Genomic DNA, 144,179 nt, shown 5'->3' with positions numbered 1-144,179 from the left:
AGAAGTAAAGAATAAAGTAGTTGGATAGCTCTACTTCCTCAAACTAGCTGGTCAGTATCCCAAACACGTAGATTTACTGCTATTCTTGAAGCTTGAGAAGCATTACAACACCTTGATCAACGATTTGCTCCACCAACTTTCCTTCCAACTGATTTAAAAATAAACATAAACGGCATTTTTACTGCAGATGCGTCTATTCTTTCACTTTGAGTCGGTACGCAGAATGACGCGTAACAGACAGATCAAGCCAGGAACCGGTACGTTTGGGAATATCTCATGAGAATAAAACGTTTTTAAAGTTTAAGAACGCCCACCACCAAGGACACTTAACCTGCGTTATATGAGCTAACTCTGAGTACTTACCAGATCCCATGGTGCACTGTGAAGATCTCACTGCCTCTCAGACCACGTCCATAGAACAACACCTGTCATAAGTCGCACTTAATCAAGTTATATGTTCATACGACTCCAGTCAACAAATTCGTGCGTATGCTTCTATAACGAAAATTTAAATTGAATGCTGGTGTGGCCAAATCTAGAACATTACTTCGTCGTTTTGGGGTTTTTGTTAAGTAGGAGTGACTTCAGGCACTGCGTTTGGAGACATACTGGTGGGGTCGGCAAAATCATATGAAGGTTTAGAATAAATTTTCACATTACATGGGAGCCATTGGAAGAAAGCAAAGTTGCTCAAATGGTTCAAATGGCTCTGAGCACCATGGAACTTAACATCTGAGATCATCAGTCCCCTAGAACTTAGAACTACTTAGGCCTAAGCCTAACTAACCTAAGTACATCACACACATCCGTGCCCGAGGCAGGATTCGAACCTGCGACAGTGGCGGTCGCGCGGTTCCAGACTGTAGCGCCTAGAACCGCTCGGCCACACAGGCCTGCTCAAAGTAGCTCTGATGATACCCACTTGTTCGTACGATATCTAACAGTCGAAGAACGTGTAAGGAAAGTAAGCTGCCTCGTGGCATAATTAGCACACGAATGATGAGAACATGGTAAGAGAAAATATGATATGTACAAACGCATGAATAGAATGGTTTCTCAACAGTTTCGTATGGTAATGAAATAGGAAAGCGAATCGTTAATATTTGTATGAAGTAAGCTTTTCGACGCACTGTAGAGTGTCTTGTAGAATGTAAATGTTTTGTGTGCGTGTGTGTGTGTGTGTGTGTGTGTGTGTGTGTGTGTGTGTGTGTGTGTGTGTATGTGCGTCCCCACTGCCTGTTATATTCTCATCAGCTTTTGTACTGTTGTAATACTTCCTGGAATACATTCTTTGTGTTACAGAGGTATTATCTACGCAATTTTTGACTTCTGCGACACAACTGCGGTGCAGCATTTTGATAGATTATCGATTATGAGAGACGATGAGTGACATGGTGCGTTCTCATGGTGTACAATATAAGATTGGATTTGGTGGAACTCACCCCTCCTTCCCTACTGACTTTCTCGTAAATCCTTTGTTGGTCTCTTGTACAGTTTAGTGTTTACCCAATTTCCACAAGAGGTAAAATCGTGATACACTATGGCTTACTAAAGGAAGGACACAATTATCAGCACCATCGTGCTTCAACGACAGTTTGTTTGGAGGGGCAACAGGTTTCCCAATCGACTGCGACGATTGGGCCTACGCTTTCTTGGCAGACGTACACGTTCGCCCTAACATTTGTCGTACTGTGTTTCAGCAATTTTTAATCGTCAGTCACATTTTAAAGCATCTATCGTGGTGACATCCAATTAGTCTCTCAGCAACTGAGGATCAAAACTTGCAGCGACGTATCCTCCTAACGTCTTGACAGTTTGGTGGACAATCACACACCCCTCCGCCTACCTCTCAGTTGAGTAATCTTAGATCTATGAGAATCATTTCTGAAACGTTTCATTTAGTCAGCATTTGTTTATGCGAAAGGTTATCGCTTGACAGATGTTACGTTCTTCGTAAACTGCTTGAGTCTTTTGTAGGTCATTCATTCATCTCTTGTTAACCCACTGAATGGCTTCCGTCATCTATATCCCTAAGTTTACATAAGAATTTCACACAGTCATAGTTGTGGAATCTCGGGCCTTTTGTGTTCGGTGAACAACCTGCAATCAAAACGTGTTGCTGAGAGTGGACTTTATGAACTTAAAACTTCCATGAAGCGGCTGTGACAGTATTTTAACAGTCCCATGCTGACATCGCCTTTTGGAACCAACTGCCGAGCTTACTCACCGCTTGATGCTCATGTCTTTGACACAAGCATTGCTGTCAGATCTATGCATACAGACGATATTTGGACAATTTGGAAATCTCCGTATCTATCCGTAGTCGTACTAATATTTGGACATCTGGCAATTTTATGAAGCAAGGAGAAACAGTGTCATATAAAACATCTGCCATGAGCACACAATTATACATAATATTTATTAATCCTGTATGGCACATTATATGTAAGTCCTGATGCGATACTGGAGGTGATAGGAATGGTCTTATCGTAAGAATGTAAAACCTTCCCAATATCGACCGGAGGTTTTGTCAGTTAATCAGTGTAGAATTACATATTTTGCCACGTGGGATTAGCCCAGCGGTCTCAGGCGCTGCAGTCATGGACTGTGCGGCTTGTCCTGGCAGAGGTTTGAGTCCTCCCTCGGGCATGGGTGTATGTGTTTGTCCTTAGGATAATTTAGGTTAAGTAGTGTGTAAACTTAGGGACTGTTGACCTTAGCAGTTAAGTCATATAAGTTTTCACACACATTTCAATATTTTCTTGTATGTATTTTGCTTATGTTATTTCAATACTACATTGTAAGGTGTCAGGCAAATCCAACACCTTCCATGAAAAACCTGACATGATAGCAAATCCGGCAATATGTCACATAGCTCCGAATAAATCCTGACATTAAATTAACCAATAATACGATCAATGAGTGAGCAAATGGACTACCACAGACTAACACAAGAACGTCTAAATGCATGTCATACCTTTCCACCATGAAACAGACGCAGTTCCGAGGGGAGAAACGAGAACAGAATCCGAGAGCATAGCCGTATAGGCTAAAAGGCCCTACGGTAAGAGCAGGACTGTGGGACACCCGCAATGTCGGCCAACCGCCAAGAGGTCCATCCCCCAACCCATGTTAAAAGATACCGCCCTTCAGAAGAACAGTATAGATCTTACGATAACACTAAAAGGGCCACAGCAGCTGCAGGTTTTAGCGTGAGACTATACGTGTGTCTTTTACGTAGCAAACATTAAGAACATTGCCCCACCACGAAAAGTATAACGTTTCACATTGGATAGACAGGATTTTGGTAGGCGGAGCTTAAGGTTTACATTGAGACGCTGACTGGTCAGTTAAAAACACAGCCAGATACCTTTTTCTTAAACCAACTTCGGTAAAGAGTAGTAAGGATAAGATCGAGAGAGTTGCCACCGAGACGGCGAGGTGTGTGGAGCTGCGCCGCCAGCCGTCCCCGACGCTTCCTAACCACCGACAAGGTGATGAGCGCATGCGATGCTGCATTAGAGCGCATAAGGCTTCACTCAGAACTGCAGAAGTCTCATCTGTTACATCCTCTTTCTACGTAATACTAGTGTCGATCGTCAATTAAACTTCGTGGTATTCACATTTGCTACTTGAAGTTCAAATCTGAAACGTAATGATTTTTCTGTTATATAATTATTGAGAAGCCACATCAGCCCCTGTAATTTACGACAAGTTAAAAAAGTAATTAAAGATAATTGAGGGTCACTGTAGACAATTTTTGATAGTTTTCTCTTTTATGAATCTTAATTTAAACCTAGAATATAGATGTGATATGGCATCGGTCATCCTTCGATCCATTATAGAACTTGGAAACCCATTCAGGGAATATTCGTTCACATTTTTCTTGAACGCAGTTGGTTTTTATCATCCTGTATTAAAATATCTCCTTTTATCAGTGGTACAATTTATAAACAATGTTTTGTGAGTAGAATAAAAATTCCAATTGTAAACTTAACTGCTTTTTCGACGTTATTTTACCAGCTAACTAAAAACCCCTTCCGCTAAATTTAGTTAGTATTAAGATTCTCTTACAGAGAGTGCAGTGGAGCTGACGCTGAAATCATTAAGTATTAGATTATATCATCGCTAATCTAACTGAACTCTTCTGAACTCTGCATGTCATGTGTGGTCTGGCGTCTCCTTACCAGCAACAGGTCCCAGGTTCAAACTAGTCAATTCCCTAAAAAACACGCTCAGAGCGTCATTGCGTGAAAGTGGTAGAGAGACACTACTTAGAACAAACAGACACCACGCAGAATGTTAGAACGTGACCGCGAATAAGAAACAATTAGTACTATTCGTCGATACAGATCTAAGTTACCATTTTAGAGCTGTGTCCCACTTTACAGGAATGGAAGCAGCTTTGATAATTTAGTGATCAGACTTTTCACCACTGTTATGTGATCTTAGCATATTCTAATAAAGGCTATCTTATAAAGTAAAAAATGCAATGATACTTTGACGTAGTCCCTTTAAATGCGCATAGTACAAAGTTTTCCAGTGAACTGATACCATCCTTCAACTTTGATTTTAAAAGAGCTGAAAAATATATAGGTGATCAACAAATGTTTTTTTCTGTGGAACAAATGGTTCAAATGGCTCGGAGCACTATGGGACTTAACACCTGAGGTCATCAGTCCCCTAGGACTTAGAGCCATTTAAACCTCACTAACCTAAGGACATCACACATATCCATGCCTAAGGTAGGATACGAACCTGCGACCGTAGCGGTTCCAGACTGAAGCGCGTAGAACCGCTCGGCCAGAGCGGCCGGCTTTCTGTGGAACACGTCCACGTCATGTGATACTAAGCACAGCGAACTGGTTAGATCTTCTAAGCCTTTTCACTTAATATCTCTCAGTTTCCTCATTGACATTCACGATTCACGGATACTGCAGACAATTAACTAATGTGATGCAAGTGCTCAGCCAGAGTCACCCGATGCTAATGTCGACGTTGTAAGAAATGGGTCGCGTCAGTACTTGCAAAATAAAGTTAAATGGCAGGTTAAAGGACTTTTAGCCAGTACTCTGTCATATCAACATCATTACCGGAACATATTCGCAGAAAATTTTCGTTTTGAAGTCTTTGTGCGGAATCTTTCCTTTCCGCCTGGCGTTGAAGAACGCTCCTCTTTTTTTTTTTTAAATGATTTTGGATCTTCTTCATGTTCACATCTAATAATTTTCTCTCTCCTGGAGTCAGTCCTTCATAACCATAGCTTAATGCCGTTTTCGCTTGCTTATTTCTGCTCTATTGTTGTTTCTTGTCCGCGCATCACTTTTATTTCGGATGTAGATCTGAATACATAACCGTAATTCTCTGTAAATAGGCGCAAGCAGAGTAGAATGCAACAGCTTTGAGCTGTACGAAATGTCGTCGGGAAGCTACGCTGCACGTAACCTCGCATTGTTCATCGAGACGTTCAGATGAATTGTTCACCTTCCACCTTGCAGACGTGTGGGGAAATCTGCAAGTCCCTCAGCAGTAAAATGCGTAACAGCAGTAATGCCGGGCACTTGGTGTGTGGGGGGTGCGTAACGGAGGAGGTTGGCGGGAAGGACTGGGGATAGGGCGAGTCTAGCGGCAGCCGCAGGTGTAAGGGAGGGAGGGAGAGAGAGGGAGAAGAGCCGGCGCTGCTCGTTTATTATTACTCGCCAGGGAGGTCGTAAATGAATATTGCAGGGGATGCTGGCCTAATGGATGCCGGGCCCGTATACCGGAATTAAGCTAACGCCACGGCTCCAGCCCAGGCCGCTGCGGCCCAGGTACCGGTTTGCAGCTTGTGAAATATGGTCGCCCGAGATGTACGGAGGCCTGCGCTAATGGAGAAAAATCAGGGCGCCACCGCAATGGTGCGTAACGGGCGGCGGCGGCGGCGGGGGGGGGGGGGGGGGGGGGGGGCGTGCCGTCCGTCCACAAGAAGAGGGAACGGAACCCAGGCGAGTTACGGACAGGCCGCCCCGAAGTACCCCAGTCAAGGAGAAAAACTCTCTCTCTGCCTGTCACAGAGGCGTAGCTACTTCAGGTTTGTTGGTACACTGACTTTGAAATTGCAGCACCATTTATCATACCAAATATCCATATTTTACATACTGTGCGTGACCAGCATAACAGGGAGAATGAATCGTGAACTTTGTAAGTGATTTGGGGGATTAGAGGGCACGACGTTTAGCGGATGGGGCCACAACTTTTGAAAGCAACAATGGATCTAACCTGGCTGGGTATCGAAACTGAGATGGGACGACAGACATACACTACTGGCCGTTAAAATTGCTGCACCAAGAAGAAATGTATTTGATAAACGGATATTCATTGGACAAATATATTGTGCTAGTACTGTCATGTGATTACATTTTCACACAATTTGGGTGCATAGGTCCTGAGAAATCAGTACCCAGAACAACCACCTCTGGTCGTAATAACGGCCTTGATACGCCTGGGCATTGAGTCAAACAGAGCTTGGGTGGCGTGAACAGGTACAGCTGCCCATGCAGCTTCAACACGATACCACAGTTCATCAAGACTAGTGACTTGCGTATTGTGACGAGCCAGTTGCTCGGCCACCATTGACCAGACGTTTCCAATTGGTGAGAGATCTGGAGAATGTGCTGGCCAGGGCAGCAGCCGAACATTTTCTGTATCCAGAAAGGCCCGTACAGGACCTGCAACATGTGGTCGTGCATTATCCTGATGAAATGTAGGGTTTCGCAGGGATCGAATGAAGGGTAGAGCCACGGGTCGTAACACATCTGAAATGTAACGTCCACTGTTCAAAGTGCCGTCAATGCGAACAAAAGGTGACCGAGACGTGTAACCAATGGAACCCCATACTATCGTGCCGGGTGATACACCAATATGGCAATGACGAATACAAACTCCAATGTGCGTTCACCGCGATGTCGCCAAACACGGATGCGACCGTAATTATGCTGTAAACGGAACCTGGATTCCTCTGAAAATATTATGTTTTGGCGTTCGTGCACCCAGGTTCGTCGTTGAGTACACCATCGCAGGCCCTCCTGTGGTGCAGCGTCAAGGGTAACCGCAGCCATGGTCTCCGAACTGAAAGTCCGTGCTGCAGCAAACGTCGTCGAACTGCTCGTGCTGATGGTTGTTGTCTTGCAAACGCCCCCATCTGTTGACTCAGGGATCGAGACGTGGCTGCACGAGCCGTTACAGCCATGCGCATAAGATGCCTGTCATCTCGACTCCTAGTGATACGAGACCGCTGGGATCCAGCACGGCGTTCCGTATTACCGTCCTGAACCCACCGATTCCATATTCTGCTAACTTCATTGGATATCGACCAACGCGAGCAGCAATGTCGCGATACGATAAACCGCAATCGCGATAGGCTACAATCCGACCTTTATCAAAGTCGGAAACGTGATGGTACGCATTTCTCCTCCTTACACGAGGCAACACAACAACGTTTCACCAGGTAACGCCGATCAACTGTTGTTTGTGTATGAGACATCGGTTGGAAACTCTCCTCATGTCAGCACGTTGTAGGTGTCGCCACCGGTACCATCCTCGTGTGTGAGCGCCCTGAAAAGCTAATCTTTGCATATCACAGCATCTTCTTCCTGTCGGATAAATTTCGCGTCTGTAGCAAGTCATCTTCGTGACGTAGCAATTTTAGTGGCCAGTAGTGTATTTATCACAGTTCATGTCAAATCCATGGAGAAGAAATTAAAACTTTGAGGTTCGCCGATGACATTGTAATTCTGTCAGAGACAGCAAAGGACTTGGAAGAGCAGTTGAACGGAATGGTTGGTGTCTTGAAGGGAGGATATAAGATGAACATCAACAAAAGCAAAACGAGAATAATGGAATGTAGTCGAGTTAAGTCGGCTGATGCTGAGGGTATTAGATTAGGAAAGAGACACTTAAAGTAGTAAAGGAGTTTTGCTATTTGGGGAGCAAAATAACTGATGATGGACGAAGTAGAGAGGATATAAAATTTAGACTGGCAATGGCAAGGAAAGCGTTTCTGAAGAAGAGAAATTTGTTAACATCGAGTATAGATTTAAGTGTCGGGAAGTTATTTCTGAAAGTATTTGTATGGAGTGTAGCCATGTATGGAAGTGAAACATGGACGGTAAATAGTTTGGACAAGAAGAGAATAGAAGCTTTTGAAATGTGGTGCTACAGAAGAATGCTGAAGATTAGATGGGTAGATCACATAACTAATGAGGAAGTATTGAATAGGATTGGGGAGAAGAGAAGTTTGTGGCACAACTTGACCAGAAGAAGGGATCGGTTGGTACGACATGTTTTGAGGCATCAAGGGATCACCAATTTAGTATTGGAGGGCAGCGTGGAGGGTAAAAATCATAGGGGGAGACCAAGAGATGAATACACTAAGCAGATTCACAAGGATGTAGGTTGCAGTAGGTACTTGGAGATGAAAAAGCTTGCACAGGATAGGGTAGCATGGAGAGCTGCATCAAACCAGTCTCAGGACTGAAGACCACAACAACAACAACAACATGTCACTTCAGTATCATGGCAGATTTTTTCTGTCGTTATGGCTGTGAGTGGTGGTACGCCAGTCGCTGTGCAACTTTGGTCCAGCCAGAGTTCAGGGGATCATGCTGGACAGAAAGATGATTGAGCACGGGATGGAAACTCGCAGTACTGGACTTGCTTATCGAAAGATACCGTCGCCAGAATGTGTCATATGTGGCATAGCCACTGCCCTTGACACGTAAGAGGTTCAACGAACGACATACAGATTTGATCCGATGTTCATCGTGTTTTATACTCATATACTTAGTGGCGCCCCATATCATCACCCTAGGTGCTGGGCCTGTGCAACAACGGCGAATGCAGTATGGCAACCTTAATCTTCCTAGGGACCTTCACACGTGGTTACGTTCGTCGTGATCCCGTACGCTGAACTATGACTCCTCAAAAGAGACATTACCTGCCTCTCAAGTTCTCATGTCCTCATTATGCGGAACGCACTATTTGCAAATCTCTGCATGCCACTGTTTCAGAGAAAGCCCTGGCTATGCCCTGCCTTGTTAATAGTACAGAGCTATAATATATTATTCACTCATTTTCAAATACGAGGGTTAGAACTTAAATAGTGGCAACTATTTATTCACAACCGATACAAAAGAGTTACTTGTTTTTACCTGTTACTGTCCTTCAAAGTAGTCACCAGCGTTGTTTAGAACCCGTTGCCAGCGATGTGGAAGGCGTAGTATACCGTTAGCAGAGCCTGTTTCTGTTGATGGTGCGAATGGAGCGGTCTAAAGTTATGGCGACTCTCGTGTACGACTGTGATGGTGTTATTACGTTCCTCCACGGCATGCCGTCAATGCAGAGTGCGACTGTTCGTTTTTGGAGCATCACATGTGACCAGCTTTGCGAAAGAAGCGGCGACACCTTCTGCGCAACCCACCCATCATTTTGCACGACAATTGCATGGGGGCTTAATTATTTATTTTGAAAATAATTTTTAGTAGCTGTATGTCCGATTACGCTGTGTCTCGTAAACGGTTGGCCCTGACTAGTTTTTGTACGCAATCTGACTGCATAGAATAACAACAAACAATGAAAGAAAATTTTCGTTAACACAGTTAATTAATTAAGTCCCCAGCAACTATAAAACCTACTAAACCAAAGCACAAGTGTAATTGTTCTGTGTGTGGGAGTGTGACTCAACGTACACATCTGGCACGGTTCTTCTCCAACAAGACAAGAATTTTTAAATACCAATTATACTGACGTGATAAAAGAAAATTAGAAATACTATAATTGCTCAAGGAAAGCAGCATTACACTCTAATACAAGAACACACGCCAGATGCTTTGTTGACTGAACCTGTAATGATGCATTATTTAGGACACTGAAATAATGAAAAAAAAGAAATGGAGTTTGTTACCTCATTTATATTGATGAAAATCACTCTAATCCTTACAATATATTTCCACACCGACTCTCTACTACCACATCTCAACAAGACTCTTCAGTATCACATCTCAGCAAGCACAGCCTACTAGCACATCTCAACAAACACTCCTCACTACAACATCTCAGCACAGACTACCCCGAGTCCTCGACAGGCACTGACTACTACGAGCTCTCGACAAGCACTGTGGAGGCGGCTTAATAATACTCTTTGGCGCAATCTCTGGCGCAGTGGCTCAGTGTAGCCACCTTTCATATGCCCCTCCTTCACAGGCCAGAATTTGATGGTATTTTTGCCAGCATTGGTGGTGAAAATACCACCAAATTCGTCCACAAAAATACAGACAAAAATAAAAGATAATATTAATACCCAAATATCACATAATTAGTTAAAATTTTGGCTTTGTACTGACCTTTCAATAACCTAATATATAAAATACAGTAGGCAATACAAATTCTTTCATACATGTGGCTTTACATAATAGTTTACACAATAGACAAAAAATCAGTTTATACAAATGTTCACATAAAATGCTTTCAATGATTAGTTTATACAAAAAAAGACACCAACAGGTGACATCTTTTCAGTAGAAGCAGTCCATCAGTGGCACTCAGTAAAGTTGAGCAGGTACACCCAGCAACATGTCACAGTATTTCAGTAAAAAGCAATCCATCAGCGGCACCCAGGAATGTTGAGTAGGTGCAGACAGCAAGAAGTAACATCATTTCAGTAGAAACAGTTCCAACAGTGGCACCCAGCAATGTTGAGTAGGTGCAGACACCGGCAAATGACATCATTTCCATAGAAGTAGCTTCATCTGTGCACCCAGTAATGTTGAGCAGGTGCAGACACCGACAAGTGACTCCATTTCAGTAGAAGCAGTTCCATTAGTGGCACCCAGCAATGCTGAGTAGGTGCAGACAGCAACAAGTGACATTATTTCAGTAGAAGCAGTTCCATCTGTGGCACCCCGCAATGTTGAAGAGGTACACACAGCAACAAGTCACATTAGTTCAGTAGAAGCAATCCATCAGTGGCACCCAGCAATGTTGAGTGGGTGCAGACAGCAAGAAGTAACATCATTTCAGTAGAAACAGTTCTAACAGTGGCACCCAGCAATGTTGAGTAGGTGCAGACACCGGCAAGTGACATCATTTCCATAGAAGTAGCTTCATCTGTGCACCCAGTAATGTTGAGCAGTTGCAGACACCAACAAGTGACTTCATTTCAGTAGAAGCAGTTCCATTAGTGGCACCCAGCAATGTTGAGCAGGTGCAGACACCAACAAGTGACTTCATTTCAGTAGAAGCAGTTCCATTAGTGGCACCCAGCAATGTTGAGCAGGTGCAGACAGCAACAAGTGACATTATTTCAGTAGAATCAGTTCCATTAGTGGCACTCAGCAATGTTGAATAGGTCCAGAGAGCAGTCCATAATATTCACTATCACTGATCACACTGTTCATCAAACTTTATAAGCAGAAATTAAACATGTGGCACCAATCATGTAGAAAAAGTACAAGTAACAGTCCATAATATTCACTATCACTGATCACACAGTTCATCAGCAGAAATTAAACATTTCTAAGTGGCACCCATTATGTTGAAGAGGTGCAGGTAACAGTTCATAATATTCACCATCACTAATCAGACAGTTCAGGCATTAACAATAGTTTGAATACACATACAAATGCTTTTACACACTAGACATATAAATTCTAATAAACACACAAATGATATCAGATAATTGTCATATTAACTATTACAAATACTCAAATATCAATAAACCTATAATATTTATGGGAGTCAGTGCAAGCCACTACAGACAAATAAAATAATATTTAGGAGATTGGTGGGTAGGATTAGGAAAGGAAAACACACAAAACACACTCACTCATCTTTCATCCACATTAAGTACTACTGTGTAATTGAATAGTGTTAACTGTGTAAATGCAATTCTGTCAAAATTTGATGTTCATCATGTGTATCAAGTAGTAGTGGCAGCAATGTATAACAGTCAATAATAGTTAAGTCAACGTCATAGTCGTCATGTCAAGACCAATGTTTGCCAAGCCAGATCAAAATGTACTGTTGCTGAACAACTGTCTGTGAGCCAAGATATGCAAATACTTCCTCTCTTCAAAAAAAAAAAAAAAAAAAAAAAAAAAAAAAAAAAAAAAAAAAATATATATATATATATATATATATATATGTACGGCTTATTGATTTAACAAAGTGTGTGTGGACAATCTTCCTTCCACTTTAGTGTTCTAGTCTGCTATCATCATCATCCTCCTTGTTCCATACAGGCCAACAAAAAAATATGTGCCTCACTTACTTTACCTCTTATACACCAAAACTCCAATAATCATCAGCATCACATAATCTCAATACTTCAATAATACCTCTTACGTCGATACATATAAACCTTATCATTAATAGCATTTACCTTACCTCTTGTCCACAAAAACTCCAATAATCATCAACTTCATATAATCTCAATACCTCAATAATACCTCTTCAATACGTCGATACATATAAACCTTATTGCCAATATCATTTCACTTCCATAACAACTCTTTCCTCTAGTCAGTCTCCTCGAACAAGTACAGATAAAATCCTAATGCAAACCTCATCATTCCATACAATCCGAAGACACATTGTCAACACACAACCTCTGTGTAATCCATCTGACCCAGTCTTCTACTCATTATGAATTATAAACAAAAGAAATGCATACATGACCTCTAACAGACTTAGTTCGAATAACTCTCAGTAATTAAGTACGATTACGGAGTGTGAATGATCATAATATTTCACAGTGTGTACACCACTTCAAGAATTATGACAAACAGAAGCAAACATGTGGAGTATTTCTTGTGTCAAGTGTCACTTCCTATTTCAATTGCTCACGAAGAATGCAGTGTAATAATTGTTAATGGTCTAAACCTAGTAATGGTATGTCATGTCGTTAGCTTCCTTCCTATTAGCATAAATTTATACAGCTTTCATAAAACGTCCAGCTCATGTGACTTCTACGAAGTTTCTTGTACTAATGTCGTTTGTCGAATTATAGCAGTTCATTTTCCTATCTTAAAAATATAAGGCACTGAGCGTAAGCAAAACAAGCAATAGCAAGTAAATATACCAGTAGAGAACAGAATGTCAACAAGTGGATGCAGCACAATCCTTACAACGAGGCTCTGCCAAGCGAACAATCTATAATTAATCCAATAGTGTGACCTAAACTCTCCGTTTGTACACAGTATATCAGCATTTCTATACACCAAATTAAAGAGTAGGTATGACAACAACAGATATGTATAAATATGCAATCCATACGCATAACAGCAAACAGGTCATTAGCATCATATCAGCATAAGCAAATAAGTGTTCATATGTAATCTTAATAAGTAAACATGAAGGCGCAAGCAGATAAATCACAAAGTATAACTTACATACCTAACCACATCAGCACAATGAATCAGGCGACAATTATAATTTAAACAAATAAGCACTGCAGGCACATAATAAAAAAAAATATGACATCAGTGAAAAAGCAGTGCAGCCAAGCGATGCATAATATACACAAGTTACAACCCAGTTTATTAATAATCATTGTCAAAATCAGTTAACGTACGCAAGCACGTCGCTTCACAAGTAAATTCATAGAACATGAAATTAGCACAAAGTATGAATCACGTAATCGCGAGCAGCAAATTACGTCTAAAGTACGTACCTAAGCGGAAATATGTTACCTGAAAAATGAACTCAATTAACAGTTACCTTTTTTTTTAGTTTATCAGTTTCTTCTTTGAAATTACATTCTTCCTGAAAATTTCTCGATAGCAAGTCGTCTTAACGTCGGACACGCACAGAATTTACCTGAAGTTCTTAAATATTTTATAGAACCGTGTCCTGAAAAATACTGAATGTTAATAACATAATTCATCAAATCACTATAGCTTTATACTGAATTTAATCGGAGAAATTAGACTGTGTATTTGTTTACGGCTGTCAGTGCATTCGCACTGAGCGCTCGATCAGCTGTAGGCGCGTGACGTAGGAAGTAATTGTTTGCGGTCAACGACTGCCTTGTGCGGCGCGCAGACTTGACTGTTGCTTTGAGTATGTGCCGCCGCCAAAACACAGCGCGTTATCCTTGTACTCTCTGCGTGTTTACATGTAGCTGTTAGTTTCTCACACACATATACGAAAAACTGGTTCACTAATGACATTCAATGGGCTCCCAGAATCTAAAACTGCAGTGAACTTATTCTTACCCACACATACTTCAATAAAAGGATGTAAAAACGCGTCTACATTATTTTCCTTTTCGTCTAGCAAAATGTCTCTCATGTCTTCCAGGCGTACGTAGTGTAAAGTCGTAGTGTCATTACTTTCTGAACCGTCTATATTGCTGCCAGAAGCCGAAGCTGCAAGTCATTGTCGATTGTTTGCGTCACGTCTTTGAGTATTCGCGTCATTTCGCGGATCAATTTCTACGATTTGCACTTGTCTTTCTGAAGTTCTGTCACGTGGAGGATGCCAATTAGGTCCTTCCTGTCTGTTAGATGCAAATTCTTGGTTGTGTCTGTTATTAAAATTTCTGTTTTCCTATCTGTCTGCATAACTACTTCTTGTGTAATTTCGACTGTCACTTCTGAAATTATTGTTGTATCTACTACCCTGGTTATTTCTGTAGTAAGAATTTCTATTACTGTATGAATAATTTCTGTCCTGATGATACCGATTACTGTTTCCGTATGATTGATCATTCCGGTACGAATTACCGCTATTATAATTGTCTGTGTAATTTCTGTTAGAACGTCTGTTATTGTCATAGGGCTGGTATCTATTGTCCTGTCTGTTACGTCTGTCATTCTCAACATTACCCATATAACGCCCGTTCCGATCACTATCCCTTTTCTCTGAAAATCTATTGTAATTACTGTTACTGAAAAATTACAGGAGGTCCCATCGTCGTTGTCATACTCGAATTCTTGTAGCAAAGTCTTAAAAGTCTCAATGTCGTCTTTACATCTTCCGGCTAAAGCAATTTGTCTTATGGACTGTGGCAGCTTAGTTAAACAAATGCGAATTAATTCAGTCGGGCTATAAGGGTTGGACAGGAACTGATTCTTTCGAATCATGTCTTCAAAGTACTCTGCCGGCGTGCGGAACTCAGACTGTTTAAAATTACGCTGCATAATCAGACTATGTTTGACTCTGTCTTGTGTGTTTTCGGACGAATATGCCGATAGAAATGCATGATAAAAATCATTTGGATTATTACAATCTCTAATGAGTGCGTGCATCCGCGTCGCCGGTTCGTTTTCTAAATATCCACACATAAATTCCAGTTTGTGACTTAGTGGCCAGTTTGGTGGAAGTGCGTACATAAATTGATCTAACCATGCACATGGATGTATGTCATTCTTAGAATTGCGGAAGATCTTAAATTTCCAAACAGTCAAAAAGTGTTTATAGTCAAAGTTTTCGCCTCGTGGCGACAAAGACCTACCGCGTCTGTCCCAGTCCCAATGACGATTATTGTCAAGTTCGCGCGCCTGGCGCTCTCTTGTCGCATCCCGTAAATGAAACAAATTATTTTCTTCAAACCCCTCTGCTATCTGTGATTCCAAATTTCTTTTGCCGTCTTTTCCTACGATTTCGCCTTCAATTTGTTTGACTTGCTTTTTTAATACCTCAAATTCCCTTTTCACGCGTTCATTAAATTTTCCCTGATTTTCAACATGCTTATTTATGTTCTGATACTCTTCGGTTTCTGCAAATGGTAATGGAGCTGTATCATCCGAATCTCTGTCCCCATGTAAACTAAGATTTGTCAATTTATCTGAAATCTCCTCAACTCTTTCCGATAAGTCACCTATTTGTTCTTTCTGTTTATTTACGTCTTCCGTAAGTGTCGTGACTTGGGTTTCAGTATTGACACACTTGGTAGTTAACTGTTCATATTGTTGTGTTAGATTATTTAATCTGTCATTTGGTACAGATTCCTCAATTCTCTCAAATATTTCTTCCTTATCTTTTGCACGTTGTAAATTTAACTCTGAAAATTTCTGTACTATCACGCGATCTCTTTCTTCCTGTTCTCGGTCCTCTTCCTCTTGTCTAATTTCTGCTGCAATTAATCTATTATTGTGAGCATTCAAAATCGGTTGTACTTCTACTCTGATTTCCTTCTTTAATTCATCTTTCATTTTTTTGAAACATGTCCCTATTCGTGAGCCTAACCGTGTTTCCATTGTTCCCGTCTCAGTTTTAATTATCCCTATTTCTGTTTTAATTGTTCCTATCTCAGTTTTAATTGTTCCTATTTGTGATCCGTGTGAGTCTAACCGTGTTTTTAATTCAGATCCCAAATTTAATATTACACCCATCAACTGCTCCATATTAACTTGTTCGAAATTCTTTTCGCCCCTAACGTTTCCCGCGAAACCAACTTCTTTCGTCATAGCTGTAAAGCTATCTGTGTTCGATACTATTTCAGAATCTTCTATCGTTAATCTCGTATTCTGTGAATTTTCTAATTGAGAAAAATTTTGAAATGGTTCCGGAGTATTTTCCCGACTTATTACATTGTTTTCCACTTCATTATCCATCATACTGTTTTCCCCTGTTGGCGAGTTCGCCATATTAACAATTTCGTCATTCTCACTATTCATCATTTTTGCCTTTTTCATCGATCGCGTAATCATTTACAAAATATACAAAACTCGTCACTGTGCGAAAATTACACACAATGCCTCCATATCTCCAACAATACCATTTACATGAAATGTCTCCCTCAAACACGATCAATCGAACAATTGAAATAATTGCACTAAATTGTCAAACACGTATACAAGACAACAAATCAAATTCTGAGAAAAAATACCATTAGAAGAATGACAATTACCAAATCTACACATGCAAAATAGACTACAGATTACTACAACAATACTACTGTCTATTATTTTTACAATCTGAAGAATTCCAAGGGACGATCCTGGCAGGGTCGCCACGTGCATGGGGGCTTAATTATTTATTTTGAAAATAATTTTTAGTAGCTGTATGTCCGATTACGCTGTGTCTCGTAAACGGTTGGTCCTGACTAGTTTTTGTACGCAGTCTGACTGCATAGAATAACAACAAACAATGAAAGAAAATTTTCGTTAACACAGTTAATTAATTAAGTCCCCAGCAACTATAAAACCTACTAAACCAAAGCACAAGTGTAATTGTTCTGTGTGTGGGAGTGTGACTCAACGTACACATCTGGCACGGTTCTTCTCCAACAAGACAAGAATTTTTAAATACCAATTATACTGACGTGATAAAAGAAAATTAGAAATACTATAATTGCTCAAGGAAAGCAGCATTACACTCTAATACAAGAACACACGCCAGATGCTTTGTTGACTGAACCTGTAATGATGCATTATTTAGGACACTGAAATAATGAAAAAAAAGAAATGGAGTTTGTTACCTCATTTATATTGATGAAAATCACTCTAATCCTTACAATATATTTCCACACCGACTCTCTACTACCACATCTCAACAAGACTCTTCAGTATCACATCTCAGCAAGCACAGCCTACTAGCACATCTCAACAAACACTCCTCACTACAACATCTCAGCACAGACTACCCCGAGCCCTCGACAGGCACTGACTACTACGAGCTCTCGACAAGCACTGTGGAGGCGGCTTAATAATACTCTTTGGCGCAATCTCTGGCGCAGTGGCTCAGTGTAGCCACCTTTCACAATGCACGAGCGCATACAGCGCAAGCTGTGGCTCCTCTGTTCGGTCGATGTGACTGGGAAGTACTGTGCCATCAACCATACTCCGCAGATTTAAATCCTTATGACTTTGATAAGATTCCGAAGAGGAGGGAACCATTTCGTAGTATTCGCTTCACAACTGTTCCAGAGATTCGAGAGGCAGTAGACCGCTCCATTCGCACCAGCAACAGAACAGGCTCTGCTAACGGTATAGTACGCCTTCCACATAGCTGGCAACTGGTTCAGCACAACACTGGTGCCTACTTTGCGGGAGAGTAACAGGTGCAAACATGTAACTCATTTGTACCGGTTGTGAATAAATAGTTGCCACTATTTAAGTTCCAACCCTCGTATCTACACACATCAAAAAACGTTTTGCAACACATCGGTTCCTAGAGATGCAGAACCTGTTCAGAAAATTGGAAAAGAGATCAACATAAAAGTCCTTTCCGCCCTTTTCATTGCTCATGAAAACCACACATTGCATGTTGTACCACCATACAGCGAGACCTTCGGAGGTTGTGGTCCAGATTGTTGTATACACAGCTACCTCTAGTGCCGAGCAGTACGTCCTCTTGCGTTGATCCATTCCTGTATTCGTCGTGGTATACTATTCATAAGCTCCTCAACGCACTGCTGGTCCAGATTGTCCCACTCCTCAACGGCGATTCGGCGTAGATCCATCAGAGGAGTTGGTGAGGAAGGTCGTCCATAAACGGCTATTTCCAGACTATCCCAGGCGAGATCGTTAGGGTTCATGTCTGGAGGACATCTGGCCACTCTAGTCGAGCGATGCCGTTATCCTGATGGAAGTCTTTCACAAGATGTACACGATGGGGGTGCGAATTGTCGCCCATGAAGACGAATGCCTCGCCAGTATGCTGCCGATATTGTAGCACTATCGGTCGGAAGAGGGCATTCACGTACCGTGCAACCGTAACGGCGCCACACAATGTCACCCCAAAAAAGTAGGGAACCTCCACCTTGTTGTACTCGGTGTACAGTGTATCTAAGCTGTTCAGCCTGACCGGATTTCCTCCAAATACGTCCCCAACGATTATCTGATTGAAGGCATACGCGACACTCATCGGTGAAGAGAACGTGATGCCAATCCTGAGCGGTCCACTCGGCATGTTGTTGGGCCCATCTGTACCGCGCTGCGTGGTGTCGTGGTTGCAAAGATGGACCTCGCCGTGGACGTCGGGAGTGAATTTGCGCAACATGCACCTATTGTGCACCGTTTGAGTCGAAACACGACTTGTGGCTGCAAAAAAAAAAAAAAAAAAAAAAAAAAAAAAAAAAAAAAAAAAAAAAAAAAGAGCTTTATTGAACATGGTGGAGTTACTGTCAGGTTCCTCCGAGCCATAATTCGTAGGTAGCGGTCATCCACTGCAGTAGTGGCCTGAGAGAGGCGTGTCATCGACAGTTTCTGTCTCTCTGTATCCCCTCCATGTCCGAACAACATCGATTTGGTTCAGTCCGAGACGCCTAGACGCTTCCCTTGTTGAGAGCCCTTCTTGGCATAAAGTAACAATGCGGACGCGATCGAACCGCGGTATTGACCATCAAGGCATGGTTCAACTACTGGTAACAATATCCGTGTACCTTCTCCCTGGCAGAACGACTGGAACTGATCGGCTGTCGGGCTGCCTCCGTCCAATAGGCGCTGCTCATGCATGGTTGTTTACATCTTTGGGTGGGTTTGGTGCCATCTCTGTACAGTCAAAGGGACGGTGTCTGTGATACAATGTCTACAGTCAAAGTCCATCTTCAAGAGTTCTGGGAACTGGGGTGTTGCAAAACTGTTTTCGATGTGTGTGTATTTTCCAAAGGATTAGACGTACAAATAATACTTGTAGAACCGTAAACTCATAAAGTTTGCGTTTTCAACTATACAAATATTCTTTGAGTCCCCCTCTGGTCACACAACATACGTCCAAGCTGTAATCCGTTCCGTACACATCCACATACATACTCCTCAAGCTACTGCACTGTGCATACAGGACAGCCCCACCTACCACTAGTAGTCGTTTCCTGTTCCACTCGAAAGCATGGCGAAAGAAGAAAAAGGACTGTCTAGAAGCATATGTACGAGCCTTAATTTCCTGCATATTATCCTCGTACTTGTGAGGTAACGGGCAAGTCCTGGGATCCTGAAAGTGTTCTGAGTTCGGAGTTGGTGCGGCCACGCTGGGGTATCCCGGCGGGCCGCGTCTCGGCAGCAGCCACGTGGTGCCGAGCGTTAGTTGGGGTCCAGGGAGTGCGTGGCTGGGAATTCCACGTTGACGCTGTGACGAGGACTGTGCTTTGTGTCGATGAAGGAGATTTGTATGCCAGTAGTGCCAAAGATGGCGGACTTTGTGAGACCATAATGGCAGACATTTTTCAGTTCATATAGATATTAATAATAGCCAGATGAATCATGATACCTCAAAAAGAAACCTAGATTACCATTATTTGCACGACGATTCTGATGGTTTAATCATATTTTCAATATCTTCATTAATTTAAACTTAAGTATTTGACTGTTTATTATGCAAGTAAAACCCAGCAACGAATTTGCAAAATCTAAACGGCTCATCGGATTTCGTCAATCGACGTGTCTTTAGAAATCTATTAGCGTAAACCTAAATTGGTATAAATTATAGGCATGTAACATAAACAGTATATGAGCTATTGGATGTCAAAGTGGCCGATTATTATCGGTCGCGCCAAGCCATAAGCACCTCACAGTGACATGAAAAAACGGTAGCAGCATGCTTGTAAATATATTTATTCATCTATGTCTTTGTTTATATCCGACATATGCTAATCATGAAGAAATTGGTCAATTATTTACTGTGTTTTAGGAAGCACAGAGACATTAGGCTACTTTTGCTTGCTATTCCTTTGATATAAGTCTATATAACCTGTTTATTTATTTAAAATTTGTCTTAGAGCGTGTTAATGTGTCAGCCGTAGGAATATTCATTTAATTTCAAGTTATTTAAATGTAAATCCAGTATTTCGAATGTGTTTCAAAATGTTAGTGAGTGTGCGTTGGCTTGGAGACAGAGTGCAAGCCCTATCGACAATCACAGCGCTCGTTACTAGGGGAGGCGACTACCGAAGTGAATGGAGAGGGAGTTCGGAAAAGTGCGGAGCGAGACTGTACAGGAGAGAACACGGAAGGGACAGCTGGGCGTGGAAATGTGACGGGTTGTTGGAGAGACTTGGAGAGTGTGGAGTGGCTTGCACGTGGTCGAGGGAGATAGAAATATTACGGAGTGCCGACTTGTGCTCTTGTGTGAATTCTGTGGCTTCTGCAGTGAAGATGCGGTATGCGTTTAGAAATGAATATCTCGTGAGCTATGTTGTTCAAATGGTTCAAATGGCTCTGAGCACTATGGGACTTAACTTCTGAGATCATCAGTCCCCTAGAACTTAGAACTACTTAAACCTAACTTAAGGAGATCACATACATCCATGCCCGAGGTAGGATTCGAACCTGAGACCGCAGCGGTCGCGCGATTCAGGACTATATCGCCTAGAACCGCTCGGCCACCCTGGCCGGCAGCTATGCTGTTGTTCATAACTAATTACGTGAAGTAGGTACCTACTGTTTCCCTGTTATTCAACTTATATTTTATTTAATTGCTGGACCATCCACACCAGTAAGTGTTTTGCAGAAATGTACATTCTCAAAAGTACCTCTACTATCGTACTGATCATTTAAAGTCGTTAAATATAGTACCTACAGATTTCATTTAATTGCAACCTTGTATTTATAAATTTCTACGTTACATTCGCAATTGGCGAGTGATAGGAACCTCCGACCATTCGATTCATGTGTATATTCATATACTGTAGACTGAGCAGTATTTGGCTTGTAATGCGGCAACTACGTATCCCAGCCCCTAGACAACGAAGCCAGCCAAAACTTTCAATATTTGAACACTGAGTCAGAGGGTACATAGTTGAGGGCCACCACCTCATGACATCACTTTCCAATTCATTTATTTGAAAGCCTGCATGCTCCTTATACGACACGTGCGATGGCGGCAGTGGAATCGTTGTACAGTCGACCTCACATTCCGGTTCCCTAAATTTCCGCAATAGTGCCTCGCAACAAGAGCGTCGTCTTCTCTCCGGGGATTCCCATTTGATTTCACGAAGCATGTCCGTAATACTTGCGTCTTTTTGGTGCATCCTTCCGGTAACAAATGTAGCAGTACGCCTCGGACTTCCTTCGGTGTCTTTCTTTAATCCGAAATGGCGCGGATGCCAAGCACCCTAACAGTAAATAATGGGTCGTGTTAACGTTCAATGTGCGGTGTCCATTATGGATGACCTTCACTTCCCCAGAGTTCTCTCAATAAACTAAGTCGAGGATTCGCCTTGCCCACTATCAACCTGACGTACTCACTCTACTTCATATCGCTTTACAAGGTTACCCATATATATATTTAATCGATGTGACTGCCTCAGACAGCACGCTACGTAATCTAACGTTGCAGGATTGTTTCTGCAACACATCCGCATTAACTTATATTTTTATTGACATTTAGAGCAAGCTTCAGTTCAGCACAACAACTTTATGTCTATGTCATCTTGTATCCTCATACCGTGCTTCAGCTCCGACACATTCCCGTACACCGCAGCATCTTCAGCAAACTCCTTCAGATCATTTGTGCGTATAGAGAAGAACAGCGGTCCTGTCACACTCCTTTCGGAAATCCTGACGATATCCTTGACTCTTATGAACACTCGGCGTCAGGGACAACTTACTGGATCCTAATGCTTAATAAGTGTTCGAGCGACTGACATAAATATATAGGAACATAAACACATGCTCAGACGTTCATCACCAGCCTACTATGGGGCGCTGTGTCAAATGCTTTCCAGAAATCTAGGAATATGCAGTTTTCCTGATCCACGCCATTCGAAGTTAGTAGGATAACTTGTGAGAAAAGGCGAGCCGAGATGCTTTTCAAATCCGTGCTCTTCTGTAACAAGAAAGCTTATTATGTTGGAACTCAAAAGTGTGTTCAAGAATTCTGTAGCAAATCGATGTTAACTATATTTGTGTGTAGTCATGTGGGTACTTTCCTTCACTATCCATGCCTTCTGCATCAAAGACCTGTCGATGGTCACCAGAGCGGCACTGATGTTTTCTTTGGACTGTTCCAGCGTTCTTGACAGTGAGAGTACGTTTTTCTACCTGCAAAGATAAAAGTCAGAAGGCATTATGTCACTCGACACGGGGGGTGGGGCATTAGAGCAGAGTCACATCATGTACAACGATGCTGAATTTTGCCGTTTAGGTAGCAATGCACATCGCTTCTCCAATGATGGTGGTGCCTCGACTTGTTGGAAGATGGAATTCTTTGAACCAGCCGTCCATTGTGGAAACAACCAGAACTGAAGCATGTCAAGGAAAGTGGTACTCATCATAGCCTACTCATAGAATATAAAGGAACAGTACGGTTTCGTCTTTTGTGATACCGCACAGAAAACATTAACCTCTCGCAAGTGTCGTTCATCCGCCACAATTTCATCAGGATTTTCAGTACCCCACACTTTCACGTTGTGGTGATGGAAAGTTGTTTCGTCGCCAACGGAAAACTGAGCACACCGTCCACATGTTTCCAGTTTTAATTGTTGCACAGGCTGCAGAAGGTTCGGTTTGTAATGTAAGCGCCGTCGCACAGTTTTCCACACAATTGCTGCGGTATTCCTAGTTCGAGGCTTCTGTGGACAGTTCATTATTTTTGCACTGCGCAAGAAACTTTCCCTCGCACTTTCCAGGGTTATATCGGACAAACTTGATCTGCTGCTACTTTCATGTTCGCAGAGATAACCAGTATTCCTAAATTATCGATAGCAACGCACAATGATCTGTTTACAAGGGTATTCTTTCAATAATTCCTTCTGAAAGCATGTTACGTTATTGAATTGGATAAAATTCTCGCACATTCCAATACACAAAAATTCTTTTCTTTGTTTGTTCCAATACTGTAAAGGCACTGCACTCGTAACGTCAACTGGTGGCCACAATCCAGACTGGGTGACTTCACGGTTCTATTCATGCATCAATCATATTTGTACATGTAATACATCATAAGACCAAATAAAGAAAAACACGTGGGATCGGCAACTGCTAAGGTTACAAGACATGCTATTCTGTAAATTTGGAAATTATTGTATACAGTAAAAGTGAAGATATCTGTTGGAAGTAATCATCACAGTACCAGTTACACATCACAGAAAACGTTTGTGCTGCCAGGATATCGGCCTACAAAGTTCGAGTAATTTGCAATGAAGATGGTCACACGGTGACCGAAATCGATGTGTAAAATAAAGGATTTCAATATTTACCACCGACGCTAACATTTATCCAAAATTTGTTAAATACCTACGCACTACGAGGGAGTTATGTAAAGTGATCACCAATTGATATTGAAATAGGTGTCGGCGGAGAAATGGAAACAGTAGCCTTTGGAGGCTGATGGGTGAAAATGTGACGCTGCAGTGGAATTTCATCCCTTAGCTGGCAAGGATGGTAAGCAGGGGATATGGCGATACTGGGACACAAAGCCATTGGGAACTTCATTCCGTGTACTCAGTTGGACAGTAACCATACCTCGCAGACAGGCAAGTGGACAATGTACAGAAATGTCAGAATTTCAGGCAGGGCATGTAATTAAGCGCCAAGACACCGGCTGGGGTAATTGACGAATCGCTCTACACTTGAATAGGAGCGCTGCAACTATTCGACGATGTTCGCAGGACTGGGTGAACCGTAGCCAAACTCAGCGTCAAGAAGGACGTGGTCGACCTGGGGAGACGACGGAACGTGAGATCGAGCAGTAATCGTTGAGGCCGCCACAGCCCCGGATTCACCCTCATCATCGGTCCAACGTGCAGTTGGTGTTTCAGTGAGCACAAGAACCATTAGTAGGCGACTTACAATAAAGGGGTTCAGCTCACTAAAGTTGACCTCTGTAGACCAACAAGCCCGTTTGCAGTGGTGTCGGGCAAATTCGGCCTGGATTCTCACTGACTGGAGTAGAATTCCCTTCAGTGATGAGCCCCGCTTCGAACTGAGCACCGATCACCGGGGAAGGCGCGTCTGGCGACCAACCAGACTGTCGCCCGCCAAACAGCCCAACAGCGGGCACCCTTACAGAATGACGCTACGTCGACGATATTCTAGGACCCGTTTCCGTGGCCATCTTGACGAGCTATCCTGGGTTTATATTTCAGCTCGACAATGCTCGCCAGCACACGGTGAGAGTTCCTACTGCTTGTCTTGGTGCTTGCCAAACCCTACACTGGCCAGCAAGTCCGTTGGTCCGTCCCAAGTTGAGAACGTTTCAAGCGTTACGGACGGGGCCGTCCAACAGTCTCGGGGTTTTGACGCTCTAACGCGATATCCCCCAGGAGGGCACCCAAGAACGCTGTCAAGCAATGGTACGCCGACTAACCGCCTGCATAAGGGTCACAGTTGGACCGACGCCTTATTAACCTGCTCAGTTTGTGACGCCCTTTCTCTTGAACAAATCATTCAGTCTTTCTTAAATATTAATCATTTGTCTCTACATACGCATCACGTCTACCAATTTCCGTTCCATTCGGAAAGCTGCTTCGTGGTGTGTGTTTTCTTCTCTTCTTCTTTGTTTCCTAGAATGAACGTTGGAAAATACGGACTTTGAAAACGAATGAATCACATATTACAGATCTGTAAATGGTGCCCAAGACCTATTATCACTGTCCGTGTGAATAATTGTGTTGCTACAAACAAACTCATTTCGTGAATTAGGTTATGTGACGATGCTACAGTAAATACGCGTTTCTCTCAGGATACTAGTTTGGTGAGGCCGTTTACACCCCGAATGCAACCGAGTGTGGTGCTCCTGAATGCGTTTCTCTTGTTCATGTGGCAGTCGTAGAATCATCGAGCGGCACCATCGCGGAACAATAGACCGCAAACTCTACAGGTCACGATCCCGCCGCTGTGGAACTCTGACGCGTGTTGCTGGACGCTTACATATCTTACACGAGGCGTAACATGATCACCTTGAAAACTGTTATATCCTAGCCAGTAATGCCACCCGAGCCCGCTGCCAAAAAGGTTGGCAGCATCAAAGTCCGGACGCCGTCCGCATAAGCAGCGCCAGCGAGACAGGAAACCGCCGCAAGTCTGCGCGCGCCACCGCTGGCTTCTGGCTTCTTAAGCGCTGGAGTCGCGAGCGCTAGGACAGTTCTCCATTCGCCGCTCTGTTGTATACTCGCCACCGAATTGTGTACTTGCTAGTCAGTCGTGTGTTCATCGCAGCAGAGTTGTTGTTTGTCGTCAGCCGACGCTGACCTAGCCGCTCCGACTCGAACTAGACAGATTTCTGTAGACACGGAGTTCACTACTGTGTTGCTGTATCTTCGTTAATAAAGATAAGTACCGACTTTTATTTAATCAGAGTGTTTGGGTTTTCATCTTTCTGTTCACTGTTCCAGCGGACCGGTCGGCCCGCTATTAAAAGTGTGGCGGTGACTTCGTAAGCCGTTTCTACAGCGAATTGCTTGTCGCTACGAACACCGCCACAAAAAAAACGACCAAGATTCAAATGTGATTTCTGTAAAAGACACCTACGGCGTAATATTGCCCTATACGCTGAGAAAGGATTACGTGACTGCTATCTCAACTGTGCAGCAGCTTATAGAAACATATTGCACACTTTACACAATTTCATTCTTCTTTCATCCTGCCTACATGATCAGTGACCACCAGTGAAGATGTTAAGCCATAAAGTAAGTGCGAATTTGATCAGGAGAGTAATTTTCCGTGTATGCCTTTTAAAACACTGTGTTTGCTTCAATCAAATGATAAAATGTATCATATTCCCTTAAAATTATCTGTTGATTGTGGATTGTGGATATCTCTAACATGGTTGATGGTTGTGTGTGTGTGGAGTGTGTGTGTGTGTGTGTGTGTGAGTGTGTGTGTGTGAGTGTGTGTGTGTGTGCGTGTGTGGGTGTGTGTGCATGTGTGTGTGTGTGCGTGTGTGTGCGTGTGTGTGCGTGTGTGTGTGTGTGTGTGGGTGTATGTGTGTGGGTGTGTCTGCGTCTGTGTCTGTGCGTGTGTGCGTGTGTATTCTGAAAGCCATGTAGTAGTCCCAAGAATATTGATAATCAAGCCCTGATACTTTCACCTTATGCAAAATGTATAGCTCCATTGTCCACGAGAAACAATTCAGAAACGCTATCTGACTAGGAAATTCATTAGAAAATAGGAACACAACACACAGACTTTTATAAATATAGTACTTCGAGAAGAAACGATTCTGTGCATCCAATAATTGTATATTGCCCAATAACGCTATCGAGCTCCTCATTTGAGTGAATACAGAGTTGGTATACAGAGAAAAGTTTAACTTCAGAGTGAACCTTTAAACCTGTGAGTAACGAAATCTATGTTAAACGAAGATATTGCAATTCGCTGATGTGAATTACTACATTGTTTTGTAAATAACAGGAGAGCGATTTGCCTCCTATCTTTTGTTAGCACTTCTCCTTCGTTAGCCTTCTTGCTCTCAGCAGCTTAGTATGTAAACGTCTTTGTATTAATATTAAAGGAAGTGAATAATAATTTATGTAATCTATATCTTGGCTTGCCTTTCGCTTTCAAAACATTGTGTTAACCCTTGTCAGTAATGATACCAAAATTTATGTTTTTCAGTGCACCTGAAGTTTGCGTGCTTTGCTACAGAATCAATAAAACAGAGTGGCACTCTGTTTCGTTTACTTTGTAGCAGAGGACGCCACCGTCCAGTTCCTTTTATGGCGGTGGCCTGCTAATGATTTGAGCCTATTTCACTTGTGAAGATGACAGTTAAAACTGCCGAAAAATGGTAAAGGGAGTCTGATAAAGGTTTTCTTCTGAAGTTGACGACTGACTTTTTATCATTATTGTAACTGACAGTTACTTAGAATTTTGTGTGGCATGGCAATTTTTAATGGGAAGTGGCGAAGTAACCACCCTTCACACCCATCACAGACACACCTACACACTCTGGTCTGGTGAAAACATAGAAAGTTTAGTGAACTTAAGACTGTTGAGTCTACCATTATTAATACACTATAACAAGCATAACTGAGAGATTTATTGTTCATTTATGTTCATGTATTTGTAAGTAAACCTGAAGTTATTAAAATGAACCGACATAACATGGAAGTCCGCCTACCCTCATTCTCACTGGAGCACGGATAACGAATACGTAAAACAAGTGAAAAAGTCACTGAATTAATATTTAATACTTAGTGTAATTATTAGTTACGCGATGAATCTGAATTGGTTAGTGCTAAATGTGAATCAAATGTTGATATTTGAGACTAGCAAACCAGGAAATCCTTCGCAATTGCTAAACGGGTATGGGAGCTGGAACACTGTCTTCGTCTACGTCTCTCGTCTCTGTCTGTCCATCGCCACCTTCACACTACTCTCTCTGTCCATCTCCACTTCCTCTCCCTTTTCTGTAAGCATCACCTCCTCCTCACTCTCTCTGTCGTTCTCCTCCTCCCCTTCTCCTCCTCCATTCCCCACTTTATGTTTATTTCTTCTCCCTTAACTGTCCACATCTTTTTCCCCCTCTCTCTGACTTTTAGCCTTGTTCATTGATGTTGCCAAGAGAACCTTGACTGAGAACTGAAGTCGTTAATCAATTGGGATCATTGGCATATGGAGTGTGAAAGACACCTCACCCATATTCTATCGTAAGAATGGCAGCATCAATGACAATATTTTGCTTGGTTTTACTCTGCGAATGGGTGTTATTACAAATTTTCAGATGATTCAGATTTCGTAGAAGTATTCTAATCATAAGTCAGTAACGCATCAACACGTTTCCTTCTTTCTGTGGAGACTGCCTGCCACTGATAAAACGAAACAACACGTAGTTGTGTAAATAAATTTTGTTTGAAAATATACATATGAAGAAATAATATACACAGTAGAGACAATTTGTCTAACTGTTTTAAGTGCCTTGATCTAGTACTTAAAACTGGCTGTGCGAATCAAAACGACAGATTCTCACAGCACAAATCAGCACTGTTTACTCGCTATCAGTTTTAACAGAAAACCTGTACAGCGTTGTTTAATATACATATATATATATATATATATATATATACATTAAAATGATCATTAACGATCGATCATTCGAAATGCTACAATCTTTAAGATTATATATATATATATATATATATATATATATATATATATATATATATATATCTGAATGTATATTACGATAATGTGCAAAAATATGAAGTAAATCGATAAACTACTGTTTGAGATTTCTTCTAGCACCATTTACCTTTGCAACTTCCACATATATTTGCATTATATATATTTAAAAAGTATAGCAGTATCATGTGAAAATTTGAGGTAAATCGGTAAAGAACTTATCGAAATCTCTGCTAACAACATTTCTTCCTTATATATTAAAAGTGTATCTACATATAATATACATTTAAAAACATATAACTAATCTCTGTCCAAACATTTAGTAGAAAAATTGCGGCAAAATTCTGAAGATTATCTGTCAAGTACTTCACGAGACTTTTGCTAATGATGTTTCCATTTTAAACAGTGCACATATTTAAAGTATGTATAACATACATTTCTTATATATTATATGTTTTAAAAAATGGTAACGTATATCCATTTAGATGTTTATTAGAGTTGTTGTTGTTGTTGTTGTTGTTGTTGTGGTCTTCAGTCCAGAGACTGGTTTGATGCAGCTCTCCATGCTACTCTATCCTGTGAGAGGCTTCTTCATCTCCCAGTACCTACTGCAGCCTACATCCTTCTGAATCTGTTTAGTGTATTCACCTCTTGGGCTCCCTTTACGATTTTTACCATCCACGCTCGCCTCCAGTACTAAATTGGTGATCCCTTGATCCCTTAGAACATGTTCTACCAAGCAATTCCTTCTTCTAGTCAAGCTGTGCCACAAATTTCTCTTCTCCCCAATTCTATCAATACCTCCTCATTAGTTATGTGATCTACCCATCTAATATTCAGCATTCTTCTGTAGCACCACATTTCGAAAGCTTCTATTCTCTTCTTCTCCAGTCTATTAATCGTCCATGTTTCACTTCCATACATGGCTACATTCCATACATATACTTTCAGAAAAAACTTCCTGACACTTAAATCTATACACGATGTTAACAAGTTTCTCTTCTTCAGAAACACTTTCCTTGCCACTGCCAGTCTACATTTTACATCCTCTCTACTTCGACCTTCGTCAGTTATTTTGCTCCCCAAATAGAAAAACTCACTTACTACTTTAAGCGTCTCATTTCGTAATCTAATTCCCCCAGCATCACCCGATTTAATTCGACTACATTCCATCATCCTCGTTTGGCTTTAGTTGATGTTCATCTTATATCCTCCTTTCAAGACACTGTCCATTCCATTCACCTGCTCTTCTAGGTCCTTTGCTGTCTCTGACAGAATTACAATGTCATTGGCGAGCCTCAAAGGTTTTATTTATCGTCCGTGGATTTTAATTTCCTTCTCCGAATTTTTCTTTTGTTTGTTTTATTGCGTGCTCAATATACAGACTGAATAACATTGGGGATAGGATACAACCCTGTCTCACTCCCTTCCCAACCACTGCTTCTCTTTGATGCCCCTCAACTCTTATAACTGCCATCTGGTTTCTGTACAAGCTGTGAATATCCTTTCACTGCCTGTATTTTATCCCTGCCACCTTAAGCAGTTGAAAGAGAGTATTTCAGTCAACATCGTCAAAAGCTTTCTCTAAGTCTACAAGTGCTAGAAAGTTTGGGGTCAGTATAGCCTCACGTGTTCCAACATTTCTACGGAATCCTAACTGATTCGTTAATTTTCACATCTGTCAACATTTTCTGTCCTTGAGATAGGAATTGTTATACTCTTCTTGAAGTCTGAGGGTATTTCACCTGTTTCACGTATCTTAGTCACCAGATGGTAGAGTTTTGTCAGGGCTGGCTCTCCCAAGGCTGTCAGTAGCTCTAATGGAAAGTTGTCTACTCCCAGGGCCTTTTTTCGACTTACGTCTTACCCCTAGTGATATAATACTCTACATCCTTACATTTGTCCTCTAGCCATCCCTGCTTAGCTATTTTGCACTTCCTGTGGATCTCATTTTTGAGATGTTTGTATTCCTTTCTGCATGCTTTATTTACTGCATTTTTATGTTTTCTCCTTTCATCAATTCAGTTCAATATATTTTCTGTTACCCAAGGATTTCTACCAGCCCTAAAAATTTAAAGTCAATCGGTTAAGATATTTTCAAGATTTTTGGTAACAACATTTCCCCAGCTCTGTGTAAAAATCTGAAGTGAATCAACTAATAAAATTTTGAGATTTTTGGTAATAACCATGTCCTTATTCATAGTATATACGAGTACATAGTTATGCATTACACATAATGAAAAAACAATACGTGATCCATGTCCACCCAAACGCTTCGTTGGGTATCATGTAAAAATTTGAAGGAAAGCAGTCAATAACGTTTCGAGAATTTTGGTGACAATGTGCAACTACGACCTGTGTCTCTGTAGTTGTATAGATTTATCAACCATATATACTAAAAAGTTATGTCGTGTATGTGCGTCTGAACATTTATTGCAGTATTTTGTAAAAATCTGAAGAACGTTGAGAATCTCTCGAAATTTTTGACAATAATGTTTCTTTTTTATGTAGTGTGCATATTTGTATGTACCACGTATATTAGTAAATATTTGGCATTTCTCTTTGCAAACGTATGTCATAGTATTGTGTAGGAATCTGAAGCAAAGAGGTCAAGAATTTTGGAAGATTTTTGCCAAAACATTTCGGCTTTATATAGTAAATATAAAAATATCTACCATACATAAAAAAATATGTAGCCAATGTCAACCCCGACATTTATTAGTGTAACATCTAAACTAAATCGGTCAAATATTTTTCGAGATTTTTGGTAACAATGTTAAACGATGACTTGTCTTTGCATAGTAGTATAGATAAGACTATTGTCGATTAAGAGAGACTTAAAATGTTCATATTAGATACAGTTAAACATACCTGAAGGAAGCTTACGATAGTGAATGAGAAATACGTATTACTCTTACTCACTGATTATATGGGTTGAGTGCAATATGCTGCTAGGCATGACTCTGCTTGCGGTATGAAAGTTATCAGCAGACTATATATTTATGTAAACAATAGTTGTAATGTGATCCAAATACAAACATTCTAGTGTTCAAAATTTTAATTGGTCATCACACAGTAAGACTGAGAAGAAGGATTTCACTATGTAGATCAAGAAACAACATGAAGAGATATATATTTTTTTAGGCAATTTGATGTAATACATAAGAAAAATGGAAATCGGCCTTCTGTAAGATTTTTGTACTGTATATTCACAGGAAAGTAATGGAGCTGTGACACTGGTCTATTCGTTCCAGAAACTCATACGATGTGGGAACTTTATTAGATGATCTAATGCTTAAGGCAGGTTTATTATCACTGGAAGCGTCTTTCCAGCACTTCTGGAGTCACTAAATCACAATTATGGATAATGAGAAGGTTCTGCAGACACAAACCTGTGTGTATTCACATATTTATGATACCGCAAGCAGCTGTAAAAGTGACTTACATATAGTACTCGTCAAACCTAGATTTAAGTGAATAAAGCAAGTTTGTATTACTACGATTTCACTGCTTCTCACGATGTTTGAATTTGCTCAGCCTTCAGCCTTGATTTTCTTACTGTTAATTTCCCTATCCGTGTTCCCATGTATTTACTAAATCTAATACTTTATGAGATGGTTAGACTCGTCATCTGCCCATAAATGGTTGTAATGTGAAGCAAGGATACATGTTCGTTGGGTCTCATTCGTAACTAACGTGAGAAGATGATCCTTAACTCATGCGTTTGAAAATACATTAATAAAGAATATTTAAATAAAGACAGTAGGGTTATGTGGGGAAAAATGGTTGTTGTTGTTATGGCCTTCAGTCCTGAGACTGATTTGATGCAGCTCTCCATGCTACTCTATCCTGTGCAGGCTTCTTCATCTCCCGGTACCTACTGCAGCCTACATCCTTTTGATTCGGATTAGTATATTCATCTATGGGTCTCCCACTACGATTTTTACCTTCCACGCTGACCTCCAATATTAAATTGGTGATCCCTTGATGCCTCAGAACATATCCTACCAACAGACGCCTTCTGCTAATCAAGTTTTACCACGAATTTCTGTTCTCCCCAATTCTATTCAATACCTCCTCATTAGGTATGTGATCTACCTATCCAATCTTCAGCATTCTTCTGTAGCACCACATTTCGCAAGCATCTATTCTCTTCTTCTCCAAACTATTTATCGTCCATGTTTCATTTCCATACATGGCTTCACTCCATACAAATACTTTCGGAAACGACTTCCTGACACTTAAGTCTCTGCTCGATGGTAACAAATTTCTCTTCTTCAGAAACACTCTCCTTGCCTCTGCCAGTCTACGTTTTACATCCTCTCTACTTCGACCTTCGTCAGTTATTTTGCTCCCCAAACAGCAAAACTCACTTACTACTTTAAGCGTCTCATTTCCTAATCTAATTCCCTCAGCATCACCCGATTTAATTCGACTACATTACATTATCCTCGTTTTGCTTTCGTTGATGTTCATCTTACATCCTCCTTTCAAGACACTTTACATTCCGTTCAATTGCTCTTCGAAGTCCTATGCTGTCTCTGACAGAATAATAATGTCATCGGTGAAGCTCAAAGTTTTTATTTCTCCTCCAATGATTTTAATACCTTACATGGGGGGTAGGCTACAACCCTGTCTTACTCCCATCGCAACCACTGCTTCCCTTTGATGCCCCTCGACTCTTATAACTGCCATCTGGTTTCTGCACAAATTGTAAATAGCCTTTCGCTCTCTGTGTTTTACCCTTGCAACCTTAAGAATTTGAAAGAGAGTATTCCAGTCAACATTGTCAAAAGCTTTCTCTAAGTCTACAAATGCCAGAAACGTACGTTTGCCTTTCCTTAATCTAAGATAAGTCGTAGGGTCAGTATTGCCTCGCGTGTTCCAATATTTATACGGAATCCAAACTTATCTTCCCTGAGGTCGGCTTCTACCAGTTTTTCCATTCGTCTGTAAAGAATTCGCGTTAGTATTTTGCTGCCGTGACTTATTAAACTTATTAATTTCCAGATCTGTCAACACCTGCTTTCTTTGGGTTTGGAATTATTATATTCTTCTTGAAGTCTGAGTGTATTTCACTTGCCTCATACGTCTTGCTCACCAGATGGTAGAGTTTTGTCAGGACTGGCTCTCCCAAGGCCGTCAGTAATTCCAATGGAAGTTGTCTACTTCCGGGGCCTTGTTTCGACTCAGGTCTTTCAGTGCTCTGTCAAACTCTTCACGCAGTATCGTATGTCCCATTTCATCTTCATCTACATCTTCTTCCATTTCAATAATATTGTCGTCATGTACATCGCCCTTGTATAGACCCTCTATATACTCATTCCACCTTTCTGCTTTCCCTTATTTGCTTAGAACTGGGTTTCCATCTGAGCTCTTGATATTTATACAAGTGGTTCTCTTTTCTGCAAAGGTCTCTTTAATTTTCCTGTAGGCAGTATCTATCTTACCCCTAGTGATATATGCCTCTACATCCTTACATTTGTCCTCTAGCCGTCCTTGGTTAGCCATTTTGCACTTCCTGTCGATCTCATTTCTGAGATGGTTGTATTCCTTTTTGCCTACTTCATCAAACCTACTTCAGCATAACCCCTATTTGATTTTGTATTTATAACCCTGTATTCACCTGACCAGAAGTCTTGTTCCTCCTGCCACCGAACTTCACTAATTTCTACTATATCTAACTTAAGATTATCCATTACCCTTTTTAAATTTTCTAACCTACCTGCCCGATTAAGGGGCTCCGGAACGCCCTATACTTGCAATGTTAAAATAACGCTTATAAATTACATCTTTCCTCACAAAGTATTTGAGGTAGGAAGTTGAACTTTTTACAGATTATTTATTGGAATATTGGCTACAACTTAACACAAAGATTTTACAAAATTTCAGTTCAGTTATTAAAGATGATTTTTTTTCAATTGTAACGAAAATTCACAACATTTTTTTGCAATTTTTTATTTATATATTCAAAAATATACAGTTTTTTGGAAAAAGGCTGTGTTAAATTATGCAGAAGGTACTGTGTAACATTTACTGAAAGTTTGAAACAAATATGTTTGGAAGATCCTTAGAAAACATGTAATTAGTATGAGAAAATAAAAGTTTTGGGGATCGAGCGACAAAGATTGGATTAACTTTTTAGTGCATTCCAGGTCCATAGGATGGATTATCTTCATCCTCTGCAAACTCCTCCTCCAGCTTCCTCTTGTTCCTCCTCCTGTTTACTCTTGCTTGTATTTCTAGACTCTTTACAGCCCTGTCTGCAGCCCGAAGGCGTTCCTTGTCTAAAGCAAGCATCGCTCGTACCATGTTAGAACCTATCTTCATTCCCATATTTCTAAATACCTTGCACCTTACAATGTTGCCATCATTGAAAGTCGCAACAGCATCATACACACCAAAGTGAAGTGTTTCTATTCCAACAAATACAGTCTTGGGGATTATCGACCATATAACACTATTTACACTTTCATTGGGGTTTTGAGTTTTTCCGTGAATACACTTTTTCAACAGTTCAGGTGCTGCTAAGTCTCTGAAAATAGGTTTTATCACCTCCATTATTGCATGAGGCAGACTATGCTTATGAGTATACACTTCACCAGTTAGCAATCCTTTGTTATATTTACACCAACTGTCTTCTTCTTTGGGACACAAGCTATGTTGGGGATTTTCATCGGTTGAAGAAGTATGAAAAAAAAGAGCCCAAACAGCCTTCTTCATTTCGTCGACACTTTGTGTATTTTGCCTAATAGCCATTCCATAATAGTTCTGTAGTTTGTCAATTACACTGTCAGTTAACCTTCCCTTCCCATCCAACCCTTTACCATCACTGAGTTTTTGTTTTTTGTACGAAGCTTTCAGTCGCCGAAGTCTTGTTCCCATTCACTTCTGTACGTTTCCAATACACTCAAATTTCTGCACTACAACATCATCACCATAGGACTTCAGTCCTTGAACATGTTTGAAACTTTTAGAATCACCGTCACCAAGGTAATTAACATATCGCACTTTATCACACGCCTCAGAACGCTGGAATTTACTGGCAACACCAGCCACTTCCATTCCTCCACTACTGCCACTATAGTTAGCTTTGCAATTATTTTCATGTGTACCTTTATATTTTTGTGGACATCTACAATACTTTGATATTACTGCTACATCTAAAACTCTCCCTGTATACATACTGGTGGCAGATACTACACCATGAAGAGATGTGTGTCCCCGTTTATGCCAGGTACCATCGAACGCTGCAGTCAAATCTCTGTTACCATTATTTTCCATTACTGCCTCTTCCACAGCGTTCTTCATAGATTCTATACAGACATCTTCTAATTTAGACCCTATTAATTTATTATAGGTCGTAAACTTGGTTGGGGGATTTGGAAGATTCATGATGCCACAGAAAATTGCACCTGCAGTAGCACCCTTACCAACTGAACGCAAGGAATAAACAAACCTAATGTTGTGTTCGTAGATTTTGCTACCATTTTCTTCAGTTGCAGTTACTGCAGCACTGTTCCAAAAGGTGGTCATGTATGAACACTTATCACATTTCAGTTGTATTTCACTAGCAAGTCCTACGTGCTTTATTATGGAGAGTTCCAGACCAACTTCACTACAATGAATACATCTTACACAATTTGAAAAAATTCCTTTGAGAACCGACATATCAAATATTTCATTCACATCCGATTCGCCCATAAAACATTCATAGTTTTCACTCATTGAACCAAGCTTCTTCTGTGAAGTATTTTCTTACCCACTTTGACTGCTATGGGCAGGTGTACTTGAGAGGTTAGGTTCACTCACTTGGTTATCGTCTTTATTGTTTACAGTAATAACACATACCTTTGGCTTTCCAACATTTCTCCTTATCTTAAAAGCCTTCAGAGGATGTCTAATAACTTTGCTTTTACTCATTATTATACTTCAACAAAACAGAGACTCAAGAAACAGAATTAATTACGAATATTTTCGAGATAACGACAGAGTAAATAAACATGAAACAATTGACAATCACACCAGCGATATATATTGAACCATCACAGGTTAGCCACAACACATACTTTATCTCACATCATTAAAATGTACCTGATGAACACGGACGTTAATAATAACACCATTTGACAGCAGTTTAACAGCGCCACAGTGGGTCACGCCCATGTAGAACACATTTCAAAAAAAATTTAAAAATTGTTGTAGTGTTCGGAATTGAATAAATTATATATCTATTAAAAGGTAATAGTCTGCAGATTCAGAAAACGCAAAAAAGTAAAAATTGAACTTTTCATGATTCTGAGCCTTTCCGGAGCCCCTTAAGGGATCTGACATTCCATGCTCCGATACGTAGAACGCCACTTTTCTTTCTCCCGATAATGACGTCCTCCTGAGTAGTCCCCGCTCGGATATCCGAATGGGGGACTATTTCACCTCTGAAATATTTTACTCAAGAGGACGCCATCATCATTTAACCATACATTAAAGCTGCATGCCCTCGGGAAAAATTACGGCTGTAGTGTCCCCTTGCTTTCAGCCGTGAAAATGGTATAAACTATAAAATGTGAAATCATTGGACTATCATGATGTGAGTTCAGTTTCTGGGCTTTTGAAGAAATGACGTGATGTGAAAGTGGTGAACGCTACAAAAGTAATGACGGCATAGTCTGAGTTGTGTTGCAGTGTGTTGCTAGGAACTGCAAAACAAAGTAAAAAAAAAGTTCCAGCACTTGTTTGCAGGCAGTCGCCAGAGGTGTATTCAGCAGTGGGTCGCCTGCTGCTGCTGTAGTACAAGCTTTGTGACGATGTTATACGACGTGAAACGCGACATATACTTGCCCGATGTGAAAGCAGTGACACTGAAGATTGCACCGTTACGACGCGCAAGAATTGGCAATCGGGGCCCAACTGCTGCTGTGCTTAGCTATCCGCCGGATTGTTGCTGTGAACACTTGGCATGCTGGCGTTGTTGAACGAGAAAGCACGTTTTGAAAGCTGGTGGTACGTGCCGATAAGACACTAAAGAAATATGTGATAAAGACTTTAAATAAAGTAATGACTTTACTTCAACAACTAGTTCGCCACGAACTTCAGTAACTGAACTCTGTGGAAAGAAAAGTGATGCATTACAAAATTTGACGTACGAAACAATTTTCTTCGCCCCCCAAGGAGAACACCAATCCATCCCACGTGCGACCGTGTGCCATACTTAAAAAAGCACTTATTTGTAGTCTAATTAAACTTTCTTTCATTGTACTATAGATGACCTATCATGCCTACTGTTCGATTGCGAACTTTCCTGCCCAAAAGTCTAATCACCCACATGGTCCAATTACATCCGACAACACCACCTTAACCAAATCCTCAGTCTGTCATATCTGATCGTTCAGCAGTAACCCTCAACCAGTAACCACAACCTAACCAAGATGAACTGTTCCACCTCAAATTCTGCAAAGCAAGAATGAAATTGGTAGTTACGTAATGTTTGTGACCACCATCTTAATGATAAGATACCCAGGAGGACTGTTAAAATTAATGAACTGTATCCAAATCATGACTTGTTTGAAAAAACTATAATTCTCCAACCACTCCTTCTCGTAAATATCAGCAGCACGCCGAATTATAGTCGTTAAAGCAATCGCTAAATACTTGATGTGTTACTGATGTAAACACTCAACAGTACATAGTAATAACTGTCTTGAAAGCAATTATTCAACAAGAAAATTATGGTGCTATCTGTGACAGTTGCTTTAACGCACGAAAAGTAAAAGATGTAACCTTTTACTGAATGATATGTCACAATGCGACAACCGTTACTTCCTGTATGTACCATGTTAAATGAAATTAAACGTCCAAGAGATTAGCGTTGAATGGGTTCTTCAATATTCTGGGTAATAATGTCACCACCATTCAAAGGGCCATTATAAGTAACTATTTCAGACTCAGATATTCCTGTTATATTTCCACAGCAATCACTGTTGTGAATTGTGACGGTCTTTTGTAAATAAGAGAGTCATGATTCGCCTACCGTATTCTGTCGCCACTTCCTCTTCGTTAGCTTTCGTCCTCCCAGCACCTTAGCATGTAACATCCCTGTACTAACCTTTAAGGAGTTGAATAATAATAACTGTAGTTTATACCTTTGCATATGTTTCACTTCCGAAACACTTTAATATTCCTTTCTCAATAATGATAGGAGATCAGTTTGGTGTCGTGTCGTGTTGCTTGCAAACCACAGGCAATTATTTGTAGGTATGCAGACCTCAGAAAACTTGAACTTTGTCGTCCAAATTTACTTTGCAAAGTCCGATCTATATTATTCAACATGATGTCAACGCATTTGTCACATCACGCTTAATAGGAACACGGTCCCCAGTCACCAAACTTATCTACTACCCAACTATAGTTCGGCACCTAATTGGCAGCGCATCCGATGAACAAATCAAACTGAACAGACAATTCACAGTAAAAATTTTAATATCGTGGCACTGCTCGGTTTAGCTCGGGACTTAATTCCTGCGATGGTCACTATGACACATCCGGCCTTCCGAATAATCAAGATTTAATTAAGTGAGTTACAAATCCAATTCTCCTTTCTACTTAATATCGCAAGACTGATAAAGATTTATAGCACAATGCCTTACAAACAGAAATCTGCCCAGCAGAAAACGTCGATCTGCCTGTACCAGCACTCGAAATTTATCAACATGCAGAGAAGCATTATTACTAACATTTTTAGCAGCAGTTCAACAGATTATTGCAGTGCGTTTTAGCCAGATAGTTAGCACTCTTACATAACACGATGACGCCCAAGCGACGTGGCACACTGAAGTCGCTGTATAGAAAGAATGATAGTGTTCGAGGTAAAATGAAACCGAGAGAAGAGTGTTAACAAGCTATGTAATGGCACACGAAAATGGCTGTACAGCCTTATAGGGATATTTCGGCATATAATTGCAAGACAGGCCTACAAGCGGAAGCAACATCGTCTTCATAACTATCCTAAGTAAAAAAAAAAGGGGGGGAGGATGGGGAACAGTATCACAAAGTGAAAGAAAGTAATGTATGAGCCTTAAACAGCTTCCAGTCAGTTGTGTAGGTAGCCTAAGCTTCGTTATTCCACTGCATACATGCACCCGACCCAGTAACTTTTCACCCACCTCTGTATATTTCCTTCTGTAACGGCGCATTGATCCTCACGAGCAGTTCTAAAACTTTCAGACAGTTTTTCCTTCACACTGTAGGAGGTCCATGACTAGATAATTTATTGCTAGCGCACTCGAGCAGATGTAATTTCGATGGATTGCTCACGCGCTGCCTGCGATATGTATGCTATAAGAGAATCTCAGAGCAGAGAGCAGTGTTGGCTGCAGTAAGAGCAGTGTCGGTAGGAGTAAGTAGTAGCTAGCAGTCTGGTGTATCGAGTTGGCTGGGCCGGTCGTGGGGAGCGATGGCGGTGCCTGAGCGTTGTAATATAAGGTAAAAGCAGCCTCGCTCCTATGTACTATTGTTACATCAAGTCCCATGCAAATGTTTTAAAAAATCTCTTAATAACAATCTTGCTTACAAAAATTAACTTTAGATAACCATTCATCTCAATTTAAAAAATTTACTAATTTCTCCAATCCATGGTCATCCCGATTATTGTAAGGAAAAATCAGTTGTCAGTTTTTATGCATGAGAAATCTATCGGCCAGCATTGCACTGGGCTATGCCAGAAAAATTTCTTATAGGAGCAGATATATACGCGTTATCCGGCGACCTTACTGAGGTAAGAACTTTCAGTTCATTCAGAATGATCTTTCAGGGCCATGACGCAGCACTGCTGACGTCCAAATTTACCAGTTTAGATTCACAGTCAGTTCATTATTGAAAGTTTATAAGTGAGCCTCAGTTTTATTGAGAGATTAGTCACATTGGTGGGTTACGGAATTTATCTGTTGGTAGGTTACGCTAAATGGCAATGCTATACATATTTTTTACGGTTGGGAGGTTAAACTAAATCTGAATGATATATAATATTTTTTACTGTTGGGATGTTACACTAAATGTGAAAGATAATTATATATTTTTACTGTTGGGAGGTTACACTAAACGCAAATGTTATATATTGTAATTTATTTTTTTCTGTTGAGAGGTTAGAACACTTTTCTGACTTTTGTTTGGTGAATATTTCGGGTTTTGTGTAAATCTTTCTTTCATATAGGCAATTCCTATAGAGATTTTACGAACTGAAACCGGCTTTGCACAATGATTAAGTGTTTTCTTCCTTCTTCACATAAGCAAAAAAATTTACAGACTTTTCTATTTCATTGACAATTGTTACTGCTTGGAATGTACTCTGTTTCTCTTCTGGACTTAAACTAGTACAAAAATCATCGTTCGAACCACAATACACGGAATCACTTGATTTATTTCACGTTTCAAATGAGTGGCCAAGAAATTAGCTAATAAATAACATGTATGTAGGTCTTCAGGAGAAGCAGGTGATTTCGATTGCATAACAGCTTCTTCGTAGTTCATCTTTGCAAGACTGAAAATACTGATTGGATACCACGTTACTGTGAAACTCTGGAACCTGCACAACGTCAGGCGCTATTAGCAACATATACCACGAAATCATAGAGGCGATTAATTGGGTTTTATTTCTACTATTAACGCTTCTTCGTACCGCAGACGCAGCTGCTTATTATTATTAACGTTAAATGAGTCGTAAATCGAGCGAACAGTAACTGCAGTCCACCGTGTCTGAAAAACTACGCACAGAAACCGAAATTCACTACACAAGTTACGAGCACTCGCTACTGTGTTGTCTGTTTACCAATGTGCCAACAACCAAGGACATGTGCCCGCCGTGTGGCGTTTGCGCTGTATGCTACAGCTATGGCTGAGCTACGCATTTCCAGAATTTCAGCATTAAAGAAAATGCTTTAAGTGTGCCTTAACAGGTAAAATTTTTTTGCAGTGTGCTCATTCCGATGTATTCTTCCTGTGTAAAAATGCTTCAGGAAAGGTTTCAATGTGTTGGATTGGACTTTATTTATTTATTTACATTGACTGCGTTACATCTCGTGGACAAAATCTTGGTCAAATTTTAATTTTGCACGTACTACCTAGCTATCCTCTTCCCCTACCTTCTCCTTCCCTACCTCCCTCCCCATCATTCACGACGCACAGTTCATTATGTTACCTAGTGGTTTTGTAAAATTCTACCGAACGTTCGCACGAGTGTAATATAGTGCTGCTCCTTTTGTTTTACATCTTATGAATGTATTATTTTTAAAGGAAAATGACATTTCACAACTTCTGATTAATGAGGTACAGTTTCAAGAATTTTAATTTTAAATATTTTACATCAACATTATCTAACTGTTCAGTTACAATTTAAAGAATTTTAAGTATTGCCACCTATGTTATGTCCTTAAATAATTGGTCTTATTTTTTTTAGATCTGAAGATGATCATTAAGTAATGGAACTGTGTTAAATTTATGAGTAATTGCGAGTGAAATTTTCACAATAAGTATTTAAAAAAGTACCTATTATTAATTGAAAGAAAGGACAAAATGATTAGAAAGAGTGTGCAATGGAGACCCTATGACGAACTAACAACAAATGTAGCTGTGGAAACCAGAAATGTGGAAGAAAAGATGTAGTAGTACATAATTTTTTGGCTTACTTGCAGGTGACTTTTCAAGCAAATGACTCTTAGAGAAGTGTACCGAAGGAAATGATATATGACATCAGATTAATAGGTAATATAGTAATGAGTTGATGTGCTATAACGTAACTATGCTAAAAATCAGTTTTTATTGTAGCCATAGTGGTTTCCGAGACAGAGAAATAAACGGAAAACATGTCATTGAAATCCGTCTGCTGGCTTTTCCGTAGTGGTTTTACTGCCAATGTACACTTCTAAATCACAGTTTAAGACTCTGTTTCTCTGTAAACACCTTCACAGCCAAGTCAGAACGCCAGAAAAGTGAATCTGTGGGAGTTAGTGCATTCTGAATTAAAATTTCCTAAATTGTTGAGGAAGTATGTAAGAATATATGCATAATTGGTTAAAACTTATAGCATACAAGTTAATTCTGTTGATTTCGTTTGTACACGATATCACAATCCATGTTAGCATAGGTTAGATAGTGTTTGGTTGTGACAACTAAGTCGCAGATGTATTGTACACTACTGGCCATTAAAATTGCTGCACCAAGAAGAAATGCAGTACCAAGAAGAAATGCAGAGGATAAATGGGTATTCATTGGACAAATATATTATACTAGAACTGACATGTGATTATATTTTCACGTAATATGGGTGCATAGATCCTGAGAAATCAGTACCCAGAACAACCACCTCTGGCCGTAATATAACGGCCTTGATACACCTGGGCATGATACCGCATGATACCGCAGTTCGTCAAGAGTAGTGACTGGTGTATTGTGACGAGCCAGTTGCTCAGACACCATTGACCAGACGTTTTCAATTGGTGAGAGATCTGGAGAGTGTGTTGGCCAGGGCAGCAGTTGAAAATTTTCTGTATCCAGAACGGCGCGTACACGACCTGCAACATGCGGTTCTGCATTATCCTGCTGAAATGTAGGTTTACGCGGGGATCGAATGAAGGGTAGAGCCACGGGTCGTAACACATCTGAAATGTAACGTATACTGTTCATGGTGCCGTCAATGCGAACAAGACGTGACCGAGACGTGTGCGTTCACCGCGATGTCGCCAAACACGGATGCGACCATCATGATGCTGTAAACAGAAACTGGATTCGTCCGAAAAAATTACGTACACAATCGCAGGCGCTGCTGTTTGTGATGCATCGTCAAGTGAAACCGCAGCCATGGTCTCCGAGCTGATAGTCCATGCTGCTGCAAACGTCGTCGAACTGTTCGTGCAGATGGTTGTTGTCTTCCAACGTCCGCATCTGTTGACACAGGGATCGAGACGTGGCTGCACGATCCGTTACAGCCATGCGGATAAAATGCCTGTCATCTCGACTGGTAGTGATACGAGGCCGTTGGGATCCAGCACGGCGTTCCGTATTACCCTCCTGAACCCCCCGATTCCATATTCTGCTAACAATCATTATAGACACGTAACGTGTATCCACAGGACATGTGGCCTGTAATTGAAGAAGTGTCATGATGATCTCTCCATTGGCAAACGATTCCGGAATAGTCCACCATTCGGATCTCCGGGAGGGGACTGCCAAGGGGGAGGTTACCATGAGAAAAAGATTGAATAATCAACGAAAGGATAACGTTCTACGAGTCGGGGCGTGGAATGTCAGAAGCTTGAACGTGGTAGGGAAAGTAGAAAATCTGAAAAGGGAAATGCAAAGGCTCAATCTAGATATAGTAAGTGTGGTGTCACCGCCACACACCACACTTGCTAGGTGGTAGCCTTTAAATCGGCCGCGGTCCGTTAGTATACGTCGGACCCGCGTGTCGCCACTATCAGTGATTCAAGGCCGAGCGCCGCCACACGGCAGGTCTAGAGAGACTTCCTAGCACTCGCCCCAGTTGTACAGCCGACTTTGCTAGCCATGGTTCACTGACAAAATACGCTCTCATTTGCCGAGACGATAGTTAGCATAGCCTTCAGCTACGTCATTTGCTACGACCTAGCAAGGCGCCATTACCAGTTACTATTGATGCAGTTAAACATGTACCGTCACGAGCGATGTTCACCATTTATGGATTAAAATTAAGTATTCCACAGCTACGTCCTTTTTTTGCTAGTCTCATTTCCTTGACCTGTTCCAGACCTCACGCCAGCCTGCGTGAGCTAAAACGCGTGCCTTTCGGCTTCCTTTCATAGCGGGTTGGCTCTCTTGCCAATCCACAACAGTAGGTGTCAGTGAAGAGAAGTGGACGGAAGACAAGGATTTCTGCTCAGGTGAGTATCGGGTAATATCAACAGCAGCAGAAAATGGTACAACAGGTGTAGGATTCGTTATGAATAGGAAGGTAGGGCAGAGGGTGTGTTACTGTGAACAGTTCAGTGACCGGATTGTTCTAATCAGAATCGACAGCAGACCAACACCGACAACGATAGTTCAGGTATACATGCCGACGTCGCAAGCTGAAGATGGACAGATAGAAAAAGTGAGTGAGGATATTGAAAGGGTAATGCAGTATATAAAGGGGGACGAAAATCTAATAGTCATGGGCGACTGGCATGCAGTTGTAGGGGAAGGAGTAGGAGAAAAGGTTACAGGAGTATATGGGTTTGGGACAAGGAATGAAAGAGGAGAAAGAATAATTGAGTTCTGTAACAAGTTTCAGCTACTAATAGTGAATACCATGTTCAAGAATCACAAGAGGAGGAGGTATACTTGAAAAAGGTCATGAGATACGGGAAGATTTCAATTAGATTACATCATGGTCAGACAGAGATTCCGAAATCAGATACTGGATTGTAAGGCATACCCAGGAGCAGATATAAACTCAGATCACAATATAGTAGTGATGAAGAGTAGGCTGAAGTTCAAGACATTAGGAAGAATCAATACGCAAAGAAGTGGGATACGGAAGTAAAAAGGAATGACGAGATACGTTTGAAGTTCTCTAACGCTGTAGATACAGCAATAAGGAATAGCGCAGTAGGCAGTACAGTTGAAGAGGAATGGACGTCTCTAAAAAGGGCCATCACAGAAGTTGGGAAGGAAAACATAGGTACAAAGAAGGTTGCTGCGAAGAAACTACGGGTAACGGAAGAAATACTTCAGTTGATTGATGAAAGGAGGAAGTACAAACATGTTCCAGGAAAATCTGGAATACAGAAATTCAAGTCGCTGAAGAATGAGATAAATAGGAAGTGCAGGGAAGCTAAGACGAAACGGCTGCAGAAAAAATGTGAAGACATCGAAAAAGATATGATTGTCGGAAGGGCAGACTCAGCATACAGGAAATTCAAAACAACCATTGGTGACATTAAAAGCAACGGTGGTAACATTAAGAGTGCAATGGGAATTCGACTGTAAAATGCAGAGGAGGGAGCAGATAGGTGGAAAGAATACATTGAAAGCCTCTATGAGGGCGAAGATTTGTCTGATGTGATAGAAGAAGAAACAGGAGTCGATTTAGAAGAGATAGTGGATACAATATTAGAATCGTAATTTAAAAGAGCTTTGGAGGGCTTACGGTCAATTACGGCAGAAGGGATAGATAACATTCCATCAGAATTTCTAAACTCATTGGGGGAAGTGGCAACAAAACGACTATTCACGTTGGTGTGTAGAATATATGAGTCTGGCGATATACCATCTGAGTTTCGGAAAAGCATCAACCACACAATTCCAAAGACGGCAAGAGCTGACAAGTGCGAGAATTAGCGCACAATCAGCTTAACAGCTCACGCATCGAAGCTGCTTACAAGAATAATATACAGAAGAATGGAAAAGAAAATTGAGAATGCGCTAGGTGACGATCAGTTTGGCATTAGGAACAGTAAAGGGACGAGAGAGGCAATTGTGACGTTACGGCTAATAATGGAAGCAAGGCTAAAGAAAAATCAAGACATTTTCATAGGATTTGTCGACCTGGAAAAAGCGTTCGACATTATAAAATGGTGCAAGCTTTTCGAGATTCTGAAAAAAGTAGGGGTAAGCTATAGGGAGAGACGGGTCATGTACAATATGTACAACAACCAAGAGGGAATAATAAGAGTGGACGATCAAGAACGAAGTGCTCGTATTAAGAAGGGTGTAAGACAAGGCTGTAGCCTTTCGCCCCTACTCTTCAATCTGTACATCGACGAAGCAATGATGAAAATAAAAGAAAGGTTCAGGAGTGGAATTAAAATACAAGGTGAAAGGATATCAATGATACGATTCGCTGATGACATTGCTATCCTGAGTCAAAGTGAAGAAGAATTAAATGATCTGCTGAACGGAATGAACAGTCTAATGAGTACACAGTATGGTTTGAGAGTAAATCGGAGAAAGACGAAGGTAATGAGAAGTAGTAGAAATGAGAATAGCGAGAAACTTAACATCAGGATTGACGGTCACGAAGTCAATGAAGTTAAGGAATTCTGCTACCCAGGCAGTAAATTAACCAATGACGGACGGAGCAAGGAGGACATCAAAAGCAGACTCGCTATGGCAAAAATGGCATTTCTGGCCAAGAGAAGTCTACTAATATCAAATACCGACCTTAATTTGAGGAAGAAATTTCTAAGGATATACGTCTGGAGCACAGCATTGTATGGTAGGGAAACATGGACTGTGGGAAAACCGGAACAGAAGAGAACCGAAGCATTTGAGATGTGGTGCTATAGACGAATGTTGAAAATTAGGTGGACTGATAAGGTAAGGAATGAGGAGGTTCTACGCAGAATCGGAGAGGAAAGGAATATGTGGAAAACACTGATAAGGAGAAGCGACAGGATGATAGGACATCTGCTAAGACATGAGGGAATGACTTCCATGGTACTAGAGGGAGCTGTAGAGGGCAAAAACTGTAGAGGAAGACAGAGATTGGAATACGTCAAGCAAATAATTGAGGACGTAGGTTGCAAGTGCTACTCTGAGATGAAGAGGTTAGCATAGGAAAGGAATTCGTGGCGGGCCGCATCATACCAATCAGTAGACTGGTGACAAAAAAAAAAAAAAAAAAAAAAAAAAAAAAAAAAAAAAAAAAAAAAAAAAAAAAAACAGTCATTGGATCTCGACCAACGCGAGCTGCAATGTTGCGTGTTGCGATATGATACACCGCAATCACTATAGGCTACAATCCAACCTTTATCAAAGTCGGAAACGTGATGGTACGCATTTCTCCTCCTTACACGAGGCATCACAACAACGTTTCACCAGTCAACGCCGATCACCTGCTGATTGTGTAAGAGAAATCGGTTGGAATCTTTTCTCATGTCAGCACGTTGTAGGTGTCACCACCGGAGCCAACCTTGTGTGAATGCTCTGAAAAGCTAATCATTTGCATATCACAGCATCTTCTTCCTGTCGGTTAAATTTCGCGCCTGTAGCACGTCATCTTCGTGGTGTAGGAGTTTTAATGGCCAGGAGTGTGTGTTAAAGGATAGTGTATATTTCCTCATGTAATTGTATTCATATTTCACCACAATTTCGCACATTGCAATTATGAATGAACTGGAACTTCCACAGATCCGCATTTTCGCCGTAATGACCTGGCAACGTAAGTCCTTATGTAACAACTGAAGCACTGAGAATAAAGTTGCGACTTCTAAAGGCACACCGGTGTAACAAAACTCCCAGTGGGAAGGTGCCACACGTGTTTTATTTTATTTATTTTTTTGTTTAATTATGTCTAATATCTACATCTACATCCACGCTCCGCCAGCCCCCTGACGGTGTGTGGCGTAGGGTACCCTGAGTACCTCTATCGGTTCTCCCTTCTATTCCAGTCTCGTGTTGTTCGTGGAAAGAAGAACTGTCGGTATGCCTCTGTGTGGGCTCTAATCTCCCTGATTTTATCCACATGGTCTCTTCGCGAGATATACGTAGGAGAGAGCAATATACTGCTTGATTCTTCGGCGAAGGTATGTTCTCGAAACTTTAACAAAAGCCCATACCGAGCTACTGAGCGTCTCTCCTGCAGAGTCTTCCACTGGAGTTTATCATCTCCGTAACGCTTTCGCGATTACTAAATGATCCGGTAATGAAGCGCGCTGTTCTCCGTTGGACCTTCTCTATCTCGTCTATCAACCCTAACTGGTACGAATCCCACACTGCTGAGCAGTATTCATGCAGTGGGTGGACAAGCGTACTGTAACCTACTTCCTTTGTTTTCGGATTGCATTTCCTTAGGATTCTGCCAGTGAATCTCAGTCTGGCATCTGCTTTACCGACGATCAACTTTATATGATCATTCCATTTTAAATCACTCCTAATGCATACTCCCAGATAATTTATGGAATTAACTGCTTCCAGTTGCTGACCTGCTATATTGTAGCTAAATGATAAGGGCTCTTTCTTTCTGTGTATTCGCAGCACATTACACTTGTCCACATAGAGTTTCAATTGCCATTCCCTGCACCATGCGTCAATTCGCTGCAGATCCTCCTGCATTTCTGTACAATTTTCCATTGTTACAACCTCTCGATCGATTTATTGTGTCTAACATGTTTCCGGCAGTATAACGGCGTGCGCCGCATTGCACGAGACGTTTAGAAGCCCATGAGTTACCAAAACGATGCTATACGGTACAGCAATAGGGCCTGGCCGCTGCTGCGACAGAGCGCCTGCTGAGCAGCCTGGCCGCACCTGCGAACGGCGAACTGCAGCGCAGCACCTTCTAGGCCGGCTAGCGCGGCGGCTGTGAACTGCGTCCGCCCGACCGCCGACTCACACCCCCGACCACCCGGCTGCGGGAAATTCCCCGGGGTGATTCCGGCGGCGAGCAGGAAGTTGGTCGGTGTGCGGGGAGGGCGCCGTCGATGGAGTTTAACTGCTTGATGGATTTCCTCTCGTGGGAAGCGCCAGGCGCCCGCGCTGAATGAATAAAGTTTTTGTTCGCACTCTGCTCCCAGCAGGCAATCCGTTCTGGAATCCGGCACTGCGGACGTATCAAAACGCCGCCCTTTCGGCGCTGCATTACGCCAAAGTAAGTGGCTCGAGGTTTTATTTCGGAGGTGTCTGCAACATCTAACGTTTACAAATGCGTTCCCTATACTCAGCGAAAGCGAAAAAGAATTACAGGACCTGTTGAACGGAATGAAGAGCCTTAAGGGCACTCAATTTTGGCGTCAGTAAAACTGAGAAAGGCGGACGTGTTGAGGATTAACAGAAGTGAACGTAGGCAAGAAGCTTAATACGAAATTTTGGGATCGTGTAGTACGTAAAGTAGTTCTGCTATCTTGGAAGCAAAATAATGCTTGTTGTAGTTGTGGTCTTCAGTCCAGAGACTGGTTTGATGCTCCTCTCCATGCTACTCTATCCTGTGCAAGCTTCTTCATCTCCCAGAACCTACTGCAGCCTACATCCTTCTGCATCTGTTTAGTGTATTCATCACTTGGACTTCCTCTAAGATTTACGCTCCGCGCTGCCCTCCAATACTAAATTGGTGATCCCTTGATACCTCAGAATATGTCCTGCCAACCGGTACCTTCTTCTAGTCAAGTTGTGCCACAAATTTCTCTTCTCTCCAGTTCTATTCAATACCTCCTCATTAGTTATGTGATCTACCCATCTAACCTTCAGCGTTCTTCTGTAGCACCACATGTCGAAAGCTTCTAACCTCTTCTTGTCTAAACTATTTGTCGTCCACATTTCACTTCAATACATAGCCACACTCCATAAAAATACTTTCAGAAACGACTTCCTGACAAGTCTATAAGCGATGATAACAAATTTCACTTCTTCAGAAACGCTTTCCTTACGATTGCCAGTCTGGATATTATACCGTTTCTACTTCGACCATCATCAGTTATTTTGCTCCCCAAATAGCAAAACTCCTTTGTTACTTTAAGTGTCTCATTTCCTAATCTAATTTCCTCAGCATCACTCGATTTAATTCGAATACATTCCATTATGCTCGTTTTGCTTTTTTTGATGTTCATCTTATACCCTCCTTTCAAGGCAGTGTCCATTCCGTTCAGCTGCTTTTCCAGTCCTTTGCTGTCTCTGATCTGTGATGTATGAATATAGAAAGACCAAATAGATAGACATGACATTTCTAAGTCGGGCGTTAAATAAGTAATGAGGAACATTTGTTTTCTCGGCCAATTTCGGTTGAAAAATTTCGTAATTTGCTGTAGGGCATCAGTCCCTTTACTTTCATGAAGTTCCGGTAGATGGCAGCGCTATAAGTTGCCTTCAAAATGGCGTCTATTGCGGAGGTGCGTTCCAAGCAAAGAGCTGTCATTTTCTTTTCGCGGGAAATTAAAGTTTCGGAGGTAACCATAGTCGCCTGCAGAATGTCTACGGTGAGCTGGCAGTGAACAAAAGCACGTTAAGTCGATGGCCTATGCATCTGTCATCATCGCAACAAGGTCGCGCAAGCGCACAGCTGTGACTGTCGCAATGCTGGAACGTGTGGACACTCTCATTCGGGGTGACGGATCACAATCGACCACCTCGGCGCTCAGCTGACGTCTCTGTTGGCAGTGCTGACACACTCATCCACCAGTACTGAAGGGTGTGTACCAGCTGAATTCGTCCAACAGGAGACAATAAAGAGCAACTAAGGACGATCTGTGCAGAATTTCTTACGCGTTACGAGGCTGATCGCGACAGTTTTTTTGTGGAACATCGGCGTCAGATGTGATGAAACGTTGGTTCCTCATTTCGAACAGGAAACAAAACAGCAATCCACAGAGTGGCGTCACATTGCTTCTCCCCCAAGAAGTCGTGATGTACCCCTCAGCGGGTACGGTCATGACCACCGTCTTCTGGAACCCCGAAGGAGTTATTGTACTTGCTGTCCTTCCTCATGGTGGAACGATCGACTCTGAAGTGAATTATGCTACCCTCAGGAAATTGAAGAGACGACTTCAGCGTGCTCGTTGCCATAAAAATTCAAACGGACTACTCCTTCTCCGTGACAACGTAAGACCTCACAAAACTCTGCGCACCAGAGAGGAGCTCACGAAACTTCATTATGCTGTTCTTCCCCCGCTGTCCTACAGCCTGCATCTCATACCTTCCGACTTACATCTGTATGGCCCAATGAAGATCACTCTGCGGGAAGCAGTACGTTGCTGATGGGGAGTTTGTAAATGTGGGAAAACGCCGACCAGAAGAGTGGTACCATACGGGCATACAGATCCTGCCAGCAAGGTGGGGTTAGGCTCTCACCCTGAACGGAGATTATGTTGAAATATGATGTTTTGTAATCAAAAGAGTGACGAGTAATATGGTGTATTGGAATCCTGAATAAAATTAACCCGCTTTCAGGACATATGTCCTGCTTTACTTGTAAATACCAAATATTAATTTATGCATGCGGATGTATATCGTTGGTTCAAATGGCTCTGAGCCCTACGGGACTTAACGTCCGAGGTCATCAGTCCCCTAGAACTTAGACCTACTTAAACCTAACTAACCTGAGGACATCACTCACATCCATGCCCAAGGCAGGATTCGAACCTACGACCGTAGAGGTCGCGCGGTTCCACACTGAAGCGCCTAGAACCGCTCGGTCACTCCGGCCGGCGCGGATGCACATTTTGAACACAATATTGCGAGGAAGTGAATCATAGTGTGTGGGAAAACGGAAGTGGAAGGGAATTGTATGGTTCGAGATGTGGTGTTGCAATAGTAAGTTCAGAGGAAATCTGCCGGTAATACTGGCTACGAAAAGGAATGTGATGACAGGACGTGTATTAAGACTCATGCAATAATTTCCACTGTAATACTGAGAGCCATGGAGAAAAAATCCGTGTAGGAAATAGATCGGAAGATATCCAACAAACAACTGTGGTTGTAAGTTTGCGAGTGCTACTCTGAGACGAGTAGTTTGAGAGATTGGCACACGAGAAGAAGTCATAGCGGACACATAAAATCATTCTAAACACTTATGTCAAAAAGGTTTACTCTGGTCTTCATCATGGTCTAAATGATTCTTACTCTGCTCATCTCAGCCAACCCACCCACATTTGTAGTTATTGCACACTAAAATAGTTCTAAAGTCCGTTGGGGGGAGGGGGGGGGGGAATAAGATTGAGACCTTATTACTCATGTTGGAACTTATGGTGAGTACATGCTCTGTGTGAGCTTAGTCAAAATGCATTGAAAAAATTACTACACAAAATTTTAGCTGTTAAATGAAAGATACCGCAATTGCCATTTGATTTATTAAGATCCAAGATACTACTCCAGGTGGGTGTAAAAATGAATATGCGCAATGGAAAATACTGAACGCGAAAATATAGATTTTGCCCTGTCTAGCTACCTCCCTGAAGCTGATCTTAGGATCTCTTAATGGTGATATTATTTACTTCTTCTTACTCTTTAACATATAAATTACATGAACGATTAATGGAACAAGTAACTACAAAATGATAAATGTTTTTTCTGCTTAACATTTACGAGTATTATAGATAAAACTCCTTTATATATCGCAAATGTTTATTTACCAATGTCCAATGAACATAACATGATACAAAAGAATTTCCTAACTAATATTACTGGTCAATCGCCCAGATCTGCCTCTTTTATGGGTACGCGATCTAATATAAATAATACAAGTTGGCTGGCATCATCTAGGTACCAAATACTAGAAGACACTACTGTCAAAGATGATCTACTGTGATGTGCAACCTTAGTGGAAACAAAGTTGCATGATCACAGCTGTGTCGCTTTATAGCCCTAATAAGCCGTAGAGATTAGCAATATAACGGTATGTACTGCGTGCGGTGCATCAGAGGGATGGTTCTCGTACACCTCTGTGACAACGGAAGAACTCCAGCCACGAAATATCAAAAAAAGACTCATTCAAACACTAGGACGGCAGAAGGCGGTCGGTCCTCTGATTAGTTTGATCTAATACTGTCTTCTCCTCTCTGTGTTGTACAAAAGAGAACAGCGAGGTCCCAGCCACAAGGACGGAATTCAGACAACGTCTCAACGTGGGTATAAACAGAAGTGCTCTCAAACATTGATCCCTGCGTTATCAATGACGACTCCCTACCCGGAGGCGAATGCCAGCGTCGTATAAGTTCACAACAGTACAGTGCCTAACCATTCACTAACTATAAAATCTCCTGAGAACAAAGGCAGCAAGCCCGTCTGTACATACAAAACCTGATACTGAGCGGCCGTCAAACAAGGGCGCTCAAAACGGAAGACCCCTCTTTCTCCACCACTAGCTTCCCAGAAAAGCTCAGCTCCTGTCCCTCGTAATTGCAGAAGACGAATCATATCCTCCAAACCACGGAATATTCTTCCGAACGCCTACCAACCATATTTTAGTCTTTTGTCGTCCAGCGCAGAAAGTTTGCGAGGAAATAATTATACCCGTTAATTAGGAATACATACAATGGTGCGCTTGTCAGAGTAAAAATATCCTCAGAAATAACCCAGTCTGCATGAATTCCGAGGTATCGCTTCCTCGTTCTCTTTCAGAGGCTCCGAAGTATTATCCGGTTATCCCTCAGGCATCTCTACAATACAGACAGACCGCCGCTCTATTGTGATTCAGCTATCAGGTGCGCCGACCGTAAAAGTCTTGGGGTACTTCCTATGTTAAGCAGGATCAACACACCTGTGCGGGTCCTTATACCCAGAGCATGAGTATTGCCTGCCCTTTCGTTTCCAATGGCGTTCCAACCTCTGCTAGTATAAGAAATCATTCATTACGCCATTTTGATAATAAAGACAATCAATCACCTTTCATGCAACAAGTTTTAACAACTGTTTACATGTTGTACGTGACAATGTCAGTCATCTTTAAATATTCTTATATAAGATACAAAACCTATCAAGTAGTACGTAATTCCGATTGTAAATCACGGTAAAGTATATAGAGGAGTCCTTGCAAGGTGCAAAATTATAGCCACCTTACACAGAAGAAGGAAAGACTTTCATAGCCCAATGGGTAGTGAACTTTAAATAAATCCAGCACTACGGTCAACACATCCTAAGCTCCTGATACGATCTGACTGTTTATCTGCCTCCTCCCTTATAGAGAGGATACGTGCATTGAGGATATAAATCTTCACTTGGTATTGTGTAACACACACTCACAATGAACATGAATGGCAGCCACCTTACACAGAAGTAGGAAAGATTTTCATAGCCCAATGGGTAGCTTAAGGGGAGCATGATGGTGTACTTCAAATAAATCCAACACTACGATCAACACACGCTAACCTCCTGATACGATCTGACTGTTTATCTGCCTCCTCCCTTATAGAGAGGATACGTGCATTGAGGATATAAAACTTCACTTGGTATTGTGTAACACACACTCACAATGAACATGAATGGCAGCCACCTTACACAGAAGTAGGAAAGACTTTCATAGCCCAATGGGTAGTTTAAGGGGAGCTTGGCGGTATACTTTAAATAAATCCAACACTACGATCAACACACGCTAACCTCCTGATACGATCTGACTGTTTATCTGCCTCCTCCCTTATAGAGAGGATACGTGCATTGAGGATATAAAACTTCACTTGGTATTGTGTAACACACACTCACAATTAACATGAATGGCAGCCACCTTACACAGAAGTAGGAAAGATTTTCATAGCCCAATGGGTAGTTTAAGGGGAGCTTGACGGTATACTTTAAATAAATCCAACACTACGGTCAACACACGCTAACCTCCTGATACGATCTGACTGTTTATCTGCCTCCTCCCTTATAGAGAGGATACGTGCATTGAGGATATAAAACTTCACTTGGTATTGTGTAACACACACTCACAATGAACATGAATGGCAGCCACCTTACACAGAAGTAGGAAAGACTTTCATAGCCCAATGGGTAGTTTAAGGGGAGCTTGACGGTGTACTTTAAATAAATCCAACACTACGGTCAACACACGCTAACCTCCTGATACGATCTGACTGTTTATCTGCCTCCTCCCTTATAGAGAGGATACGAGCATTGAGGATATAAAACTTCACTTGGTATTGTGTAACACACACTCACAATGAACATGAATGGCAGCCACCTTACACAGAAGTAGGAAAGACTTTCGTAGCCCAATGGGTAGTTTAAGGGGAGCTTGACGGTGTACTTTAAATAAATCCAACACTACGGTCAACACACGCTAACCTCCTGATACGATCTGACTGTTTATCTGCCTCCTCCCTTATAGAGAGGATACGTGCATTGAGGATATAAAACTTCACTTGGTATTGTGTAACACACACTCACAAAGAACATGAATGGCAACAATGACTGCGAATATAGCCACAATCACAAGTAATTCTCAAAATTCTGTAATAAAGAATTACCTTGTACCTGCTGTAAAACGCATGCAATGAACTGAAAATATTTCTGCTGAAAACAAAAGCTGTGTGGTTAAATTGCACTGCCCTCACATTCCGATTTAAGTAAGAACACATGGCCACTTGAGAATGACCCAAGATAAAGTAACAATTTTCAGAAATGACGGTGTAAGCAAAAGAACTAGGAGGAATATTGAGTTACTGCCTATTTTCATTCAATAAGAGAATGACAAATTGCAGTAGCAAGGATGCATTTGTCCTTTAAAGGAGTACATGGAACGCAATTCCACTAAACATTTAATTCATAACAAAAGGAAATCCCTTATCATTTCAAATTCCTGAAATAATATTAATTGGGGCAGTAACGTCTGCTATAACCTACATCCACAATCTTATTAGTACTGTCGTAAATATACGGCAACGTTAAAAACTATGTGCAGTCGTTGAAACAAACAGTTTTAATGTTATAACATCGGTTCAGTTGTAAAAGTAAAACATGGTAGAGCATAGTAATTGTACCGACGAATTTACTTTTAGCTAAACTACAGTTCAAATTTACAGCTGATCAACTGGATCTAGATCCGAGAGGTATGATGAAAAGGTTCGTTTACAAAATTCAGTGTCGATTTCGACAACGGAAACGGCAATATTTCTACCTTTCTCTAGTTTAACTCCTCTTGTAGAAGAAATTAAGCGTGATGTTAACAATAGAGTTTTACTAGTGCTTTTTAGGCGGTGATTTTTACTGTTGCTACTAGACCAATGCAGAGTGATAAGTGCCATGGAGAAACAGTTTTTTGCAAAGGTAGCTGGTGACAGCATGTTGCATTGGAAGCAGGAACGTCACGTCGTCGTAGGTAGCAGGAGAAGAGAAAGAATTTTAGATAACCAGAGACTAGGTTGGTTCAGAGTCTTACATCATGGACAATATTGCGCACTCGCACTTTTTTGAGGAATTCACCCACAGATGAATTCACCCACTCACCACGGATGAGTAAATGAATTGGCAACCTTGATCCTCGAAAGTGGAACAAAGCCTCTCACCCGTTTCAACGGATTTAGCCTCGAATACACGGAAGGTACATGTGTGCTTTACAGTAATACCTCAGAATTTATGTGCGTACTCTTAAAGCTTTTTATATAAAACAAACGTTATTAACATTCTAATCCTCATTCTTCACGTCTACGTATTTGTAGCCCTCTGCCGCTAAAGAGCTCGGAGTGTACCGTGGCGGTGTATAACGGAACTACGCCGGTGCCTGAGAAACAGAGAGCTGTAATCGATTTTCGAATCCGAACACTGCGTCCACGCATGGAGCACCTTCTCCTTCAGCATAAAAAAGTATTGTATTTAGTATGCTTCACCTAGATGGCATACATACTTGGCTGGGACGTTGCAAGTCTCGTCGGAAATGTTACAGGATCACTACTATCTAGGAGGATGATTCGTGCCAGATGACAGTTGCCGTAAGTCTCTTTATTACGTAATAGACATATTCTACATAGCGAGGATCCGGCTGGATAGGCCGTATGATGGACTACCTGTGGGTGAATTCGTCGAGAAAGTGCGAGTGGGCAAGACTGTCCATGATGTAAAACTCTGAACCAACCGAGTCTGTGGTTATCTACAGTTCTGTCTCTTCTCCTGCTACCTACGACGATGAGAAGCTTCTTCTTCCAATGGAACATGCTGTCACCAGCTACCCGTGCAAGAAAACTGTTTCTCCACGGCAATTATCACTCTGCATTGGTCTAGTAGCAACAGTCGAAATCACCACCTAAAAAGGACTAGTAAATCTCTATTGTTAATATTACGCTTAATTTCTAATAACAGAGGAGTTAAAGTAGAGGATGGTAGAAAAATTGCAGTTCTTGCTGTCGAAATCGACGCTGAATTTTGTAAAAGAAGCTTTTTGACATTCCTCCCGCACCTAGATCCAGTTGATCAGCTGCAAATTTTAACTAGAGTTTTGCTAAAAATATATTCGTCGTTATGACTACTGTGCTCTACCATATTTTAGTTTTACAACTGAGACGATGTTTATAACACTGAAATTGTTCGTTTCAGTAACTGCATATAGTTATTAACTTTGCTGTATTTTTGCGATAGTTGTAATTAGATTGATTAAAAGTAATGAGAGTTTCACGAGGAATCAAATCCAAGGAACACAAAGCTTCCAAATCAAATCCGAAGAACACAAAGCTCCATACCCATCGAAATAACAGTGCAACGAACAAATAGTCTGCTGTACGCAGAACCGATTGTATAAAGTATTTGGCCTTAGGTTAACAAAGTGACCATGGGTCTAGCTCAACTCGGATGACTGCGTTTTATGAATGTAACTCTCAGATTATATCCCCTTGATGTAGGGTCAACTTTGACTGGCGGATCAAGTCAACTACCGCCTAGTGGCTCTACAAAACAAATTTTTTTGCGAAAATTCGGGTTAGAAAGAAGTAAGTAATAAAGTGATTGTTATTAACCGAAAATTGTCAAGTAAATATGTGAATACGCTATTCTCACAGTGCTGAAGTTTGAAATATATCGATCTGTCAGGTTTCCAAGCACGGATGAGAGAGTAGGGGGGTTAGTGAATGTGCCAACTCCCACCTCTGTAAAAAAAAAAAAAAAAAAAAAAAAAAAAAAAAAAAAAAAGGAACATGGTTCGAATGAAAGGCAAAAGCAAGAAGCAGACGGACCAGAACGTTGATGGAATGTGAAAGGATATGTGAATGAATTCTCTGGAATTAAAATTTGAACGTAGTAGTCAGATCTGTCCTGACTGGGGGAAAGAAGCAACTTGGAGAAACAGCTAGTAAATATTAATCCCTAGTGACAGTAACTTACGGAAGAAGACTTCCTCGTAGAGTGATGAGGGCTGGAGACACTCAAGCGTTCTTTGACAGCAACGAGTTAGTCAGGCCTGGACTTTGTAATCTTGATTTTCTGTGCACAACAAAATGATACTGGCTGTCAATAAATGGTATAAAGTAAATGACCGCGTCTGCTGCATGATTTTGAACTCTAAAACATATAAGATCTGCTTAGTCAACTATCACGCTCAGTCAACGCATGCTGATGAAGAAACAAATTCCACCTCGAGCTACTGAATGCAGTAGATGGACTAACAAGACATTGAATTCATTTGTAATAGGAGAATTCAGTGAAAGTGACAGAAAATATGTTGTCGTTGAACAATTGGTCCTGATGTTAGCCATGAAATAAGCAACGAGAACGGTATAAGGGTGATTAACTTTGCCGAAACAAGCAGAATGACCGTTAGAAGCACGTACTTCCCCGCGTAGTAGTTTTACGCAGGTATCCCTACAAAGAAATACAATGAACCGGGTCCCTTCTAGTTGACAGATAATATCATGGAATTGTCGAATACGTGCAAAAATTCCGTGCGGCAGCTATGAACACCGTTCTCTCTTTTTTGTGGTAGTCAAACTACTTCTGAAACTGTCTACCAAGTGGCGAAGTAAATCTGAAATTATGGTTCGCTTTGACAAGAGTAAATTAGAACACGTACAAGTGGGACAGCGTTATTAAAACACCTCACACCATCGGAGTGTGTGGTTGTCATTAAGGAATGCGGTATCAATAAGTGTAAGAGAAGACCTTGTTTGCCATCCAAAACGCAGAAGTAAACCTTGGTTCGATGAAGATTGTCGCAGATTTGCAGAGACAAAATCAGTGAAGAGGCTAAAAGGTCTAGAAAAACTTTCAGAAGATGCGACGACAGTTTATTATGAAGCAAGGCATGACACAGATGAGCTCCTAAGAAAGAAAAAAAACGGGAATATCACAAAAATCTGTAGAATGCAGTCGAACATTCAAAGTCGTCACGCTCCTTTTTCCTGACTGCAAGTTTTACTTCAGGTGCCTACCGACGACATACTAATTTGGTTCTAACGAATGAGATTCGTGAAGTGGTAGCACTATCAGAGCAGGCAAACCTATTTAAATACATTCCAACAGCAGTGAAATTACAGTTGCGGTGTCACTTTGATTGAGTGAAAGTCTCTGAACCATCAGAGGAAGAATTTAGTGTTGCCTTAAGGGCCCCCAAGAACAAGGCCCCGGGGGCCAGTGGTATTCGCTTTGGAGATGGAACACTGAAGGATGCTTTGAAGTTTTTAATATCTGCGATCTGGAAGCAGAAATAATTACTGAGAATATATATGGATCGTAGTAAAATTTTTGAGAAACCGATCAACAGCCAAAATCGCATAATTTTATTTATTTATTTAAGACAACCGGTTTCAAAAGACTATGCTGTCGTCTTTAAGTCTTAAAATGTTTTGTTGCAAAACATGTTCATTTTATACTGACATGACACACAAGAAGTCAAGTGGATAAACACAGCACATTATAAAAGATTTGTTATCGCTAAGATATTTAAAAACGTAAACCACGTTGCGCAACAGTCTATGCCCATATACGTATTGTTCCCAGATGCTTGTTGCACCATAAAAACATGGTACAGGAAAACACAACTATTTACATAAGCTGGACATATTCTAAACAGTCTTACATATGTCCAGCATATGTAAAGAGTTGTGATTTTGTGTACCGTCTTTTTATGGTGCAACAAGCAACTGGGATTAGATTAGATTTGTACTTGTTCCATAGATCATGAATACGACACTTCGTAATGATGTGGAACGTGCCAGGTTAATAAAAGGTGTCTATACAAGATATTACATCACACAAAATATTACATGACACTTAATATTTTTAATTTTTGTGGGGGTTTGGAAAATAACTCACTTACTATGTCCAAAAATTCGTCTAGTTAGTAGAAGGGATTGCCATTAAGAAATTCTTTTAATTTTCTTTGAAATGCTATATGGCTCTCTGTCAGACTTTTGATGCTATTAGGTAAGTGACCAAAGACTTTTGTGGCAGCATAATTTACCCCCTTCTGAGCCAAAGTTAGATTTAACCTTGAGTAGTGAAGATCATCCTTTCTCCTTGTGTTGTAGCCATGTACACTGCTATCACTTTTGAATTCTTTCGGATTGTTAATAACAAATTTCATAAGTAAATATATACACTCCTGGAAATTGAAATAAGAACACCGTGAATTCATTGTCCCAGGAAGGGGAAACTTTATTGACACATTCCTGGGGTCAGATACATCACATGATCACACTGACAGAACCACAGGCACATAAAGACACAGGCAACAGAGCATGCACAATGTCGGCACTAGTACAGTGTATATCCACCTTTCGCAGCAATGCAGGCTGCTATTCTCCCATGGAGACGATCGTAGAGATGCTGGATGTAGTCCTGTGGAACGGCTTGCCATGCCATTTCCACCCGGCGCCTCAGTTGGACCAGCGTTCGTGCTGGACGTGCAGACCGCGTGAGACGACGCTTCATCCAGTCCCAAACATGCTCAATGGGGGACAGATCTGGAGATCTTGCTGGCCAGGGTAGTTGACTTACACCTTCTAGAGCACGTTGGGTGGCACGGGATACATGCGGACGTGCATTGTCCTGTTGGAACAGCAAGTTCCCTTGCCGGTCTAGGAATGGTAGAACGATGGGTTCGATGACGGTTTGGATGTACCGTGCACTATTCAGTGTCCCCTCGACGATCACCAGTGGTGTACGGCCAGTGTAGGAGATCGCTCCCCACACCATGATGCCGGGTGTTGGCCCTGTGTGCCTCGGTCGTATGCAGTCCTCATTGTGGCGCTCACCTGCACGCCGCCAAACACGCATACGACCATCATTGGCACCAAGGCAGAAGCGACTCTCATCGCTGAAGACGACACGTCTCCATTCGTCCCTCCATTCACGCCTGTCGCGACACCACTGGAGGCGGGCTGCACGATGTTGGGGCGTGAGCGGAAGACGGCCTAACGGTGTGCGGGACCGTAGCCCAGCTTCATGGAGACGGTTGCGAATGGTCCTCGCCGATACCCCAGGAGCAACAGTGTCCCTAATTTGCTGGGAAGTGGCGGTGCGGTCCCCTACGGCACTGCGTAGGATCCTACGGTCTTGGCGTGCATCCGTGCGTCGCTGCGGTCCGGTCCCAGGTCGACGGGCACGTGCACCTTCCGCCGACCACTGGCGACAACATCGATGTACTGTGGAGACCTCACGCCCCACGTGTTGAGCAATTCGGCGGTACGTCCACCCGGCCTCCCGCATGCCCACTATACGCCCTCGCTCAAAGTCCGTCAACTGCACATACGGTTCACGCTGTCGCGGCATGCTACCAGTGTTAAAGACTGCGATGGAGCTCCGTATGCCACGGCAAACTGGCTGACACTGACGGCGGCGGTGCACAAATGCTGCGCAGCTAGCGCCATTCGACGGCCAACACCGCGGTTCCTGGTGTGTCCGCTGTGCCGTGCGTGTGATCATTGCTTGTACAGCCCTCTCGCAGTGTCCGGAGCAAGTATGGTGGGTCTGACACACCGGTGTCAATGTGTTCTTTTTTCCATTTCCAGGAGTGTATATTGTGAGGCTACAGTGAAGACCTCTAGCTCTTTAAATAAGTGTCTGCAGGACGATCTTGGATGAGCCCCAGCAATTATTCTGATTACACGCTTTTGTGCAATGAAAACTCTTTTACTCCATGATGAGTCACCCCAGAATATGATGCCATACGAAAGCAGAGAATAAAAATAGGGGTGGTAAGCTAATTTACTGAGATGTATATCACCAAAGTTTGCAATGATAATAGCATAAGTAGCTGAACTCGAACCGTTTCAGCAGACCCTCAGTGTGTTTTTTTCCAGTTCAACCCCTCATCAATGCATACACCTAGAAATTTTGAATATTCTACGTTAGCTACCGATTTCTGATAGAAGTCTATATTTATTAATAGTGTCATTCCATTTACTGTGTGGAAATGTGTATACTGTGTTTTGTCAAAGTTTAATGAGAGCCCATTTGCAGAGAACCGCTTAATGATTTCCTGAAAAACGTCGTTTACAATTTCACCAGTTAATTCTTGTCTGTCGGATGTGGTAGCTATACTTATATCATAGGCGAAAAGTACCAGCTTTGCATCTTCGTGAATATCGAATGGCAAGTCATTAATATATATTAAGAACAGCACAGGACCTAAGACCGAACCTTGCGCCACCCCATTCTTGATTGTTCCCCAGTTCAAGAAATCACGTTTTTTGCATATTATGTGAAGTGCTTATTTTAACTTTCTGCACTCTTTAGTTAAGTATGATTTAAACCAATTGAGCACTGTCCCGTTCATACCACAGTACTTGAGCTTATCTAGAAGTATTCCATGATTTACACAATTAAAAGCTTTTGATAGATGGAAAAAAATCCCCAGGGGTGACTTCTGGTTACTCAGAGCATTTAATATTTCATTAGTGAACGTATATATAGCATTTTCCCTTGAGAAACCCTTCTGGAAACCAAACTGACATTTTGTTAAACCTTTATTTTTACAAAGGTGTGAAGCTACTGTACAATACATTACTTTTTGAAGAATTTTGGATATTGCTGTCAGAAGAGAGATTGGGCGGTAGTTGTTGACATCAGACGTATCCCCTTTTTTATGCAGTGGTTTAACAATGGCATACTTCAGTATATCTGGGAAAATACCCTGCTTCAAAGAGCTATTACATATGGGATAAGAATCCCACTTATTTCTTGGGAACAAGCTTCTATTATCCTGCTGGAAATGCCATCAATTCCACGTGAGCTTTTATTCTTGAGAGAGTTTATTATCTTCCTAATTTCAGAAGGAGAGGTGGGTGGAATTTCAATTGTATCAAATGGTGTGGTAAGGCCTCTACCATTAACTGCCTTGCTTCTTCTAATGAACAATTAGACCCTATTTTCTGTACAACGTTTATAAAATGATTATTCAAAATGTTTTCGACTTCCGGCTTGTTGTTTATGAAGTGTCCATTCGCTTTGATGGTGATGCCGTCATCCTGTCTCCCTTGTAATAATATTCCAAATTGTTTCGTTTTGTTATCAGAGGTATTAATCTCAGACATGATGCACATCCTTCTGGAACAATACGTATATGGACATAGACTGTTGCACAACGTGGTTTATGTTTTTAAATATTTTAGCGATAACTAATCTTTTATAATGTGCTATTTTTATCCGCTTCTTGTGTGTGACGACAGCGCAAAATGAACATCTTTTACAACAAAAGATTTTATGAACTGAAGATGACAACATAGTCTGTTGAAACCGGTTGTCTTAAAAAAAAGTAAGTAAAAAACAATTATCAATCTTAGCTGTTGAATGGTTTTTCAAAATTAAACAGATTACCCTTCAGCTTCAGCTCTCTCAAAAACAGAAAACTCAACGCAGTAACATTTACAACAAAAAAATGGTTCAAATGGTTCTGAGCACTATGGGACTTCTGAGGTCATCAGTCCCCTAGAACTTAGAACTACTTAAACCTAACTAACCTAAGGACATCACACACATCCATGCCCGAGGCAGGATTCGAACCTGCGACAGTAGCGGTCGCGCAGTTCCAAACTGCAGCGCCTAGAACCGCTCGGCCACCCCGGCCGACAACATTTACAACAGGGCGACGTCAGTTTGCGTTATATTTTCGCTACAATATATTTTCAGATTAACGTCTCGAAAGACCTTTCGCAGACTTCTGCTTTCCCCTGTCGTTTTTCTTTATTAATTCTACCAGTATCTAAGTAACCAAAATCCCAGCCAGTAGGTGAAGAATCAGGAGACTATCTGTCTTTCTAGTAGGGAACACATGTTGGCTCATGCATCAGCCTTCAGTCATAATCGACGCAAATGCTCCGATTTCCTTGATCAGTTCTCCAGACACTACACAGTCTTTCATGGCAGTACTGATAGTGATTCTAAATTTGGGTGCTATTTTACAATTTTTTTGCATCCAGATGCATTTCAATGATTTGCACATCAATTATAAGTAAGGAAACGTATTTCGCATGCACGGAATAATGCCAGTAACAGTACATAACCACAGTACTGCTACGTGTTCCAAAATCTGTAAAATAAAGAATAGCGAAGTAATCCCTTTTCCGATCTGCCGAGAAAAGGAAACGGTCCCGTGATGCGCCACATTTTTCTCATTTCGACATCTGTTTGCCTTTCCGCGCGCGTGTGTCTCTGTGGTCCCGAGTGAACAGTGGCTGCGCGCTGCAGATAGCAGAGAGAGCGTGCCGAACCAGCCGGCGAGCAAACACTGCCGTCCCGCCTGTTGCGTCTCAACACACCGCAGCCGTATCGGCCGCCGGCGGATGTTCAACTTCGAGCGCCATCTAGCGTCTGCTGAGCCGAGATAGACGCGCGCGCACACGCACACACACACACACACACACACACACACACAAACACACACAGACACACACCTAAACACAAGCACATGCACATACGAGTGCGTGGTGGCGTTGTGCTGCTATTGGCCGCGTATTTGCTGGTGGGCATTGCGTATCATGGCCACAATTACTCGGCCATATCACTATATGATTCCCTGTGTTTGCTTTTTGTTTACTTTTCCAGCTTTGTTTCCCTGGAAAAAGATAAGAATAGGAGAGAAGTTTCTAGCATTTGTTGACTTAGAGGAAGCTTTTGACAATGTCGACTAGAATACTGTCTTTCAAATTCTGAAGGTGGAAGGGCTAAACTACAGGGAGCGAAAGGCTATTTACAATTTGTACAGAAACCGGATGGCAGTTATAAGAGTCGAGGGGCATGAAAGAAAAGCAGTGATTGGGAAAGGAGTGTGACAGGTTTGTAGCCTATCCTCAATGTTATTCAATCTGTATATTGAGCAAGCAGTAAAGGAAACAAAAGAAAAATTCGGAGTAGGAATTAAAATTCATGGAGAAGAAATATAAACATTGAGGTTCGCCGATGACATTGTAATTCTGTCAGAGACAGAAAAGGACCCGGAAGAGCAGTTGAACTGAATGGACAGTGTCTCGGAAGGAGGAAATAAGACGAACATCAACAAAAGCAAAACGAGGATAATGGCTTCAAATGGCTCTGAGCACTATGCGACTTAACTTCTGAGGTCATCAGTCGCCTAGAACTTAGAACTACTTAAACCTAACTAAGGACATTACACACATCCATGCCCGAGGCAGGATTCGAACCTGCGATCGTAGGGGTCGCTCGGCTCCAGACTGTAGCGCCTAGAACCGCACGGCCACTCCGGCCGGCCCGAGGATAATGGAATGCAGTCGAATTAACTCTGGTGATGCTGAGGGAATTAGATTAGGAAACGAGACACTTAAAGTAGTAAAGGAGTTTTGCTATTTGGTGAGCAAAATAACCGATGATGGTCGAAGTAGAGAGGATATAAAATGTAGACTGGCAATGGCCAGGATAGCGTTTCTGAAAAAGAGAAATTTGTTAACATCGAGTATAGATTTTTAAGTGTCAGGAAGTCTTTTCTGAAAGTATTTGTATGGAGTGTAGCCATGTATGGAAGTGAAACGTGGACGATAAATAGTTTAGACCAAAAGAGAATAGAAGCTTTCGAAATGTGATCCTACAGAAGGATGCTGAAGATTAGACGGGTAGATTGCATAACTAATGAGGAGGTATTGAATAGAATTGCGGAGAAGAGAAATTTGTGGCACAACTTGACTAGAAGGAAGGATCGGTTGGTAGGACATATTCTGAGGCATCAAGGGATCACCAATTTAATATTGGAGGCCAGCGTGGAGGGTAAAAATCGTAGAGGGAGACCAACAGATGAATACACTAAACAGATTCAGAAGGATGTAGCTTGCAGTAGGTACTGGGAGATGAAGAAGCTCGCACAGGGTAGAGTAGGATGGAGAACTGCATCAAACCACTCTCTGGACTGAAGACTACAAAAAGAACAGTATATAAGTAACACTAAGTTAAACCACCAATGAACATCTACAGTGCGCAACAAAATTAAAGAATAATTCTTTCGAAAGCCCAAAAGTGTCTCCCATTGCGACGCATGTATAAATTTGGCTGGAAGGTGCCTACAGTCACCCTCTGTAGTGGGGCAGAAGCATCCGGGCCTCAACCTTGGCCTCGACGACACTTCAAATAGAAACGTTTCGATAAATTCTAAAAAAATAGGCCAAAGCACGGAATTTCATACGAGATGTTAGGTTGGTTATTGGCGTCACACTGCTACCAAATTTCAACACAATTCTCGTCAGCGGCATCGTGGACGTTTCACATGTAGAGGAGGTCGTCACAGTCTTTCCTGCCAACATTTCATACCTTACTTTGACGCCTGTGGGATGGATTTCAGAAGCGTGACACCCAGCGTAGAAATCGCACAGTGTACTTATGGGTGGCTGAGGAAAACATTTCAGAAACACCGCTGCTCAGAATCGACACCAAAAGCCGTCAGGAGCTGCCACAATCGGTGTCAACCAAACCACACCTTCCCTTGGGTCGTTTATTACCATATATTTCATGGTCGAAAACGACAGTTTGCAGTGGGATGAGCAACACCACATTGTTCTTGACGACGTTAAACACTGCTGACAGTCGCTGGATCGTTCAACCCTACTCTAAAGTCATTGTTGGACTGCAATCCCCTTTAAAGTGGTCTGGCCCTTTTGAACTCTAGTTTGACCGCAGTTATTGCTCTGGTACACAGGATGGATCAACTGTGGACCTTTCAAACCAATGAGGATGCGAGGACTGCGACATTAACTCATGTGCGAGCAAAATGGCAAAGTGTTTCGCTAAGTCCCCCAGTTTCGCAAGACCTTCACTGCAGCCCATGCATCTTCATTGAGCACTCCAAAAACGTATCTGTATAGAGACTTCGACAACCGCTGTGTGTGTGTGTGGGTGTTATGTTGACGTTGTTGCGCAACGGATTGATCTGACAAGTACCCTTTGGCTCCTTGAAGAAGCAATTTGCACCCTACACTACTACAGAAGTCAGACAGACGCTCCTAACGTACCAAAAATGCCTGAAAAACTTTCAGCAATAATTATCTTTAGGAGTCCTCCACTGTAAGCAAAAGACACAAAAATATTCTATCTTCTTACGTAACTAGTGGGAAACTTGGGTACTGGAGTATTGCTAGTTAGTGTGAGAAAAACATTAAACAAATGGGAAATATTATTTATTTCAAAATCTGAGAAAATGAAGTGAAACTTTTATTTATAAACTGATACAAAAATTTTCGGGTTCTTTTCGGGATAGGATGTTATCTCTTATGGACAGGAATACTGTTAATGAAATTTATATACAAAGTGTGCTAAAGCTCTTTTATCCCTTTTCTTTCAGAACATTTACTCGCCAGAATGGCTGAGAGCCACGCCTACTCAACTTTTATAAGTATCCATCTGAATTTTTCTAAGTACAGTCAACGTTGTCGCGTGAGAAATGTAATGGACTGAAGTGAATGATGTATGTTATTTGTAATGGAGGAAACATGGAGCTTGCCTGCACTGTAGCGCACAATACCGTGAGCTGCGATGACTTCTGCCTGCATCGTTCGCCACTGAAAAATAACAAAACTATCTCTTTCTATCTGGATTGACCGTCGCCAATCGAACTCTCACTACACCTTGATAAAGTCTAGGACTCCTATCTGCCCCTTGTCTGTTGGCGTGGTAAACCGGTCAGATGACCAGTCCACCGCAATGCCTATCAATGTTTGCTCGCAGGCGCTAACTAATACTCTGTCTGTGATAACACCGCACATTAACTGTCGCGGCCAACACGGTCAGCAAATGCTTAGTCGCGAGCGACTCAATATAGAGTATCACTCCGATTCACTAGCGACAGAGGTGCTCTCCCAGTGAAGTACTGAGTAGAAACTTTGTTCCTTGCTCTCTGCGTACACGAATGAGCGCACTCGCTCCCGCTACGTGTTCCCACTACAAGAGCGTCACCGGAACCAACCCTCTCCACACCAAAAGACAAAGGGTATATCATCTGCTGTCTTTCCCTCACTCTTTTGGCTCATGGCGTCAGAAATAGTCCGCCAATCAGCGTTACTCTTACAAACGGGAGAATGCGCTCCGTTTAAGCCGATTAATCCAGAAATATATAGCATCTGCGTTAGGGATTTACTATCCACCTGTGAGAACTCTGAAACTGCGCACTAGGTCTGTCAAAAAGTGCGTATTCTGGGACTCTCCCAAACAATACAGCAGGTTTTGTTTTTAAGGTGAACACGAAGGCCATTATGCATATTCTCTGGCAAAACCTGTTTTGGCCCCTCGGCAGTCGGCCAACTGGCGCATATGGGTGCTAACTCACCGTCCTACAGACATTCTAGCGGGATGGTTGCCTCTGCCAAACAAAAACTCCTGTGGCTGTCAGTGCGCACTTGGAATTTATTTATTAGACTTGCATATTGGTTAAATGGAAATATGTAAAATTGACTCTACACTATCGAGTATGGGCTCGGATGACACATCTTGATACGCAGAATACGATGGTGTGGTCGGGATATGTAAGAAATGAAGGTCAGGAGACCACCCCACCTTATACCATTCAATTGAGTGGTGCTCCACCGTAGCTGTAGCGCCTGACATCAGGCAACTGGACCGAAAGTGGGTTGAAGGAGATGTCCGGCCTCTCATGCTGAAATAGAACATAGACACAAATCAGCAGAATTGACGCCGAAAGCTCTGACATGGAAATTAAAAATTTGCTGAAAAAGTGTGTATGGGTGACACCAAGGGTGTTGCCGTACTGAGGGGCAACACCCTTTCCCATCTTTTTTTAAACATGTGTCATTGAAGCAACGCCCCTCACATTCCACGCGATCACGCAACATCAGAGCATGGAACAGGTGTGTGGGTGACACCACGGGCGTTGCCGAACAGAGGGGTCTTTAGAGGGACGCTTTGGCATTTTCTTTTTGCGTATGTGTCTCTGCAGCACCGCGCTGCCCCCCTTCCAACTGATCACGTAACAACAGACTACATAACAGGTATATGGGTGACAACAAGGGTGTTGCCGAACTCAGTGGTCTTTAGCGAGACCCTTTGCCATTTATTTTATTTTATTTTATTTTTATTTTTTTTGCACATGTCTCACTGCCACACCCCGAGTAGGGGTCGTCCAGGTGCTTGGCGCACTGTGAACTGTCGTTTTAGACCGTGAAATTTACGGGAATCTTCGCCCAAAGAGAATCTGTCTCATTGACGCCCTTTTAGAACCACCTGAGGGCTATTGCTGTCCATTCTGCGTATCTGTGTTTTTATCGACCACCCATTAGCAAACGGCGTGACTCCAATGCTGGGTGTTGCGGATTTGACTTCCATCGCAGAGACGTCAGAGGAAGGGATGAAATGAGGGTAAAAGCGAGTGTGGCGACCTTCCCTTCGTGTGACACGTCCGCGATGACGTTGGGCAGTGAAGTTTGGTGCCAATTTGACATCATAAACCCACCTTACAGCTGACATTGACTTCTGAGCTGTGGCCTTTTCCCCACAGGTTTCGGTACTGTGCTTGAAGCGTCGCCCGGCCCGGGGGTGAGGTCGCAGGTAGACAAACATTTGCACCATTAGAAACGACTGATTAAAGCTACTCGGAACGAAATTTCAAACTAATGCGTTACAATGGGAGACTATTATTGGGTTTCTAGAAAGTGATACTTCAGCTGTGTTGCACAGTCTATACCACTAAACTACTAACTTGCGTCACCAGCACAGCTGAAGTTCCCTGTGCAGCAGTTTCCAGGGGTAACAAAAATTTGACTATCAACGTTTCAGCTAATTACTAACCGAATCTAAGAAGTGAAAATCTCATCATAATCTACTCATTAAGAGGTCCAACCTTATGTTAGAAGTTGAACACAATAAGGTAAGTATTAAAATTATAATCGATATATATTCTAAAAGTAAGCGTACAATGCGTGCAACGCCAAACTGAGAATGAGACCCGATACGATGAAGGGAGTTATATGGGGTGGTAGCCGTCTGTCCCTCATCCATTAAGAAGGTTCCTGTTTTTTCATGAAGGGCGTGCTTTTGGAGATATAAGGGATGGAATGTTTCGCCATTTAGAAATTTCTAGTAAGTTTCAGAGCATTCGAGAGTATCCAAGAACATTTCAGAAGATTCTAGAGTATTCGAGAGCTTTCGCAACATTCCAGAATGTTCCGGAATGTTGCACAATGATGTAGGAGGTTCTGGAATGTTCACGAATAGTGTGGAACATTTGGAAACGTTTCAGAACGTTGGAGAACACCCTGGGACATCCCAGATCATTGAGGAACATTCCAGAATCCTCTAGAATGTTGTGAAATGTTCTTAACATTGTGGACCATGCGAAGCCTTTTTGGTAAGTTCTGCCTGGTGAGGCTACCTATGGATAGTGGTACGCAAAACAAGACCCGTCGTTGATTCAACGCCAGTTTCTTATCACTGACGAAGTGAGCAACCGAAAAAGTAGTGCGATGAGTGAATAACAGCAAACAGTGAACTGTGAATAGTCAGAGTGATACAGTGACTGAATGTAAACCGAAAATAAACTGTGAAACGTGTGTAAAATGTACATTGTGTATTTGTTAGTATAGGTTTGATTTGATTTATGCTCAAAGATACAAGAGGACGATATCTTGCCAGTTCTGAAGCAAAACGGCAAAAACAAAAAGAAAAGCGGAAGAAACGAAACAGACGAAGAGAGCGAAATACGTTGAAGCTCGCAACGAACCAGAATGAGTGCCGTGATGACAATAAACAGTACAACCTAACAAATGAAGCATTCCACTACAGCCCTACGAAAGAATATAGCAATCACCAAAACGTCGTAATTGTAAAAAAGATAACGTGAAAAAGTAAAAAAATTCTATAGAGAAAGAGCAGGATTCTGTTTCACAAATAGAAAAATTAGATTACTACCACTGAAAGCACCTTGTAACAAAACAAGCTGTGATCTATTTACTTCCTCTCTTGTTTTGCATCCGCCTCCTTAAATTCATTTTATTTTCCATTTTGCCTAATTACCTATAACATACGTGAGTATAAACTGCATTTCCATAAAAGAGAAAGTTTGGCCCTCAGTCTTAAGAAATATAGCACCAGATATAATTTTGTGTATGTAATCAATTTCACAATTTATTTTGACTATTAGGTTAATACCTTTTGTTATAGGGTGAAATCAGTAATTATTTCGTGAGTTAAATTCTGTTGTTGACTTATAAACAAACATAAATTCTGTAGTAATTATAAACATTAGGAAATAAAACAATTAGAAATCTTAAAGTATTTATTTGGCTCCATTCGAAAACATATTAGTAAGGCTAGTCCTTTAATTCCAAAGTATTTATTTATTTATTTGTTTACTTATACATTTATTTTACATGGAAAGATTTGTCAAAAGTATTGATTGTATAACTGTAACTATTAATTTCATTATTTAAACAAATAATTTGGCATAACTTTGTTATAGGGGGAACTATTAAAAAAGGAGGAATTTTTATCACATTTAGTTAATTGAATGAGTTATGTCTCAACTGTAGTTTTTGTAAATTAAACATCGAAAAACGTACAGTTTCAGTACCTAGTATTGTGAGATAATATAAACGTCCGAATTTTGGTCCCGAGACAGTCAGTCCACAGTGCATTTTATACAAGAAGTCTGTATCAGTGAGAGTAACAATAATGGATTAACTTAGCAGTGGAATTAGTGTAATAAAAATAGGCCATGTGTTAAAACAATGACAGTGTCTGTTCAGTTTATTTGAGAAATGGTATCACACGTACCTTATTATTCTGCAAGAACTATGAACTGTTTGGTTAGGTATTTACTGCTCATAGATGTTCAACAGGAAACTATTGTAGCAGTATACTGGTGTCTGCGTGCAAGATATTAATGAGGCTTATCATTTACCAACAGTGAACTGGCCATATAACTGCGTAATATGGGGGGTTCTAAATAGTCAAAGTAAAGAACTGCGAAACGCAACTGTGCAACTATAGGCTACACTATCTACGGTAGTTAGAGTCGAACTTCCACCTCTCTTTTTTAGCTGATATAACAATGCAGTACGTCGACGTCGAGGACTAACAACCAAGAAGTAAAGCAGTCGAATGCTACAACCTCCATAAGGATTTTTACATTACATGGCTGGGGGAACTCCAGAATCAAAACACGTTCTTCAGACTACAATGCCTCCTTCCAAATGACTTTTTTCGGTGTCACTTCGATAAATACTAACGGTGATGAAATTGATAATGTGTTGTTTTTTTTCACCCAAGGATCAATCTATCACAACATGGGATCATTACATTGCCACTACGCAATGAAGACCATACTTTCTGCAAGTATATTTCATTGGAAATAAAGAGATAGAAATTAATCAGCGATGTATATATATATATATATATATATATATATATCAGTGGATTTAGACGAGAAGAAGTACGAAATTTAAGAGCATCTTACACATATACAATCATATGATTCACATATTCGGGACAGCACTAGACCAAATGATTTCTGATGACTGTAAAGTTATAATTCTAGACGAAAAAAGACCACATGGAGAATCCGAACGCCGATTAATGCACGTCGGATAGACGAACTCACCATTGTAATTGTGGGCAATGAAAACACAAGCCGTCACATAATTGTACAACGAAGAAGAGACACATCGTATGATGCCATCCAATATCTAATAATATTTCTGCACGGAGAGGACTATATCATTTTAAAGTGAACCAAATACAACTTGAGACAAGTGTAGAGACAAACAAAAAAATTGCTTCCAATTACTTGCCGCTTGAGACAATGCAACATACAACCACATTCTCAACACTCGTCGTTTATTCCAACATTTCCTGTTAGAAATACAGGGTGGTAAAAAAAGGTACGGCCAAACTTTCAGGAAACATTCCTCACGCACAAAGAAAGAAAATATGTTATGTGGACATGTGTCCGGAAACGCTTACTTTACATGTTAGAGCTCATTTTATTACTTCTCTTCAAATCACATTAATCATGGAATGGAAACTCACAGCAACAGAACGTACCAGCGTGACTTCAAACGCTTTGTTGGAGGAAATGTTCAAAATGTCCTCCGTTAGCGAGGAGACATGCATCCACCCTCCATCGCATGGAATCCCTGATGCGCTGATGCAGCCCTGGAGAATGGAGAATTGTATCACAGCCGTCCACAATACGAGCACGACGAGTCTCTATATTTGGTACCGGAGTTGCGTAGACAAGAGCTTTCAAATGCCCCCATAAATGAAAGTCAAGAGAGTTGAGGCCAGGAGAGCGTGGAGGCTATGGAATTGGTCCGCCTCTACCAATCCATCGGTCACTGAATCTGTTGTTGAGAAGCGTACGAACACTTCGACTGAAATGTGCAGGAGCTCCATCGTGCATGAACCACATGTTGTGTCGTACTTGTAAAGGCACATGTTCTAGCAGCACAGGTAGAGTATCCCGTATGAAATCATGATAACGTGCTCCATTGAGCGTAGGTGGAAGAACATGGGGCCCAATCAAGACATCACCAACAATGCCTGCCCAAACGATCACAGAAAATCTGTGTTGATGACGTGATTGCACAATTGCGTACGGTTTCTCGTCAGCCCACACATGTTGATTGTGAAAATTTACGATTTGATCACATTGGAATGATGCCTCATCCGTAAAGAGAACATTTGCACTGAAATGAGGATTAACACATTGTTGGATGAAACAGTCGCAGAAGTGTACCTGTGGAGGCCAATCAGCTGCTGATAGTACCTGCACACGCTGTACATGGTACGGAAACAACTGGTTCTCCCGTAGCACTCTCTTTACAGTGATGTGGTCAACGTTACCTTGTACAGCAGCAACTTCTCTGACGCTGATATTAGGGTTATCGTCAACTGCACGAAGAATTGCCTCGTCCATTGCAGGTGTCCTCGTCGTTCTAGGTCTTCCCCAGTCGCAAGTGATAGGCTGTAATGTTCCGTGCTCCTTAAGACGCCGATCCATTGCTTAGTACGTCTTCCTGTCGGGACACCCTCGTTTTGGAAATCTGTTTCGATACAAACGTACCGCGCCACGGCTATTGCCCCGTGCTAATCCATACATCAAATGGGCATCTGCCAACTCCGCCTTTGTAAGCATTGCACTGACTGCAAAACAACGTTCGTGATGAACACTAACCTGTTGATGTTACGTAGTGATGTGCTTGATGCTAGTACTGTAGAACAATGAGTCGCATGTCAACACAATCTCCGAAGTCAACATTACCTTCCTTCAGTTGGACCAACTGGCGGTGAATCGAGGAAGTCCAGTACATACTGAGCTCTAACATGGAAATGAAGCGTTCTCGGACACATGTCCACATAACATATTTTCTTTCCTTGTGTGTGAGAAATGTTTCCTGAAAGTTTGGCCGTACCTTTTTGTAACACCCTGCATGTACGCAGCTCCCTCAGTGAAGCCGGGTGCCCCAGCTGGTCTGTGTGTGCGTCTTGAGACCCTGCAATTCACGGGCTGCAAAGAACCCAGACTATATCCATGTTTCAGAATGAGAGCAGTTAGATACTTCCAAATAACTTTAAATACAATTTCTACTTTTATGAAACTTTTTCTTGCTGCCTCCCCCACAAAACGACGAATGGAAAATGGTATTTTATTGCTTATTACATTTTCAGTGTTCCTGAAATAAACCTTTCGCATCAAGCATGATCTTTCAAAGTATTACTTCTTCACTACTAACTGTACAGGCAACAATTTCTGCAGGCAGTATACACAAGATGCTATCGAATACAGTTGCAAAGTTGCATATTTGTGTGACACACAGTGCAGAAGGTATCACGTCATAAGCACTGAGGGGTGGGTGAGGAACTTGCTTCTGCTTAAAAAGAAGAACCAATTAGCTAGAATTTACCAATGCAGCGTTGGATAATGAGACCACAGAGGGTCTTCCAACAAGATGTAAAAATAATTCAGGAACTTCTGTGAACTTCTCTTCTGGTCATGTGAATGAAGACAAATATTTAACACATTATGTCATTAGTAAAGTAATCAGAGCGGTGAACCTGTTTTACACGCGAGAATTTGACTCTTTAAGAAATACGCGGTTGGGGATTTTCTGATTTCTGATTGTATCTAACAGCGGTACTACGCATTTAAAAGAGAACAACAACAATGCCAAGGATTTCCCAAATGATTTCTGCCTTACTAGTTGCCACTGATTTGATTAAAACCAGCAGACCTCCGATTCATCGAATTCTCATGTAACTTAAAAACAGTTTCAGGGGAAACGACAGGGTCATGGACGAAAATACATCTCAAATTCAGGATTTTTTCTCCGTACTGGAATGTAGAAGACAGACGGGTTTTGCTGCAATGAATAAAGCATACATTGAAGTTTTTATTGTTATTTTTTTCTGAACAGTATTAATATCTTCGCTGTGTAACCGGTATTTTCCCCGAGGCAGCTCTGAAACGAGGCAGATCGAAGGTTGTCGCTGTAACTCCGGTTTTGGTTTTCTGAACCACGAAACTGACATATCACCGTTATCCTTACGCATGTAATTTTAGTTCATCGTAGGGGTTCGCAAAAAAAATGGCGAAACTATAAGTATTTGAAAAAAATGGCCATTTTTGGACCCCTCCTTCTTGGCCGGAAAAAGATACTAAATATTGACACAACAAAATCGGCTACGATAAACTGAAGAGAATTCAGTTTGCTTCAAATGAGAGGGAAAATCACTAAAATCGGATGAAAATTGTAGCGTGGGCGACGACAAACATACATGGTTTTGAGAAAACCGCGTTTTAAGTTTGACAAATATTTGTCATATAAAAATATAACAAAACTTGAAACTAAAGAGATATCATTGATGCCTGGCCCATAATAACTACTGCTCCGGCTAGTGGATTGTCGCTTTCTGGTACATTGACCTGACAAGCCCTCATTTTCCTCCTCAAAGCCCATTACGTAGCTGAGCGATTCGCCGCAGACGTCTCTATCTTCACAGAGTAGGAGCATTTCATCACAAACTTTGTCCGCCCCAGTAGCTGAGTGGTCAGCGTGACGGATTGCCGTCCTCTGGGCCCGGGTTCGATTCCCGGCTGGGTCGGAGATTTTCTCCGCTCAGGGACTGGGTGTTGTGTTGTGTTCATCATCATTTCATCCCCATCCGGCGTGCAGGTCGCCCAATGTGGCGCCGAATGTAATAAGACCTGCGATATGGCGGCCGGACCTGCCCCGCGAGGGGCCTCCCGGCCAATGACGCCAAACGCTCATTTCCATTTCCATCACAAACTTTGATTTGAACGGAATTTGCCACAAGCATTAATGCAGAATCGCCTACATTGAATAGACGTACGAGCAATATGAAGCAATGTCGACAATTTAGCTTCGGTTGGATGGCCAGCTGCTGTGACCGAGTGGTTCTAGGAGCTTCAGTCCAGAACCATGCTGCTGCTACAGTTGCAGGTTCGAATCCTGTCTCGGGCATGGATGTGTGTCATATCCTTAGGTTAGTTAGGTGTAAGTAGTTCTAAGTCTAGGGGACTGATGACCTCTGATGTTAAGTACCACAGTGCTTAGAGCCGTTTGAACCATTTTTGATGTTAGTTTTGGAGCACGTCTCCAAATCAGGCTATTGAAACTTTCGCTCACATTTTGAGTGAACCGCCCAACCACCGCTCCAACAAATCAGGTTTACTCAAATCTGTATAAAAAGGGCATCGATAGCGACTTGTGGCAATCGGTTCTCTAACGTCGAGGCGTGCCGTGCACGCTCGGCTTCAAATGCTCACAGAATCGTTACTTTTTGGAGTTCGCACATAATATTTTGGGGAACAATTTTTCAGTGTACATACATTCGAATTCCGCAATAAAAAATTCGAGTTTTCACGACCGTCACTCTGCCATTCCCCTTCAGAAGTGTAATTACTTTACAAATGAGGTACCGCTTTAAATAGTGTAGTACGTTAAGCATGTAAGCAAGAAAGAGACAAGAAACATTTTGAAAAATGTTTGAAATTGTGCTGAAAGTTTGCTACAAGTCGCTGAGTATTCTCATTAACAAAATAGTCTGGGTAATTCGTTCTGAATTTTAAGCAAAACTTAGTTTTTCACGTATATCAGTGTTAACGACATTGCATCTCGTGAACTGTGTATCGTGCGATGATATAACTTTGCAGGTACGTTTAGTCATATATGTAAATACACTCTGCAAAGTGTGTTATGAATATAGTAGTAACGAAGCAATTACGCAAAACGTCGTGCTTGATACACATCTACTTCTACAGATACATGATTACACCGAAACTGACACTAAAATGTCTGGCAGAGGTTATTTCTCATTTAGGGTTCAAGTTGAATTATTTCTGCTTGTCTTTGGGCAGACTGCTTCTCTACCATTCCACTCTCTAACAGCGCGTGGGAGACATGAACACTTAAATCTTTCTGTTCACGCTCTGATTTTTTTTTAATTTTATTACGAGGATCACTTCTCCCCATGTAGGCTGGCGACAGTAAAATATTTTCACACTTGGAGGAGAATGTTGGTGATTGAAATTTCGTGAAAAGATCTCGCCTCAACGAAAAACGCCTTTTTATGTATTCCCACCTCATTTATCTTATCCGTGACACAGCCTCCCCTATTTCGTGATAGTACAAAACGAGCTGCCATTCTTTGTGCTTCGGTGTGCTCTGTCATCCCTGTCTGGTAAGGATTTCATACCGCCCAGCAAGACAGCAGCGGAGGACACCAAGAGCTGTATAGGCAGTCTCTTTCTAAATGTTCTGCCAATAAATCGTCGTCTTTGATTTTCCTTCCCCACAACATTACCTATGTGATCGTTCCAATTTAAGTTGTTGGTAATTGTAATTCCTTATACGGCGAACTGACAGCCTTTAAATTTGTGTGATTTATGTATAACCAAGTTTAATGGATCTCTTTCCGTACTTACGTACGAAGACACAATCAGTCCTTACTCGGAGACAACTGCCTCCACAGAGATGTTTTGACTAAGCAATTATGCTATTCGTTTCACCTTCTTATGTATTTACTGTACGGTAAATAACAGCATCACCTGCAAATAATATAAGAGGGCTGCTCGTATTGTATCTTAAATCTTCTGTATACATTAGGAACAGCGGAGGGGTATAACATTTTCTTTGGGAACGCCGGATACTTCCGTTTTGCACGACGATTTTCCGTTGATTACCTCGTTTTGCAACCTACCTCACAGGAAATCACAAGTTCAGTTGCACTACCGAAGTGATACTCCATAGGCACTTTAGGGAAGCAGCCGACACACGCCTTATAAAATTCACATCAGTCTTTCCATTGTGTGCCAGCCAGTCCTCTGTAACTAGCTCTGGCGTCATAAATATTGCGCAATACTTTACAATGAAGTAAATAACCTGAAACGTTTCTAGCATGTCAGGAGTAATACAATATCAATATGTGTTGGATATCAGTTCAATAACTTTAACCATTTTCGAAATTTGGATGTTTTCCTCTAACAATCATTGGCGCAACAGAAAAGAGCTAGAAACTTAAAAATTTATATTTAGATACCTTTTGCATAATAATTTAGTAGAAACAGTATTCTGGATCTCACAAATTAAAATTTTAGTTGAAATTCATGATTTTCTGGTCTTTGTCTTAGAAATTAAGGATGGAAGACAGATTAAGTAGGCGAATAAATAAAGCTAGGACGTTGAAATTTCAGTAGAAGGGAGATCCGCTATAATCATAAAAGTGTTAGAAGTTTCAACAGGATAACCATGAAACTATACCTTAAATTAATTCTCTCGTCCAAAATATTTGACTTAGCCACGTCAGACATTTATTAGGATTACTTACTTCTGTGCTGATTACACAACTAAATTGAAAGCTTCATGGGCCATCAGCAAAGGAAGCAATGATTTATTCGATAACTTAAAGTGGTGCATTACTAGCCCAGCAGCTAGTCGGGAGAGCAGATTTGATCAGGCGTTCCCTTAGCCGTCCGCACCGCGGCTTTATATGTATGAACGCTGCACGAGAAGAAAAAAGGCCCCAGTTCTCTCCAGACGCTGAATAGCACGCCATCTGCGTCGGGAGTCGCGTCGCGTCGGTATCGTTCATATAAACAGCCTCGGATGCAGTAAATAGTTCCTCGGGATACGCGTAACCACGAAATCGTTTTCGAGTGAAGTGTTAATTCTGGGATGACTTTAATGATCTTCAGTTTGCGTATGTCGTATTCTCACGTGCCGCTGCAGGACAGACATTTTACTATTATTTAGCATGGCATTTGATGAACATTATCATCAAATTATGGCGAGCATTCACTTAAACATTTAATTTGAACACTTATAGTGGCAATTGCGCAGTAGACTCTGAACTGCTCTGGTAGTTGGATTGTGTGGATTCTTTTTGGTCTGTGACTTTCAGAATATAGTGAACATTTTAGAGAGAATGGTTTTTGATTATGAATCCTAGACAATCTCCTAATTCATCAGACCCATAAGCTGTAGCTATAATTGTATTTCTCAGATGAAGTGGGCACTAGGAATTCTAATTACAGGCTTCACTCAGTTTCTGGTTGCCAATATTGTAGTTAGAGAGCCAGTGTTGAGAACGGCAAACAACAGCATTAAATAAATAATAGGAACATTTAAACAATTATTCCACCCGCCGCCCCACCATATGCTGCTAACCGGCCGGGAATAAAACTGAGTAAATGTGAAAGAGATTTTTAAATATCCAGATTCGGAAGTGAAATGCGACACGCAACTGGGCAATGGAACAGTGATAGACAGTGTTACATGTGCATGTGGACGACGCAATTGGATTAACAATGCATCTGGATTGACGGAGCTGGCGCTGAGTCTAGCTGCACTGCTGGCATTGCGAGAAGCCGGTCTCGCCGCACCGCAGTCCTCCATCGGAGCGACCGGAGTCGCGTCTGCTGTTGTGGGCGTTGTCGAGGTGCCGTCTGCAGTTCAACGCGCCGCGTCACATCAGTAATCCTGGTACGCCGCGCCGGCAACGCCATACGTCGTGCAGAAGGAACTAAGTTAAGTGAAAAGCTGTTAAAACTTTTACTAACCTGCACTAAAAGACTGTCGGCGATGGAACTGCCAGAAGAAACAGAAGTTAAACCTAAATCAGGACCTATGTCTCTTGACGGAACTGTAAATCCAGACAACGGTTCAAGTGTAAATATGCATGAAAATAGTAATGTTAAAGTGAAATTCGAACTAGTGTCTCCTGACAGTAGTGTGAAAAAGGACAACGATTCAATAGTTGAGACCCCTGTAGTAAAGCAGAAATCAGAAAGTGTTAAGTTATTGGATGATAGTTTCTCTGATGAATTAAAAATGAAACAATCATCAGAAATGGTAGAGTTTAAAAAGGAGAAGTTAGATATGACTGATCAATCAGAAGTTTCATTTAGTTTTGACGATTCTGGTGTTGGAGCTAGTTTTTCGTCACCTGAGTGTGATAAAAAGCCAGCTAGTGAGCAACCCAAGGATACTGGTACTATTGATTTAAATGTAATATTACAAGCAATAGCTGCCAGTAATGCAAAAATGTCAGCCAGTAATGCTAGAATGACAGCTGAGTTAAAATATGATATAATTGAGGTAAATAACAGGATTGTAGCCAGCCAAACCAATTTTAATAAACGGTTTGAGGCAATGGACAATAAATTAGAATCCAATAAAGCTGAATTAGAAACTTCCTTCAAGACTGGCTGCAATAAGATGAAAGAGGATCTGGACAGTTTAAATTATAAAATTGATTACAACCTTGAGGATATTAAGAAAAAGATTGCTCAACAGTTATCTGAGATGTATAAAACAGTAAAATTCGAAGTTGCTGAGGTTAGCAAAGACTTCCAAATGGAAGATGCGAAGCTGGAGCACAAGTTAACAGAAATGATTGAGGCGGAATCTGAACTGTGCTCAGATAGGTTTAAAGATGTTAATATAAAAGTAAACATATGTCAAGCAGAAGTAGACGCAATCAAAACTGATACTACTCATATTGTGCAAAGAGTAGATAATGTTGAAATGAGAGTAGAAAATATTAGTACTAACATTGCTAACATTGAGAGTAAAGTAGCTTCAGTAACTTCTGGTAATGGTAGTATGCAACAAGTTGTAGCTGCAAACGCCGCTTTTATCGGGTGTCGGCAGTTCTTTCGGTTCGATCCAGATAAAAATGTCCACCCGCTAGATTTCTGGAACGATTCTGAAGATGTGATTCCACCAACTCGGTCTGAACGAAAGAAAATCTCATTTATTATAAGCCATTTAGTGGGTGACGCCATGCATTGGTCAGCTGATGTTATGTTGAAGTGTAAAACATTAGCGGAATTTAAAACAGCTTTCATTAATGAGTATTGGTCTAGCAATAAGCAAAATGAAGTGATGAGAGAATTTTGGAGTGGAAAACGTTTCAATGCAGGCAAGGAATCTATTAAAGAGTTTGCCAGGTCGTGGCTCTCACGTTTGTCACACTTGGCCGAAAAGCTAAAACCTGAAATGATAATACTAGGTCTTGAAGCCAAAGTGCCATGGTATTGGCAAACTAGAATTATATCTGCCCCTAGAGACAATCTGGATCGTTTCATTGAATATTTGGAACGTGTAGAGCGTGTGGCTGCCAATGAGGAGCAAGCACGTAATAACAGAAATGCTAATAACACTAGCAGTAATTTTAGGAACGAGCAGAATGGCAATGTAAACATCAGAACATTAGGCGCTCGCCATCCTAAGAAAGGTAGGAATTGGAGAAATAATTACCAGAACCAACAATGGCATCCAAATGATAGTAATTTTGTTCCTAACAATAATGTGCAAGTAAACAACAGTGTTGAAAGCAATGCTGTGACAGTTTACTACAATGCTAATAAAGGTAACAGTAATAGGCAGATGCTGGAAAACTAGTTCCCGTCTATGAGGTTACTGGCGCTCACCAGGCGGTTGCTTTTCCTAAGCCAGTAATTACAGTAATTAGTATGACAGATCAGAATACTCAAACTGAGGATTCGGATGGTGGGTCGGTAGCATCCAGTGATACTGCATAAATATTAAACCACTCACAGTATTTTATAGATATCATGTTAGAGACGCCTTCTAAGAGGGAAGAAAAAGAGAAGGCGCAGCAGTGTAACGGTAGGGAAGAGCTACAAAATACTGAATTGTCAGGTGAAGAAGCAGGAGAAATTCATGCTTATATTTACGATGAGGATGATGTACTCTTATCTCAAGTGCCTGTGCAGGATGTTGATACTGTACTAATAGATTTAGGACAGGAGGTAAGTGAGAATGTAGAGGATAGCCTGTTGGGGGTCGATGAACCCAGTAGCTGTGACCAGTTGTCACTGGAGAAGGAACCCGACGATAATAGTGAAAGTGGTTCAGCTGTAACTAGTGTTATGCCCGGTCTGGAGGCGAAGAATCGCTCAGACTACAGTAATTTGGGTCATGTTCAGCAAACTAAATGTAATGAAGTCGTGCGGTGTTTCGATTTGAAATTAATAGACCGACTGGAAAAGGCAGCTGAAAATGTAGTTCAGGAAACCCCTACACACTTTGACCTAAATGTAATGAAGACAGATGTCGATCACTTTAGTTGGAGACAAATCCAAAAGGGACTATTGGATGAGTTTGAGGAACCACCTGTACAACCTAGAATAAGCCACCATATAATAATAGTGAATATATTGGGTATCAATGTAAGTTGTCTCTTAGACAGTGGAAGTGAGGTGAGTGCGATATCTCAGTCCTTCTTTGATGCATTACCTGGTAAAGACAGGCTTACAGTAATGAGAGTATCAGGACTAAAAATAATTGGTGCTACTGGAAACGTGTCAAAAACGGTAAAGCAAGAAGCTTTACTGCCCTTTGATATTAATGGTAATTTAATTGATCATCCATGCTTATTTGTAAACAATCTCAGTATTGAGGTTTTAATTGGCATAGATTTCTTGTCGAAATATCAGAGTGTTGTTGACTTTGAAAGAAGACAGTTAAAATTGGTCTGGCCGATAACCGGAGTAATTACGGTACCTTTTATTGATAAACATGTAGTAACCAATGATGAAACTTGGGAGCTGCCTATACGAGTTCTGAAAAATAGCAGATATTGGGACGAAGGTGTTAATCTTAGTAAAAGTAAGCTAAACACAGAAGAAGAAGAAGAAGAAGAAGCAATTATTTTGGACAAAATAGAAACTAAGTTGCAGGAAATCGATAAAATTTCATCTAATCAGAAGGAAGAACTGAGACACTATTTAAAAAGGCAACATAAGGTATTTTCAAATCGACCTGGCGTGGTCAAAGGTTATGAATGTCTGTTAAAGGTGAAACCTGGCCAAGTGTTTTTCAGGAAGCCATACCAAATACATGTAGCTAGGAAAAACGCGGTTAGAAAGGAGATACAGAGAATGCTAGAGTGGGGTGTGATTGAAAAAGCGGTCAGTGAGTACAATAATCCTCTTGTTGTAGTACCAAAAAGAGACGGGAGTGTCAGATTGGTCTTGGACGCTCGTTGGTTGAATGAAATAGTGGTTAGGGAAAGTGATAGACCGCAGAACATGGACGTGTTATTGCAAAAGTTCCGGGGAATAAAATTCTTAACTTCTATGGACATCACGTGTGGATACTGGAATTTGCCACTGGCGGAAAGTTCAAGGAAGTACACAGCTTTCTTGTACGATGGAGTTTGTTAGCAATACCGTGTGGTACCTTTCGGTCTTAATATCTCTGTTTGTGCCTTTGTACGTGTGATGTGCCAGGTTTTAGGACCAGCTAGATGATCTGTTAATAGCAACTCCTACCTGGGAAGAACACGTAGTTTTATTCGAGGAAGTGTTAGAGGCTATTGAGAGAGGTGGCATGAAATTAAAGATCGAAAAGACAGAGTGCGTTAAAGAGGAAATAGGTTTCTTGGGATACATGATAAGTGGAAAAGGTATTTTGCCTGACCCAGGAAAGCTAGCAGTCATTGAAAAATTTGAGGCTCTCAGAAACAAGAAGCAGTTGAGATCGATGTTCGGTCTTTTCGGCTTCTGTAGGCGTTTTGTTAGTGATCAGGCTTTTAATGCACCCTGTCTTCACCTCCCGCTGAAAAAGAGTACCCCTTGGGTTTGGGCAGCAGAATGCCAACAGGCGTTCGAGGTGCTTAAACAATCTTTAATTAATAGTCCTATTTTACATCATCCTGATTTTGAAAAACCATTCTGTATGTCTGTTGATGCTAGTGGCTATGGTATAGCTGTGGAGATATTCCAAGTAGAAATAGAGAACGAACAAGAAGTGCACAAGACTATAGCTTTCGCAAGTCGATCTTTACAGGCAGCAGAGAGAAATTATGGCATCTCGGAACTGGAAATTTGAGCAGTATCTATTAGGTGACAAGATAATTGTTTACAGTGACCATAAGGCGTTGACCTTTTGTTGTAAGTTGAGGAATGCTCGTTTGATAAGATGGTCATTGTATCTCCAGCAGTTTGACCTTGAGGTTAGATATATTCAAGGGAAAGACAATCTGGTAGCTGATGGGTTATCTAGAAGTGCGGAGCTCTGTGATGACGCGGGAATTACAGCAACAGACCTAAGTGAAGTACGAATGTTTGCGTTGGACGAAGTAAAGGAAGAAAGTACATTAAAGAGGGTGATTAAGAACTTGAGACGTGAGCAGAATGCAGATGACCAGCTGAAATTAGTGATGAGCTATTTAGGAAATGCGAACTATTCTAAGGTTTCGCAATACTATTGTCTCCATAAAGGTATTCTGTTTAGAAGGAAAAATGTAGGAGTTTCAGAGTCGAAGCTGTGCTTTCCCTCACAACATGTAGACTTACTAATCGACTATGTACACCTGAGGTATGGGCACTACGGTGCAAAGAAGTGCATTACCAAATGAAAAGGGAAGGTTGTGTTTGACAACATGTACCGCCGTGTGGCCAAGCGTCTAGCATCTTGTGTAGTGTGCCAGAAAGTCCGTGCTGCTAACACCAGAATACAAGGGGATATGCATTCGGTAGAGCCAACTGAAAGCCTAGAATTATTGGCTTGTGATATGTTTGGCCCTCTTCCTGCTTCGAGAGGTGGGTGCACCCATGTTTTTGTTGTTCTGGATGGATTTAGTAAATATGTTAAGCTATACCCAATTAAAAGAGCAAATGCAAAAACGTTGGTAGAAAAGTTGGAAAAAGATTTCTTCGTGAACATTGGCGTTCCGAAGAATTTGCTGTCAGACAATGGGCCTCAATTCACTTCTGATAGATTTAAGGAATGTCTAGATAAGGCCGGCGTGAAACATCTGAAAATATCTGCGTATTTCCCACAAGGAAATATGAGTGAACGTATTATGAGAGGATTGAATAGGCTTTGCAGAACTTATTGTGCTCGGAAACACTCAAGTTGGGCAGAGCACATTAAGTATTTTGAGAATGTAAGTAACAACTTAAGGCATGATGCAACTGGTTTTGCGCCTTGCGAATTGATTTTTGGCCAAGAACCACACAATGTGATTGCAGATATGGTAGAATTCCCTATTATAACGCAAATATCCACAGACGAAAAGAAGTTAAGGGCTACGGCAAATATAAGGAAAAGAACATTAGAAAGAAAGAAGCGTCATGACGCAAAAGCTGTACCCACCAGTTTTGAAATAGGTCAGTTAGTCCTTGTCAAAACCAAGGAAAAATCGAAGAAAATAAATGCAGAAACAAAGAAATTCATGTTCGTATACCAAGGACTTTTCAGGATCATAGGAAAACCACATGCCAATGCATATAGGCTTGAGTACCCTAAGAGTAAAAAGCTATTAGGTCTCAGGAACGTGATCGACCTAAAGAAGTTCATAGGTAGTGAATGAATTCTGTGGGGAGGAGGTTGTTCTTTAACCTCTACACAGTGTGGCAGCTGTGCAGTCCCAGCTGGGTGAGATCTTCTTTCCCATTTCAGATTTCACTCTTTCTTCATCTTTTCTATCCACCTAAAATTTCTGCCTCTTCTTTCCAACACATTAAATTTTCCGTTATGGTTATCAAGCCAATAATAAACTAGTGAATTCTGTAGGGAGGAGGTTGTACTGTAACCTCTACACAGTGTGGCAGCTGTGCAGTCCCAGCTGTGTGAGATCTTCTTTCCTTTTCAGGTCTCACTCTATCTTCATATTTCCTATCCACCAAAGTTTCGACTCCTTCTTTGCAATACAAAAATTTTCCGTCATGGCTATCAAGCCATGAGTTCTGTAACCATTGTATCCACCGATTAGAGAAGAAGATACCTAATGTGGGAAACCTAACAGTGACATAAACAACAGAGAAGTATGATGCCATTAAGATACAAAGGTATTTGAGTAACGAGTATGTATAGAACCCTAGTAATATTATAAGTACAAAGTTGTTGTTTTATTGGAAATGGTCCACCAACAGTAATTTAAAAAGATATACAAATTCGTGTACAAGCAGGATCTGAAGTGGCAGTGAAACCTATTGTATGCTGTAGAGCTAACTAATTAATAGTAAAAGAGATTGCTTAGTGTTATGAAAAATATACAGATAAGTTGTAAGAATGAACTCACCTTGAGTAGCAAGGAATGGCAGTGTAATAGAATTGAACGGTGTTTGTGGTTGAGACGTGAAGGACACGTCCCTGAAGTATTTATAAGGTTGGAGCTGGCCGTTATTTGGTGTAGTGTGTGACAGGACACACTTACACGTATTGAGGTTATGAGTTGGAGGCATCAATGCGACCATAGGTACCCTTATGTTAGATGAGACAGAGCAGCTCATGGTGTCCTATAGGTTTAAGTAATTTAGCATTACGCTCGGCCATAATTTCTTAATGCACTTTAGTGGTAGGTCGAGAGAGACTACCTGTGGTTTCAGCATCCAATCAAGTGGAAATGGATTGCAACGTGAGCAAACTGATCAGCTGCAATATACTATAGATATGAAATAAATGTGCTATCCTATGCGTTAAATGTTAATAGAGTGAGTGTTAAATAAGTACATACACTAGCAACATAATTGAGTAACATAATGGCAGACGTGAAACATTATTTATAGCTCAGCATAAATACACTTCGATGAAGTAAGCACATAATTGCAGATGTGGAACTGACACAGCAGCAGAGGACCAATAAGTGGATTTAGTAGTCAACTAAACGTAGTGTGTTTTGAACACTCAGAACTGTACTATTACCACAAGTTACTCACATGTACAAAGAGGCTGAGAAGACAACTGCTAATCAAATATACTCAGACTATCTCTAAGAATAAGGTAATCGAAGATGAGTCAGTTAAGTAAATAAAATACATATTTGTCAGGAATGTACCGAGCATTGGTTCAGTGTTCCGGCCCAGAAATGATAAATTGAGATTAAATAGGATTTATGATTGTATGCCTTGAGCATAAATTTTTTCTAGTACGTGACTAACGGCGTTTTGAGCCATTCGTTTACCGATATTGTGACAGTTAAGTAACCACGAGAGTAAAACTGAAAAAGTTCTGTTAACTTTGTTCCAGCAAAATATTGAAAGATAAAATGTATATATCCCCATTTCATTGTGACCCACCCTTAGATATCAAGTGAACAGAGTCTGAGGCACTCTTTTTGTTTGTTCTACAGGACAAACCAGATAATGGTAGCCTGGTAGCTGTGTGAAAGCGTGGAGTGACTTGGACACAACTCACAGTGACCCCTCCCCTTTCCCCATGTAATTTAGAGTGAACGTGAAGGACGCACACCATAGCAACTTCCCCTCCTCTACCCTTGTGAATGGAAGTGTAGAAAGCCAGCCAAAACGGCTACAACCACATGTGCAAAAATGAAATTGTTATATTTGCGAAATTTTCTTTCAGATTTAGAAAAGACTGCTAAGATATAATTATCTGTTTATGTATTATGAATAACTTATTTTCTTTCAATCTGTGTATGTAAAAATATTTACAGACAATTTAATGAATTTAAGATTTCATAATTTTACATATTTTTATGTGTTTGTCTGTCTAAGGCAATGTGTATGCCAAAGTGTTTCATTGATTTTTGCTTAAATTTTGAGTGATAATGTTGCTTAAGAGGCAGTGAACATCCCAGCAATTTAAATAATTGAAGTAGGTAATAAGTTTTCTTTTAATATTTCTATATGTTTACATTTCAATTTTAATTTTTCATAGGGAGTTAAGCTGTACTCTTGCTTCCCTTTTTATAATTATTTTTTTTTCATTTACGTTCAAACAAATTAAGTAGAGGGTGATATAGGGACGCAGCCTACTCACGCCTTATAAAATTCACATCAGTCTTTCCATTGTGTGCCAGCCAGTCTGCTGTAACTAGCTCTGACGTCATAAATATTGCGCAATACCTTAAAATGAAGTAAATAACCTGAAACGTTTCTAGCATGTCAGGAGTAATACAAAGTCAATATGTGTTGGATATCAGTTCAATAAATTTAACCATTTTCGAAATTTGGATGTTTCCCCGTAAAAATCATTGGCGCAACAGAAAAGAGCTAGAAACTTAAAAATTTATATTTAGATTCCTTTTGCATAATAATTTAGTAGAAACAGTATTCTGGATCTCACAAATTAAAATTTTAGTTGAAACTTATGATTTTCTGGTTTCTGTCTTAGAAATTAAGGAAGCAAGATAGATTAAGTAGGCGAATAAATAAAGCTAGGATGTTTAAATGTAAGAAGAAGGAAGGTCCGTTATAATCATAAAAGTGTGAGAAGTTTCAACAGAATAACTGTAAAACTATAGCTATAGCGTATCTCCAAAGAGCAAGTTCAGAGCTCGTCTACTGCGTGTAGTGTAATTAAATTAATTCTCTGGCCCAAAATATTTGACTTAGCCACGTCAGACTTTTATTAGGAATACTTACATGTGTGCTGAAAGCACAATTAAATTAAAAGCTTCATTGGCCATCAGCAAAGGAAGCAATGATTTATTCGATAACTTTAAGTGGTGCATTACTAGCTAGTCGGGAGAGCAGATTTGACCAGGCGTTCCCTTAGCCGTCCGCACCGCGGCTTTATATGTAAGAATGCTGTGCGAGAAAGAAAAAGGCCCCAGTTCTCTCCAGACGCTGATTAGTGCACCACCTGTGCCGGGAGTCGCGTCGCGTCTGTATCGTTGATATAAACAGCCTCGGATGCAGTAATAAGTTACTCGGGATATGCGTAACCAAGAAATCGTTTTCGAGTGAAATGTTAATTCTGGGATGACTTTAATGATCTATCTTCAGTTCGCGTATGTCGTATTTTCACGTGCCGCCGCGGGACAGACATTGTACCATTATTTAGCGTGGCATTTGATGAACATTATCATCAAATTATGGCGAGCATTCACTTAAACATTTAATTTGAACAGTTGTAGTTGCATCAGCGCATTAGACTCTGAACTGCTCTGGTAGTTGGATTGTGTGGATTCTTTTTGGTCTGTGACTTTCAGAATATAGTGAACATTTTAGAGAGAATGGTTTTTGATTATGAATCGTAGACAATCTCCTAATTCCTCAGAGCTCTAAGCTGTAGCTATAAATGTATTTCTCAGATGAAGTGGGCACTAGGAATTCTAATTACAGGCACACGTTTTGCTAATCAGTTTCTGGTTGCCACCATTGTAGTTAGAGAGCCAGTGTTGAGAACGGCAAACAGCATAAATACAAAACATTTATTCAATTATTCCACCTGCTGCCGCACAGCACGAAATGTGATTAGAAGTTTGTTGTAAGGAACGGTATCCAAAACCTTCTGTAAATTTAGAAATATGGAATCAGTTTCAGTTCATCTGTCGATATCTAGCATTACTTGGCCCAAATAAAGAGCAAGCTGTCTGACATTTTCTGAATCCGTGCTGAATATGTGTCAATAGACCGTTTTCCGCGAGGTAGTTTGTAATGTTGGAGCACTGTATGTGTACCATTACACTATGGCAAACAGGCATCGGTAATACTGGTCTGTCAAATGTTTTTTATTCCAGTCTTTAATCACAGTATCAATTCCTTAGAGGATGACCGGTTTCAGCCCGTAATGAGCATTCTCAGATTTTTTTTACAGCACGTCCTAAAGTGACAAGGCCATAATGGTATCGTCAAAACATATAAATATAATCAGCATGTTTTGACGATTCCATTATGGCCTTATCGCTTTAGGACACGGTGCAAAGAAGATCTGAGAATGGTCATTACGGACTGAAACCAGTCATCGTCTAAAGAATTGATACTGTGATCAAAGACTGGAATAAAAAACATTTAACAGTATTGGATCACTTTTTGTATACGCGACTATGTCGCACTTGGTAAATACTGGTCTGTAATTCATCAGATTATCCCTACTTCCTTTCTTCAGTGCTGGTGTGAGCTATGGGCTTTCCAGTCTTTTGGTACAGATCTTCATCCAACGAGCGATCCTATTTGATTGCTATGGATGTGGTTGTTGTAGCCGAATTGGTATATTGTCTGACCGGTAAGACTTGTCTTTATTATTTCAGCTGCTTCGTTTCACTGAGGATATCTACTTGTAAGTTACTCATACTGGCAGCTGTTCTTCATTCGAATTCTATAACATCTACTTCGTCGTCTTTGGTGAAGGAACCCTAAGTTAAATAACTGTGCATTAGTGATTTTGTCATCAGAAATATTACCATCGTTATGGGGCAGTGAAGGTATTGCTTGTGTCTTACACCTGGTGTACTTTACATACGAATAGAACATGGTTTTTCTGTGAAATTTCGAGACAGAGTTTCGTTGTGGAAGCTTTGCTGAAACTTTAAGAACATTGGTAATGTAGTAGGCGATAAACGTTTATGCTTTCATTGTCTTGTGTGTGAGTCAGCGAGAAACAGTTTCTTAAAAGCTGGAATTATGTGTAAAGTTTGTTCGAAGTCGGTAACTGCTCATTCTGAAATACTGGATGAATAAAGTCCGCCTATATGCGTGCCTGAATACAAACAAACATTTTCTATCTAATATCGCCTTATAGTGGTATACTTTAAACGTGGAAAAATACCTCTTATCGAGTAGATTATGACAGCATTTTAAATTTTTAAACTGTTTCAATAACTAGGCGCAAAATTTAAAGTTTTGTTGCCCCCGATAGCCGCTAGACAGGCAACCTACTACCGTTTTCGGATTCAGGGACGGCTGCTCAGTAATATAGATATCAACTTATTTTACATTCACTAAGGACCATATTTGGCTGTAAGGGGTCTCAAGTGACTTTGTGGAGTACAGTGGTCACACACGCAACTAAACCTTGCGTGGGATCAACTGGAAATGAAGCGGAGTGCTGTGTGGTGATCCCTCATATCACTCCATCACAGTTTAGTTCAACGCTACGACAACATGGAGCGGCAATTTGTGGGAATGCACAGAGCAATGGCAGTGGATCATGAACTGTGGGGAAATCGGAAATGAACATATTCCATGCGTTTTAATGTTTGGTATGATAGAAAGATGTTCCATCTTATGTAAACTAATATAATTAGAATCTATAATGTTAACCGGAAAATCTGCGAGGACAGGAACATACAGAAACACCGACAAGAAGGAAGGACAGGATGTTAGGTATTTTATTACGACATCATAGAGTAACTTCCATGTTACTAGAAGGAGTTGTAGAGGGTAAAAGCTGTAGGATGTGTAATGTATGATATGATTCAAACGAATATCAGAGTATTTCTATGAAATACACTTATAAGTACACTTATTATATTGACGTGTGTAGATATGCGCAGCCTGTAAACATTATTTAATATTATTGTGAATTAACGTATACAGGGTGGTCAGAAACAGTCTGAAAACTTGTAAGGTCTTTGCAGACTATATTGTTCTGAGAATCAACAGTTACGATAAAATTCGATACTTCTGCGCTGTTCCTGAGTAATTTTACTATGAAGTTAGCTAATCGGTTCGTTGTGCGTGCAGATTCCAGCAGCCTTCCAGAGACAGTAGGAAGCATGCACTGATTCGGCTGGGAAGAATGTCACGATGTCGTTGTACCCTCTCCCGAGGGAAGATGTCCCATAACTGTTGTACATGGTCCTTGATAGCCCCGATACTGGCATTCGGACAAAGCTGACACCTGAGCTGGTTCATTGCATGTTCTATAAGGGTCAGATCAGGGAATTTTTCTGTCCTGGGAAGTGTCTCAACATGGCAGTACACGTTCCGTGTATGAACGACAACTGTTCTGTTGAACAATGACACTAAATTACTGTCACGTGAGAGGTTACACATCAGGCTGTAGGACATAGTCCCCTTGTGCCACCAGAGTTCCCTCAGCCACTACGAGCTGTGGTCTGAAGTCATACCCGACTGCCCGCCATACCACGACGTCAAGAGTGACACCTCTGTGTCACTCTCACGCATTAGAAGAACGGAACTCCACTCCAAGTCGTTGTCACAGACGCCGACGATGGTTGTCCAGAGTAGTGTGGAGTCGCAGTTCATCGTTCAACACAGAGTGAAGCCATTGATGACAAGTCCATGCTTCCAGTCCTGGGGACCACTCCAAACGCAACTTCTAGTCTTGTGGTGTTGACAACTTACTCATGGGACGGTAACTTTTCAGGCAGGCTTCTGCTGGTTTCTGTCCAATGGTGTGAGATAATGCAGAAAATTGCAGGGAGTCATTACTTGTTCTGAGATGACAAGGTTGGATGCGAAGGAGTTACAATATGACTAACGCACAATACGGCGATGTTCTTCCGGAAGTCAGACGTGGTCTACTGTAACCTCGAAGACGTGTATGCCTGCCCACAAGTACCCATGCAGTTAAACATCGAATCATTGTCAAAGGCGAACGCCCCAGATATCTAGATATTGCCAGATTCGACCTACCGGCCAAATACAGATCCACAATGTAGCTCATTTCAGACTATATCCAGTGGGGAAAACTCTTTCTCACACAAGTATGCAGTACGTACATCTTTATCACAGTAATCATCCTACAACTGACGCTGTTCGCACCCCTTGTATCCCACCACCAGAACTTGTAACAACTGTTGCGACTTCTGCACAACTTGTTAGCAGCATACACAGTGGCTGCGCCAAAGACTGAGATGACGTGGAGTTTTACAATTATTTATTCAACTTTCTTTACAATTTCTCCCTCGTCGTCGGTGCCCAGCCCTGCGGATCCCTCCGCCTGGCTACTGCTGTGTAGATTCTCCGACAATGCGTGCAACGCACGCCACTGACCGCACCCAGGAGCCTCAGGTCACCAGTGCTCTGCTGAAGCCAGGATGCCCTGCGGTTGAGATGAACTCGTCGCCGCTCGGCGCCCTGGTACGTGAGGTCAGCTGCCGACGCCTGCTACACCGGCGGCTGGGAGGTCCCGTCATGGACGGACGACGCCCGTGGGGCCGGGTTGCCGTGGAGTCCGGGCGTCAGTCCCTGGCGGTGCCTGTGACCAAGACCGCGCTGCGGCCCGGTCCTGCAGGTTGTCGCGGTAGTTAGTCAGCCATGGTGCCGACCGAACTCGGGCCGACCCCCAGAGCTGAAGTTGACATCTGGCGGCGAACGGATGTCTCCTGCGAGCTGAAATAGACTTCCGGAATCGTCACCTACGAAGATTGAACATTCGGACACGGACCAGGTCCGTCCTCAGATCCGAACTGCTTCCTAATGGCTTCTGTCCGTTGCTGCCTGCGCTCTACTGTTTATATCTGGCAGGAGGACGTTTGTCCCCTCGGTGGTAGCCTTTTGTTATTACTTCCACAGTATATTGCAGCGTAACTTAGCGTGCTGGCCTCACTTCCCCTTTCTCAGCACTCTCCAGTCTTCGCTCGGCGCTCGGTCTGTGTGCGTCCTTGCGTCAGTCTGTTGGTAGACAGCTGCTGTCAGCAAGGCTATCTGTGCCTGCTTACTCCGCAACGCCTCGGTCGCCGGAGTGCCTCTGTTTTGCCATTCTCCACTGTGTGAAGCAACGCTTACTAGATGTGGCTGCAACACAACACTAGACGCGTCAGCACTAACTCACCATGTTGGCCATTCTACCTGTTACAGACAGTTGTGAGTCCAATCATTTACGTACCTGCCAATGTTGCGTAGGTCTACATCTACATCTACATTTATACTCCGCAAGCCACCCAACGGTGTGTGGCGGAAGGCACTTTACGTGCCCCTGTCAATACCTCCCTTTCCTGTTCCAGTCGCGTATGGTTCGCGGGAAGAACGACTGTCTGAAAGCCTCCGTGGGCGCTCTAATCTCTCTAATTTTACATTTGTGATCTCCTCGGGAGGTATAAGTAGGGAGAAGAAATATATTCGATACCCCATCCAGAAAGGCACCCTCTCGAAACCTGGTGAGCAAGCTACGCCGCGATGCAGAGCGCCTCTCTTGCAGAGTCTGCCACTTGAGTTTGTTAAACATCTCCGTAACGCTATCACGGTTACCAAATAACCCTGTGACGAAACGCGCCGCTCTTCTTTGGATCTTCTCTAACTCCTCCGTCAACTCTATCTGGTACGGATCCCACACTGATGAGCAATACTCAAGTATAGGTCGAACGAGTGTTTTGTAAGCCACCTCCTTTGTTGATGGACTACATTTTCTAAGGACTCTCCCAATGAATCTCAACCTGGTACCCGCCTTACCAACAATTAATTTTGTATGATCATTCCACTTCAAATCGTTCCGCACGCATACTCCCAGATATTTTACAGAGGTAACTGCTACCAGTGTTTGTTCCGCTATCATATAATCATGCAATAAAGGATCCTTCTTTCTATGTATTCGCAATACATTACATTTGTCTATGTTAAGGGTCAGTTGCCACTCCCTGCACCAAGTGCCTATCCGCTGCAGATCTTCCTGCATTTCGCTACAATTTTCTAATGCTGCAACTTCTCTGTATACTACAGCATCATCCGCGAAAAGCCGCATGGGACTTCCGACACTATCTACGTGCACGGAGTTCCAGGGGCATTCAACCATTTCTTCTGGATGGCAAAATATTTTTGTCAGCTGGTGTAACAAACCATTTATAACCATCCACTACACTATCGTTCAACATTTCAATGAAAAGCTAATAATTAAACGAAGAAAGAACCAATTATAACGAGAAACCAGAGGAAATGGAAAAACGAATAGAGTGGTGACAAAAGAATAAATTGGTTAGTATTAGGAAAGGTTCTGGAAGATGCCACAAGTATTAAGAGGTTTAATGAGGGGTCTTATGTAATCTCAGTGGCTAGAGGGAAAACCAGAAGGGTTCCCATGTCGCACCAGCCTCAGAAGCGTCCTGGATGCGAAAGCAAGTCATTAGTGTACTGTAATGTTTCCCATTTTACCACATACACAATGTGATCGAATGTATCCGGACACACACAAAAACATACGTTTCTCATGTTAGGTACATTGTGCTGCCACCTACACTCATAAACATCCCTAGATCCACTGATTCCGATGTGATAATGAAGTGGAAACGTGAAATGACACGAACAGCACAAAGGCGTAGAGACCAGCGTCGTCTGTTGACAGACAGAGACTGCCGACAGTTGAAGAGGGTCGGAATGTGCAGTAAGCAGACATCTATCCAGACCATCATACAGGAATTCCAAACTGCATCAGGATCCACTACAAATACTATGACAGTTTAGGTGGAAGGTGAGAAAACTTGGATTTAATGCTCGAGCGGCTGTTCATAAGCCACACATCACGCCAGTAAATTCCAAACGACGCTTCGCTTGGCACAAGGAGCATAAGTATGGGACGACTGAACAGTTTAAAAACGTTGTGTGGAGTGACGAATCACGGTACATAGAGTGGCGATCCGATGACAGGGTATGGTTATGGCGAATGCCCGGTGAAAGTAATCCGCCAGCATATGTTGTGCCAACAGTAAAATTCGGCGGTGGTGATGTTATGATGTGGTCGTGTTTTCCTTGGAGGGGGCTTGCACCCCTTGTTGTTTTGCGTAGCACTATCCCAGCACATGCCTACATTGATGTTTTAAGCACCTTCTTGCTTCCCATTGTTGAAGTGCAATTCGGGGATGACGATTGCGTCTTTCAACACTATCGAGCACCAGTTCATAATGCACGGCCTGTGGCGGAGTGGTTACACGACAGTAACATTCCTGTAGGACTGGCCTCCACAGAGTCCTGACCTAAACCCTATAGAACACCTCTGGGATGTTTTGGAACGCCGACTTCGGTACCTCTCCTCAGTGCAGCACTCCGTTAAGAATGGGCGCACTGGACTGAACGTGTGCCTGCGACAGCTGTCATCAAGGCTAGGCGTGGGCCAACACCATATTGAATTCCAGCATTACTGATGGAGGGCGCCACGAACTTGTAAGTCATTTTGAGCCAGGTGTCTGGATACTTTTGATCACGTAGTGTATCCTCTATGCAGTTGAACAATCAGTCTCCGATTCAGGCCTGACTTGGAATATGAAGGGAACTGGACCTATTTCCCTTTATTTCTGTCCTGCTATCGAGCAGTTCCCCTCCTCCAAGATACATCTTATCCTTCTGTCCTGGGCACACGTCAGATGGTCAGTGTGCTCTCGTTTGGATAACTCAGAGAAAACCGAATGTATTTTGCCCAGAAAGCCCAATTTCTTCTCATTACGCACTGCTTCGTAGAACTTGTCCGCCTATGTGTGTACACTAGCACCCTTCTTCCGGGATTCGGGAAGGCGTGCCGGTCCCAGTTCGAATCCCGCCTGGCCGGTGTGCCAGCCGCCTACCTGCTGTTCTTGGGTGGTTCCATCTTCCGACTAGGCAAACCGGACTGATACCCACATCTCACTCCGCAGACAATTAGAAACCGTTCGCACACTTTCGCATGGATAACGATACACGAAGACAGTTGGGGTGCACAAATTCCACTCAGTGCGTAAAGAGGTGGCGACAGGAAAGAGATCAGGCCACTCCTTAACATTAACAATGCCGGCTGCAGGTTGGTACGGGTAAAAGAAGAATAAGAAGGCGAACTGCTTCGTAACCAAAAAGGGCCCTGAAGCGGTTGTCTCTTTTCTGTCAAGGAGGACTCATCGACTGTACACGACAGGAAGACATGACCACATTTACCTACGGTTCCGCAGTCCCAGCTGACTGGCTCTGGTGTCTCGATTCTGAATATTTACTTTGGGCGTGGACCAGTTCCTCTCAGGCAGTGCACGATACAAGTTGTTGAGAGAATGAGAACCATTTTGAGCGTCACCCTGACGTTTGGGAGGAAGCAATGTGCCTGGCTTACAGGGCAGTAAGCGGACCACCTCTCTCTTGCGAGGAATATGACGGAGAAGCGATTAAATTGACGAGTTCCAAGTATTTCTTCACCTAGTACACAGGCGCTCTTTCTCTGCGTGCGTCAGTTAAAGTAGTGGCAACAACACCTAAGAAGCAGAATTGATCTGCGAATGCAGACACATCCACGAAATCAAATTTTTATCTTCTGTCTGTAATATAGTCGGAGTAAAAGTAGGCTTCAATACTCTAAATCTTGTAGTCGATGATGTCTCAGTAAAATCGAGCCTTAACTATGGCTAACGGACACCATAACAGAGATGAGCAAGGCGTGCAGACGATTGATTCTAGGGAGAGAGATAGAAGTCTGATAGATCTGTTACCACACTGCACAATAGCGGAATGGTGAACGGAGGTGCCTACAAGCGATCCACAGAAAAACGAGATGCATGAGCAAGAAGTAATGATAAGCTGTGGTCAGTCGCCATGTTGTCTGAAGTTAGAAAGATATTGCTGGAGCCGAGAGCGTTGCGAACAGGCACGGAATGTGCACAGAAAGTATATGTGTATGTGTGTGTGTGTGTGTGTGTGTGTGTGTGTGTGTGTGTGTGTGCGTGTGTGTGCGCGCGATATAGCGAAACAGTGAAGCTACAAAAGACAATATGCAATTCAACTTTTCTTTGACAGTGTGCATAACATTATTGTAAGCAGGCCCACTTGTAGTAGAATTTTTAATATTGGCGTTAGTACCAGTAACACAGTTTTCCGTAGTGGTACATTTTGTAGAAAAATGAAGAAGTTAGTAGCGCAAATATTAAATTTGTTACCTCTTTTAGTTGCATTATTTGTTGTTGAAATAAATGTTACTGTAACAATACTAACAGCAGTAGGTGATCAAAATAATTGTAAGATTAGTAATAATAGTTTGAAATAACGAAAAAGTGTACCTCTTTCTGTGTCACAATAAAGAAATATTCAGCTGAGAGTAAAAGATGCCATGAGAAACTATTCTAGAGAAGTGAATAGGTACAGCTACTGTAGAGTAGAAGAAAAAGTAAGTCCCATAGTGCTCAGAGCCATTTGAACCATTTTTGAACGTTTCCGACTTTGGTAAAGGTCGGATTGTAGCCTATCGCGATTGCGGCTTATCGTATCGCGACATTGCTTCTCGCGTTGGTCGAGATCCAATGACTGTTACCAGAATATGGAATCGGTGGGTTCAGGAGGGTAATACGGAACGCCGTGCTGGATCCCAACGGCCTCGTATCACTAGCAGTCGAGATGACAGGCATCTTATCCGTACGGATGTAACGGATCGTGCAGCCACGTCTAGATACCTGATTCAATAGATGGGGACGTTTGAAAGACAACAACCATCTGCACGAACACTTCGACGACGTTTGCAGCAGCATGGACTATCAGCTCGGAGACCGTGGCTGCGGTTACCCTTGACGCTGAATCACAGACTGCAGCGCCTGCGATGGTGTACTCAACGAAGAACCTGGATGCACGATTGGCAAAACGTCATTTTTTTCGGATGAATCCAGGTTCTGTTTACAGCATCATGATGGTCGCATCCGTGTTTGGCGACATCGCGGTGAACGGACGTTGGAAGCGTGTATTCGTCATCGCCATACCGGCGTATCACCCGGCGTGACGGTATGGGGTGCCATTGGTGACACGTCTCCGTCACCTCTTGTTCGCATTGACGGCACTTTGAACAGTGGCCGTTACATTTCAAATGTGTTACGACCCGTGGCTCTTCCCTTCATTCGATCCCTGCGAAACAGTACATTTCAGCAGGATATTGCGCGACCGCATGTTACAGGTCCTGTACGGGCCTTTCTGGTTACAGAAAATTTTCGACTGCTGCCCTGGCCAATACATTCTCCAGATTTCTGACCAACTGAAAACGTCTGGTCAATGGTGGCAGAGCAACAGACTTGTCACAATATGCCATCACAACTCTTGATGAACTGTGGTATCGCGTTGAAGTTTCATGGGCAGCTGTACCTGTACACGCCATCCAAGCTCTGTTCGAGTCAATGCCCAGGCACATCAAGGCCGTTATTACGGCCATGGGTGGTTGTTCAGGGTACTGATTTCTCAGGATATGTGCACCCAAATTGCGTGAAAATGTAATCGCATGTCAGTTCTAGTATGATAAAAAATGGCTCTGAGCACTATGGGACTTAACATCTGAGGTCATCAATCCACTACAGCTTAGAACTACTTAAACCTAACTAACCTAAGGACATCACACACATCCATGCCCGAGGCAGGATTCGAACCTGCGACCGTAGCGGTCACGCGGTTTCAAACTGAAGAGCTTAGAATCTCAAGGCCACACCGGTCGGCCTCTAGTATAATACATTTGTCCAATGAATACCCGTTTATCATCTGTATTTCTTCTTAGTGCAGCAATTTTAATGGCCAGTAGTGTATAATATACCGTCAAAGAAGGGAGATTTTAGAGCGTTTCAGGAAAAAAATAAGCTTCAGATAGAAACCCGTGTCTGAAACCGCCGATCGCCGAGCTAACAAACAACATTGCGAGACATTCCGCCTATGGTCCGTCAGTGTACAGAGTCACGTTTGCTACCAAAGACTACTGGTAGGCGCGAGTCTAAATGTCTTCGACTGTCAGTAGTGTTACTGGATGACGTTTCTGAACACAAGTTCCTATCCTCGATTTGTTGCTCGAGACACGCTCTATAACCCGTCCAAGTTTGTCACAATCTCTCTGGGGCGCACACTATATGTAAAGGTCCCTTATTTTCATTATGAAAGTGAAGAAAATTAAATAAATAAAATATACCGAATCAGGCCTATGTAGGCTATGGAACAGTGGGGATCGACAACCGGAATGCCGCGGTTGACCAACCTAGAGATTTCATGCAAAATTTCTGATGTCAGGTGGTTCGTAAATGGCCATCAAATTAAGCAGTGTCACACTTAGCGACTGCCTGATGACTTCAGTGTCGCAAAGCGCGTCTTTCAAATTATACCCGTCTCCTACACCATAGGTCTGGTGGCACACACTATCGACTCAGTTTTCCGTCGGCTGACCCGCTTTTCGGCCATCAACGTGGCTCCTAACGGCGGCGCGCCAGCCGGGGAGGTGTTGTCCGGTTTTCCGAAACGCGGTCGGCATTAATTATAAGCGAAAACTGGTGGCGTGCGCCGGGGGAGCTCCGCTGCGAATTAAATATTTCACGAGTCGCCACGCGTAATGTAATGGAAATTGCAGTGGAAATAACGCGCCGGATTGCAGTGGTCACGCGCGGACGTGGAGCGCTGATGAAAACGTGAAAAGTTGATGAGCCGGAAGACCTGCCCCTGGCCGCTGCCGCCACCCGCGAAGCGCTGCGCGGAGAACCCGGCGCCGCCGTGGTATTACGTGGGCCTCGCGAGCGGCCGTTTTAATTTTCCGCCTCCCCCCTGCTCTGTTTGCTCCGGACAGCTCTGCTGGCTATTGCCGAAAGTCTATATTTCCGAAGAACAGCGAACAGAGGCCTGCTAATTGACCGGCTCACTCTTAATTGGTAGCGAGTGTGTAGCCATGGCAATGAATGAGTAATGAGAGTAATTTCGAAAACGTTTGGGTAGGTGCAAACTGTGGCCGCCACTACTAATTACTTACTTTATATCTACAAACCACTGCATTAAATTTTCAGTTCGGAATAACTGCTTTCTCATCGGTTTTAGAACACTTGGGCTGCATAGAGCAGGATTTTTATCAAAATAGGAGTATAGCGGTACAGCTGTTTTCGCACATATCCAAAGTGGTGGTTCAAGATTACTCAAGTGCCGCTGTATAAGCACAGTGACTAATCTCACTCCATAAATTTGTGATACGAAAAGAAAGTAACAGTGCAGGTCGCTGTATATTTCCTTTCTTAGAGCAGAGTTCGGCTGCGCTTATAATCATCATTATATAAAATCTGTTCAGAAACCAGAAGGCAAATATACGAGTCGAGGAGCATGAAAGGGAAGAAGTAGTTGAGAAGGAAGTGAGACAAGGTTGTAGCATGTCCCTGTATTATTCAATCTGCCGCCGGCCGCGGTGGTCTCGCGGTTCTAGGCGCGCAGTCCGGAACCGTGCGCTGCTGCGGTCGCAGGTTCGAATCCTGCCTCGGGCATGGATGTGTGTGATGTCCTTAGGTTAGTTAGGTTTAAGTAGTTCTAAGTTCTAGGGGACTGATGACCACAGCAGTTGAGTCCCCTAGTGCTCAGAGCCATTTGAACCATTTTTATTCAATCTGCTCACTCAGTAAGCGGTAAGGAAGCCCGCACGGCTAGCCGTGCGGTGTAACGCACTGCTTGCCGAGCGGTATGGTGTATCGGTCCCTGGCACGAATCTGCGCGGCGGATTAGTGTCGAGCTCCGGTGTGCCGAACAGCCTGTGGATGGTTTTTATGGCGGTTTTCCATCTGCCTCGGCCAATGCGGGTTGGTTCCTCTTATTCCGCCTCAGTTCTACTGTGTCGGCGATTGCTGCGCAAACAATGAATCCACGTACGCGTACACCGTAATTACTCTACCACGCAAACATTGGAGTAACACTCGTCTGGTGTGAGACGTTCCCAGGGGGGTCCACTGGGGGCTGAACCGCACAACAGCCCTGGGTTCGGTGTGGGGCAGTCGGGTGAGTTGACTGCTGTAGCCTGTTGTGGGGTTGTGTACCACTTAGGGCTACGACGGGGACGAAGCCTCTCAGTCGTTTCTAGGTCTCCAGTTCAGTACATACATACATACAAGCAGCAAGTAAAAGCAAAGTAGGATTCGATGTTCAGGGAGACGAAATAAAATCTTAGAATTTGTCGATAACATTACAATCACGTCAGAGAGACGTAATGTCTTGGAAAAGCAATTGAACGGAACGGACAGCGTCGTGAAAGAATATGAGATGAACATCAACAAAAAGCATCTTTGACCAAAATAAATTTGATAACCTCGAATACAGAAAATAGTGAGTATTTTCTGAATGTATTTGTGTACAGTGCAATCATTTACGGAAGTTAAAAAGGCCGAAAAATACACTGAAGCTACAAAGAAACTGGTATAGGCATGCGTATTCAAATATGTAAGGTAAACACGCAGAATACGGTGCTGCGGTCGGCAACGCCTGTATAAGAAAACAAGTGTATGGCACAGTTTTTAGATCGGTTACCGTTGCCACAGTGGCAGGTTGTCAAGATTTAAGTGAGTTTGGACGTGGTGTTATAGTCGGCGCACGGCATCTTCGGTGTATCGATGAAGTGGGGATTTTCCCATACCTCCGTTTCACGATTGTACCGTGAATATCAGGAATCCGGTAAAATATCAAATCTCCGACATCGATGCGGATGGAAAAAGATATCTGGGCCATCAATAAGTGCCAGTGTGCGAACTATGGGCTCCTATGGGCTTTAGCAGCCGAACGCCCATTCGTGTACCCTTGATGACTACACGACGCAAAGCTTTACTCTTGGCCTGGACCCAGATCACCGGCACTGGATTGTTGATGACTGGAAACATGTTGCCTGGTCAGGCGAGTCTTGTTTCAAGTTGTATCGAGATGCTGGACGTGTACGCGTATTGAGACAACCTCACGAATCCACGGACCTGTATGTCAGCAGGGGACTGTTCAGGCTGCTGGAGGCTGTGTAGTGGTATGGGTCATGTACAGTTGGAGTGATATGGGATTCCTGATACGTCTAGAAACGATTCTGAGAAGTGACACGTACGTAAGCCTCCTGTCTGACCACCTGCATCTATTCACGTCCATTGCGCATTCCGACGAACTTGGGCGATTTCAGGAAGACATTGTGACTACCCGCATGTCTAGAATTGCTACAGAGTGGCACCAGGAGTACTCTTCTGAGTTTAAACATTTCCTCTGCCCACCAAACTCCTCAGGCATGAATATTATTGAGCATATTTCGGATGCCTTGCAACGTGCTGTTCAGAAGAGATCTCCACCCACCTGTACTCTTATGGATCTATAAACAGTCTTGCTGGACTCACGGTGCCAGTTGCCTAGAGCAGTACTTCAAACATTAGCCGAGTCCATGCCATGTAGTGTTGAGGCACTTCTGCGTGCTCGAGGGGGCCCTACGTGATATTGGGCAGGTGCACCAGTTTATTTGGCTCTTCGGTCTAGTCTAGACAAGAAGGAAAGAGAGACTTTTGTAATGTGATGTCACAGGCGTATGCTGAAGGTTAGAGGGGTAGATCACGTAACTAATCAGAAAGTACTGAATAAAATGGGCGGAAAATGAAGTTTTTGGCCCAACGTGACAAGGGGAAGGGAATGGCTGACAGAGCACATTCTGGGACACGAAGGGATCATCAATACAGTACTGGATGGAAGAGTGCTGGAGGGAAGGGGGGGGGGGGGGTAAAACTCGTACAGGGAGACCAAGAGAAGAATACAGTAAGCATATTTAGAAGCAATGACGACCACAACAGCAACAACCATTATCAAGCGAATGTGTCTTTAAGCAGACTAGGGTTAATAACGTGATTGGTGCGTGTCAGCCCTTCGAGTTGCTTGGAGCCTTTTACACTAATCCCGTCTTCAGGTGTTAGTGTACCAAACAATGAAGAGTAAGGAGGACATTAACATTAAGGCTTGAAACCATCAGCAGAACTTTCGACACGCTGCTGTCGGTAAACAAAATATTGAGAAAAACGCAAAGCTAATAATTCTGTGTAAATAATAAGCGTGTTATCTGACAAATAGGCTTGGGATGGCTTAAAGGAAAAACATGGAAGGTGGACTTATACAATTGTCATCTGTTGTTTGTGTACACACTTCATCAGTTAATGACAGAATTAACATTGAAATTTAAAGAAAAAAGCTTACTCAAATAATTAGAAATATGAGTAAATCATTAAAAAAACAGTTATACCAATAAAACCAGGTCATGAAAGTAGAAAGTAAAAAAGTTCCCAAAAACAAATCTGTTACATCCTGGCAGGTTCAACAGTCTTATGAATCAGATGAATTTCAGTAACGGCCGTTAAATGTATTTAGAATTGCTCAGTTCATTTAAAAATACAACTTTAACAATTGTACAGTTAAGAACAGAACTTTAAAGTCGCAATACAGAGTTCCTAAAAACAAAGGTTACCTCAACTGAGCGTGGCTGCACCTAGGTTCAACATAACATTTTATCAACCATATGAATTGCAATAAAAGATCTTAAATACATACATACGCATGGACCACCTTGTCTCCCACACAGATCGAGCCACAATTATTCCTTTCACGAAACCTATCACAGGGAATAGTCTTACACTTGCATGAAACATGGTCTAGAACAGAAATTGGAGTTAGATTCACTGACCGATGGTCATGTGCTCAAACACTGGTAGGTGCGTTAATATACGAGGGTAGCCCAGAAAGTGATGCACCGCATTTTTCTTCAACAGTTCTTTATTGAACATAATGACAATTACACACATCCCGTTCTATGGCCTTCCTCCAGCGCGAAACAAGGGCATGTTCGCCCTCTCGGTACCAACGGTGAACCCAGGTTTCATCACCTGTCACAATCTAGGACAAGAATGCCTTCACCCTCAGCTTCAAAACGTTGTAACAAATCAGGACAAATGTTTTTTTCTGTGGGATTTCTGATCGATAGTTAAAAACCGCGGGACCCATCTTGCTCACACTTCTGAATACCCAAGAATGCGCATAATGCCATCCACATTTCCTTTGTTGATTGACAGGTGCGGCGCCAACTGGCGAGTCGTAACGCGTCTGTCCTCGTGAATGACAACATCAGCTCGCTCCGACGTGTCAGGTGTGACAGCCGTGGATGGTCTCCCCGGCCGCTGCAAATCGTGGAGCTCCGCCGAAACGCCTTCCCATCACCTCACCCTCTGTATCCACGGACTAGTCCGACTTCTGTCGACAGCAGATACTCCACAGACTTTGCACAAGCGTTTGTGAATATTCCCCACAGTTTATCTCTCTGCAGCAAGAAATTCAATGACTGTCCGTTGCTTGTGACGTACATCAACTACAAACGCCGTTTTAAATCTGTCCTGCAGCTACGCTATCTGTCAGAAGCGACGTAAACTTGGCGCTCTCACTCAGGTGGCTTCAAATAATACATAAGTAACGTTTCGAATCCGTAGCACTGTTTTCGACTAAGCAAGAAAATGCGGTCGATTACTTTCTAGGCAACCATCGTCAACAGGCTCCTTCCGTATGACACAGGCATAGTCCTACAATATCAAGTGGTCAAAATAAGAAAACAACAGTTAGGTGCGAAGGAACCACGTCTGCAGGATTCCAGCCAGAGTGTTATTGCCTCCAACCCACACATGCGATCGTCGAGGTTCCGTAAACTGTATGTTTCAGAATAGTTTGGGAACCTGTCGACCAGGTTGCATGTTACCAGTTCTTAAGCGGGCTCCCGACGGACTTAACCCTACGCCGCCCCTCGAGGCCCGCACCGGACAGCCGGAGTCCCCGTACAGCCACAACTTGACAGCCTGTGCCCTCCCGCCAACTGGCCTCCACAAACCAACAACACACGCACCTCGAACAAACACGTTAGATGGCGACACACTATCGACTCGACATTGGCAACCTAAGCAGTTAGCGGTGCCAGTGGAAAGCCATACCGCCAATATTAGAGCCGCCACGGCTCAACGTGCACTTATTGGTTGTTCATATGTGTCAAATCATATAAATGTGTCGCAGTATATGAATAAACTGCCATAACCTTACTGATGTATAGAATTCGTTTTATATAAGCTGTATATGCTGCTGTGGCAGAAAAATGGAGGGTTAGTGGAAAACTGCTCCTGTCAGAGCACAAGAGGGCGAATATGCTCCTCTCGAAAAGACGCTGACTGAAAAGTGGGATCAACTGCCCCATTACTCATTCTGACTTGCTCACCAAAAATTTTCTCATGCGAACATATTGGCACTTTTTTGAGCTGAAATACATTGGCAGAGAGACCGTGACGGTGGAAGAGAGAGGAGACAGTGCCAGTAGGAGAGAAAAAGAATGGAGACACTGATGATGGGAAAGAGGAAGTAGCAGTGAAATAGAAAGAGAGGTGATTCAAGACAATAGAAGTGGCAGCCAAAGAGTGAGGAGACATGGATAGTCGGTGAAGGACAGTGTCAGAAAAAGAGAAAGAGAGGTGCCAGGAGATAGAAGCAGTGGAAGGAAAAGACAGAATAGACAGTGGAAATGACAAAGAGAGGAGAGTGGTTGCATACTTACGCTTGGGAGGGTCTACATGCTCCCAGACCGGGGAACTTAAACGCTTAGGTATAGGAGAGGGTAAATTTTGTACCGAAATTTTAAGCACTTGGGTACAGGGGAAAAGATAAGTAATAAGAGAGGAGAGAGATTAAATGAATTCTCAAAGATATTTCAGATGGTAATAACGAATATTCTGTTCAAAAATCACAAGAGGCCAGAAGATTTCAGATTAAATCGTGATCAGGCATAGATTCCGTAATCAGATATAGGATTGTAAGGTATACCCAGGAGTGGATATAGACTCAGATAACAATTCAGTAGCGGTGAAGAATAGACTGAAACTTAATGGCAGATAAAAACTGTTTAACCCGCCAGGAACGTTAGTACCAGCGCACAAATAGCTGCAGACTGACAAATTCATTCCGGAAAGATGCCCTGGCTGTGGCTATGCCATGTCTCCACAGCATTCTTTCTTCCAGGTGTGACAGTCTTGCAAGTTTCACAGTAGAGCTTCTGTGAAGTTTGGAAGGTAGGAGACGAGGTACTGGCAGAGGTAAAGCTGTGAGGACGGGGCGTGAGTCGTGCGTGGGTAGCTCAGCTGAAGGAACTGCCCGCGAAAGGCAGAGGTTCCAAGTTCGAGCTTCGGTCCGGCACATAGTTACAAACTGCTCTCAAGTTTTATGTCACCGCACACTCCGCTGCAGAGTGAAATTGTTATTCAAGAGAAGGTTGAAGTCTGAGAAACTAGTTGGGAAGAATCAATGAGCAAAGAAATCGGTAACAGAAATTCTAAGGCGTGAAGTGATACGCTTGAAGTTCTCTGTGGCTTTAGATATTGCGATAATGAATAGCTCAGTAGTCAGATCAGTTGAAGAGGAGTGGACATTTCTAAAATGAGCAGCCACACAAGCTGGAAAGTGAATCGTAGGTACAAGGAAGGTAAATGCGAAGTAACCATGGATAACAGAAGAGATACTACAGTTGATCGACGAAAGAAGTACAAAAATTGTCAGACACATTCAGGAAAACAGAAATACAACTAACTTATGAATGAAAGAAATATGAATTACAGTAAAGATAAGACGAAATGCCTTCATGAAAAATGTGAAGAAATTGGGGAAGAAATGTTTGGCGGAAGGAGTGATTAAGGACATAGGAAAGTAAAAACAACCTCCGACGGAATTAAAAGAGGGCAGTAACATCAAGAATGCAATAGGAATTCCACTGTTAAACGAAAAGGAGAGAGTAGGTAAGTGGAAAGAATAAACTGAGGACCTTTATGAGGGAAGGACTTGTTTGACGTGGCAGAACAATAAACAGGAGTCGACAGGCACGAAATCCCTGTATGGAATCCAGTAACAGAATGAGAATTTAAAAAGATTTCGAGGACTAAATATCAAATAGGGCAGAACGGATTGATGTCATTTCATCAGAATTTCTAATAACAACAGCCGGCCGAAGTGGCCGCGCGGTTCTGGCGCTGCAGTCTGGAACCGCGAGACCGCTACGGTCGCAGGTTCGAATCCTGCCTCGGGCATGGATGTGTGTGATGTCTTTAGGTTAGTTAGGTTTAACTAGTTCTAAGTTCTAGGGGACTAATGACCTTAGCAGTTGAGTCCCATAGTGCTCAGAGCCATTTGAACCATCTAATAACAACACGACTGTTCAAGTTGTCGTGTGGAATGCATGAGACTGACGGTATACCATCAAAGTTTCGGAGAAACATCATCATCACATTTCTGCAGATAACGAGAACCGCCAAATGCAACAGTTACCGTACAACCTGCCTAACAGCTCATGCATCCCTGTTGCTTATAGTAATGATATACAGAAGAGTGGAAATGAAAATTGAGGAAGAGTTAGATGATGACCAGTTTGGTTTCAGGATGGGTAAAGGCACCAGAGAGGCAATTATGACGTTGTGGTTGACAATGGAAGCAAGACTGAAGGAAAAAGTAAAAGGCACTTTCATAGGATTTGTCGACCTGGAAAAAGCCTTCGAAAATGTAAAATGGTGCAAGATGTTCGAAATTCTGACAAAACTGAGGGTAAACTACAGGGAAAGATGGATAATATACAATATTTGCAAGAACCGTGAGGGAATAATAAGATTGGAAGAGCGAGAACGAAGTTCTCGTATTAAATGGGTATAAGGCAGAGATGTAGTCTTTTGCCCCTAGTGTTCACTCTATACATCGATGAAGCAATGACAGAAAGAAAAGAAAGGTTTAAGAGTGTGATTAACATTCACGGGTAAAGGACATCTATGATAAGATTTGCTGATAACATTGCTTTCCTGAGTGAAAATGAGGAAGAATTACATCTGTTGAATGGAATGTGCAGTCTAATGAGTACAGAATATGGATAGAGAATAAATCGCAGAAAGACGAAAGTAATGAGAAGTAACAGAAATGAGAACGACGAGAAACTTAACGTCAGAACTGGCGATAACGGAGTAGATGAAGTTAAGTAACACTGCTACCTAAACAGCAAAATAACCTGTGATGGATAGTGAACGGAGGGCATAGAAGGGAGACTAGCGCTGGCGGAAAGGGCATTCCTGGCCAAGTCTGCTAGCATCCAATATTTTCTCTAATTTGACGAAGAAATTTCTGAGAATGTACGTGCTGAACACAACATTGTATGGTAGCGAAACATGGGCTTAGGGAAAACTGGAACAGAAGAGAATGGAATTACTTGAGATGTGGTGCTACAGAAGGATGCTGAAAACCGGGTGGACTGATAAGGTGAGGGAATGAGGAGTTTCTCCGCGGAACTGTCGAGGAAAGGAATATATGGGAAACACTAACAAGAAGAGGGACAGGTTGCTAGGACATGTGATAAGACATCAAGCGATAACTTCCATGGTACTAGAGGGAGCAGTGGTGGGTAAAAACTGTACAGGAAGACAGGGCTAGGAACACATTCAGCAAATAATTGAGGACGGAAGGTAAAAAAAAGTTGGATGAGCGTATGCATGTAAGGTGGTATTCTACGGTCGAACAAAAGAAGAATATTAACTTTTTACTTCCGAGCATCAACATGGCCAATGAGCGTGTTTCATGACATTTCATTTCTTCACTTCTATGATTGTTCGAGTACAAATGCACACAAACGGAAATGTTTTATGTAGCGTTTACTCTTGATTACAAAACATTTTCTACGTACTCATATTTCGGGTAAACTCACCTTGTGGTATTTCAGAAGTGCCAGATAAGAATTTTACCCCCCCCCCCCCCTCTGCCCCCACCAGCCTCATCCCCCTCTATTACCCGGCCAGACCGTCTTACACTATCTCCACAAATGCACACAAACGGAAATGTTTTATGTAGTGTTTACTCTTGATTACAAAACATTTTCTATGTACTCATTTTTCGGGTAAACTCACCTTGTGGTATTTCAGAAGTGCCAGATAAGAATTTTGCCCCCCCTCTGCCCCACCAGCCTCACCCCCCTCTATTACCTGGTCAGACCGTCTTACCCTATCTCCTTGTATACCTTGTGGCAGTCAGTTACACGGGTTATGCTGGAATTCTCGATATGCGACTGTGAGAACGCTTATTCTCGTACGGTAAGTTATTCTTGCAGTTCGGCAGTTGGCATTTTGGTTGTTTGTAATAGCATTTATGCCCTGGCGTTGGCTTCCTCAAGTCCATGTCACATCTCTGACGGTTGGTTGTAGGTCATTAGGTTATATTTTTCCGTCTATGAGCGTAAATGTTCCGGTTTAGCCCTGTTTCTTCGGTCAGGCTCTGTTTGCTTCCAGCCTTACTGGTCGACTCCACATGATTCGTGCCACTCGCACAGGCTTTCTCATAGTTCTGGATAAATTTGCAAATATTCCTCCGTGACTGGTAACATCTTGATGTACTGAGTTGAGATATGCTCTGCTGGTTGTTTACAGTCTCAACGGCCGTTCTAATGTTTCTCAATTTTGATTAGACTAATATTCAATATTTAATAAAAATATTGTAGTAGCGCCTGAAGATGGGATTAGTGTCCTGAAACTCAGATTACAACTGTAACAGATTTTATTCGCCATGAACGATCCAAGTAACTGCATTGTATGTCCTACTAAGAACATATCATATCGCATAAGTTTCTAAACAGCCAAATTTAATCTGCTAAGATAATTCTCGTATAATCCTGAAAGTATGCGACTATAAATGCTTCTTAATTAACCACATTGTTTTGGAATGAGCAGTTGTAAAAAAAAATGAAGCTTTCAACTGCTGTTCAAGAAAAATCCTGTCGACATCTACAATACGTCACATTAAGTAATCCAAGTGTGTACGGCGTTCATTCCGTATCCGCTAGACGACGTAAGCTGGAGCCCACATAGCATTCATGCTCCACGACTGATTGAGGCTTATACATACAAAGTGTACCACAAAATGAACAGGGGGCTTGTACTTCTCATTTATAATCAGAAATAGGGATTAGAGCCTGGAATTCCACTAAGCTACTTGACCCATTTTGGGTTACAGAAGGACTTGCATGACCACCATGAACTTGCACCTATGTACGTATGTCACGTTTATGGCACAGGGCCCCGAAAAGGATTGTTCTTCATCAGTAAAAGATTTATGCGCCCTCTGAGGCGTTAAGGCTTCACTATATTTTCGCAGAATTCACTATATTTGCACAGAGCGAGAAGAGAGCAAGAAGAGATAGTGGTAATGTTTTACGAACTTAAAGAGTCGCTCCGCCGAACTCAGTACTCTCTGGGAAGTTTTGCTCCTATTATCATACACGTTCACTGGTGTCAGTTTTCGCTACAGATTATGGTGTAATGCATACCTAATCCCAGAAATGTAACATAGTATCCGCCTCCTTAGCTGAGTGATTAACGTGTCTGAGTGATACGTAGCAGTCGCGGGTTCGATTCCTGGCTGGGCCGTAGATTGTCTCCACTCGTGGCCTCGGTGCTATGTTGTCCTCAACAACATTTTATAATAATCATTGGGCAAGTCGACCAATGTGACATCAACTGGAAACACTTGCAGTGCGGTAGATGACCTTCCACAAGTGGGTACTCCTCGCCATCAATGGCACAGAATCATTTCATCACGTTTTTTAAGAATATATTTCAAATGTGTCATTTTCGGAATATATAAATTCTGGAGACGAGTTTCGAACCGGCTGGTTCATTCTCCAGCCTGACATACTGAGACTGCACTTTCAGGCTTGAGAAGAAATCAGTCGCTTTGAAACTAGTCGCCAAAATATATGTAGTTCAGTTGTGACAAATTTGTAGTAAACTGTGAAGAAATAAAATCGTTTCTGGTCCTACATGATCAAAATGTTAAAACTTCATACCACCTTTCTTTCCAAATATGCTAAAACCTCTTTCTCTGATTTCCTATAATACGAAACCCATCGACCTTGCTCCATTGAATACATCAGTTCCCGCAGATCACCTAAGATCAGCAGCAGCGGGGGTGGCCGGTATGTGGATGGATACCCGATTTCCAGGCAAATTTTTTCCCCTTTCAAGTAAGTGTGAGGAAGGTTGGGTAAATAGAGCTCTTGATCACCAAACTTTGCGTCTGTGTTCTGGATTACTATGTAAATCTTTCCGTAGCCTCTCATGGAGTGAAGACATGTTAAACTGTTGATGGTAATCCTTCAGTCGGGTCACGAAGTTAATATTGGTGACCACTTGGTGCTATTCGTAAGGAGTTGTCTACATGCCGGACAGGGTTTCAGACTTTCCCCCCCTCGTTATCATACAATTCCTTTAGTTAACCTTAAGTATTGTGGTATGAGTGGTGCACAAGTGATTTAATTCATATTTAACTCAAAGAATGCAGAAGGTTGACATTAACGCTACAGCTAGTCTGCAGAAATCACCAGAGACCTCTAACTGGGGAGGTATTAAGAATGTTGACCCATGGGGTAGAGTCTTGGGCCCATTATTCTTCGTAATATATATTATTCGCTGGTCACTCTATATTCATGAAGATGCAAAGTTAATTCTTTTTGCTGATGATTTTCTTTGGTCATCAGTCTACTGACTGGTTTTATGCGGCCCACAACGAATTCCTTTCTTGTGCTAACCTCTTCATCTCAGAGTAGCACTTGCAACCTACGTCCTCAATTATTTGCTTGACGTATTCCAATCTCTGTATTCCTCTACAGTTTTTGCCCTCTACAGCTCCGTCTAGTACCATGTAAGTCATTCCCTAATGTCTTAGCTGATGTCCTATATTCCTGTCCCTTCTCCTTATCAGTGTTTTCCACATATTCCTTTCCTCTCCGATTCTGCGTAGAACCTCCTCATTCCTTACCTTATCAGTCCACCTAATTTTCAACATTCGTCTATAGCACCACATCTCAAATGCTTCGATTCTCTTCTGTTCCGGTTTTCCACAGTCCATGTTTCACTACCACACAATGCTGTACTCCAGACGCACATCCTCAGAAATTTCTTCCTCAAATTAAGGCCGGTATTCAATATTAGTAGACTTCTCTTGGCCAGAAATGCCTTTCTTGCCATAGCGAGTCTGCTTTTGATATCCTCCTACCTCCGTCCGTCATTGGTTATTTTACTGCCTGGGTAGCAGAATACCTTAACTTCATTGACTTCGTGACCATCAATCCTGATGTTAAGTTTCTCGCTGTTCTCATTTCTACTACTTCTCATTACCTTCGGCTTTCTCTGATTTACTCTCAAACCATACTGTGTACTCATTGGACTGTTCATTCCGTTCAGCAGATAATTTAATTCATCTTCACTTTCACTCAGGATAGCAATATCATCAGCGAATCGTATCATTGATATCCTTTCACCTTGTATTTTAATTCCACTCCTGAACCCTTCTTTTATTTCCATCATTGCTTCCTCGATGTACAGATTGAAGAGTAGGGGCGAAAGGCTACAGCCTTGTCTTACACCCTTCTTAATACGAGCACTTCGTTCTTGATCGTCCACTCTTATAATTCCCTCTTGGTTGTTGTACATATTGTATATGACCCGTCTCTCCCTATAGCTTACCCCAACTTTTTTTAGAATCTCGAACAGCTTGCACAATTTTATATTGTCGAACGCTTTTTCCAGGTCGACAAATCCTATGAAAGTGTCTTGATTTTTCATTAGCCTTGCTTCCATTATTAGCCGTAACGTCAGAATTGCCTCTCTCGTCCCTTTACTTTTCCTAAAGCCAAACTGATCGGTACCTAGCGCATTCTCCATTTTCTTTTCCATTCTTCTGCATATTATTCTTGTAAGCAGCTTCGATGCATGAGCTGTTAGGCTGATTGTGCGATAATTCTCGCACTTGTCAGCTCTTGCCGTCTTCGGAATTGTGTGGAAGATGCTTTTCCGAAAGTCAGATGGTATATCGCCAGACTCATACATTGTAAACACCAACGTGAATAGTCGTTTTGTTGCCACTTCCCCCAATGATTTTAGAAATTCTGATGGAATGTTATCTATCCCTTCTGCCTTATTTGCCGTAAGTCCTCCAAAGCTCTTTTAAATTCCGATTCTAATACTGGGTCCGTTATCTCTTCTAAATCGACTCGTGTTTCTCCTTCTATCACTTCAGACAAATCTTCACCCTCATAGAGGCTTTCAATGTATTCTTTCCACCTATCTGCTCTCTCCTCTGCGTTTAAAAGTGGAATTCCGATTGCACTCTTAATGTTACCACCGTTGAGTTTAAAGTCACCAAAGGTTGTTTTGACTTTCCTGTATGCTGAGTCTGTCCTTCCGACAATCATATCTTTTTCGATGTTTTCATATTTTACCTACAGCCATTTCGTGTTAGCTTCCCTGCACTGCCTATTTATTACATTCCTCAGCGACTTGTATTTCTGTACTCCTGATTTTCCCGGAACATGTTTGTACTTCCTCCTTTCATCAATCAACTGAAGTATTTCTTCCGTTACCCATGGTTTCGTCGCAGCTACCTTCTTTGCACGTATGTTTTCCTTCCCAACTTCTGTGATGGACCTTTTTAGAGATGTCCATTCCTCTTCAAGTGTACTGCCTACAGCGCTATTCCTTATTGCTGTATCTATGGCGTCAGAGAACTTCAAACGTATCTCGTCATTCCTTAGTATTTCCGTATCCCACTTCTTTGCGTATTGATTCTTCCTGACTAATGTCTTGAACTTCAGCCTACTCTTCATCACTACTATATTGTGATCTGAGTCTATATCTGCTACTGGGTACGCCTTACAATCCAGTATCTGATTTCGGAATCTCTCTCTGACCATGATGTAATCTAATTGAAATCTTCCCGTATCTCCCGGCCTTTTCCAAGTATACCTCCTCCTCTTGTGATTCTTGAACAGGGTATTCGCTATTACTAGCTGAAACGTGTTACAGAACTCGATTAGTCTTTCTCCTCTTTCATTCCTTGTCCCAAGCCCATATTCTCCTGTAACCTTTTCTTCTACTCCTTCCCCCACAACTGCATTCCAGTCGCCCATGACTATTTGATTTTCGTCCCCCTTTACATACTACATCACCCTTTCAATATCCTCACACTTTGTCTATCTGTTCATCTTCAGCTTGCGACGTCGGCATGTGTACCTGAACTATCGTTGTCGGTGTTGGTCTGCTGTCGATTCTGATTAGAACAACCCGGTCACTGAACTGTTCACAGCGACACACCCTCTGCCCTACCTTCCTATTCATAACGAATCCTACACCTATTATACCATTTTCTGCTGCTGTTGAAATTACCCGATACTCATCTGACCAGAAGTCCTTGTCTTCCTTCCACTTCACTTCACTGACCCCTACTATATCTAGATTGAGCCTTTGCATTTCCCTTTTCAGATTTTCTTGTTTCCCTACCACGTTCAAGCTTCTGACATTCCACGCCCCGACTCGGAGAACGTTATCCTTTCGTTGATTATTCAATCTTTTTCTCATGGTAACCGCCTCCTTGGCAGTCCCCTTCCGGAGATCCGAATGGGGGACTATTCCGGAATCTTTTGCCAATGGAGAGATCATCATGACACTTCTTCAATTACAAGCCACATGTCCTGTGGATACACGTTACGTGTCTTTAATGCAGTGGCTTCCATTGCCTTCTGCATCCTCATGTCGTTGATCATTGCTGATTCTTCCGCCTATAGGGGCAATTTCCCACCCCTAGGACAAGAGAGTGCCCTGAACCTCTATCCGCTCCTCCGCCCTCTTTGACAAGGCCGTTGGCAGAATGAGGCTGACTTCTTATGCCGGAAGTCTTCGGCCGCCAATGCTGATTATTTATCAAAATTTAGGCAGTGGCGGGGATCGAACCCGGGACCGAAGACATTTTGGTTATGAATCAAAGACGCTATCTGATGATACAAATGTAATAATCACAGCTGACAAACGAGAATCAGCTGAGAAAATTGTAAATAATGTATTTCAGAAAATTATTAGTGGTGCTCTGCAAATGGACTCTCGCTAAATTTTGAGAAAGCACAGTATATACATTGTAGAGTAAATGGCATAACATCATTGATGAGTCTGTTCTAAGGCAGAATATCCAAAATTTCTGAGAGTGTGCTATGATGAGAAAGTGAAGAAACACGTCGATTATCTACAGAAACGGTTAGGTGCAGCTACTTGTGTTATTGCAAATTTTGGTGGTATACATATCTGGAAAGTAGCCTACTATGCCTATTTTCATTAACTGCTTTCGCGTGGTTGCACATTTTGGAGTAATTCATTATTAAGACAAAAAGTATTAATTGCACGGCAGGGTGTAATCAGAATAATCGCTGGAGCCCACCCAAGATCAACTTGCATACATTTATGTAATAAATTCGGGATATTCAGTTACCTTCGCAATACATATATTCAGTTATAAAATTTGTTATTAATGACCTATCGCAGATCGAAAATAACAGCGAAGTGCACAGCTACAACACTAGAAGAAAGGATGATCTTCACTATTCTGGTTTAAATTAGACTTTGGCACAGAAAGAGGTGAATTACGCTGCCACAAAAACCTTTGGTAAATTTCAAATAGCATTAAAAGTCTGACAGATAGCCAACCAACATATAAAAACAAATTAAAAGAATTTCTGAATGACAACTTCTCAAATGAATTTTGGATATGAATTAATAACAATTTTGTATAAGAAGACTTACGTGAAACTAACACATTCCACATGCTTACGAAATGTCGTGCTCGTGATCTATGGAACAAGTATTAATGTACGTAAGCATGTATGCAGACATGATGCTACACTACATACACACCCACTGCAGTCAGGTGCACGTATCAGATAGACTTAACACATAAGGAAAAGGGATGTGCCGAACAAGTGGGTTACGGACGGAAAAGACCCACCGTGGTTTAAAAGCACATTTCGGAGAATGCTCAGGGAGCCAAGGCAGTAGCACTCGCGGTGCAAGATAGATCGGGAGAATGAGGACAGGCAAAAGTTAGTAGAGATTTGTGCTGCTGTGAAAAGAGCGATGCGCGAAGCATTCAACCACTACCACAGTCATACCTTAGCAAAAGATCTTGCTGAAAACCCGAGGATATTCTGGTCTTACGTAAAATCGGTAAGCGGGTCGAAGGCTTCCATCCAGTCACTCACTGATCAGTTTGGCAACGGAAGACAGCAAAACGAAAGCTGAAATTATAAATTCAGCATTTGAGAAGTCTTTCACGCAGGAGGACCGTACAAACATACCGCCGTTGGAGTCTCGTACAGATTCCCATATAGAGGACATAGTGATACACATCCCTAGGGTTGTGAAGCAGCTGAATGGGTTGAAAATAAATAAATCGCCAGGTCCTGATGGGACTCCAATTCTGTTTTACGGAGAGTACTCAACTGCACTGGCTCCTTACTTAGCTTGCATTTATCGCGGATCTCTTGCCCAACGTAAAGTCCGGAGCGACTGGAAAAAAGCGCAGGTGACGCCTCTGTATAAGAAGGTTAGAAGGACGGATCCTCAAAATTACAGACCCATATCCGTAACATTGGTTTGTTGCACGATTCTCGAACATATTCTCAGTTCGAATATAATGAATTTCCTTGAGACAGAGAAGTTGCTGTCAGTGCATCAGAACGGCTTTAGAAAACATCGCTCCTGGGAAACGCAACTCGCCCTTTTTTCACATGATATCTTGCGAAACATGGATGAAGGGTATCAGACGGATGCCATATTCCTTGACTTCCGGAAAGCGTTTGACTCGGTGCCCCACTGCATACTCCTAACTAAGGTACGAGCATATGGGGTTCGTTCCCAAGAATGTGAGTGGCTCGAAGACTTCTTAAGTAATAGAACCCAGTACGTTGTCCTCGATGGTGAGTGTTCATCGGAGGTGAGGGTATCATCTGGAGTGCCCCAGGGAAGTTTGGTAGGTCCGCTGTTGTTTTCTATCTACATAAATGCTCTTTTGGATAGCGTGAATAGCAATGTGCGGCTGTTTGCTGATGAAGCTGTGGTGTACGGGAAGGTGTCGTCGTTGAGTGACTGCAGAAGGGTACAGGATAACTTGGACAGGATTTGTGATTGGTGTAAAGAATGGCAGCTAACTCTAAATATAGATAAACGTAAATTAATGCAGATGAACAGGAAAAAGAATCGCGTAATGTTTGAATACTCCATTAATAGTGTAGCGTTTGACACAGTCACGTCGATTAAGTATTTGGGTGTAACATTGCAGAGCGCTATGAAGTGGGACAAGCATGTAATGGCAGTTGTGGGGAAGGCGGATAGTCGTCTTCGGTTCATTGGTAGAATTTTGGGAAGGTGTGGTTCATCTGTAAAGGAGACCGCTTATAAAACACTAATACGACCAATTCTTGAGTACTGCTCGAGCGTTTGGGATCCCTATCAAGTCGGATTGAGGGAGGATATAGAAGCAATTCAGAGACGGGCCGCTAGATTTGTTACTGGTAGGTTTGATCATCACGCGAGTGTTACGGAAATGCTTCAGGAACTCGGGTGGAAGACTCGAGAGGAAAGGAGGCGTTCTTTTCGTGAATCACTACTGAGGAAATTTAGAGAACCAGCATTTGAGGCCGTCTGCAGTACAATTTTACTGCCGCCAACTTACATTTCGCGGAAAGACCACAAAGATAAGATAAGAGAGATTAGGGCTCGTACAGAGGCATATAGGTAGTCATTTTTCCCTCGTTTCGTTTGGGAGTGGAACAGGGAGAGACGATGCTAGTTGTGGAACGAGGTAGCCTCCGCCACGCACCGTATGGTGGATTGCGGAGTATGTATGTATATGTAGATTTCCATTTACTTGGCTGACCCTGCCGCTCGCAGTATCCTAGTCAATCATGGTACACCACTTTATTTCTTATAGTAGTAAAAACTGATTTTTGTTTCCTCAAGGGATGAGAAGTACTTCCACTTTGTCAGTGTTACAAAAAGCCTGTAAACAGACGTGCTCCAGACTGTTCACTGAGGCTTTACGGAAGCACGGATTTGTTTTCACAGCATTCCGTCCATGTTGTTTAACTGTGTGGATTGCCGGAGCCGTACGCCGCTGTGATGCCTGGTCTGTGTGGGTAGAGGGCGCGCGCACAACATAGCTGCATAGACGCGGCGGGAATGCTTTGGTCCTGCCGCCGCGCTGTGATGGGCATTCAGGCCGAGCTATGCGCGGCAATACGCTCCGTCACAATGCCGGACCGGACCCGACCGGCTGGTGATATCAATTTAGCCCGATAGCGGAATGCGCTACCACGCCGCCGACGGCGTCCGCGCAGCCGTATCTTCTCCGGATTCCTTACACCAGACATACGATAACTATTCTAGCGCTGTCGCTATCAACATTAATGGAAATCACTGCGCCGATGTTGCCAGTATTATTAAATCGGTAGCAAAGGAGGTTAAAGTTGAACAACTCGTAAACAGTCTCCATAACACGGCAATCACTGTGCGGTAGGGAGAGCGTAATCTCGCAAAGTTACTGCATTCTGCATCATGAAGGCCACTTGTTAGCTCAGGTTTTGTTGACTACATTTAGCACAACCTTTCGAAGCTCACAATAACTGAAAGTAAACTGAACAGTAAATATACCTGTTTTTATTCAGCCAACAAGGTATTTGTCACAATTGTCTGGAGAAGGAGGCAGTTCAAGCACTTGATATCTGGCGCAAATTGAAAAATGATAAAAGTTTACTGTTCAGAAAAAGAACAAAATGATAAACTATTAAATATGGTAGGCTAGTTTAGAAGTGTATGGAGGTCTTTACCAAAGGAAGGAACTGACTGGTGAAATGTCTGGCAGTTTTCAGAAACAGTTAATGGTAATAGTGTGGTAATGCGGGTTTTAGAACATTTTTCATATCAAATTGATATCCTAGTTAGCTGAATTGATCCCCCTTTCCTTAACCTATTGTTTTCCTAAATGGTTCACAAGCCACTGTAGGTCGATTTACGACCCCCTGGGGATAATCTGTCCTTGTGAGAAATTCCCTCCCCTCTCCCATTCACTCCTCCTCTACCAATCCTCTGGGAAAATGGACACATTTTTGGTCACCCCTCCTCAGTTCGGCTCTGAGTCTCTTTTTCCCCCTCCTGCGAAATACCCCAATCCACCCATCTGGAAAGTGGTGGGAAAAAAAACTCAATCAGTGCTGAGCTGCTGGAGAGGAAGGCTCTCACAATACAAAATTCAAATCAATATCAGCTGACATTTATACTATATTGTTCAATTCAGTTTGAATATTCTTTATTTAATCACTTTGCACCTGATACCATTCCTCCCCTTCCCTCCTCCATCTTTCACGATGTAATAACTGTCAGAACAGAGCTATTGAACCAAGTGCTATACATTAGCTGTTGTTTTGGGACCCTGTACATATGTCTGTCATCCGCATCTGCTGGGCAGGTTGTGGAGAACCGAGTGCATGTATCTGCATATTGCAGATGTTGAAAAAGCCCAATGTTCTAGTTACAGATCGTTCAATATCACGGAACTAGCCCTCACATCTACACAGCATTAAACACGATACTAAGTACCGATCACTTTCATAGAAAGTACATAACAGGCTCTATACACTGCACAAGTGCTGACAGCTTCATTTGCTGTGGAAGCATGCACACTAACGACATGCTGCCATATTATGTGTACGAGCATGCATGGCCTGTGTCACCACCATGGCAGCCAGCAGTACTGCCGTGAGACGACACATGTGAGATGTTGCACAGCTCACTGGAGAGAAACCACTGTCAGAGGCTGCACAGCCAGCCACCGTCAGGAGCTGCCATCACTGATACCAGTCCAAGTGGATGCACATGTCTACCTGCCGGAGGGACATTACTTTGTTCTTGCGGACCCTGAACAAAGCATCAGGTGATGGCATTCCTTTTATCAGGAAATTTCAGACTTGTTTCCCCTTCTGTGTGTCTGTCTCTCTCTCTCTGTCTCTCAGTCTTCCGCTCCCTCACTCTCTCTCTCTCTTCCCGTTTCTGTGAACACCTGCATGGATCAACATGTCCAAACATTCAGGCAGAGGTTTCTGTCCCTCCTCAGAATACTGTATTACTAATTGGAAACCCTAGTCATTCTCATTCTGCTATCAAGCGTGGCTGGATCATATTGTCTGCTTATTGGTGTTCCGAGTCTCCATTTGTTCGTATGCGTGCTACTCGTTTACATTACAAGACGAAAGTTCAGCCAGCAACAACAGCAGTTCCAGTGCTGAACACAATAGGCACGGGGAATTACCAAGTAACTGTAACGTTTTCTCCTCACAGTTCTTTCACTAAGAAATTCGTAGTATTGCTTACACCTCCTTTCCTTCTCGTTTTAGCATATATCCATGAAATGCTGAATAATCTGGAAGCTGAGAGGCTGCAGCCACAGCATCAGCATTGTAAGTACGTATTCTCTTCTTCATAGTGCTGTGTGTACACCAAATATCTTACTGTCCAAGGAGTCTGAGCCTTTCTTTTAAATTCCTTTCTTTCTACAGGGTTATTACAAATGATTGAAGCGATTTCACAGCTCTATAATAACTTTATTATTTGAGATATTTTCACAATGCTTTGCACACACATACAAAAACTCAAAAAGTTTTTTGAGGCATTCACAAATGTTCGGTATCTGCCCCTTCAGTGATTCGGCAGACATCAAGCCGATAATCAAGTTCCTCCCACACTCGGCGCAGCATGTCCCCATCAATGAGTTCGAAAGCATCGTTGATGCGAGCTCGCAGTTCTGGCACGTTTCTTGGTAGAGGAGGTTTAAACACTGAATCTTTCACATAACCCCACAGAAAGAAATCGCATGGGGTTAAGTCGGGAGAGCGTGGAGGCCGTGACATGAATTGCTGATCGTGATCTCCACCACGATCGGTTTTCTAATCTCCTGTTTAAGAAATGCCGAACATCGTTATGGAAGTGCAGTGGAGCACCATCCTGTTGAAAGATGAAGTCGGCTGCGCTGTCGGTCTCCAGTTATGGCATGAGCCAATTTTCCAGCATGTCCAGATACACGTGTCCTGTAACGTTTTTTACTCAGAAGAAAAAGGGGCCGTAAACTTTAAACCGTGAGATTGCACAAAACATGTTAACGTTTGGTGAATTGCGAATTTTCTGCACGAATGCGTGAGGATTCTCTACCGCCCAGATTCGCACATTGTGTCTGTTCACTTCACCATTAAGAAAAAATGTTGCTTCATCACTGAAAACAAGTTTCGCACTGAACGCATCCTCTTCCATGAGCTGTTGCAACCGCGCCGAAAATTCAAAGCGTTTCACATTGTGATCGGGTGTCAGGGCTTGTAGCAATTGTAAACGGAAAGGCTTCTGCTTTAGCCTTCTCCGTAAGATTTTCCAAACCGTCGGCTATGGTACGTTTAGCTCCCTGCTTGCTTTATTCGTCGACTTCCGCGGACTACGCGTGAAACTTGCCCGCACGCGTTCAACCGTTTCTTCGTTCACTGCAGGCCGACCCGTTGATTTCCCCTTACAGAGGCATCCAGAAGCTTTAAACTGCGCATACCATCGCCGAATGGAGTTACCAGTTGGTGGATCTTTGTTGAACTTGGTCCTGAAGTGTCGTTGCACTGTTATGACTGACTGATGTGAGTGCATTTCAAGCACGACATACGCTTTCTCGGCTCCTGTCGCCATTTTGTCTCACTGCGCTCTCGAGCGCTCTGGCGGCAGAAACCTAAAGTGCGGCTTCAGCCGAACAAAACTTTATGAGTTTTTCTACGTATCTGTAGTGCGTCGTGACCATGTGTCAATGAATGGAGCTACAGTGAATTTATGAAATCGCTTCAATCATTTGTAATAGTCCTGTATAATTTCATTGTAATTATTTGTATACATAATATGTTGTGATGTGAAACAATTTCTTCGTTGAAGATGACGTTGAGGGAGAGAAACAGGAAGTGGTAGAAATTGTTAAAATTCCCCATCATAACTATCATGTAAATTTATATTCTGAAAAAAATTTCTGAGTTTCGTGGGCGTACATGTCTTTATTTAATTACATCAATATGCTGTAGGTGATGTAGGGGAGCTGGATCGACGACTCCACAGTGGTTTGTTCTAGAACGACACGCTGTGATGGTCGAAGGAGATCCCAGACGTGATTTTCACTGACCTGAGTAATATGTCATAGAGTTATAGCAATATTGGTAACTTTCATACATACTCACTCAGCTTGTGTTTTTCTTTCCTTGCAACAGCAACAGCAGCAAGCAATGTCTAGAGCACTGTGCATAACTTTAATCTTCTCCTTCCATCAGGCGCCACAGTACACCATAGCATGAGTACAGGGGATTTCACAGAAAACCCCATCGAGATGCGGTTCTGTGTGGCTTGCCTCTCTGTGTAAGGCTCCACTCATCACTGTGTGGGAATCCCCACCAGACACATCCAAAGCTCTCCCCGCCGCTGCCGCTCTCACACCAGCCCTACTCAGGGATAAATAGGCTACCTTTCCTCTGGCAACTGGCTCAGGGTTGTGTTAACAACCATTTCTGCAGCCACAGCCAGGTATCACCACCCCCAGATTCTCATCTGAACCACAAGATATGTGCACCTTGCTACACCTTGTCACAGCTAACATCAACATCGTCATTAACTAGTTATGGTTATAGTAACTGTAGTAATTCAGTGGCTAGTGGCAGTTTCTTCCCCCATTCTCTAATTGAACTACATCAGATTAGTAAATCCATAAAGCAATCAGGAAACTTCTTGATTGTGGGCTTATTTGAGGAGCGAATCTTTTTAAATAGGCTCGAGAACCCAGCACTAGGGGTGGTATAGGTATTGACATCCATCTGACCACTATGTTTCTCAAAATTTACTTGTGAGTGAAAAATGCATGAGAAGATGCTGCTATTCTCTAATGAGGACAGACAGCATTACCGTTGGACCAGGGACATGTCTCGATTTCTTGCCTCTCAGTTCAGTAAACATAAGGGTAAAAATCACATTTGCATAAGGTGCGTCAATGCCTTTTCCTCTGACAAATTACTAGTAGAGCATCTAGTAGACTGTTCTGTGTACTGGGTACTGTACTGTGTACATGTGGGAAAATATACCTTGTAAAAAAATATTTACACATCAAGTTTGTCGACAAGAATTGTACTTGTAAAATATCTGTGTATCACGTGCATCGTCATAGTTCACAGCCAGTCAGAATTGTTGTTGTATAACAACAATGTAACTGCTACAATTATGACTGTGGAATTTAGTTGTAGGGTAGGAACGAAAGTATCTCAGCATTAGCTTTTAGCAGTCTATAGATTGATGATCTGGAAAATTTAAATACTTCAACCAGTGAATTTTTTATTGTGTGATACAAAGTATCTCTTCCCTGAATATTACAACCTAATTTTACCTCAAGCATCAAATTATGCCTCAAAAACTAACTTGTATCTCAGGAAACAAACTGTTTCTTTGAGAAGTGCATAAAGGAAAAAAGTTCATTACCATACGTATTTGTTACTGTTATTTTAAAACCCAACGTATCACAACTGCATATATACAGAGGATGAGCAAGACACTGATAATATTAGTTTTAAAAATGAAGGTGGAATTTAACATGGAAGAAGATGAAGTATGTAGAATTGTTGCATGGGATTATGCCTATTGTCCACCACTATTTGACTTATGGAAGCAGGAGGCACATGACATGTCCAGCTCCGAAGACATATAGCAAACATGTCCAATACTTGAAGAAAACCACAGGCATCGTATCCAGTTGAGGCTGCATATTAACAAGGTGGGAGCAGGGTGAAAAGAAATCATACACAGATAGTGAGGTAAAAATTCATTTATTTTTATCCCACTTAAAAGTAATTCTACATTTCCATAAGTAGACACTACACAATTGTCACACATCTTGATCTTCAGTCAATGGAGAGCAGGAAAATTGTAAATAGCGGCGAACTTGAAGATTCGCCGCATCCGTGTGATCTTCTCCTCATCTTACACGTAGATGATGGTATCTGTGTAGTTGAATAATCGAAGCGATACCACCACATATTTTTGGGGTATACCAGGATCATCCCAATGAATTCCATCTTAGAAAACTTTTTTAAATATGAGCTGTCTGTGTTTCTAAACGTTGAAACCCTGAGAATCAGCAATGATGTTCACACCCTCAGATGCCAGTGTGAAATGCTCTCAGTGGTGGCCAGCATCTGTTCATTTACACAACACAAGTGAGCCGCAAATACTTAATGACGTGTCATGCAGAACTAGAGCATGTGCTGCAGTGTTTTCTGGAATACTTTCTGGCGATTCAAATTCAGTTCATACAGCTATAGGTCCAGATTTAAATGTCTCGTTCTGTTTTGATCAGCCTATTACCGTGATTTTGGTAGCTCCTTGGATTTCCATGGGCTGAGTAGATATCCATCCACTTCATAGTATGAAGCAAGGAACCTTACATACATGTCATATGTTAGACTGTATACATTTTCGTTCCAGTGCAGTTGTAACTTATTCTATGGGTAGAATTAGGAATTCAGGTAGATTCTGAGACTAGTTAACCCACAGTTGTCATATTTGGTGGGATCATTTGCGACATTCCTTTTTCTATTGGTCTGAAACGCAAGTACGATGAATCTGGGCATCTCCAATCGAGTGGAGGTCTCAATAAGCCACGTTTGTCTGCTTGCAGTCGGTAGCACTGTGTACTCGAAAACTTCCCGTGAATGGAAAATAATGGTAGAAATACACAGGCATTCAGAACTTTTAAGAGTTTCAAACGCTGCTCATGTCATATTGTGATATGTGGCTTTTTCATATTATTTTATTGATTGTTACTTCCACCCGTGGTCTAGGGGTAGCATCTGTCATTGGTAATCAAAACGTCTTCGGACCCGGGTTCGATCCCCGCCACTGCCTGAATTTTGATAAATAATCAGCACCGGCGACCGAAGGCTTCCGGCATAAGAAGTCAGCCTCATTCTGCCAACGGCCTTGTCAAAGAGGGCGGAGGAGCAGATAGAGGTTCAGGGCACTCTCTTGACCTAGGGATGGGAAATTGCCCCTAAAGGCGCAAGAATCACCAATGATCAACGACATGAGGATGCAGAAGGCAATGGGAACCACTGCATTAAAGACACGTAACGTGTATCCACAGGACATGTGGCTTGTAATTGAAGAAGTGTCATGATGATCTCTCCATTGGCAAAAGATTCCGGAATAGTCCCCCATTCGGATCTCCGGGAGGGGACTGCCAAGGGGGGGTTACCATGAGAAAAAGATTGAATAATCAACGAAAGGATAACGTTCTACGAGTCGGGGCGTGCAATGCCAGAAGCTTGAACGTGGTAGGGAAACTAGAAAATCTGAAAAGGGAAATGCAAAGGCTCAATCTAGATATAGTAGGGGTCAGTGAAGTGAAGTGGGAGGCAGACAAGGATTTCTGGTCAGATGAGTATCGGGTAATATCAACAGGAACAGAAAATGGTATAACAGGTGTAGGATTCGTTATGAATAGGAAGGTTGGGCAGAGGGTGTGTCACTGTGAACAGTTCAGTGACCGGGTTTTTCTAATCAGAAACGACAGCAGACCAACACCGACAACGATAGTTCAGTTATACATGCCGACGTCGCAAGCTGAAGATGAACAGGTAGAGAAAGTGTGAAGATATTGAAAGGGTAATGCAGTATGTAAAGGGGGACGAAAATCTGAAAGTCATGGGCGACTGGAATGCAGTTGTAGGGGAAGGAGTAGAAGAAAAGGTTACAGGAGAATATGAGCTTGGGACAAGGAATGAAAGAGGAGAAAGACTAATTGAGTTCTGTAACAAGTTTTAGCTAGTAATAGCTAATACCCTGTTCAAGAATCACAAGAGGAGGAGGTACACTTGGAAAAGGCCGGGAGATACGGGAAGATTTCAATTAGATTAGATCATGGTCACACAGAGATTCTGAATTCAGATACTGGATGGTAAGCCGTACCCAGGAGCAGATATAGACTCTGATCACAATATAGTAGTGATGAAGAGTAGGCTGAAGTTCAAGACATTAGTCAGGAAGAATCAATACCCAAAGAAGTGGGATACGGAAGTACTAAGGAATGACGAGATACGTTTGAAGTTCTCTAACGCTATAGATACAGCAGTAAGGAATAGCGCAATAGGCAGTACAGTTGAAGAGGAATGGACATCTGTCAAAAGGGCCATCACAGAAGTTGGGAAGGAAAACATAGGTACAAAGAAGGTAGCTGCGAAGAAACCATGGGTAACAGGAGAAATACTTCAGTTGATTGATGAAAGGAGGAAGTACAAACATGTTCCGGGAAAATCAGGAATACAGAAATACAAGTCACTGAGGAATGAAATAAATAGGCAGTGCAGGGAAGCTAAGACGAAATGGCTGCAGGAAAAATGTGAAGACATCGAAAAAGATACGATTGTCGGAAGGACAGACTCAGCATACAGGAAAGTCAAAACAACCTTTGGTGACATTAAAAGCTACGGTGGTAACATTAAGAGTGCAACGGGAATTCCACTGTTAAATGCAAAGGAGAGAGCAGATAGGTGGAAAGAATACATTGAAAGCCTTTACGAGGGTGAAGATTTGTCTGATGTGATAGAAGAAGAAACAGGAGTCGATTTAGAAGAGATAACGGACCCAGTATTAGAATCGGAATTTAAAAGAGCTTTGGAGGACTTACGGTCAAATAAGGCAGAAGGGATAGATAACATTCCATCAGATTTTCTAAAATCATTGAGGGAAGTGGCAACAAAACGACTATTCACGTTGGTGTGTAGAATATATGACTTTCGGAAAAGCATCATCCACACAATTCCAAGACGGCAAGAGCTGACAATTGCGAGAATTATCGCAGAATCAGCTTAACAGCTCATGCATCGAAGCTGCTTACAAGAACAATATACAGAAGAATGGAAAAGAAAATTGAGAATGCGCTAGGTGACGATCAGTTTGGCTTTAGGAAAAGTAAAGGGACGAGAGAGGCAATTCTGACGTTACGGCTAATAATGGAAGCAAGGCTAAAGAAAAATCAAGACACTTTCATAGGATTTGTCGACCTGGAAAAAGCATTCGACAATATAAAATGGTGCAAGCTGTTCGAGATTCTGAAAAAAGTAGGGGTAAGCTATAGGGAGAGACGAGTCATATACAATATGTACAACAACCAAGAGGGAATAATAAGAGTGGACGATAAAGAACGAAGTGCTCGTATTAAGAAGGGTGTAAGACAAAGCCTTTCACCCCGACTCTTCAATCTGTACATCGAGGAGGCAATGATGGAAATAAAAGAAAGGTTCAGGAGTGGAATTAAAATACATGGTGAAAGCATATCAATGATACGACACGCTGATGACATTGCTTTCCTGAGTGAAAGTGAAGAAGAATTAAATGATCTAGCCGGCCGAAGTGGCCGTGCGGTTAAAGGCGCTGCAGTCTGGAACCGCAAGACCGCTACGGTCGCAGGTTCGAATCCTGCCTCGGGCATGGATGTTTGTGATGTCCTTAGGTTAGTTAGGTTTAACTAGTTCTCAGTTCTAGGGGACTAATGACCTCAGAAGTTGAGTCCCATAGTGCTCAGAGCCATTTGAACCAATTAAATGATCTGCTGAACGGAATGAACAGTTTAATGAGTACACAGTATGGTTTGAGAGTAAATCGGAGAAAGACGAAGATAATGAGAAGTAGTAGAAATGGGAACAGCGATTAACTTAACATCAGGATTGATGGTCACAAAGTCAATGAAGTTAAGGAATTCTACTACCTAGGCAGTAAAATAACCAATGACGGACGGAGCAAGGAGGACATCAAAAGCAGACTCGCTATGGCAAAAAAGGCATTTCTGGCCAAGAGAAGTCTACTAATATCAAGTACCGGCCTCAATTTGAGGAAGAAATTTCTGAGGATGTACGTCTGGAGTACAGCATTGTATGGTAGTGAAACATGGACTGTGGGAAACCGGAATAGAGGAGAATCGAAGCATTTGAGATGTGGTGCTATAGACGAATATTGAAAATTAGAGGGACTGATAAGGTAAGGAATGAGGATGTTCTACGCAGAATCGGAGAGGAAAGGAATATGTGGAAAACACTGATAAGGAGAAGGGACAGGATGATAGGACATCTGCTGAGGCATGAGGGAATGACTTCCATGGTACTAGAGGGAGCTGTAGAGGGCAAAAACTGTAGAGGAAGACAGAGATTGGAATACATGAAGCAAATAATTGAGGACGTAGGTTGCAAGTGCTACTCTGAGATGAAGAGGTTAGCACAGGAAAGGAATTCGTGGCGGGCCGCATCAAACCAGTCAGTTGACTGATGACAAAAAAAAAAAAAAAAAAAAAATGCTAAGACAGAGATTAAGGAAGCAGCTTTTAAATTGTAAGATATCACCAGGGGCAGATGTGGACTGACCACACTCTATTGGTCATGAACTGTAGATTGAAACTGAAGAAACTGCAAAAAGGTGGGAATTTAAGGACACAGGACATGGATAAACTGACAGATCCAGAGATTGTAGAGAGTTTCGGGGAGAGCGTTAGGGAACGATTGACAAGAATGGGGGAAATAAATACAGTAGAAGAAAAACGGGTAACTTTGAGAAATGAAATAGTGAAGCCAGAAAAGGATCATGTAGATAAAAAGACGAGGGCTAGTAGAAATCCTTGGGTAACAGAAGAGATACTGAATTTAATTGATGAAAGGAGAAAATATAAAAATGCAGTAAATGAAGCGGAAAAAAGGAGTACAAACGTCTGAAAAATGACATTGACAGGAAGTGCAAAATGGCTAAGCAGGGATGGCTAGAGGACAAATCTAAGGATGTAGAGGCGTATATCACTAGGGGTAAAATAGATACTGCCTACTGGAAAATTAAAGAGATATTTGGAGAAAAGAGAACCACTTGTATGAATATCAAGTGCTTAGGCGGAAACCCAGATCTAAGCAAAGCAAGAAAAGCAGAAACGTGATGACTGGGTGTTGTGTGATGTCCTTCGGTTAGTTAGGTTTAAGTAGTTCTAAGTTCTGGGGGACTGATGACCATAGATGTTAAGTCCCATAGTGCTCAGAGCCATTTGAAGACCGAAAGGTGGAATGAGTTTGTGGAGTGTCTATACAAGGGCGATGTAATTGAGGACAATATTATGGAAATGGAAGAGGATGAAGATGAATGGGAATTATGATACTGCGTGAAGAGTTTGACAGAGCACTGAATGACCTAAGTCGAAACAATACCCCGGGAGTAGACAACATTCCATTAGAACTACTGACGGCCTTGGGAGAGCCAGTCCTGAAAAAACTATACCATCTGGTGACCAAGATGTATGAGATAGGCGAAATACCCTCAGACTTCAAGAAAAATATAATAATTCCAATCCCAAAGAAAGAAGGTGTTGACAGATGTGAAAATTACCGAACTATCAGTTTAATAAGTCACGGCTGCAAAATACTAACACGAATTCTTTACAGACGAATGGAAAAACTGGTAGAAGCCGACCTCGGGTGAGATCAGTTTGGATTCCGTAGAAATATTGGTACACGTGAGGCAATACTGACCCTACTACTTATCTTAGAAGATAGATTAAGGAAAGGCAAACGTACGTTTCTAGCATTTGTAGACTTATTGAAAGCTTTTGACTATGATGACCGGAATACTCTCTTTCAAATATTGAAGGGGCAGGGGCAAAATACAGGGAGCAAAAGGCTATTTACAATTTGTACAGAAAGCAGATGCCAGTTATAAGAGTCGAGGGGCATGAAAGGGAAGCAGTGGTTGGGAAGGGAGTGAGACAGGGTTGTAACCTATCCTCGATGTTATTCAATCTGTATATTGAGCAAGTAATAAAGGAAACAAAAGAAAAGTTCGGAGTAGGTATTAAAATCCACGGACGATAAATAAAACCTTTGAGGCTCGCCAATGACATTGTAATTCTGTCAGAGACAGCAAAGGACCTACAAGAGCAGGTGAATGGAATGGACAGTGTCTTGAAAGGAGGGTATAAGATGAACATCAACAAAAGCAAAACGAGGATAATGGAATGTAGTCGAATTAAGTCAGGTGATGCTGAGGAAATTAGATAAGGAAATGAGACACTTACAGTAGTAAAGGAGTTTTGCTATTTGGGGAGCAAAATAACTGACGATGGTCGAAGTAGAGAGGATATAAAATTTAGAGTGGCAATGGCAAGGGAAGCGTTTCTGAAGAAGAAAAATTTGTTAACATCGAGTATAGATTTAAATGGCAGGCAGCCGTTTCTGAAAGTATTTGTATGGAGTGCAGACATGTATGGAAGTGAAACGTGGACGATAAATAGTTTGGACAAGAAGAGAATAGAAGCTTTCAAAATGTGGTGCTACAGATGAATGCTGAAGATTAGATGGGTAGATCACATAACTAATGTGGAGGTATTGAATAGAATTGGGGAGAAGAAGAGCTTGTGGCACAACTTGACTAGAAGAAGGGATCGGTTGATAGGATATGTTATGAGTCATCAAGGAATCTCCAATTTAGCACTGGAGGGCAGCGTGGTGGGTAAAAATCGTAAAGGGAAACCAAGAAATGAATACACTAAGTAGATTCAGAAGGATGTAGTTTGGAGTAGGTACTGAGAGATGAAGAAGCTTGTACAGGATAGAGTAGCATGGGTAGATGCATCAAACCAGTCTCTGGACTGAAGATCACAAGAACAACAACAACAACAACAACAACAACAACATCGTGGCAGTAACTGTATTGTACCTTTGTATTTATTCCTTTGGTGCAAATTTAATGGAGTAAAAATAGTGGCTGTCCCACTATACGACTGACACCTTCACTTACTGTGGATTACTCAGGCCATAAACCGTGCCGCCCTTTCCAATTTAATGCTTTACTAGTGAAACATAAATTTCGGCTCATGTGTATGGCAGTTTGTAATTTGAGCTTTAGTGTTTAATGATGTTCTTTACTTAGTTCTATTAACTAGATCATGTGTCATGTGGAAATATTACTGTTCACAAGGTTTGAAATATTTTACATTTTGTAATGTTTGTAATTTTACTTTTTAATTATTTTAAGAGAAATTATTTGTATTGATATGTGTATTTTGAAACTAGGTTCTAGATGTTTTTCAAGCCTGAAGACTTATTCAAGGGAATACTGCTCGTAATGCCTAGTCACTAATTACTGCCTTGGAGGGGTAAGCCTAATCATGGATTCAAGTAGGCACCTTGCTTTGCAGTTTTGGTGTGAAGTTTACCTAAATTATTTGGGGAGACATTGCTATAGTTGAAGTGTTCACCTTGGCGGCCTGCCTTCTGTAAGTTAAATTTTGCCTTTCCCTTCCTAAGACTCTAATGTACTTGCTTTAGCGTCTAAATGTTGTCTCTAAAGGTATATACGCGAGTGATGTTGTGGGTATTTGCTTGTTCTAATATTTGCATTTATACTTGGCGAATGAAAATTTTAATGTTATTTCCATTCTGATTGCCCACACCTCAGATTTCTATTTTTAATTCTAACTCACTATTCTTTGCTTGAGCGTAATGTGTCATTGCATCCATTCTATGCGTACAAGAAACTGTGTCACATCAGTCATGCTTGGGTCCTTAGTCTAAATTATCAGTCTTAACTTAATAACTGTGACATTGTAAGAAGATTGTGTAAGAGTTATCTTTAACTTACTTATTGTTTAAGATAGGTTTCATTATGATCTATTTTTTATTTTTTGCTGGCGCTGATTTGGGGTAGCAAGAATTCATAGTCATGTCAATCTGTGGTAAAAATTTAAAAAGGCTTGTTTTCATTTCAGAATATCTTACACTCAGAGGTGTTTGGTCATAATTGCATTTTATATTATGCTATCATGTGCAGTGTAAATAAATGTGGTCGTTGAAGGGACAAATAATGCAAGAATTGTCAGCACACCCTTACATGTGATTTTTTTGCTATCTGAACCTGTACCTTGACGCTTGATCTGGGTGTCTTTATTAGAAATGTTGACGAGAGGGAAGGATAAGAGCAGATCGGCGTCTTTCCCCTACATGTTGGTCACTTGCACCATGGGTTCCCACGGTGCTGCTGACACTGCAGGCTCCAACAGGCCAGAGGTCACTGTAGGGCCTGCGTGCTGGCTGGGGCTGCCACCGACCCACACATGCCAGAGGTCGTTGCTGGTCCAACCACGCTGAAGGCTGCGGGACAAAAATTAAAAACAATAAGGACCCCCAAACAGAGACATTGAGTTCAATGAAGACGTGGAACTGAACACATGTACTTAGTTTTACACTACCTGTGCACGATAGATGCAAATGACGACCTTTGCTATTGTTGATGCTTCCTGGTTCTTCCACCTAATGACTATGACTGAGAGCACATCTGTCATATATGCATCTGACATTACGATGATGTGACTGGATGTAGCGTTCCTGCACTCCTATTGGCTGCCACCAATTTTCAGGTTGAAGTGGGATGAACGCTGCGTTCCGATTGGTTCCTGACGGAAGTAATTTCAATCATCCTCTATGGAAGTTTTATGGACCAGCTCTGGTGAGGTCAATGCACCAAGGTCAATAAGACTGGTTCCTTGGGTCTGGTGTAATGGAATATGACAAAGTTCCCTCCTAATGGCCATTTCAAAAAACATGAATAGCTCCAGCATGTGCAGCTGTCAGTGAGTTGCAAATTGCGCCTTCAGCCCAGCCTTCTGTATCGCTATTATTATGTGGAAAGTATTCATCCCATACTCCCCCATTACCACCTCCTTCCTTTCCTCATGTAGGAGGCTATGGACGTAGTCTTCAGCAGTATGCTTGTAGGCAATAGTTTTACTAACGTCCTGTCTGTCCAACACCAACATCGCATCAACTGAACACTTTTCTCGCCAAAAATGAAAACAGCACCTTCCTCTGAAGCCCTTTTCCCACCAGTTCACAAGTGGGATGGAGCCCTGTATTCCAGGAACTGATTAAATAAAGAGTAAATAAATTGAATTGAATAATATTTTATATCAATTGACAGTGATTTGAATTTTATGTTGTGAGATCATTCCTCTCCAGCACCTCATCATAGACTGCATTTTATTCTCGCCAGTTTCTGAACTGGGTAGGGTAGAAGGGTAGTGGGGAAGAGGAGGGGTTGGGGATCAGAGATTTCCCAGGAGGAGGAAAAAGGCTCCAGTCTAAGCTGCCAAGGGATGCCAAGGAAGATGTTCTTTTTCCCAGATTGCTGGGGAGGAGGAGGAGGAGGAGGGGGAGAAGAAGTGGAAGGCGGAGGGTTGGAGTTTCCTAGAAGGACAGGTTATCCCCAAGAGGTCATAATCAGTCCCCAGGGACTCTTAAACCACTCAGAAGAACATAAGATAAAGGGGAGGGGGAGGGTTATGTGTGGCCTAATTGATAATCTTAATTATTTGTCAGATCAGTTTGACATAAAAAGTGCATCAGAACCCAGTTTATGCCACTATTACTGGCACACTGGGATGCGCATTGGAGGAGGGAAACAGGAGAGAGATAGTACACAAACAGATAGTACATAAAAAGGTAGTACACAGACAGATTATAGGATGATAGTAGTAACCTAGAGAAGTAAAGACTACCACATGACCGGAAATAACAGCCGAAAGCAGTAGAAAAAAATGGTCTTAAGAAAACGTTTTAAGTCTACAATTATTTTGCGCCTGAATGCCTACTCGCAACGAGATCTCGGTTCATCTGTAGCCTCCCTTTCCTTCTTTCATACGTTACCGGCGATAATACTGCGATTATTTCCACTCTTGGTAATAGTCTTAATGTATAATAAACATTGATTCTGGCGATTCTTTGGCTGAGGTGCTTCTGGGTGTCACCCAGTTTTCACTTGAGTAACAGATCATTTACAATATGAAGATTGAACACCTGATATTCGAAGAAAGACCATTCGCAATTTTAAAGACACGTTGCTCCTGTAGGAACGCTCGTCGAAAACTTTGGAACGTATTTAAACTGGAACTGAAACAGAAACAAAGACAGTCATGTCTTCTGTCCCTTTCTCAATATTGAGGCGCAGTTCAATATGACACTAGCAACGTAAACTGCCGATAAATTCGAGCTAACAGTAACCATCAGCATCCCTGCAGATGGTTACCGTTTGACATTTCCACCGTTTTGCTGTGTTCCTGGTTATGTTCATTTGAATAAGTTGTGCAGCATGAGTATCATACAATCTGTCCTTTTTATCAGATTTTCAGTCAGCAATTCCCTCAGTACCTACTGTCTAATATTAAGTTGTATTCGTCTCGTTGTACTGCAACACGCTATCCAAACTAACTGTAATACCAGCTGTGCATGCAAATGGAAAAATACGTTCGTAACTCTCAGAGTGTTACATATCACTACCAAATGAAACACGTAGTAAAGTGGAAGAAGATTCAGTGTTGTATGATTACAAAATTGCAGAATAATTACTTTTACTCATGGTTATATAATGGGCGCGAACAGTGTCAGATGTTGAGTGATCACTGTGACACAGAGCTGCAGGTTACTCGTGTGAGCCCCAGGTACATGACAGAGTTTGAAGATAGCCTCGTTGTGGGTCACCATTTGACTGTCTGTGTAATCTCTGGGCAAGCAGGACAGAGCAGATGTGGTTATATTTGTGGAAAGGGGCCAAAATAAGTTGCTGTTAGTTGCACTCAACATATAAAATTTATTTCTTAAAACACACAATAACACAAGCAAGAATGAAAAGTCTCAAGGTTTTAACGAAAGACCTTTGAATTAATTTAGGTCGGCTGAAGGCCACATCGAAATGCAAGGCACAAGGCATAAGCAAGGAATTGGGGTACAGGAGTTCTTCTGGAGTTTCACTTCTTTAGAAAAAAAAATGTTTATCTCCAACGTAAATAGGCTGAAAGCCTTAGATTAAATTTTTCCCACAGAACTCGGCTGAAGGCCTCACATTAATGAAGCACAGTGTTACGGATTAAGGCTGAGACAAAGATTTTCAATGTTCAATCTAAATAGGCTGAAAACTCGGCTGAACGCCACATATCAACAAAACAATTTAATGGCTTAAGGCCTAGGAAGAAGAGCTTTAAATTTGAAAAGGCTGAAGACTTTATCTTAAAGTATTTCGTAAAACTCGGCTGAAGGCCTCGTACTACAGAATAACAATCTTATGACTTAAGGGCAGGACAAGGATTTTTAATTTTTAATTTAAGAGACATTAAAACTCAGCTGGACGCCACACACCATGCAGAAAACAATTTTACGGCTTAAGGCCTAAAGGGAAGGGCTTCTAAATTTTAACTAAAATAGGCTAAATGCCTCACATAACTCTCAGCTGAAGGCGACATACGAAACCCAAACAAACTCAGGCTTAAAGCCCAGACAAAGAAATTTTCAATTTTTAATTTAAGCTGGAAAATTCGGCTGAAGGCCACATAAAAACTAGAAAATATTTCTTACAGCTTAAGGCCTAGACAAAATTTTTAAACTTTTGATTTGAAAAGGCTGAAAACTCGGCTGAAGACCACATACCAACGTGAAACCAATTTACAGCTTAAGGCCTAGGCACAAGGAATTTTTAATTTTAATTTTGTAAGGCTGAAACTCGGCTGAAGGCCACATACCATAAAAGAAAAATTTTTTTACGCCTTAAGGCCTAAGAAGAAAAGCCTTGCAATTTTAATAAGCTAAAATTCTGCTGAAGGCAACGGAGAGTACTTAAGACTAAAAAGGAAATCACTACGTAAAACACAAGGAGCGGCGCTCGGAAGGTGTGAAGGATCAGCTTGGGAAGGTAACACTTATGCATGGTTAGGTGAGACAGGCAGTCAGACCGAAACCTCTTAATTGGAAGCCAACCCAATCGAAAGCCAGCCGACGAACCACCCAACAAGATCAGTTCTGCTCCACCCGACCAGCAAAACAACAACAAGATGTCAACAGCACAATGTTCTGGATACTGGTGTCCAAACCAGCCCAGTAAGAACAAACACCGAAAACTACCAACAACACCTCAGGTGTCGAACTACACCCGGTGCTGGACAGCATCAACACGACGAGGAAAATACACTGCCAAGACCTACGTCAACGACCAGGGCTGGTCATCGGAGCGTCAACGGCCACAAGACAGAAGATACCGCTGGTACACTTCAGTGATGAAAGAATGAATTAAATTACGTTAAACACCACACAGGAAGACGGCTGCAGTTCTAGTCGATTTCAATACACAGCAGTTGTTGCTCGTGTGACTCTCCCAGAAAGCGACAACCAGGATCAAACGAAGAGATGTGATAGCAATTGAGGCTTGATGGTAGGTTAAATGAGCACTCAACTGTAGTGTCCATGATCGGTGGGCGACTAACTTCGTAACCCTCGCAAGAAGACCCTCACAACTCCAAACGCGCATGTAGGCCACCAGAGGCACCAGCCTGACTACGCGCCATGGAGACATCCTCGCTGGTCTGCCGCAAGCGACCAACTGCCACGCCCAGAAACAGTCAAAAGATCAAATATACGCCGGCCGATGAGATGACCGACAGAACGACCAACCAACGGTTGCTCCCGCTCCAGTCTTCTTCCGTCGGACAGTTCACGTGTGTCGCCAGCTCTCGGCAAGTAGTGGCTCTCCGCACATCACCGACGCTCCGTGCCCGACGCACCTTCCTCCCCGACTGCTGCTCCGTGCCCGACTGAACTTCAGTGCTGCTGTGTACCAACTCAACTTCAGACGCACGATGGCCCGCAAATACTATCAGTCGCTCCAGCGATAGTACAACAGTGCACTTATCTACACTCCTGGAAATTGAAATAAGAACACCGCGAATTCATTGTCCCAGGAAGGGGAAACTTTATTGACACAATCCTGGGGTCAGATACATCACATGATCACACTGACAGAACCACAGGCACATAGACACAGGCAACAGAGCATGCACAATGTCGGCACTAGTACAGTGTATATCCACCTTTCGCAGCAATGCAGGCTGCTATTCTCCCATGGAGACGATCGTAGAGATGCTGGATGTAGTCCTGTGGAACGGCTTGCCATGCTATTTCCACCTGGCGCCTCAGTTGGACCAGCGTTCGTGCTGGACGTGCAGACCGCGTGAGACGACGCTTCATCCAGTCCCAAACATGCTCAATGGGGGACAGATCCGGAGATCTTGCTGGCCAGGGTAGTTGACTTACACCTTCTAGAGCACGTTGGGTGGCACGGGATACATGCGGACGTGCATTGTCCTGTTGGAACAGCAAGTTCCCTTGCCGGTCTAGGAATGGTAGAACGATGGGTTCGATGACGGTTTGGATGTACCGTGCACTATTCAGTGTCCCCTCGACGATCACCAGTGGTGTACGGCCAGTGTAGGAGATCGCTCCCCACACCATGATGCCGGGTGTTGGCCCTGTGTGCCTCGGTCGTATGCAGTCCTGATTGTGGCGCTCACCTGCACGGCGCCAAACACGCATACGACCATCATTGGCACCAAGGCAGGTGCGACTCTCATCGCTGAAGACGACACGTCTCCATTCGTCCCTCCATTCACGCCTGTCGCGACACCACTGGAGGCGGGCTGCACGATGTTGGGGCGTGAGCGGAAGACGGCCTAACGGTGTGCGGGACCGTAGTCCAGCTTCATGGAGACGGTTGCGAATGGTCCTCGCCGATACCCCAGGAGCAACAGTGTCCCTAATTTGCTGGGAAGTGGCGGTGCGGTCCCCTACGGCACTGCGTAGGATCCTACGGTCTTGGCGTGCATCCGTGCGTCGCTGCGGTCCGGTCCCAGGTCGACGGGCACGTGCACCTTCCGCCGACCACTGGCGACAACATCGATGTACTGTGGAGACCTCACGCCCCACGTGTTGAGCAATTCGGCGGTACGTCCACCCGGCCTCCCGCATGCCCACTATACGCCCTCGCCCAAAGTCCGTCAACTGCACATACGGTTCACGTCCACGCTGTCGCGGCATGCTACCAGTGTTAAAGACTGCGATGGAGCTCCGTATGCCACGGCAAACTGGCTGACACTGACGGCGGCGGTGCACAAATGCTGCGCAGCTAGCGCCATTCGACGGCCAACACCGCGGTTCCTGGTGTGTCCGCTGTGCCGTGCGTGTGATCATTGCTTGTACAGCCCTCTCGCAGTGTCCGGAGCAAGTATGGTGGGTCTGAAACACCGGTGTCAATGTGTTCTTTTTTCCATTTCGAGGAGTGTATGAACACTGCTGCTGCCACGCACTGGCGGGTAAGGCAGAAAGTCAGTGACACCAGTAAATGAAATAAGAAAACGAGGCGGCAGTACTGTAAGAGAAGATGACAAAAAACAAAACGTCACCATCTGGTCAAATCGCACAGTATCCAGAGTTGTGTGGCATTTGGATGTGACAGTGCCAAGGCAACGTGAGGGCAGCCATACCTGTCGTCAAGGTTCAGATAGATCATATGTGAGAGGCAGGATCGCCCTGATGTGCACGAAGCACATCATCAGCCCTTCACTTCTACACCTGCCATCCGAAAACAGGTGATAGTCTCCCCGTAACACTCTGAGTCATTCATAAGTATTAGCCGGAGAGCAGCAGCAGCAGGAGTGAGCGATTACTCTCCCATCACAACACAAACGGCTCTGTTTTCGCTCGTATTACGACCGAGACGCATGAACAGCTGAGTTTTGGCATCACACTGGGCTCACCGAGCGAGGTGGCGCAGTGGTTAGCACACTGGACTCGCATTCGGGAGGACGACGGTTCAAACCCGTCTCCGGCCATCCTGATTTCGGTTTTCCGTGATTTCCCTAAATCGTTTCAGAAAAATGCCGGGATGGTTCCTTTGAAAGGGCACGGCCGATTTCCTTTCCCAATCCTTCTCTAACCCGAGCTTGCGCTCCGTCTCTAATGACCTCGTTGTCGACGGGACGTTAAAAACTAACCACCACCACACTGTGTTCAGCGATGAACTGCGGTTCAGCGCTACTCCAAAGAACATGTGGGAATACCGAAGCGACCTGGTAAGCGGTCCCATCTTCCAGTGTTTTGGAGAGCCACAGTAGGGTTGTTCCTGGAGTCGTGATGCGAGGAGCCGACGAATATGTCTTCAGGTCACGGCCGGTAGTGACTCAATGCACAACGGTACATTATGGACACAATGCTACCTCATTTGTTACCTCCTATGTGACGGTACTGTGTGGTGCCTTTCTTCAACAGGAGTGTGCTTATCATACACTCCTGGAAATGGAAAAAAGAACACATTGACACCGGTGTGTCAGACCCACCATACTTGCTCCGGACACTGCGAGAGGGCTGTACAAGCAATGATCACACGCACGGCACAGCGGACACACCAGGAACCGCGGTGTTGGCCGTCGAATGGCGCTAGCTGCGCAGCATTTGTGCACCGCCGCCGTCAGTGTCAGCCAGTTTGCCGTGGCATACCGAGCTCCATCGCAGTCTTTAACACTGGTAGCATGCCGCGACAGCGTGGACGTGAACCGTATGTGTAGTTGACGGACTTTGAGCGAGGGCGTATAGTGGGCATGCGGGAGGCCGGGTGGACGTACCGCCGAATTGCTCAACACGTGGGGCGTGAGGTCTCCACAGTACATCGACGCTGTCGCCAGTGGTCGGCGGAAGGTGCACGTGCCCGTCGACCTGGGACCGGACCGCAGCGACGCACGGATGCACGCCAAGACCGTAGGATCCTACGCAGTGCCGTAGGGGACCGCACCGCCACTTCCCAGCAAATTAGGGACACTGTTGCTCCTGGGGTATCGGCGAGGACCATTTGCAACCGTCTCCATGAAGCTGGGCTACGGTCCCGCACACCGTTAGGCCGTCTTCCGCTCACGCCCCAACATCGTGCAGCCCGCCTCCAGTGGTGTCGCGACAGGCGTGAATGGAGGGACGAATGGAGACGTGTCGTCTTCAGCGATGAGAGTCGCTTCTGCCTTGGTGCCAATGATGGTCGTATGCGTGTTTGGCGCCGTGCAGGTGAGCGCCACAATCAGGACTGCATACGACCGAGGCACACAGGGCCAACACCCGGCATCATGGTGTGGGGAGCGATCTCCTACACTGGCCGTACACCACTGGTAATCGTCGAGGGGACACTGAATAGTGCACGGTACATCCAAACCGTCATCGAACCCATCGTTCTACCATTCCTAGACCGGCAAGGGAACTTGCTGTTCCAACAGGACAATGCACGTCCGCATGTATCCCGTGCCACCCAACGTGCTCTAGAAGGTGTAAGTCAACTACCCTGACCAGCAAGATCTCCGGATCTGTCCCCCCGTTGAGCATGTTTGGGACTGGATGAAGCGTCGTCTCACGCGGTCTGCACGTCCAGCACGAACGCTGGTCCAACTGAGGCGCCAGGTGGAAATGGCATGGCAAGCCGTTCCACAGGACTACATCCAGCATCTCTACGATCGTCTCCATGGGAGAATAGCAGCCTGCGTTGCTGCGAAAGGTGTATATACACTGTACTAGTGCCGACATTGTGCATGCTCTGTTGCCTGTGTCTATGTGCCTGTGGTTCTGTCAGTGTGATCATGTGATGTATCTGACCCCAGGAATGTGTCAATAAAATTTCCCCTTCCTGGGACAATGAATTCACAGTGTTCTTATTTCAATTTCCAGGAGTGTAGAATGGCACGTGTCCCTGTGGGCTACCTTGGTTAATATTTAAGTACTACAGGAACCAGTAGCTGTTGCATCTTTAGAGTGCTCAACATCGCAGTCATCAGCGCCCATACAAGTTCCCAGTCTATGCAGTTCCAACTCGCCACTTCCCGAATGATGATGAGATGATGAAGACAACACAGACACCCATTCAGTGGACGGAGAAAATCCCCAACCCGGCTGGGAATCGAACGCAGGAACTCGTGATCCAAAGGCAGCAATGCTAACCACTAGACCACGAGCTGCGAACGGTACAATGGAGCAGGTGAGTCCGGGCAGACAATTAAAAACAATGACATCAGATCTGGACAGCCAGTAGGAGGCAAGTCCAGAAAAGAATGGGAGGGTCCCCATATCTGCCCTCGGTAGAACTAGAGTGAGACTAGCTCAGACTCCAATTCTGTACCAGTGGCAACATCCAGCATATCAAGGACCAGTTACAATTGTGATCTAGCTTGTCTCAGGAGAGGATACGACAGCTTTATGACTCCTTTCCCTACCGAATCGGAGAATACATGGATCCCAGAGGGTGGGGGGAGAGGTAAGCAATGTCTTGCTAGTAAGTGGGCTTTACTGCAATTTTTTTTGTAAATTTGACTAGAATTTTAATCACCGAAATGATATTATACATGGCCTCAATCAGTCAATTTTCGTTCACTTTCCTCCTTCCTTTCTGGGTGTTTCACTTTTTTTTTTCCTGGCTGTATAGGAGAACGTGTGAAGCGTGATTAAAAGTGAAAGGAGCTGCGGCAGATTCCAGACTGAGATTCACTAGGTGATTCTTCAGGAAACGTTTCATACCTACAGAGGAGGTAGCTTACAAAACCGTAGTTCGACCAATATTTATATATTTCTACATGTACATCCACATTTATACTCCACGAGCCACCCAACAGTGTCTGGCGGGAAGAACGACTGCCGGAGAGCCTCCGTGCTCTCTCGAATCTCTCTAATTTTACACTCGTGATCTCCTCGGGAGGTATAAGTAGGGGGAAGCAATATATTCGTCACCTCATCCAGAAACGCACCCTCTCGATACCTGGACAGCAAGCTACACCGCGATGCAGAGTGCCTCTCTTGCACAGACTGCCACTTGAGTTTGCTGAAAATCTCCGTAACGCTATCACGCTTACCAAATAACCCTGTGACGAAACGCGCCGCTCTTCTTTGGATCTTCTCTATCTCATCTGTCAACCCGACCTGGTACGGATCCCACACTGATGAGCAATACTCAAGTATAGGTCGAACGAGTGTTTTGTAAGCCACCTCAATTGTTGATGGACTACTTTCTCTAAGGACTGTCCCAATGAATCACGCCGGCCGGAGTGGCCGTGCGGTTCTAGGCGCTGCAGCCTGGAGCCGAGCAACCTCTACGGTCGAGGGTTCGAATCCTGCCTCGGGCATGGATGTGTGTGATGTCCTTAGTTTAGTTAGGTTTAATTAGTTCTGTTCTAGGCGACTGATGACCTCAGAAGTTAAGTCGCATAGTGCTCACAGCCATTTGAACCAATGAATCTTAACCTGACACTCGCCTTACCAACAATTAATTTTATATGATCATTCCACTTCATATAGTTCCGTACGTATACTCCCAGATATTTTACAGAAGTAACTGCTACCAGTGTTTTCTCCGCTATCATACAATCATACAATAAAGGATCCTTCTTTCTATGTATTCGCAATACATTACATTTGTCTATGTTAAGTGTCATTTGCCACTCCCTGCACCAAGTGCCTATCCGCTGCAGATCGTCCTGCATTTCGCTGCAATTTTCTAGTGCTACAACTTCTCTGTATACTACGGCATCATCCGCGAAAAGCCGCGTGGATCTACCGACACTATCTACTAGGTCATTTATATATATTGTGAAAAGCAATGGTCCCATAACACTCCACTGTGGCACGCCAGAGGTTACTCTTCATTGATAACAACATGTTGTGTTCTGTTAGCTAA

This window comes from Schistocerca americana, chromosome 4 (genome assembly GCF_021461395.2).
Source record: "Schistocerca americana isolate TAMUIC-IGC-003095 chromosome 4, iqSchAmer2.1, whole genome shotgun sequence".
In the NCBI taxonomy this organism is placed as follows: Eukaryota; Metazoa; Arthropoda; class Insecta; order Orthoptera; family Acrididae; genus Schistocerca; species Schistocerca americana.
Note: the sequence above shows the minus strand (reverse complement) of the source record.